We start from the raw sequence: 143836 nt of genomic DNA on the forward strand, positions 1-143836 counted from the left end.
GGGAGAAAGGTTGTTTTCTGCTGCTCCAGAGAAGCGGACACGGAGCAATGGATGCAAACTACAAGAAAGAAGATTCCACCTAAACATTAGGAAGAACTTCCTGACAGTAAGAGCTGTTCGACAGTGGAATTTGCTGCCAAGGAGTGTGGTGGAGTCTCCTTTGGAGGTCTTTAAGCAGAGACTTGACAACCATATGTCAGGAGTGCTCTGATGGTGTTTCGTGCTTGGCAGGGGGTTGGACTCGATGGCCCTTGTGGTCTCTTCCAACTCTATGATTCTAGGGCACTGGCTGGTAAAGGCTGCTCTGGAGCCACAATTTCTTGGCCTACCCAGACCTGAAAGCAACTGAGGCTGGAACCATTCACATGATACATTTAAAGCACTATGATGCCACTTATGGCATCCCCCAAATAATTCTGGGAATTGTAGTTTAAGGGTGCTGAGAATTGTTAGGAGGCTCCTATTGCCCTCACAGAGCTACCATTTCAAGAGTTCCCGGTGAAGAGGAATTGGTGATTAAACCACTATGAGAATTGTAGCTCTGAGGGGAATATGGGTCTCCCAGAACTCACAGCACCCTTAAACTATAGCTCCCAGGACTCTTTGGGGGAAAGCTAGGACGAAAGTGGTGCAGTGCTTTAAATGTGTGGTGAGAAAGAGTCCACTGTTAAACAGGATTGGGTCCGATCACTGCCTAGACACTTGGCCAAATGTATACTCAAGTTCCATAACAAATATGGAGTGTCAGTGTAGTCAATTAAATACCCTGCCTAAGGGTTATAAGAAAGTGATATAACTCAACTTGGGCCACATAGGATACAAATGTGATAAAACTGCTCTAGATGAAAAGAGAAGAGTCTCTGATTATAAGATTGCTTCTCCAATACTTCCAGAGCACCAACGGCAAAATGATTATTTGAGTGTGTTTATATAATCTCAGAAGTGCTTATTGCCAGTTTTTTTGGCCCTGTCCACCCATCTGTTCAAGACAGCACGCAGAAAAGGGCAAAACCCACATAAAACACGACTTTAGGAGCTCGTGACAAAAAATGCAGAGAGTCAAAGGGGGAAAAGAAACTTTCCACATCAGCTACACTAATTCTACTAAATGACAGCAATAAATCTTTATTTAGAAATGCTTAAGAGTTCATTTTAGGGTGAATTTGCCTTAGCCAAAGAATTTCATGCAGATTGTACTAAGTTCCACAGTGGCTCTTTTAAACAAATTAACAATGCAACTCCTATGCGTGCCGATGGGAAAGTATTCCCAACTGTGTTCAACGAGGCTACTCCCGAGTTTAGTGCAGTTAGGATTACAGACACCAACGATAGCAGAGAACCATTTTCAAATAGTGTCCCTCAGCAGACCAAAAATGATCTCTCTCAAGAGGGGTATTCCCAGAGGTAGAGAGGGGACTGGTGCTATCTAGCCTTGGGCTAGAACGGCACAGTATCTTGGCAAATGCGACTCCGAGCTTTCAGCGCTGTGGGCTAAACCACAGAGCCTAGGACTTGCCGATCAGAAGGTCAGCAGTTCGAATCCCCGCAACGGGGGGAGCTCCCGTTGCTCAGTCCCTGTTCCTGCCAACCTAGCAGTTCGAAAGCACATCAAAGGGCAAGTAGATAAATAGGTACCGCTCTGGCGGGAAGGTAAACAGCGTTTCTGTGCGCTGCTCTGGTTCTCCAGAAGTGGCTTAGTCATACTGGCCACATGACCCGGAAGCTGTACGCCAGCTCCCTCAGCCAGTAAAGCGAGATGAGCACCGCAACCCCAGAGTCGGTCACAACTGGACCGAATGGTCAGGGGTCCCTTTACGTGGCTCAGCAGTCTAGCATCTGCTCTGCATAGCAATTGCCCCAAGTTCAGCTGCTTGGTAGCTCCTGGTCAGCCTGTGAAAGACTCCTGTCTGAAAACCTGTAGGTCCACCTGAGATCCAGGCAGCACAGACAAGGAATGGGGAACCTGTGGCCTTCCCAGTGTTCAGTCGTCAGCTAGCCTGGGCCATGCTCCAGGATGAGCAACAACTGGAGAACCAACATGTTCTGCGCTCCTAACATTGACAACCCTAACCTGGATTGTATTAAGACATTGTCTAGTATTCCAAATGCAAAGGCTACTTCTTGCTGTTGTTAGCCGCCCACCTGAGTTGCTGCCACTCTGGGCGGCTCCCAAGAAAATATTAAACATTTAAAGCACAATAAAACCTCAACCATTAAAAACGTCCCTGAACAAGACTGACCAGCTGTCTCCTAAAAGTCAAAGACTTGTTTCTCTGTTTGACAACTGATGGGGAGGGCGTTCCACAGGGCAGGCACCAGTGTGGTGTAGTGGTTAAGAGCTGTGAACTCGTAATCTGGTGAACCAGGTTCGATTCCCTGCTCCTCCACATGCAGCTGCTGGCTGACCTTGGGCCAGTCACACTTCTGTGAAGTCTCTCAGCCCCACTGTTTGTTGTGGGGAAGGAAGAGAAAGGAGATCGTTAGCTGTTCTTAACCTGAAGCACCACTTTCGCTAATGGGGGCTCCTGCTGTCGCTGCGCTGCCCCTGCATGATTTCTGCTCTCATCCTGAAGCAAAGTTCTTAACCCGAGGTAATATTTCTGGGTTAGCGGAGTCTGTAACCTGAAGTGTATGTAACCTGAAGCGTATGTAACCCGAGGTACCACTGTATGTTGGAAGCCACCCCGAGTGGCTAGGACAACCCAGTCAGAGTGGCGGGGTATAAACAGCAAAATTATTATCATCATCATCATCGCTGAATAGGACGTCCCTATTTTCATCGGAGAAAAGTTGGAGGGTATGATATTGTTGACCTCTTAACATCCTGATTTGCCCCCCTTCGAAGCTGCAAATAGGCAGGACCTTTTCTTCCCTCCCAGTGCCCCCCCCCATATTCATCCTTCTGCCAAGGGCACCCAGCGAACTAACTGGCTGTGTTTCGGAGGGGTGTGGGGGCTGCTAAGGCTTATGCTTGATCCTGGGCCTGGCTTACTTGAATGAAAGCACACAGACACACTCACCATCTGTCACCTGGCAGGTTGAGACCAACTGTTCCACTTGTTCAGAGAAAAACACACACATTTAGCTGGGTGGGTGGGGAGCTCTCGGCAAAAACCCTTGCCACTAACAATCACCGTACATCTGGGAATAAGCACCCAGAATCCCAGGTTTTTATGCCCCCTACTGCAAATCCCTTTCAATGCAGGGGGAAGAATCTGAAACTAACCCCTTCTATCTCAATTACAGTGGTACCTTGGTTCTCAAACTTAATCCGTTCCGGAAGTCAGTTCCAAAACCAAAGCGTTCCAAAACCAAGGCACGCTTTCCCATAGAAAGTAATGCAAAATGGATTCATCCGTTCCAGACTTTTAAAAACAACCCCTAAAACAGCAATGTAACATGATTTTTGCTATCTAACGAGACCACTGAGCCATAAAATGAAAGCGGTAAACAATGTACTGCAGTCACACAATCAATCAGTACCTGAACTGGGTTCCACACAGTCACGAAAACAAAACAGAAAGAGCCGCAAAAACGAAAATGCAAAATAGCAAAAACAGACAGACCTCAGCGTAACACTCAAAACGGAAGGGTGGCCCTCAAAACGGAGCACGTTCAGCTTCCGAAAAAAGTTTGCAAACCAGAACAAATACTTCCGGGTTTGCAGTGTTTGGGTTCCAATTTGTTTGCGTACCAAGGCGTTTGAGAACCAGGGTACCACTGTAGTGGCTGCCAACTTTTCTTCAGGCCCTTGTTGCTCTGCCTTTAGTGACCAGCTGAACATAGGCAGAAATCAGCAGGTGAATCAATCTTCTTTTTTTATGTCAAAGACCTTAGCAGGTGCTAATTATTACTGCTTGTGCTGTGGAAAAGCATCAAAGGCTGATTTCTGCACTTCAATTTGTATTAAAGGTACAGGTTGTTTTTTCCTGATCCTCTGGGAAACCTAACTCCAGTTAGTCCCTAGCTTCAAAATGCAGCTACAGAAATACTCCTCCCCACCCCAAATAAATAAAACCAGAGCCTCAGTTTTGAGGAGGTCCCCTCTGCAAACTACCATCTGGAGGGACAACCTTAGGCAGCAACTTTCCAACCTTTCCAACCCAGGGTGGGGAATTGAAGAGCAGTCACCGCCAGTGGACTCTACACCAATGCTGTGGATCCTAAAACCCTTCTGGGATGCTGCATAAAAAGACCAGGGCTATTTCTAAATATCATTGAATTGCAAAATCCAGCTGTATGGGTATTCCCTGATTACTTGGTCATTGGTCACAGCTGAATGGAGAACGAGCTACATTGGAAAGAAACCACCTTAAAGTCAAAGAACATTTAACCATGGCATTAATATCTGGGGCACGTGATCCAGCTTTGAGTGCTACAAGTTTTTCAAATCAATCCTGACAATTTCTCCTGCTATTTCACCCTTTTCAGGGGACACATCCAATGAAATCCAGGACAGTGGCAGCCCTGCATTTGGGGGGGGGGGCTCCTGAAGCTTCAACTGCATTGGGGTCCCCTTTGCAACCAGCAACAAACAAGGCCTGGGTTACCACTGTTATCTTCTACCACGGAGTTGTTCCCCGACAGATCGCTGCAACTTTACAACATCTGTGCTACTGGCTCTCAGACTTTGGGATTGTTGAAATATATACAGTGGTACCTCAGGTTAAGAACTTAATTCGTTCCGGAGGTCCTTTCTTAACCTGAAACTGTTCTTAACCTGAAGCACCACTTTAGCTAATGGGGCCTCCCGCTGCCGCCGCGCGATTTCTGTTCTCACCCTGAAGCAAAGTTCTTAACCCGAGGTGCTATTTCTGGGTTAGCGGAGTCTGTAACCTGAAGCGTATGTAACCTGAGGTACCACTGTACAACAAAGAATTCATCAACTTGAGTCGCGTGACTCAAATTGGGTCTACTAGACCCCCTCAATTTTAAGCAATGGGAACTAAAGTTGTTTCTGGGGTCCTTTCGGGATTAGAGGCCCAGAGGCTCAAAGCCTTCAAATGTCCCTTTTTTCCAGGGACAGTCCTGGAGCTGTCCTGGTTTCTGATTTGATCCCATAATGCCCTGCTTTTCCTTAGGAAGTCCTTGTTTTCATCAGAGAAATGTCGGAAGGTATGGAATAGGACATCCCAAGGGCTTTTTTTCTACTGGAACTCAATTCTGGCACCATTGCCATTATAAGAGAACAAGGGAGGTTCATGGTGTGTTCTGGCACCTCCTCTTCTAGAAAAATAGCACTGGACATCCTTTTTTGATTGGAGAAATGTTGGAGGGTGTGGAAGCTTAAGCTTCATTATAGAATCATATAGTTGGAAGGGACCTTGAGGATCATCTCGTCCAACTCCGGAAACCAATGTTCCCCACTGTGGAAGGATGTGTGGATCCAGAATTGGCCTCCACAGTCACTTACGGACTCACAGTTAAAACCGTGTTTATGGAAGACAATCTTACTCGGCTATGAGTGATCGCCAAAGAAGAAGAATGTAGAAATATGCACCTGTCCCATAGTTTAGTTTATACTTAAAAAATGTACTAAAAAAGGTATGGTGTTGGAGGAGACTCTTGAGAGTCCCATGGACTGCAAGAAGATCAAACCTCTCCATTCTGAAGGAAATCAGCTCTGAGTGCTCACTGGAAGGACAGATCCTGAAGCTGAAGCTCCAATACTTTGGCCACCTCATGAGAAGAGAAGACTCCCTGGAAAAGACCCTGATGTTGGGAAAGATGGAGGGCACAAGGAGAAGGGGACGACAGAGGACGAGATGGTTGGACAGTGTTCTTGAAGCTACCAGCATGAGTTTGACCAAACTGCAGGAGGCAGTGGAAGACAGGAGTGCCTGGCGTGCTCTGGTCCAGGGGGTCACGAAGAGTCGGGCACAACTAAACGACTAAACAGCAACAACAATATGTTGGGATATTGGGTTCGAACCTGCAACCTTGGTATTATCAGCACCATGCTTGAACCAACTGGTTTACATAGTAGATCCACCCTGGGTCCTGAATACAGAAATGAGTCTGCAAAAAGCCCTGAGATTGTGGCTTCAGATCCCTGGACAAAGTTTCTCTCATCACAGTGCCCTGTGAGCAGGAGAAGCAACACATTTGCCCCAACGTTCCCTCCCATGCAAATGAATGGTTGCCTTCTATTTAGCATGCAAATGAATGGGTAATTTCCATTTAGCATATAAAACAAGAGGGAAGGGCTGTCGTTCATGGGTATAGTGCATGCTTTGCATGCAAAAAGGCCGAAGTTCAATTCCTGGTGTCTACAGGTAAAAAAAAGATAAAAAGATAATGGACTCCTGGACGGTTAAGTCTAGTCAAAGGCGACTTTGTTGTGGTGCTCATCTCGCTTCAGGCCGAGGGAGCCGGCGTTTGTCCACAGAAAAGCTTTCTGGGTCATGTGGCCAGCATGACTAAACCACTTCCGGCGCAACAGAGCACCGTGACAGAAGCCAGAGCGCATGGAAACGCTATTTACCTTCCCGCTGGAGTGGTACCTATTTATCTACTTGCACTGGCGTGCTTTCAAATTGCTAGGTTGGCAGGAGCTGGGACAGAGCAACGGACGCTCACCCCATCACGAAGATTCGAACCACCGACCTTCGGATCGGCAAGCCCAAGAGGCTCAGTGGTTTAGGCCACAGTGCCGCCTGCGTCCCTGGCCTCAGAAGACTTCTGCCTGAACCCCTGGAGAGCTACTGTCAATCACTGCAGACAACTACTGAGCTAGGGCCTGATGTGATATAAGACATCTTCCTGGGCACCTGGATGGCAACAAGAAACTGCCTGCCTTTAGTAGGCAGCACATGAGTCTTTTGGCCACCTGTCACAGCCACGGGTGGTGTTATTGCCTGAGGCTAGGGCTGGTTCTCGGTTGATGAGCCTACATAGCAGGTGGGTTGCTGCGAGGGTGAAGAGCAGGTCAGGATGCAGGCCTTAATTGTTGCTGGGTAATCACACAATCTGCAGCTGGCGGAGTTTGGAGAGGCAAGGGGCTGGCTCTATAAATAAGAGTCACGCCATTAGGAACAAGCAGGTGTTGCTGTTATCTCAATGCTCACCTGGCCTGGTTGTCATAGTACCTGGGCCCTGGCGGTTCAACGATATTCCTGCAGGATGACTCCTGTAACCTAAGCAAAGAGGAAATAACATGAGCAGCAAGCAGGGTGACCATGCAAGGACTGAGGCAGAAGGAGTGCCAACTTTGTCTCCTCTGGCAAAGCATCTCTTCTTCTAACAGCAGCCCAACAGGCTGGAATTCTGCAAGTGAAACCTCGGGGCCATCTCCATGCCAGCAGAGGTTTCACCGGCTAGAATTCTGCAGTTGAGGCATGTGTGTTATTTATTTACCGTATTTTTCGCTCCATAAGACGCACTTTCCCCCTCTTAAAATCTAAGGGGAAATGTGCGTCTTATGGAGCGAATGTGTGGTCCCTGGGGCTGGGGGGGGGGGCTTCCCTCGCCAGCCCCACAATCGCGGGGAACAGTGGAAAGGCTGTGTGCATCCTTCCCACTTCTCCCCAGGGCTGGCGGTGAGGGAAGCTCGGCTTTCCCCACCGCCAGCCCCACAAGCTGCGGCGAGCAGCAGAAAGCTTCAGCGAGGCACCTGTCCTGGAAGCCGGAGGAGGAAGAGAAGGGTCTACTGTTCCTTCTCCAGCTTCGCTTGAAGGGGCGCTGCGCAGTTCTCCCTCTCTGCACAGCATCTCTCCTGCAAGGGAGAGGCGCTGTGCAAAGAGGGAGAACTGCGCAGCGGCCCTTCAGCGAGGCGCCTGTACTGGCTTCTGCCTTAGCCACTTCCGGGCAGGGGGAGTCTTCATCCTGCTGTCCTGAAGAGGCTTGGCACTGTTATCCCAGAAGCCAGAACAGCCACACAGTATCCCAGAAGCCAGATCCCTCTTGCAGTATCCTCCCACCAAAACTAGGTGAGTCTTATTCTCTGGTGTGTCCTATAGAGCGAAAAATACAGTACTTATTGAATTTATATACTGCCCTATACCCGGGGGTCTCAGGGCGGTTCGCAGAATAAAATCAAAGATATAAAACCACAAAACATGTACCTACAGGACCGCCTCTCCTGGTATGCACCGCGGAGGACCTTAAGGTCCACAAATGACAACATTTTTGGAGGTCCCAGGTCGCAAGGTGGTTAGATTGGTCTCAACTAGGGCCAGGGCCTTTTCAGTACTGGCCCCGACTTGGTGGAACACTCTGTCACAAGAGACTAGGGCCCTATGGGACTTGACATCTTTCCGCAGGGCCTGCAGGACGGAGCTGTTCCACCTGGCCTTTGGTTTGGACTCAGTCTGACCCTTATGTTTTCCCTCCCCTTATGGTTTTGATCTATGGGCTACTTTTAAAATGAGGCTGCATTTTAAATTGCATTTTAACCTGTATTTTAAATTGGTTCTTTTCCTATTATGATTTTACTGTAATTTTACTGGTGTTAGCCACCCTGAGCCCGGCTCTGGCTGGGGAGGGCAGGGTATAAATAATTATTATTATTATTATTATTATTATTATTATTATTATAACAAAAACAACTCAATAGCCCTCCCAAAAACAAAACAGAACACATTTTAAAGGGGCTTTACATCTATTGATTGCACTTGAAAGCAAAATGCATTGACAAAGATATATAAATAACATTCAATACATCTTTACAATGTAGGACACATCATAAAAACTGATCCATTGCAAAATAAACATCATGTAAATAAAATATATCAATATTTTCTTAAATTGCTCCCAGTAAAGTATAACATCCTACACTTCAGAATTCAAACATAAACCTTCTGTCTGGCTAGCCTTTTGCCTTAACCTTTAATAAATATTTTTAGTTTAATCAATTATACCACACATCCCAAACAGCCAATCTGCTATTGATAGCCATTATGTAAAAATTCATTATGTAAAAATCATTACTACTTTCACATCCTGCCTTTCCTTCATCACGGGACTCAAAGTGACAATCCATGGGGTTCCCTGCACCTGTTGGACGTCTGCCTGGTGGCTGCAGCACCTACATTTAGACCACATCCTGAGACTCTGTAGTTTATTTCACCAGGAAAGTGTGCCATTTCTGCACTTCCTGCACTGCAAGTTCCTGCAAGGTTGTTCTATTCCCAGCCTGAGAACAGTTGCTACTATCCCATAAGTGAAGGGTTCTGTGCTGGAAACGGATTGGAGTGCATTGCTAAATTTTAGAATCTCACAAAAGCTCTTATTGTTTTGTTATCCTAGCTGTCCTTGGCGCAACCTGAAATCTGTTCCACACCTTGCCGAGGCTCATCTAACAGGTTCTTTTAATTGTGCGAAAGCAATTAACATGCTTATTTTTTAAAATTCAAAGAGCTGCCTCGTTGGTCTGCCGACTGGGGCCGCCACGTGTGGGGAGAGGGATCTAACCCATTCACCTTTTGCTGCGGCCCTACAGAAAATCACCATCGCAAGGAGGGCACCAGCTCTCTGCATTCCTCCTATTTCGTTTTCCAAGGCAGGTTATATTGGTAAAACCTATTGGTGTTTCGCAACTTTCTGACTAGTTGCAGGACCTTAGCCAGACCTAGCAGAGAATACGCAGAATCCACGAAAGCAGTTGGCAACTTGGCTGCAGACAGGATAGACGAAGCAGGAACCAGGAACTTGTAGTTAGGTGTTTATTATATACAGTGGACTATTTACAGGAACAGAACACAGATCTTTTGCTAGCTCTCTCTGACACGACTCACAACTCCTACACTGACACACAGAACTCTGAACCTCTGAACTCTGAACTAACACATTCCAGTTAGTAGGCCATTAATTATTACTCCCTTGAAAGAGCTTGACCAATCAGGGAGCTGTCTCCATGCCTCTGATATCACCAGGCAGACTAACTCCTTCAGATTGCCTTCTGGCTGTCTGCCAAACCTTAATTGACTCTGTGTGAGTAGCTGCACGAACACAGTTTCCCAACAGGTTATTGCATTTGCTTTACTGTTCTCGCCATGCTACAGTTGACCCCTTCAATGTTCTCTAACGGAGAGGTGGAGAAAACCTGTGGCTCTCTTGGAATACGGTAGTACCTTGGTTCTCAAACACCTTGGAACCCAGTTTGCAAACATTTTTCAGAAGCAAAATGTGCTCCGTTTGGAGTGTTACGCTGACGATTTGAGCGCCACACTTCCGTTTTGAGTGTTACGCCGGAGGTCTGTCTGTTTTTGCTAATTATTTTTTGATTTTGTGGCTCTATCTGTTTTGTGTGGAACCCAGTTCAGCTACAGATTGACTGACGTGCGACTGCAGTACATTGTTTACTGATTTCATTTTATGGATCAGTGGTCTCGTTAGATAGTAAAATTCATGTTAAATTGCTGTTTTAGGAGTTGTTTTTAAAAGACTGGAATGGATGAATCCATTTTGCATTACAGTGGTACCTCAGGTTAAGTACTTAATTCGTTCCGGAGGTCCGTTCTTAACCTGAAACTGTGCTTAACCTGAAGCACCCCTTTAGCTAATGGGGCCTCCTGCTGCTGCCATGCCGCTGGAGCACAATTTCTGTTCTCATCCTGAAGCAAAGTTCTTAACCCGAGGTACTATTTCTGGGTTAGTGGAGTCTGTAACCTAAAGCGTATGTAACCTGAAGCATATGTAACCCGAGCTACCCTGTACTTTATATGGGAAAGCGCACCTTGGTTTTGGAACGCTTTGGTTTTGGTACAGACTTCCAGAACGGATTCAGTTTGAGAACCAAGGTACCAATGTAGTTGAAATCCAGCTCCCATCAACCTTGCCCATTGGCCAGGCAGAAGGTAGGATCCAGAGAGACCCAGAGGTTCCCCCTGCCCTGCTCTAATGGTTCAAGGGCCTGTGGGGTGTGACTTTTGGAGTGTGTGCCCCTTTGCAGACGTCCTCACAAACGTTCCCACCCCAGATAACAACTGGGCTTGGTAGAGGCGTCAGGCTGACCACACAAAAAAACTCTTTTGCTTTACTTCTCATTTTTCCTCTTGCTTCGCAACAGGAATTATATAGAATTGCTGAGAGTATGAGAAAACATCATTCTTGACCTTTCGTTTTGGGAACCAAGTAGCAGACAGGGGGTCTGCTTCCCTTAACCTTTGTCTCTGTTTCCAAAAGCAGGTGCAAGAGTAGGCTGGTTTAGGCCTCTAAACTGGGAGGACCAGACCCATCAGATGTCAAGGAGATAAAGAACAATACAACTTTTAGAAGACATCTGAAGATGTTTTCAACGTTTGATGTTTTATTATGCTTTTATATGTAACTTATATGCAGAATTCATCATGCGAAAGGCTGGGCTGGATGAATCCCTAGCCAGAATTAAGATTGCCGGAAGAAATATCAACAACCTCAGATATGCAGATGACACAACCTTGATGGCAGAAAGTGAGGAGGAATTAAAGAACCTTTTATTGAGGGTGAAAGAGGAGAGTGCAAAATATGGTCTGAAGCTCAACATCAAAAAAACGAAGATCATGGCCAGTGGTCCCATCACCTCCTGGCAAATAGAAGGGGAAGAAATGGAGGCAGTGAGATATTTTACTTTCTTGGGCTCCATGATCACTGCAGATGGTGACAGCAGTCACAAAATTAAAAAACGCCTGCTTCTTGGGAGAAAAGCAATGACAACCTTGCCAACAAAGGTCTGTATAGTAAAAGCTATGGTTTTCCCAGTAGTGATGTATGGAAGTGAGAGCTGGACCATAAAGAAGGCTGATCACCAAAGAATTGATGCTTTTGAATTATGGTGCTGGAGGAGACTCTTGAGAGTCCCATGGACTGCAAGAAGATCAAACCTATCTTGAGGGCACCATTGAGATAGAGGAAGTGATATATGAAGATAAGTTAAATTTAAGAAAAGACAAATTTTTGGAAAATTTTTAAGTTATATTAAATTCTTTTAGATTTGAATAAAGGATATTAAAAATTAGAGATATAATATTGGAAAATTAGATAATAAGAATCGAAATAAGGGGATAAATTTGCTGGAAAAACCTTCTTGGCTAGGAACGCAGGAGCGGGAGATGTGAGGGAGTCCAAAGAAGTTAAGAAGATTATGTTAAAAGATATGTTATATGGTATGGTTTATTGGAATTGTAATTAAATTTAAAAATTGCTAATAAATATATTATATAAAAAAAGAAGAAGATCAAACCTCTCCATTCTGAAGGAAATCAGCCCTGAGTGCTCACTGGAAGGTCAGATCGTGAAGCTGAGGCTCCAATACTTTGGCCACCTCATGAGAAGAGAAGACTCCCTGGAAAAGACCCTGATGTTGGGAAAGATGGAGGGCACAAGGAGAAGGGGACAACGGAGGACGAGATGGTTGGACAGTGTTCTCAAAGCTACCAGCATGAGTTTGACCAAACTGCGGGAGGCAGTGGAAGACAGGAGTGCCTGGCGCGCACTGGTCCATGGGGTCACGAAGAGTCGGACACGACTAAACAACTAAACAACAACAACAATATGTGTTGGAAGCTACCCAAATGCCAGGTATAAATATTATTATTGCTGTTGTTCTTGTTATTAATAATAATAATAATATTTCAATGACTCTTTCTCCACCAGTTGGTGGAAACTGCAAGATGGTGTCAGCACAGGTAGCTCCCTGGGTAGAGCAAGAGATTATTAATCTCTGGGTCCTGGGTTTGAACCCCACATTGGGCAAAATATTTCTGCATTGCAGGGGGTTGAACTAGATGTCCCTGTGCCGGGTCACTTCTCACTTTATGAAGGGGAAGCGGGTGGCGCTGTGGTCTAAACCACTGAGCATCGTGGGGCTTGCCGATCAGAAGGTCAGCGGTTCAAATCCCTGTGATGGGGTGAGCTCCCATTGCTCTGTCCCAGCTCCTGCCAACCTAGCTGTTCAAAAGCAGGCCAGAGCAAGTAGATAAATAGGTACCACTGCGGCAGGAAGGTAAACAGTGTTTCCGTGCGTTCTGGCTTCCGTCACAGTGTACCATTGTGCCAGAAGTGGTTTAGTCCTGCTGGCCACATGACCTGGAAAGCTCTCTGTGGACAAACACCGGCTCCCTCAGCTTGAAAAGCGAGGCAAGTGCCACAACCCTATAGTCGCCTTTGACTGAAGCTGGGGCAGAGCAATGGGAGCTCACCCCGTTGCGGGAATTCAAACCGCCGACTTCCCAATCAGCAAGCCCAAGAGGCTCAGTGGTTTAGACCACAGCACCACCCGCATCCTTTGTTGTTGTTTAGTCGTTTAGTCGTGTCCAACTCTTCGTGACCCCATGGACCAGAGCATGCCACGCCCTCCTGTGTTCAATCCCCTATAATGAGAATAACATCCTTCATTGGTATCACTTCTATAAGGTGTTGTAGGTCTTCATAGAATTGGTCAATTTCATTTTCTTCAGCACCAGTAATTGGTGCATAAACTTGGATTACTGTGATGTTAAAAGGTCTGCCTTGGATTCGTATCGAGATCATTCTATCATTTTTGAGATTGCATCCCAGTACAGCTTTCGCCACTCTTTTGTTGACTATGAGGGCCACTCCATTTCTTTTACAGGATTCTTGTCCACAGTAGTAGATGTGATGGTCATCCGAACTGAATTCACCCATTCCCGTCCATTTTAGTTCACCGATGCCCAGGATGTCAATATTTATTCTTGCCATCTCATTTTTGACCACATCCAACTTACCCAGGTTCATGGTTCTTACATTCCAGGTTCCTATGCAATATTTTTCTTTACAGCATTGGACTTTCCTTTCGCTTCCAGGCATATCCGCAACTGAGCGACCTTTCGGCTTTGGCCCAGCCGCTTCATCAGCTCTGAATCCTTAGTATTGTCAAAACCGACTGGCAGAGGTGCTGCAGGATTTCAGACCTGGGTCTCCCCTTCCCCTAACTGGAAATGCTGGGGATTGAACCCCTCACCTTCTGCATGCAAAACAGATGTTCTGCCACTGAGCTGAACGCTTCCCCTTCATTTATGATGCCCAGAAAGAACAAGCCTGCTAGCATTGCTGCTGCTGCTGCTTGTTTGCAAGGAAGGTGGGGAACAGAGGGAAGAAATCTCCTTTCACTCTGTCTAAGTGCTTTGCCTAGGATCCAAGTGAACTGGAAGTGCAGAAACGTCGAGAACACGCCTACCAGCAGAGCTACTCTGTGCAGGTTTATTTGTGGCAGTTCCGGCGGGCTAAATATTAAAACCTCCGTCATTTGGCTTTTTGGGAAGCGTCGCCAAGTGTAGGTGGGCAACACCAAATGACTAATGAGAACCACGCGATATAGTTAGAAAATGTGCGAGGACAAGACGCCGCCTGACCGAGGGAATGAGGAAAAGACGCATCTGCTCCTGACAGACCTTCTGCCATTCTTCTGGCCTGCGTGTTGTCATTCCGTATTTGGGTTACAAGCCCTGCATCCAGGCAAGGCCCCTCCCGTTCCCCTCCTCTTTTCTTAAGCAGTCGGAAAAAGCTCTTCGCCAAACCAATAAACAAACATAGCAGGGGCTTGGCTTTAGCCAGCCAAGATACCTATCATAAATTGGGATGTGGAGCCGACAAAGGAAATCGGTTGAACGATAAAATCCAGAGCAAAAACGAGGGTGCGAAGAGAGCGTCTCCACAGAAGTCCTAAAGGGCAAGTGACAAAAGACCTTTGCTGTCTTTTAAAAAGCTGGGTGGGGAAAAGGGATTTTCTGTCAGGGGTAGCCTTTCCTGGCGTAGTTGCTGCAGCAACAGCACACACTGTACCTGACAGACACACACACACACACACACACAAATTCCCGCAAGAAGGTAGCTGCAACATCCTGTATTCCAAGAGTTTGGGGCCTCAGGCATGTAGGGGCCAGAGACAGCCCTCCAAGCCTGTCTATCTGGCCCTCAGGACACTTTCCAGGCTGCACTCCCTCTCCTTAGGCAACCACAATGCCAAACCTTCCAAGTGTCCTTATTTTCCAGGGACAGTCCCGGGTTTACAGAAACTGATCCCGGAATGTCCTGCTTCTCCTTAGGCCGTCCCTATATTCAAAGTGTTGGTGCTGACCTTTAATGTCCTAAATGACCTCAGCCCAGTATACCTGAAGGAGCATCTCTGAGGGCCTCCTGGTGGTTCCCTCATTGCGAAAAGCGAAGTTACAGGGAACCAGGCAGAGGGCCTTCTCGGTGGTGGCGCCCGCCCTGTGGAACGCCCTCCCATCAGATGTCAAGTAAATAAACAACTATCTGGCAGCCCTGTTGGGCCGTTTTTTGGTTTTTAATGTTTGGTATTTTATCGCTATTATTATTATTATTATTATTATTATTATTATTATTATAGCCACTCAGAGTGGCTGGGGCAACCCAGGGTTAAATAATAAAAGTGTTATTGTCATTGTTGTTAAGTAGGGCATCCCTATTTTCATCAGAGAAATGCTGGAGGGTATGTACTCCTAACCAGCCCAGCTCCATACCAAACCCACCCTGAGTGCCTTTGCCTACCTGGAATATGTCCTTGAACCCTGATTATGTGTCTTCGCTCGCCTAGAATAGGAGAGGACAGAGGGGGTACCCTCAGGTCCTGCCCACCACTGGGAGATGACACCCCCTCCTCAGGTTGCACCAAAGGGAATTCCCCCCTTTCCCTAGCCCACCAGCCTCCCCTCACAAAAAAATTACAATCTTTCAATGGTTAACCGCACCATCAATTTCCAGGAGGCAAACACCTACTCGTTTTAACAAACCGCGTCTGGGAGGAAAGAGACTTCCCTCAACGCAAGCCACAAGAGGCCGGGCTGAGGAGAAAAGCAACATATATGGACTGTCGAGGAAGTAGAGGCGGAGATGGGAAACCACGATGACGCCAAAGAAAATGGCGGTCGGCATGGAGGGGAAGTTGTCGTGACCTCGGCTGCGATCTGTAGAAGCCGTCGGAGGGGGAAGCAAACTGAGGGACATCGCCAGTATCTTTCCACTGCCTTCATTTCCCCCATACCTCGTGGCACGTTGATCATGACTGAGTCGTTTTTTCGTTGGCATAACGGAAAAGTAAAAGGGAGGAGGGCACAGGTGGCTTAAGGCCTGCCAAGGAGCTCCCCAAGTCAAAGAAACAATGCCCCACTTTCCTAACTTTGTTGTTGTTTAGTCGTTTAGTCATGTCCGACTCTTCGTGACCCCCTGGACCAGAGCACACCAGGCACTCCTGTCTTCCACTGCCTCCTGCAGTTTGGTCAAACTCATGCTGGTAGCTTCGAGAACACTGTCCAGCCATCTCGTCCTCTGTCCTCCCCTTCTCCTTGTGCCCTCCATCTTTCCCAACATCAGGGTCTTTTCCAGGGAGTCTTCTCTTCTCATGAGGTGGCCAAAGTACTGGAGCCTCAGATTCAGGATCTGTCCTTCCAGTGAGCACTCAGGGCTGATTTCCTTCAGAATGGAGAGGTTTGATTTTCTTGCAGTCCATGGGACTCTCAAGAGTCTCCTCCAGCACCATAATTCAAAAGCATCAATTTTTCGGCGATCAGCCTTCTTTATGGTCCAGCTCTCACTTCTATACATCACTACTGGGAAAACCATAGCTTTAACTATACGGACCTTTGTTGGCAAGGTGATGTCTCTGCTTTTGAAGATGCTGTCTAGGTTTGTCATTGCTTTTCTCCCAAGAAGCAGGCGTATTTTAATTTCGTGGCTGCTGTCACCATCTGCAGTGATCATGGAGCCCAAGAAAGTAAAATCTCTCACTGCCTCCATTTCTTCCCCTTCTATTTGCCAGGAGGTGATGGGCCCAGTGGCCATGATCTTTGTTTTTTTGATGTTGAGCTTCAGACCATATTTTGCACTCTCCTCTTTCACCCTCATTAAAAGGTTCTTTAATTCCTCCTCACTTTCTGCCATCAAGGTTGTGTCATCTGCAGATCTGAGGTTGTTGATATTTCCTCAGATATGCAGATATGCAGACATTGACTTATACCTGACTTACACCTGAGCAAATCCGCGAACAGTAGAGATGAACAAAGAACAACCTGAGAAGGCAAAAGAAAGAAGGCAGGGGATGCGGGCACTTCCCTTTTGGGAAAATGTAGATTTTTCATTGCATTTTCGTTAAGAAACCAACATAAGAACGATTAAGCCTCACACAGCAAAGAGCGGAGATGCAAGGATAAGAAAGAAATGCAGCAATAGAAATCAGGTGAAATGAAAACCAAGGTATAAGAAGTTTGAGGTGGAATCAGGAAATAATTTTATTGTGTTTTGACTAAAATATATAAGAATTGGTGTACAACATTTTGAATTTGATAACATGATAAACTGAAAGATACAATAAGTTATGAAACAAGATGACAAATTGCTGAAGTTTGTATTTTAAATAATGCAGGGTCTGGAGGATGTGGGGAAGTCCAGTAGTTTTGACAAAAGGTCTACGGAAATTTGAAACTTTTACATTCTTTTTTCTTCTATCTGTTTTTCTTCTGTAATTCTGTACTCTGTAAAATTAATAAAAATATTTTTTTTAAAAAAAGGATAAGAAAGAAATGCAGAAAGCACAGCATATTGTGGTCTAAGAGAAAATTATATGAAAATGTTCTATCGATGGTATCTAACACCATCAAAAACGTATAAATCTAAATCAAATAAGTGTTAGAAATGTAAAGAGGAAGGAAGTTCTTTTCACCATATGTGGGGGTCTTGTAGTAAGGTTAAACTTACTGGGAGATGATATATAATGAATTGAAAAGGATGTTTAAAATAGCTTTTGTAAAAAAAAAAACAACCCAAAAACCAAAAGCTTTTCTTTTGAGAATTATAGGGACAGAACTACAGCATAGAAACTTATTCATGTATGCTACTAGAGCCGCAAGAATGTTACTCGCCCCAAAATGGAAAGAAGCAGATGTCCCAGCAAAGGAAGAATGGATACAAAAACTTATGGAATATGCAGAAATGGCGAAACTTACCGGAAGAATAAGGAATCCAGATAACAAACATTTTATAACAGAGTGGAAATGGCTTACTAAATATTTACAGATAAACTGTAAACAGATAAGAACATTGGCAGGATTGTTGTAATAACCTGCAGTTTTATAAGAGTACACATTTAAAGCAGCTGAATAAATGAGCAAATTAAACTAATTTGGATATGCAGAAGATATTAGAAATAAATTTAAGGAACCACAGAAAGAGGGGGAAGGAAGTCAAGCTTTGAAATGTTAAAATGATTGTAGAATTAGTGAAACGTATAAACCTGAAAAGCATAATTATTTTTAAAAAATGCAGAAAGCAAAATGGCCAATCACTGCATGTTTATTGTAGCCAAATACCTTGGTACAACTGGAGGGATGGGCTGGTTGTGTTCTGTTTCATTCGTGTAAGGAATAAAGCCGACCCAAATCACAAAAAGTTAGCATGTTGCGCTTTGTTCCTTGGCTTCCTTTAGGTTATGTGATCGATTAAACACCAAGGCTGTCTGCCATTCTTTACCAGAACTCAAGATTGCTCAGGTTGGAGGTTTTCCAAAATCTGGGTAGGGGTATTTCCTTCAGATGCTCCCACCCTCTTCTTCACTCTTCCAAAGAGCCCCTCTCTTAATGCTTTGTTGACATACCTTTTAATGCAACTCCAATGATTTTAAATATAAAATGGGCATGCGGAATGCACAGCACATTCCTGCTTGTCTGGGCAAAACCCCTGTGACCTTGGCTTGTGCAGCAAGAGCGCCCCCTTCTGGCACAGCCAGGCAACATCTCGTTCAGAGACGAAGCCCAGGCAGGTTCTGAAAACAGTAGCTGACATTCGTATATAAACCATGGGTAGGCAAACTAAGGCCCGCGGGCAGGATCCGGCCCAATCGCCTTCTCAATCCAGCCTGCAGACGGTCTGGGAATCAGCGTGTTTTTACATGAGTAGAATGTGCTCTTTTCTTTAAAATGCATCTCTGGGTTATTTGTGGGGCAAAGGAATTTGTTTTGGGTTTTTTTTTCAAAATATAGTCTGGCCCCCCCCACAAGGTCTGAGGGACAGTGGACCGGCCCCCTGCTGAAAAAGTTTGCTGACCCCTGATATAAACCTTGTGCTGTAATGGCCCATGTGCTTTTATAGAAAGAGCAAGCAAGGAAGCTCACACACCCTTTTTGTTCGTATACCGCTTAATCAAAAAATATATCTCGAGGCACACACCTGCACCTGTACATTTAGAGCACGCTTATAGCACTTTAACAAAAGCCTGGGAACTGTAGTTTTTGTGTAGGGTGTTAAAGGTAAAGGGACCCCTGACCTTTAGGTCCAGTCAAGGCCGACTCTGGGGTTGTGGCGCTCATCTTGCTTTATTGGCTGAGGGAGCCGGCGTACAGCTTCCGGGTCATGTGGCCAGCATGGTGAACCAGAGCTGCGCACGGAAATGTCATTTACCTTCCCATCGGAGCGGTACCTATTTATCTACTTGCACTTTGACGTGCTTTCGAACTGCTAGGTTGGCAGGAGCAGGGACCGAGCAACGGGAGCTCACCCCATCATAGGGATTTGAACCGCCGACTTCTGATCAGCTGTGGTTTAACCCACAGCGCCACCCGCGTCCCTGTGTAGGGTGTTAGGAGGCTCCTATTCCCCCCCCCTCCCCGAGCTACAGTTCCCCAAGTGGATTAACAGTCAATCACTCTTCCCTGGGAGCTCTGGGAATTGTAGGGCAGTGAGGGAAATAAGGGCCTTCTACCAACTGTTGATGTATGGAAGTGAGAGCTGGACAATAAAGAAGGCTGATCGCCGAAGAATTGATGCTTTTGAATTATGGTGCTGGAGGAGACTCTTCAGAATCCCATGGACTGCAAGAAAATCAAACCTCTCCATTCTGAAGGAAATCAGCCCTGAGTGCTCACTGGAAGGACAGATCCTGAAGCTGAGGCTCCAATACTTTGGCCACCTCATGAGAAGAGAAGACTCCTTGGAAAAGACCCTGATGTTGGGAAAGATGGAGGGCACAAGGAGAAGGGGACGACAGAGGACGAGATGGTTGGACAGTGTTCTCGAAGCTACCAGCATGAGTTTGACCAAACTGCAGGAGGCAGTGGAAGACAGGAGTGCCTGGCGTGCTCTGGTCCATGGGGTCATAAAGAGTCGGACACGACTAAACGACTAAACAACAACAACAAACCAACTGTTGCCTCCACAGCTGCCCAAGGACACTCAAATGTTGACGCCAGCCCTTCCTGTCCACATGGACCCAGGGTGTGACTCTGTATAAGGTAGCTGCCGCTTCTTTTTAACTGAGAAGCAAAACGGCTAGTAGCCTGATCTTTATTGAAGGAAATAAACTGTTGTGACAGGGTCCCCATTCACCACATGCGCAAGCTCCTGTCAGCATCGCCCTTGAGCCACTGCCACGAACTGGACTCATCTACTTCAGCCCTGACTGGGCTAGGCGAGCTGGGTAGCACTTCCAGAGACTACCTTCTGCACAGGAACAGGTCAAAGTGCTGTGGACTCACAGCTTAGAGTTGTGAACACCGGATTCACTCCAACAAGAAGACCGTTGTTGCACAGCAGAGTACAGCAGACTATAGCAGAGCATAAACGACTCGGAGAGCAGCTCTGTAGAATATCTTCTTTTATTCTATCTACAGCTATAATACACAACTATATACAGAGCTAAATGAAGTCTAAACATAAATGAATGCTGAACTGCACTGAGTGTCTGCAGCTGCTCTTAGCAGCAACCTTATCTATACACACGATCTCTAACACTCAGTCTCTCTCTCTCCCCGACACACTGACTGACTCTTTGATGTTAGGCTGGAGCGGAATAAGTAGAGAGCAGAACACCGCCCCTCCTCTCTGGAAAATCACCAGACTCATCAGGAGATTCTTGGATATGGGAGGGGTGAAATCTCCTCAGCTCCTATATAGACTTAAAATATATATATAATCATTTTATTAAGGATTTCTTGGTTTACAAAAGTATGTGCAATGTCTCTTTTTTCAAGTTATGTTTTCTACAGATCAGCTTCATTTGTTGTGAGACATTAGTGTTACATTAGTGTGAGGTTAGGAATAAAAGAGGGGGGAATGGTGAGTGGGGTGGGGTTGGGGGCAATGCTTCTATTCTACTTAATGTATGTGTTGGGTTTTGTCTCAGTGTCATTTGTGCGGGTTCTCTTTACGATTCACTTGTGTTTCTTGGTGGCGAGAGAGGTTGGGGGTGGCCTAGGGTGTGGTTGGTTGTCTTCGATGGGCTGTAGTGAAATTTGTTTTCGTGTGTGAGTGGGGTATGTATGTGTTTATAGATCAGGTTATCCAGATGGATTTGTATACTGTTGGCGGGTTCTTGTTGTCGTCTTGTTGGGCTGTGTATGTGATAAAGGGGAACCATAACGGGGCCCATTTGTGCCCATGCCAGTTTCACTTTGTTGGTTAGTAAATAGCTTCTTCTTATACAGTGGTACCTTGGTTTTCAAACACCTTGGTACTCAAACAACTTGGAACCCAAACACTGCAAACTTGGAAATAAGTGTTCCGGTTTGCAAACTTTTTTTGGAAGCCAAACGTGCTCTGTTTTGAGTGTTATGCTGAGGTCGGTCTGTTTTTGCTATTTCTTTTGCGTTTTTGCGGCTCTTTTTTGTTTTGTTTTTGTGGCAGTGTGGAACCCAGTTCAGTTATTGATTGAAATGAGTGAGTGATTGTGTGACTGAAGTACATTGTTTATTGTTTTCAATTTATGGATCAATGGTCTCATTAGATAGTAAAATTCATGTTAAATTGCTGTTTTAGGGGTTTTTAAAAGTCTGGAACGGATTAATCCATTTTGCATTACTTTCCATGGGAAAACACACCTTGGTTTTGGAACGCTTTGGTTTTGGAACGGACTTCCGGAACGGATTAAGTTTGAGAACCAAGGTACCACTGTATTCCTATGTTTAGCAGTCATCTAAGCAGTCATCGGATGTGGGTGGCACTGTGGGTTAAACCACAGAGCCTAGGACTTGCTGATCAGAAGGTCCCTGCTCCTGCCAACCTAGCAGTTCGAAAGCACGTCAAAGTGCAAGTAGATAAATAGGTACCACTCCGGCGGGTAGGTAAACGGCGTTTCCATGCGCTGCTCTGGTTCGCCAGAAGTAGTTTAGTCATGCTGGCCACATGGCCTGGAAGCTGTATGCCGGCTCCCTCGGCCAATAAAGAGAGATGAGCGCTGCAACCCCAGAGTCCCTTTACCTTTACCTAAGCAGTCATCGATGCAAAGACAACTCCAGTGGTTATAAGTGCTTCTCCTCTGAATGCAATTCTGACTGGCAGGGCCTTTGTGCATGTTTGTGGACTGTGCAGAGATCCATGCGCATCAGCGTCTCTGGGTGTGCATTTCCCACCTGGCGATCCAACAGCCAGCCAAGGCAGAAACAACAGTTGCATTCCAGAGGCTCTGAGCTTTGCCAATGCAGGCGCAGCGGTCCTGAGACGCGAACCCATTTTGACAGGCCAGTGGGCCCCAGACAGCCAAGCACCTTCTGCTTGGTTTGCAATGGCATGCGAGGCATGGAGGCAACTGGATTTAGCACCAGGGAGCATCCCACACCCAGTACCCTGGGCATGCCTGGAGATTTAACTGGAGGGCAGCAATGAAGTGCTGAGAAAGTCTGGAGAGGAGGGGTTGGAGGAGTTGGAGGAGTGGTGCAGGAAGAACAACTTATTCCTTAACTTAAAGTAAACAAAAGAGATCATTGTGGACTTTAGGAAATGTAAATTGAATATTCAGCCACTTATTATTGAGGGGAAGTGCGTGGAACAGGTCTCAGTGTTTTGATTTCTGGGAATAGAGTTGAGAGATGACCTAATCTGGGGAGAAAACAGCAAAGACCTGATGAAGAGAGCACAGCAGAGGTTATATTTTCTGAGAATCCTCCAGAAAAACAATCTCTCAAAGGATATGTTGATGGCATTTTACCATTGCACTGTGGAGAGCGTATTAACTTATGGTCTGCGTGTGTGGTTTGGGAGCTGCACGGCCAGGGAAAAAACAATTCTGCCCAGGGTTGTAAAGACTGCAGAGGGAATTATTGGGTGCACTCTTCCCACCTTAGATCAAATCTATGCTGCCAGGTGCCATAAGAAAGCGGCAGAGATAGCACATGATAGTACGCACCCCGGAAATGATCTCTTTCAGCTTCTGCCTTCTGGAAGAAGGTATAGGGTTATAAAGGCCAGGACTAGCCGCCTGAGAAACAGTTTCTACGCAAATGCAATTCTGGTTCTAAATGCAGCATAAGGGGTCTCTATAGTATAGTGTATTTTTAAAATGGGGTTTCAGAGTTTTTAGGGGGTTTTGAATATTTTATGTAGTTTTTCAATTTCATTGTTCTGCATGCGACAATGACAATAAAGATATCGTATATGGTATATCGTTAGTTGCAAGGAAGCTTTTCCTTCAAGGCCTTCCACTCAAACTCAGGAGACCAAAATGCTGATCTAGAAATCAAGGCTCCCTAACACCTGAGATCAGCCTCCTGTGATTGACAGGTCCCTTTAACACACGGGTCAGCAACCTTTTTCAGCCGTGGGCCGGTCCACCGTCCCTCAGACCATGTGGTGGCCCGGACTATATTTTTGGGGCGGAAATGAACAAATTCTAATGCCCCACAAATAACCCAGAGATGCATTTTAATTAAAAGCACACATTCTACTTGTGTAAAAACACACCGATTGCTGGACCGTCCGTGGGCCAGATTGAGAAGGTGATTGAACCACATCCGGCCCATGGGCCTTAGGATACCTACCCCTGCTTTAACAGCTGCATAAGTAGAAATGCAACGTCCAGCTTTTTCCAGCATAAAAACACGACAATGAGGCATGCTGAATTTTTGCATGCCCTGGAAACACAGGAGGAAACAGGAAGCTGCCCTGCTTGTCAACGTTATAGGAAAAATTGGGGTTGGCTTTTACAGCTCAAAGGAACAGCAGGTGGTGCTGTGGGTTAAAGCCACAGAGCCTAGGACTTGCCGATCAGAAGGTCGACGGTTCGAATCCCCACGACGGGGTGAGCTCCCATTGCTCAGTCCCTGCTCCTGCCAACATAGCAGTTCAAAAGCACACCAGTGCAAGTAGATAAATATGTACCGCTTCAGCAGGAAGGTAAACGGCATTTCCATGCGCTGCTCTGGTTCGCCAGAAGTGGCTTAGTCATGCTGGCCAGCAGCTGCATGTGGAGGAGCGGGAAAGCGAACCCGGTTCACCAGATTACAAATCCACTGCTCCTAACCACTACACCACACTGGCTCTTTGTTTGTTACTATGTTTTGTGTTTTTATATTGTAAACTGCCCTGTGATCCTTGGTTGAAGGGCTGTGTAGAAATTTAATAAACTAATAAGACAAAGCAGGCTTGATAACACAGCACAGAAGCTTCAGCTCCATGCTGAACAGCAATGAGCAATTATTATTGAACTGCACCAATGTGTTCCCACAAGCTCTTCCTCTAACGATTCCTGCCTAGAAACTTGATTTTTAAAAAATAAAATAAAAATGGGGGGTGGGGTGGGGAAACCCAGCAGATTAGGCATTGTCAATTTCCAAAGTGCAGCTGCAGTCAAGTGAGCTACGTTAACTCAGTTTTGGCCATGGACTCTGAATAACCTCCTAGACTGCTGTCCCTTCCATGCTAGCGTGAGGCTTGGAGATTCTATTTTCCGGGCAGCGCCTTGAAATATCCGAGCCCGACTTAAGTTTTCTGCTTGTGACTCACACTTGTGCCTCATCCCCAGCTAGTCACGGAGTGCCTTTGGCATGAAATTCAGCAATGAAACAAATGCAACAGGCAGACTTGGGGGCGCGGGGGGGGGGGGGGAGAGAGAGAGAGAGAGAACACAAAGCCTCATCTTGAGCCTATTATTCCGAATGCTGCAAAGGGACACATGTCCGGGACTTTTTTTTTGGTGCACTCTAGGTTCATCCAGCTTCTTTTCCTGCCTGTTTTCCTGTGGGATCTTGTGGAATTCCTGCTTGGAAACTCCCTCCCCAGCTTTTCCGGTGGCAGAATGAGGGACCATTCTAGGCTGTGTTTAAAGAACATCTTGGGCTGAATGTGAACCATTTCTCTTCCCTTCTCTGCCTCTGTGTCTGGGGAACACATGCTCTCGTTTTTCCATCGCAAAAAAAAAAGTGCTTCCAGTCTGCTATGTACTGAGTTGAATAGGATCCAAAAGGCAGCAGTCTGATTGGTCCTAGAACAATAGAATTCAGAATACAGCAGTCTGATTGGTCCTAGAACAATAGGATTCAGAATACAGCAGTCTGATTGGTCCTAGAACAATAGGATTCAGAATGCAGCAGTCTGATTGGTCCGCAGTAGCCACCCAATCCAGCTCCAGGTGGAAGTGAATCTGCAACCTGATTGGCCTACAGGTGAATCCCAGAATTAGCCAATTACTTGGGGCCCATTGTGTAAATAATGTATATAAAGCAGACATTCTGGGGGAACTCCCATTCCTCTTCACCACTATGAGCTGAATAAAGAGCCGGAAATCCACTCTCGACTCCAAGTTATTTCACAGTCTGTCACAGTTTTCAGGTGGGATCTAATCCCACACCAGCACATTTGTGACGTGACGTTATTATAGAATATTTGGGAGGTTTTGCGCAACAAAGCTCGCTTCGCACGAAAGATCAGACTTTTTCCGATAAAGGAAAGTGACGTAGAAACATACTGGGAAATGTGGGGTTGTGCTGGCTTGGAAGCAAAGCCACATCTCTCCCCGAACACATTATACCAAATGTTCATTGTGGGTGGGAAAGTATTAGAAATTAAGAAAAAGTATTTTACTGTAAGCAGCAAAGGAGGGAGGGGATAGAAGCACCTTGAAAGTGGGGAGGAGGACGAAAAGGCAGTTTTTAAATCTGTGTTAAATTTGTTGTTCATTTGTTAAAAATTTGGAAAACTAATAAAAATTAATTGGCAAAAACAAAACAAAAAACAACCACGAACCAGAACAAATGTTCATTAAATAACAAACATCGTTCAATCACCCTGCAGACATATGAGGTTGGGTGATTGAGCAACAGGTCATCTGGAAGAATCCAGGTCACTTGGAAGCTTTAAAACAGGATTAGACAATTTCATGGAGGAAGAGGCTACCATTGGCTACTAGCCAGGATGGGTAGGTTCTGCCTGATCCGATGTCTTCCTTGACGATAAAGGTAAAGGGACCCCTGACCATTAGGTCCAGTCACGGACGACTCTGGGGTTGCAGCGCTCATCTCACTTTATTGGCCGAGCGAGCCGGCGTACAGCTTCCGGGTCATGTGGCCAGCATGACTAAGCCGCTTCTGGCGAACCAGAGCAGCGCACGGAAACACTATTTACCTTCCTGCCAGAGCGGTACCTATTTATCTACTTGCACTTTGACGTGCTTTCGAACTGCTAGGTTGGCAGGAGCTGGGACCAGAAGTGGAAGGAAGGAAGAAAACAAGCAAAAGGATTGGGCCATCAGGACTAGTGAATGAGAAATCAACCAGGAACTGTAAAGATTGAACACAGAAACCCCAGACATGATACATCCTGTTACCCCTCTCTGTATCCCTTCACACTACCTTCTTATTTCTCTGCAACCATGAGAGATAGCCACTTGTTTTGTTTTTGTCTCATGAAAGTTCTGGTTCTCAGGATACCTAATGCTATGGCTGAGTGTGGATGGTGCACTGCCTAGATAGCTCAATTGGTGAGGGGGGGGAAGGTAAAGGTAAAGGACCTCCGGGCAGTTAAGTCCAGTCAAAGGCGACTATGGGATTATGCCACTCATCTCGCTTTCAGGCCGAGGGAGCCAGCGTTTGTCCTCAGCTTTCCCAGATCATGTGGCCAGCATGACTAAACCGCTTCTGGCACAGTGGAACACCGTGACAGAAACCAGAGCGCATGGAAATGCCATTTACCTTCCTGTCGCAGTGGTAGCTATTTATCTACTTGCACTGGTGTGCTTTCGAACTGCTAGATAGGCAGGAGCTGAGACAGAGTAACGGAAGCTCACTCCGTTGGGAGGATTCAAACCACCGACCTTCGGATCGGGAAGCCCAAGAGACTCGGTGGTTTCGACTGAAATCTCTTCCAAATCTACCATTCTATGATTCCATGTGCAAGATGAATAGTGCAGGGCTGTTGCCAATGCTGATCCTATTCAGAGTAGACAAATAGTTGCCCCATTCACAACATCAATATTTGTGCGTTTTTGTGCTGGCTTCATCGTTCAAATGTTACTCGTGGCCAAAGACAAGACACTCTTCTTTCGCTGGCAACATTGGCATGAAGTGGTACAAAACACACACACAAAACGTGCCAAATATCCAAACTACTGCAATCTTTGGAACCATACTCAAGTCAACAGTTATCCAATACACACAAAGCAGTAAAAGGTGCCTTAGACCAGGGGTAGGCTCAGGGGCCGGATCTGGCCCAATTGCCTTCTAAATCCAGCCCACGGACAGTCTGGGAATCAGCGTGTTTTTACATGAGTAGAATGTGTCCTTTTATTTAAAATGCATCTCTGAGATATTTGAGGGGCATAGGAATTCGTTCATTTCCCCCAAAAAAATATAGTCCGCCCCCCCCCAAGGTCTGAGGGACGGTGGACAGGCCCCCTGCTGAAAAAGGACCCATGCCTTAGACAATATAACAAACAGTTCTTCTCTGGCACCATCTGCTGGTCAAAGTGAGAAATGCAGCAGTGATGCTAGAAAGATAATTACAGTCGGACCTTGGATGCAGAACGCCTTGCGAGTCCAACATTTTGGCTCCCAAACTCTGCAAACCTAGAAGTGAGTGTTCTGGTTTGCAAACGTTCTTTGGAACCCGAATGTCTGACGTGGCTTTCCAACGTTTTGGAAGTCAAAGGAACTTCCAGAACAGATTCTGTTCGACTTCCGATGTACCATTGTACTGATTTTTTGCATAGACAAAAAACAACAACAATAATAACAACAACAACAACAGAGAGAAGATGGATAAGAGTAATCCTGTTTGTAAGCAAAACCCCACAACTTTTTTATTGACGCAAGATTACAGAAAATATTCAACAACAGAAAGAACAAAACCACGTTTTTCCACAACTGGACATAATTGCCCAACGACCTGCCAGAGCCAAGAAGGGCCACAGCCAAGAAGATTATGCCATTCAAAGGGACTTGGTCTCAGGTTGAACAAAATTATTTTAAATGGTGCAAGGTAAACTCCCACTTAGAAGGATCAAAAGTTTGCTAGTCCATCCGCAACATGGATTCTCACCAGTTTGCCAAGTAATCATCTGGGGCCAGCTGGGCTTCCAAGGTCTCTGATGAGTCAGATTCTCCAATGCGGCAATAAACAAGGCTTCTGAGTGCCATCTGCCTGGTGTCAGAGCTGCCGCCTCCTCCAAGCCTTGGACAAGCTGAGCGGCAAAGATTGTGTAGTTGACCAAGGTCTTCCAGGTAAGGTCTTCTAGTTATCTCCCGCTTGGACTACTGCCATGCGCTCTACGTGGGGCTACTTTTGAAGGTGACCCGGAAACTGCAATTAATCCAGAATGCGGCAGCTAGACTGGTGATTGGGGGCGGCCGCTGGGACCACATAACACCGGTCCTGAGAGATTTGCATTGGCTCCCAGTACGTTTCCGAGCACAATTCAAAGTATTGGTGCTGACCTTTAAAGCCCTAAACGGCCTCGGCCCAGTATACCTGAAGGAGCATCTCCACCCCCATCGTTCTGCCCGGACACTGAGGTCCAGCTCCAAGGGCCTTCTGGCAGTTCCCTCATTGCGAGAAGTGAGGTTACAGGGAACCAGGCAGAGGGCCTTCTCGGTAGTGGCGCCCGCCCTGTGGAACGCCCTCCCTTCAGATGTGAAGGAAATAAGCAGCTATCTTATTTTTAAGAGACATCTGAAGGCAGCCCTGTTTAGGGAATTTTTTAATATTTAATGCTGTATTGTTTTTAACACTAGATTGGGAGCCGCCCAGAGTGGCTGGGGAAACTCAGCCAGATGGGCGGGGTATAAATAAATTATTATTATTATTATTATTACTACTACTACTACTACTACTACTACTACTACTACTACTACTACTATTATTATTATTCTGTCTTTGCCCCGCACCCATCAAAGAGATTGCAGATGCAGTGATAACTCTTTCCCTGGTACCAAAACTAATCTCCACTTGCTTCCACTGAGCAAGGCCACCAGAAGTGCCTGTAAGTGCCTATCTCTCCATCTCAGTTCTGCTGACAATGCGTAAGTACATTTCCTGGATTCATGCTGATCTGCTGGCATGTACAATATAATTATAATAATTGATTATTTCTACCCCACCCATCTGGCTGGGTTTCCCCAGCCACTCGGGGCGGCTCTCGACAGAATATTAAAACCACAATAAAACATCAAATATTAAAAACTTCCCTAAACAGGGCTGCCTTCAGATGTCTTCTAAAAGTTAGATAGTTGTTTATTTTGTTGACATTCTCACAGCGCCACCCGGATAAAGTGTTATATCTAACTCTAAACTGCCCTGAGTTTGGGAAGATCAGTTTATATATTAGTTATAGGTAAAGGGTAAAGGGACCCCTGACCATTAGGTCCAGTCGTGGCTGACTCTGGGGTTGCGGCCTCAGTGGTTTAGACCACAGCGCCACCTGCGTCCCAGTTCCAGCTTATCAATATCCTTTTTAAATTGTGCTGCCCAGAACTGGACACAGTACTCCAGGGGTGATCTGACCAAAGCAGAATAGAGCAGGACTTTGACTTCCCTTGATCTGAACACTATACTTCTGTTGCTGCATCCTAGAATAGCATTAGCTATATTTTATGCTGAATCCACCTAGATCCTTTTTGCATGTACTACTGACGCAGGTGGCACTGTGGGTTAAACCACAGAGCATAGGATTTGCCGATCAGAAGGTAGGCGGTTTGAATCCCCGCGACGGGGTGAGCTCCTGTTGCTCGGTCCCTGCCCCTGCCAACCTAGCAGTTCGAAAGCATGTCAAAGTGCAAGTAGATAAATAGGTACCACTCCAGCGGGAAGGTAAATGGCGTTTCCGTGCACTGCTCTGGTTCTCCAGAAGCGGCTTAGTCATGCTGGCCACGTGACCCGGAAGCTGTACGCCGGCTTCCTCGGCCAATAAAGCGAGATGAGCGCCGCAACCCCAGAGTCGGCCACGACTGGACCTAATGGTCAGGGGTCCCTTTCCCTTTCCCGGTGAGCTGGGTGTCCCCCATCTTATATTTGTATATCTGGTTCTCCACAGAAATTGGGGTGGGAAGTCAATGAAAACAAGAGAAAAATACATAATTGTGTTTTGATTATATATGCTAAAAATGTTGAAACAATAAAATATAATTGGCGGGGGGGATAATTGTGATACAGTACTGTGGTCCTAACAGAGTTCCTCATTCTGCAGTAGCTGTCGGATAATACAGAACTGCGTCTAGAAATCCTACTCAGGTTTAATTAAAGCTCTCACCACACGAGGGCAGTGCAGCACAGCCTTGCTGAAGCTAGAGAAGATAACCCTGGTTCAATATTGCATATGCAATACCTATCCCTGAAACAAACAGTGATCATTTATTTTCTTTGTGTTCCAGTTCTTATTTCCTACTTCTTCACCTTTACAACTCCACAGCATTTCAACTAAAGCCTGGGCCCCCAACCCTGCAAAGAAATGACTTTAGGCCAGGGTGGATTTTTGATTTAAATCAAATCGATTTAAATCACTAGTCAGTAAGACTTTATTTAGATCATTTTTATTTATTTTTTAAACAAAAAGACTCATTCTTGCTGGTATAATCTTAATATTTACAACCAGATGAAGGTTTCGTTTTTGGAATAATAAATTTCCAGAGTAGCGGAAAAACTGTTTGCGGAGTGGACAAACGTCGGCTCCCTCAGCCTCTAAAGCAAGATGAGCGCTGCAACCCCAGAGACGTTCGTGACTGGACGTTCGCGCTGCCAGGGGTCCTTTACCTTTACCTTTTTTAATAGGTATCTAAAGCCATTTGCACATGCAGAATGTAGGAACCCTATATATAGAAATTAGCAAATCAGTGATATTTTAGGGAGCAGGCTAGCAGGCGGGGGCCATTACTTACATCATAGAAGCCTACATAACACAAAACACTGTTGCTGTATGTAGGTTTTATTTTGTTTGGGGGTTTTTATCTTATATTTTGGAAATGTACATCCAGTTATTATTTTTCTTTTCAATTATTGGGAGGGTCCCAAGAGAGTGGGGCCCTAAGCCATAGCTTGTTTAGCTGGACCTAATGGTCAGGGGTACCTTTACCTTTTACTGTAAGGTAAAGGTAAAGGGACCCCTGACCATTAGGTCCAGTCGTGGCCGACTCTGGGGTTGCGGCACTGATCTCACTTTATTGGCCAAGGGAGCTGGCATACAGCTTCCGGGTCATGTGGCCAGCATGACTAAGCCGCTTCCGGCGAACCAGAGCAGTGCACACAAATGCCATTTACCTTCCCGCCAGAGCGGTACCTATTTATCTACTTGCACTTTGATGTGCTTTCGAACTGCTAGGTTGGCAGGAGCAGGGACCAAGCAACAGGAGCTCACCCCGTTGTGGGGATTCAAACCGCCAACCTTCTGATCGGCAAGTCCTATGCTCTGTGGTTTAACCCACAGCACCACATGTATCCCTACCTTTTACTGTACCTTCCAACATTTCCCCGGTGAAAATAGGGATGCCCTAAGGAAAAGTGGCACATTCCGAAATCAAATCAGAAAAGGAGATGGCTTCTACAAACCCGGGACTGTTCCTGGAAAATAGGGACACTTGGAGAGTCTGGGGTTAGCACACTGGAGCGGAGAACCACCCCAAATGGGCATTACCACCTGAACATTTTGATAAGCTGATTCTTGAATCACACTGGGATTTCTTCTAGATGGTGGAGGCAATGTTTGCTGCAGCTCTTCCGCTCCCGGCATACTTACAGTGGCTATTTTCTGCCTTCAGTGCTAAAGATGGAAGACATGCCTCTGAAGACCAGTTGCTAGGATTCACAGGAGTGCGGCTGTGCTCATGTCCTCCGTACGGGTTTCCCATGGGCTTCTGGTCGGCCTCTGTCAGAACAAAACGCAGGACAAGGCAGCTTCCTTTTCAGCCCAATCCACAACAGTGAGAGCCAGTGTGGTGTAGTGGTTAAGAGCGGTGTACTCGTAATCTGGGGAACCGGGTTCGAGTCTCCGCTCCTCCACATGCAGCTGCTGGGTGACCTTGGGCTAGTCACACTTCTCTAAAGTCTCTCAGCCCCCTCACCTCACAGAGTGTTTGTTGTGGGGGAGGAAGGGAAAGGGGAATGTTAGCCGCTTGGAGACTCCTTAAAGGGAGTGAAAGGCGGGATATCAAATCCAAACTCCTCCTCTTCTTCTTCTTCTTCTTCTTCTTCTTCTTCTTCATTACCTGCTAATCTGCTATCAGGTTTTACTGGGATGCAGGAATCATATACAGTGGTACCTCAGGTTACATACGCTTCCGGTTACAGACTCCGCTAACCCAGAAATAGTACCTCGGGTTAAGAACTTTGCTTCAGGATGAGAAAAGAAATCGCGCGTCAGCAGCAGGAGGCCCCATTAGCTAAAGTAGTGCTTCAGGTTCAGAACAGTTTCAGGTTAAGAACGGACTTCCGGAATGAATTAAGTACGTAAACAGAGGGACCCCTGTCCCGCCTGATACCCGCAGGTCTCATTCCTCTGCCCTTCCAACCCCCAATCTGCTCTGGAGGGTACCCCAATCCCCTGGAGCAGATTTTGAGGATGAACTGAGGGGGTGCTGCTGCAGGAAAAGGAGAAATCTGTGAGACAAGAGGAACAGCAAGTCTGGACACAGGCCCTAAACGGCCTCGGCCCAGTATACCTGGAGGAGTGTCTCCACCCCCATCATTCAGCCCAGATACTGAGGTCCAGCTCCGAGGGCCTTCTGGCAGTTCCCTCACTGCAAGGTTACAGGGAACCAGGCAGAGGGCCTTCTCGGTGGTGGTGCCCGCCCTGTGGAACGCCCTCCCATCAGATGTCAAGGAAATAAACAACTATCTGACTTTTAAAAGACATCTGAAGGCAGTCCTGTTTAGGGAAGTTTTTAATGTCTGGTGTTTTATTGTATTGTTAATATTTTGTTGGAAGCTGCCCAGAGTGCCTGGGGAAACCCAGCTAGATGGGTGGGGTATAAATAATAAATTGTTATTATTACATAATTATATATATTTAGGTGCCGGGCAAAAACATTCCTCTTCTCCCTGGCCTTTGGCTAAACGTTCCATCTACGACCTTTTAAACTGGACTGCGGGGGGAGGAGGAAGAGTATCGTTTTTGTTTGTTTCTATGCGCAAAAATGGATAGCTCAGTTGGGAAAGCATGAGACTCTTAAATCTCAGGATCACTGTGGGCAAATGATTCCTGCTTTGCCGGGGGGGGGGGGGTGGCACTCGATGGCCCTTGGGGTCCCTTCCAATTCTATGATTTTTGTCTTTTTCTATTGAAAACCGCCCTGTGATCCTCGGATGAAGGGTGGCATAGAAATTTAACAAACAAATAAATGCAACCCATCTCCTGCCATGCTACCCCTAACCCAAGGTGAAAGGTTGTGTGTGTGTGTGTGTGTGTGTGTGTGCGCGCGCGTGTATTTGGGACTTTCCTGTGTATTGGTGGTCTGATGAGCTTGCATCAGAATGAATTGATTTTAGAATGTATTTCAATTAACTGATTGTGATTTTTTGTAAACGGTGTTATTTTTACTGTTGTTAGCCGCTGGGGAGGGCGTGGCATAAAAATTATTATTGTTGTTGTTGTTGTTGTTGTTGTTGTTGTAATTATTGTTATTATTGTTATTATTATTATCTCCTCATGGCATCCTGAACATCACAGCTTTCTCTCTCCCGCCCCCCATTAAGGCTGCAAAGAGAACTGCAAAGGTCATCGTTTCCTTCCATTGTTCTTGGTTCCTTCTCCCTAACAGAAATCAAACAAATTCTGTGCAATCAGCACACAAAAGGATATGCAAAACCCAGTGCTATTTTTTTCTAGAAAATAAGAGGTGATGGAACTGAGTTCCAGTGAGTTCCGGCGGGAGGGAGGGGGGAGAAGAGCCCTGCAAATATCCTCAATGGGCAGGATATATGTCAGGCTCAGAAGTAATGTGCAGCATGAAATACACTTAGGTACAATGATTTACCAGCTCTGTCGATAGAGCACGAGACTCTTAAATCTCAGGGTTGTGGATTCGAGTCCTGCTTTGCAGGGGGTTGGACTGAATGACCCTCGTTGTCCCTTTCAACCCTACAAGTCTATAATTCTATGACTTCAATAGGCTCAAGTACATGGGTGTAGCGCGGGGGGGGGGGGGAGCTGCTCCCTCCTAGATCAAGTGAAACAATAGAAATACTTAACTGACCAATCACATCGGTCCTGTCCCGTCCCCAACAAAAATCCTGGCTACGCCCATGCTAAAGTACAGTCGTACCTTAGAGCTGGCTGACCTGAATGGAAGAATCCACGACCAGAAAGAAGAGGAGACACAAGAGGATTGGAAGAAATTCAAAGAATATTTAGCTAAATATTGTAATATAAGATAAATAGAAAATTCTTGGAAGTAACCAATAGGCTTAGGGGTAGAATAAGGATATGTGGTAGTAAATATTAAGGATTAGAATATTAATAAAGGAGAAGAGCTTAGTAAATGAAAGGAGTTAATATTATTAGAAATATGAACTTGGAGAACTGTTATAAAGGCAATATAATGAAATTCAGTTAGTAAGGAAAGTTGGATATTTGAAGAGATAATCTTTTTTCTTTGCTTTTTTGTATGTTTAATTTATTAATGTGCAGTGTGTTTCTTTTTTCTTTGTTGCGTATTGTGTTACTTTTGTGATAAATGTTGAAAAGCAATAAAAAAAATTGGGGGGGGGGAGTACACTTGTACCTCAGAAGTCAAACGGAATCCGTTCCAGAAGTCCGTTCAACTTCCAAAACGTTCGGAAACCAAGGCACGGCTTCCGATTGGCTACAGGAAGCTCCCGCAGCCAATCAGAAGCCGCGCCGGACGTTCAGGTTCCAAAGAACGTCTGCAAACCGGAACAATCGCTTCCGGGTTTGCGGCGTTCGGGAGCCAAAAGCGTTTGAGTTGCAAGGCCTTTGACTTCTGAGATACGAGTGACTTTATACCTAACTCGTTCAAAGGACCAAGCTGGAAACCTCTGCAGCCGGAAACTTTCTGGACTGCGCTGTGTGGATGTGACAGATCGATGTCTTGCCTCAGAAAGCTGAGAAACTGAAACCGAATCTAGACTAGACGGAAGGGCTGTTGGTGGGCGGTCCTCAGACCGGATGGTTGCGATGTCTCGCCTGCTCTGGGTGGGGTTACACTCCCTCAGAAGGAGCAGGTATGTCTCTCGGGGATATTTGTGAATTCATTTGTGTCACTCGAGACTCAAGTGGACTCAAGATTTTTAAAAAAGAAAATTGGAAATTATTTATGTATGCAACAACAGCGTCAAGAATTACAGTGGTACCTCTGGTTGCGAACGGGATCCGTGCTGCACTCCATAGTCACCTTTGACTGGACTTAACCGTCCAGGGGTCCTTTACCTTTTTTTACCTATTACCTGAAGGAGCGTCTCCACACCCATCGTTCTGCCCAGACGCTGAGGTCCAACTCCAAGGGCCTTCTGGCGGTTCCCTCGCTGCGAGAAGCCAAGTTACAGGGAACCAGGCAGAGGGCCTTCTCGGTAGTGGCGCCCGCCCTGTGGAACGCCCTTCCACCAGATGTCAAGGAGAAAAACAACTACCAGACTTTTAGAAGACATCTGAAGGCAGCCCTGTTTAGAGAAGCTTTTAAGGTTTAATAAACTACTGTATTTTAATATTCTGTTCAAAGTCGCCCAGAGTGGCTGGGGAAACCCAGCCAGATGGGCGGGGTATAAATAATAATAAAAATTGTTGTTATTATTATTATTATTATTATTGAATAGGACATTCCTATTTTCTTCGGAGAAATGTTGGGAGGGTATGCAATAACTGGACGTGGGTGGCGCTGTGGTTTAAACCACAGAGCTTAGGACTTGCCGATCAGAAGGTTGGTGGTTTGAATCCCTGCAATGGGGTGAACTCCGGTTGCTTGGTGCCTGCTCCTGGAAACCTAGCAGTTCGAAAGCACTTCAAAGTGCAAGTAGATGAATAGGTACGGCTCCAGCGGGAAGGTTAATGGCGTTTCCGTGCGCTGCTCTGGTTCACCAGAAGCGGCTTAGTCATGCTGGCCACATGACCCGGAAGCTGTGCTCCCTCGGCCAATAAAGCAAGATGAGCGCTGCAACCCCAGAGTTGGTCACGACTGGACCTAATGGTCAGGGGTCCCTTTACCTTTTTATGCAATAACTAGTGGTGACTCTCCAAGCTTTGGGGCAGCGGTCTCTCCTAGCCCCACCTGGAAATGCCAAATCTGGAACCTTGTGTACGGGAAAGCAGTTGCGCTGCCCCTTCCCCTGTGACTCAGCCATGGCCCTTCCCTTATTTTTATTTTTTTAAAATATTTATTAAGGTTTTTTAATACAAATGCATAAATAATAAACAACATTATTTATATCATAACATAATTTCATCACTTCTTTGGACTCCCTCACGTCTCCCGCTCTCACTTACATCATTAAAAAAAGGTTTTTCCAAGCAAATTACCATCTTGTTTACAATCTTATATTCACTCATTTAAATAGGATCTAGCAGTTCTCCAAAAGATTTATATTTTCCTTAATCTCACTTATCGTCGAATTCGGATCTAATTCAGTGGTGGGCAATTATTTGTGATCTAGCATCCTTCTTAACATTCAACCAAATTACAATATTTTTGTAAATAAATCTTAAATTTCTTCCAGTCTTCTTCAACCCTCTCTTCTCCCAGGTCTCGGATTCTGCCAGTCATCTCGGCCAGTTGCATATAGTCCATCAGCTCCATCTGCCACTCTTCCAGTGTGGGTAGATCTTGAGTTTTCCAACTCTTAGCGATGAGTATCCTTGCTGCCGTTGTTGCATACATAAAGAATGTTCGGTCCTTCTTTAACACCTTCTGGCCGACAATGCCCAGAAGGAAGGCCTCTGGTTTCTTAGTAAAGGTATACTTGAACACCTTTTTCAACTCATTATATATCATTTCCCATCCATGGCCCTTCCCTTAGGGGAGAGGGGTTTCTTAACCCTTCCCCCTGGAGCTGTTCTTTCCTGCCTAATACCACAGGCCTCCGAGCTGCTTTGAGCCCCGCTGTGGTAGGAAACATACATAGGTACTCAAGTCTTTTCCACAGTGAGGAGAAGACGTCTGTGGGCATGTGCGATTTTTAGTGGTGGTGGGAACGCAGGCTGGGAGGTAAGGGTTTAGAAGCTCCTCTCCCTCTTCCTGTGCCAATCTTCCATTTCAGATTGCAACCTCGGGGGCTGCAGAAAAATGGAACCACGCAACTATAGGTAACATATTGCGTCATGCTTAGCAAGTATGTGGTTTAAGGTGTTGTCTCCCTCCCACCAGTCATTTCTCCCCAGCAAGCACACGGAACAACTGAAAAGCGCTGCATTTTGTGGAGAAGTGTTATTACAAAGCTCTCCGCAAACACGTGCCTTTCATTGTTTTAAATCTGAAGCGCCGGTTTTGTTAAAGCTGACCCAGAAAAACTTAATTGTCCTGCAACAACAATTCAAAAGGAAAACCACCGGGGATTCCCAGGGGTGCCACAGGGTGCCTTTTCTATAACTACAGTGGTACCTCAGGTTACATGCGCTTCAGGTTACAGTCTCCGCCAACCCAGAAATATTACCTCAGGTTAAGAACTTTGCTTCAGGATGAGAACAGAAATCGTGCTCCGGTGGCGCAGCAGCAGCAGGAGGCCCCATTAGCTAAAGTGGTGCTTCAGGTTAAGAACAGTTTCATGTTAAGAACGGACCTCCGGAACGAATTAAGTACTTACCCCGAGGTACCACTGTATTTAACAAATGGTTATAGATCTATAGATCCATCCATAGATCTTCAACCACAGAGCCTAGGACTTGCCAATCAGAAGGTTGGCAGTTTGAATGCCCACGACGGGGTGAGCTCCCGTTGCTCGGTCCTTGCTCCTGCCAACCTAGCAGTTCGAAAGCACGTCAAGTAGATAAATAGGTACCGCTCTGGCAGGAAAGTAAAAGGCGTTTCTGTGCACTGCTCTGGTTTGCCAGAAGCGGCTTAGTCATGCTGGCCACATGACCCGGAAGCTGTACGCCGGCTCCCTCAGCCAATAAAGTGAGATGAGCGCCGCAACCCCAGAGTCGTCTGCAACTAGACCTAATGGTCAGGGGTCCCTTTACCTTTACCTTTTTACCTTCCTGGGTGATGGGCCATTAAGAGAACAAAGGAGAGGGGGCTCTGTGCTAGACCTCAGAGTTAGAAGGATAAAGCCTAGGCGGGAAGTTGGCAGTGATGTGGGCCAGATGTAAAGCCGCAAGCCGGAAGAAGACAGGCAGAGCCATGCTTGATTTCTGTTTGAATCCAAGGCTGCGGCTATAGGAGAAACAAGACCCTTTCAGGGTGTTGATGCTGTGAACCCTTCCATCGTAAACTCAGGTTGTATATATGTGTAAATAAACCATATATCCTAAAGACACGAGAGTCTCTGCTGTGCCACATTCCAAAAGTAAACATGGACCCTAGGCAAAGTGCCCAGAATCTCACAATAGAGAAGCTTGCTTACTCAAAAATAAAACCAGTTTTGCTTCTAGTTTGTTTGGCACTGTGACCTAAATGCCACATGTGAAACTAGCCTTTGCACATCCCTTTCCATACTCAAGAGGCACAGAGAACGGCTTAAAATTGTCTGGTTTGTGAAAACAAACCAGACAAGCACCAGGCAGGCATGTCCCAAGAGGCAATCTGGCCCCCCTCCTGGGTGCAAATTTGTACAGGTGCGAATTTTGTACAGTGCCATCCCAAGAAGCGAGTTTCAATAAGCTCTGATGTGGCTGCAATCCTGCACACTTACCTGGAGTTAAGACTGCTTCTACGCTGGCGTCCTTCAGCACTGCTAAGCCGCTTCTCTTTGGCAGTTAGCTGAAAGTGGGATGAAAAACGGCGCTTCCTATCAGCTAAGACCCTTTTCTAATGTTTACTCAAAGGTCTGCCCTATTCAGCAAAGGCCTCTTCCAGTGTTAAGAAAAACCTTCCTCCTTGCAATCTCAGCCTGTTTTATTGCTTCCTGCTGACTGAGGCAAACTGCTTAATATCCTTTGAACAGCTTGTCTTAATTCTCCCTTATTGTCCATTTCTGGGGGAGTTCATTATATCTGTGTGGATATACAGTGGATGCATGGGTTTGTGAACGTGATCCGTGCAGGAGGCATGTTCGCACCCCGCAGCATTCGCAACCCGCAATGACGCATCTGCATCTGCGCAAAGCGCAATTTAGCGCTTCTGCACAAGCGTGGCTGCTGAAACCCAGAAGTAACCCCTTCTGGTACTTCCGGGTTTCGGCGGTCCATAACCCCAAAATCGCAGCCTGAAGCGTCTGAAACCCAAGGTATGACTGTATGGTGTTCTAGCCTATGTGCTGCCAGAGCACAAATATTATACACATACATATTATATACAATTGGACCTTGGCTCCCAAACAAATCGGCTCCCAAACGATCGAAACCCAGAAGTGAGTGTTCCAGTTTCCAAATGATTTTTGGAAGCTGAAGATCCCGCAGCACCTCTCAAGTGGGCGCCATCGCCATTCTTAGAGAACAAGGGAGAAGTTCATGGTGAGTTCCAGCACCTCTTTTTTTAGAAAAATGACACTACAGTCATACCTCGGGTTGAATGTGTTTCGGGTTGAGCGCATTCGAGTTGTGCTCTGCAGCAAGCCGGAAGTAACGGAGTGCATTACTTCTGGTTTTTGCCGCTCGTGCATGCGCAGACGCTCAAAATGGCGTCACACGCATGCACGGAAGCGGCAAAACGCGGCGGGGCTCTGGAACAGATCCCGTTCGCATCCCGAGGTACCACTGTAGCTAGCTACACATGCGCCTGTTCAATGAGACATTTGGGCTTTCCCCCCCTTCTCTTAATTGAATGGGTGGATTTTAATGAGGGACTGAAAAGGGAAGAGACACATCATTGAAATGAGCGCCCTGGATAGTCGCCTTTCGAAGGGCAGCACGTGAACCGCGTTTAGCCCCATGCGCGACAATGGCATCTTTACAAAACCGGAACCGGTCAGACATTTGGAGGCGAGCCAGGATTCGGGAAATCGTTGCAAAGGCGGAAACTCACGACATTGGAAAGGCGGGGCTACAAGGTGGCTGCTGACCTTTCTCTTCTGTTTGGCAGCTGCCCAAAAGGAGTGGGAGGGAGGGGGATAAAAAAAAATAAGGGAGGGGAATAACTTTCATTTCAGGAACAAAATAAAAAAATTCCTTCCAGTAGCACCTTAGAGACCAGCTAAGTTTGTTACTGGTATGAGCTTTCGTGTGCATGCACACTTCTTCAGATAGTTTCAGGGAACCCGTAAGCAAAGACCACATCCCACTCTCACCTTAATTGTCCCACCCAACAAGCCGCTCCTCTTCTGTATATTTTACTCGACAGTAAAGCTTCTGCCCCCAGTTTGATAAACTCTACTCCGAAGGAAAAGCCGACCGCCTTGAACAAGCTCCTACTACATTTACTATGAAACCGTCGGGTCCAGTAAAGTTCTACAGGGCTAAATCCAACCTTAGGCGTACTTACTCACGAGGAAACCCCGTTGCACTCAATGGGGGGGGGGACACCTGACTTCCAGGTACACAGAGTCAGGACCGGGCTGCAGCCAGCGCAACCTCCCTGCTGGTTTCCATTGCGCATTCGCTCCGAAGCAAATCCCACCCGGCTCTCCGCTGCTCCGCTCCCCCAAGCGCGCGTTGCTTCCGGCGGAGGAGGGCTGCGGCCGCGCAGTGCGATCCGCGTCCGCCTCCTACACACGTTCATTGGCAAGCCAGCGTCGAGTGGGGCTGCCTCCGCTTTCTATTAAAAACCGACCTGAGAAATTCAGGAAGGGATTTTTGTCCAGTGCCAAATTGCCAAGAGCTCGTTTCGCCCCCATGCATTTGATGACGGCTCCTGGTTTTTTAAAAGTGCAACAAGGAGGAGGCGTGACGGTAGCTGAATGGAGGGGGGGCTTTCTTTTTGGGGTTCAGGTTTTTCACCCCTCCCATAAACTGGAGTGCTTGCTTTGCCCCCGCGCGTAGCGTTGCCACCTGTGATTGTCTCCTATTTCAATGCAAAATGCTGTCTCCTGTATTGATAGTATTGTTTTACACATTCCAGGTCTTCTCTCTATCTGTCTGTCTGTCTGCCAAGTTAGAGATCCTCTCCGAATGCGTGTCTGAAAGGTCATGTATTTAAGCTCTGGGTAGCCAAGGACAGACAGCTTTATAAATTCATGTGTATGTTTGTGTGACAAATTCCAGAGGGGCCATTTTGTTAGGCTGCAATTATGGGCATGTTGTTGTTGTTTAGTCGTGTCCGACTCTTCGTGACCCCCTGGACCAGAGCACGCCAGGCACTCCTGTCTTCCACTGCCTCCCGCAGTTTGGTCAAACTCATGCTGGTAGTTCGAGAACACTGTCCAACCATCTCGTCCTCTGTTGTCCCCTTCTCCTTGTGCCCTCCATCTTTCCCAGCATCAGGGTCTTTTCCAGGGAGTCTTCTCTTATGAGGTGGCCAAAGTATTGGAGCCTCAGCTTCAGGATCTGTCCTTCCAGTGAGCACTCAGGGCTGATTTCCTTCAGAATGGAGAGGTTTGATCTTCTTGCAGTCCATGGGACTCTCAAGCGTCTCCTCCAGCACCATAATTCAAAAGCATCCATTCTTTGGCGATCAGCCTTCTTTATGGTCCAGCTTTCACTTCCATACATCACTACCGGGAAAACCATAGCTTTAACTATACGGACCTTTGTTGGCAAGGTGATTTCTCTGCTTTTTAAGATGCTGTCTAGGTTTGTCATTGCTTTCCAGGCTTTATGTTAGGAGGAGGCAGAACCGAGTTATCTGCGACGCAGCTGGTCAGTTAGTTTAGTATTTTTATTTCTTTATTTACTTGATGGAGGGGCAGCTGCCCCCTCTGCACCCCCCACCCCCAGCTCACCTATGGCTGCAATGGATTGCTCTGAAGTCACTTTGGCATCAGATTTATTAATTTTTAAATCATCCCTGTCCTGTATTTTGCATGAACAAAGGTGGCAACCCTACCGGGGCCTCACGGCATACTTGCACCAGTGCACTGACATTGCAGGTGTTGTAAACAAAAACTGCCCTTTCCCCTTATGGGGTATCCAAGAGCCCATATAGAGTCCTTACATAGGTTCCCTATTGGTAGGAGAGAATAACAGAGGCCAACCAGAGAATATTGAGAAGCAAAGCAGCTAGTAAGCCTGATCTTTATTGATCTGTTGCAACAGGATCCCCACTCACCACACGAAGGAGGGAGGAGGAACCCAGAATAATGGTGCGCAAGGCCTTAGGTGGACTTTTGAAATTGCCACCCTGTAGATCAAGACCACCCCCAGAAACATCACAGAAGGAGTGTAACCTAAGATCACCCCTCAGATACATCATACCTACATCACAAAAAAGGCGGTCTAAAACAGAAATGTTAAATGTTGTTTTTCTCCTGTCTGGCAGGTTACTTGATTGGATTGCCTGGGTAGCCTGGCCATTCTTTTGTAAAAACAAAAAAAAAATTCCTTCCAGTAGCACCTTAAAGACCAACTAAGTTAGTTCTTGGTATGAGCTTTCGTGTGCATGCACACTTCTTTTGTAGTGATAAATGCGTAGTTCCTGGGCCAGGTCACAGGCTCACACCCTATTCAAACAGACATACCCTTAAGACAGGATTTGTGAGGAAAGAGACAATGGAGAGGTTTCCCACTTTGACCTTGCAGAGAAAACATTTGCTCAGTTTAGGAATCAAAATGGTTCCAGGTCGGTCTTCCTGTGCCGATCTATGTACGTGCTTGGTTGGTACACTTATGAACATTGCCATATACAGCTGTACCTCGGGTTAAGTACTTAATTCGTTCTGGAGGTCTGTTCTTAACCTGAAACTGTGCTTAACCTGAAGCACCATTTTAACTAATGGGGCCTCCCACCGCCGCCGGAGCACGATTTCTTTTCTCATCCTGAAGCAAAGTTCTTAACCTGAAGCACTATTTCTGGGTTAGTGGAGTCTGTAACCTGAAGCGTATGTAACCCGAGGTACCACTGTATCTAAGGCCATAAAATTCCTATCACACAGGCGGGCCGGCGGCGTCGCAAGGCTGCGCTCCCTGCCCCTCTTTTCCCACTGGGGACAAAGGCCGCGGCGCTGCTCCCCTCCCCTGGCCGCCCCAGCCAGCCCCACCCTCCCCGTAGCAACGCCGCGCAGTGCGGGGGAGCCTCGCGCGTCCTTGGGCGTGTAGTATTTTGGGTTCGGAGGCGTCTATTTTTAGCCCCATTGATGGCTGGGATTCCGACGACGTCAACGGAGCCCGGCCTTGACGTCACGGAGGCTCCTTCCAAGCCGGGGCGGGGAGGCGGGGTTTGCAGAAAGTCAAGCGGCGCACGGATGGAGAGCGAGCAGCCGGGGCGAGCGCGCAGGGGGCGGGAGGCGGCGGCGGCGGAGAAGAAGGGGGTCAGGGACCCATCGCGTGGGTGGGGGGCGGGCTGGGGGCTCGGCATGGCTCCGGAGGCCGCGGCCCAGATCCCAACACCGGACTGCCCGCCTGGGGAAGAGCGCGGAGAGCGGGGGAAGCAGGGGTGCCAATGGAGGACCGCCAGCGACAGCCAGGTGAGATGTGGGGAAGAGGCGCGTCGGTGGCGGGGAAGATCGGTTTTCCTTTCTCTCTCGGAAGCATAGGAACCAACTCCTAGGGGAGGAGATCCCTTCGGCCCTCCCCGCAATAAAATATTTGAGGGGGCCACCTCCCCAAAAAGTTGATGGGCATTGACATTAAAATAGTCCCTTGTGATCGATTATGTGGGGCTCAACTGCCCCCCCACTCAATATTTTGTTCAAGTTGGTACCATGGGCGTATCTAGGGAGGCGGGGGAAGACAGCTGCCCCTCCCCTAAATCAAGTAGATACATAAAATACTTAACTAACAGCAATTGCCTTGCAGGTAGCTTGGTTCGGCTCCCCCAACATAAATCCTGCCCCCCCCCAACATAAATCCTGGCTACACCTATGGGTGGCAGCCCTGCTGGGAAGGCAAAGCGATGCCTGGCTACATAGAAGTAAATCCCACTGTTTTCTGTGGGTTTTACTCCTAGGCAGTGGCGTAGCGTGGGGGGTGCAGGGGGGCCCGGCCGCACCGGGCGCAACATCTGGGGGTTAGGGTTAGGGGGCACAAATCCACGGGTTAGGGGGCGCAAATTACTTGCCTTGCCCCGGGTGCTGGCAACCCACGCTACGCCACTGCTCCTAGGTACCTGGAATGGCGTTTTAGAAAACCTACATAAGGACTGGTTTAGTTGATCATAGTTTTTAATATCTCTGGGTTCTACTGAGAGATCTCCTGCATAAAGCTGCCATTCTTTCCTACAGTCAGCAGGTATTATTGTAGGGCAACCCAACCATAGCTGTCAACGTTTCCCTTTTTTTAAGGGAAATTGCCTTATTCCGAATAGAATTCCTCGCAAAAAAAGGGAAAAGTTGGCAGCTAAAGGCCCAACCATTCTCACTTGAATAACAATATATGGGATATTAGAAGGGTTCTGACCACCTGACTACTTCTGTATCATTTTTCTTTCTCTTTGGAGTTGTCAAAGGCCAGACTAGTTCTAGTCTTGCCTTTCTACAAGATTGTTCCAATTAAGGGGGGGAATGTTTCCCCTCCCATTCCAGTAAGTGAGCTGAATTGCAAATTGAGATGCTTTCAGTCAGTGTAGATCTCCTTCATGCACTTTGGCACTCTGTATCCCACCTTGGCATAACAAAACACAACCCCTCTTCTGGAGCTGGGCACATATGTCGGAGTGGCCTGCATACTCTGCATTCCACTGGATAGTAGTGTGGGTGTCTAGACTTGTGTTTGGAGTGAAATGAAGATGCTAATTTTGTTTGCATAATGGAAATTTCCTGGGCTACTACAGATTTTGTATTGGTGAACGTGCTGCTTCACAGAGGAGTGGTCACTCTCAAATACATATGCATAGGAGCGAACCTAACACTATAATCTTCAGTATGTTTACTTGAAGGTAGGTCCCACTGAGTTCAGTAGCATATATGCCAAAGCATTCATGTTTAGGATTGAAGCCTTTGAACATCACTGTATATGTTGCAGTGGGGGGGGGGGGAGAAATATTTGCTTGGCTGGCAAATGAAGTATTTTTTTCTGTTGCTTCTTCCTCTTGCTAGAGCCTCAGTGCTGGTTGCTACATGAACAGCCTCACAAAGCCTTGACAATGCTTAAAATTTTTTTATTTTTTTTTAAATGTGGTTGTCCCCAGCAGGATAAACCATTTCGTGCTATTTTTTTTTTCCTCCGTCATATAGATTTCCTTGAGAATTAAGATGGACTGTATGTGTTAGCGTATCTGTAATCACGCTGGCTAAGCACGAAATGTGGTTTTTCTCATAGAATAAATTTAGTTATTAAAAAACAAACCAAGCCCCTAGTACTTGCTGATGCGAAATTAAGCCAGAAATTGCATGAGCACGGTCGTGTGTGTGTGTGTGTTGGGCAATGGGCATTTAGTGTTTAGTGTAGCTCCTTCCTGTGGAAATGCTGTCTGAACTCACTTTGTTAACTGGTCAACTTCTAGCTGCCTTGGATATTTTTATCCAAGGTGGGGCGTAAGTTTAAGAAATAAATACCGGTAACCCAAATACTGCCTCTTGCCACTTGGTGCAAGTACACACTTGCCACTTGGTGCAAGTACACACTGCCCTTGATATGGGCTTCAGAAAGTTATGAGATTCCTCTGTGTGTGTCTCTGTGTGTTTCTCCCTTTCTCTTTCTTTGCCTCTCTCGCACGCCTCTCACCTTTTGAAACTCGCTGAAGCACTGACAAAGGCCTAGAGAGCACGCCTTTTGTCTGGATAGGATAGTGACTTGGCTCAGAGCAAGTGTTGTTAGTGATGTGCTTCTCCTTTGCGACTGCACTGCAGACTTTCCTGGATGTCAGGTGGGCACACACCCCTTTGGGTGACTTGTGATCTCAGTCATATTTGCCCATCAGTTGGGCATCGTGATGTACCCAGTTTTTAAGGGGTAATCCATTCAAGAGCTCAATCAGGCGTTTGTTTGGTAGCCTAGTGTTGTCCATCTGTTGAATTCTAAACCAATAGCAGAGGATTGTTTGATCTGTTTGGCTCTCTATGCTCAACATGCAAGTTTCCAACCTGACCATGGCAGATTTCATGTCTTTGGGTAAACCTACAAGGACTCTTAAAAAATAATTCTGTGGGGGTTCTGAACCAGAGACCTTTGAGGTACCCCAAACCTCTGCACCATATAAAATCTGGGCCATTGTTTTTGCTTTATACACAGATAGAGCTGGGTTAACCAGATTCCCACCTTTACAAGCAGCGAATTTCAAAATAGCTTTTGCTGATTTAAAGGCTTACAATTTAATATTGGACTTGTGTAAAATACCTTGATCTGGCTGCCCCAGTGAACACTTTGTGGCTGGCTGTTCCTGTTGCATGCTTCCTTTTGGTAGGCCAGGGATAGCAGGTCTGTGGGCTTATCGATGTTGCTAAACTCCAGTTCCCATCAGCTCCAGCCAGGATGGCCCATGGTTGGGGATGATGGGGGTTGTAGTCCAATTGGTGTTTGATCCTTGCCCGCAGGTCATGAAAATGGAACTTCAGTTACCGTATTTTTCGCTCTATAAGACGCACCAGACCATAAGTTGCACCTAGTTTTTGGAGGAGGAAAACAAGAAAAAAAAATATTCTGAATCTGAGAAGCCAGAACAAGAAGAGGGATCACTGCGCAATGAAAGCAGCGATCCCTCTTGCTGTTCTGGCTTCTGGGCTAGCTGCGCAGCCTGCATTCACTCCATAAGACGCACACACATTTCCCCTTACTTTTTAGAAGGGGAAAAGTGAGTCTTATAGAGCAAAAAATACGGTACTGCCCTGCATCTTGAATGTCTGGTAGTACCTGACCTCCTCCTGGGTTGCAATGGAGCATTGTCTTTTCATTTGGTTAGGGTTGCCATATTTCAAAAAGTGAAAATCCGGGTGCAAAAGTTGTTGAGATCTTTTTTGGGCAAAGTTGTTGAGCTTTTCCCATATATGTCCAGGAAATTCCAGAGGTATGGCAGCCCTACATTTGGTGTTTCGGTGCAGATAGCAATGAAAAGTGTTGGCATACGGCAGAGCGGCCTCCCTGCTCTGTTCAGGAAAGGGAGACGTTGTGCGCATGGCAATTCAGCTTGCACAACTCCAAGTAGGAATTTGGGCCTCATGATTGATTTGGCACCTCTGGGTAACTGACCCAAGTAGCATTGTTTCAGATCACCTCCCATTGTTGATGATGTTCAACATTTCTCCCATGAAAATAGGGATGACCTGTTCCACAATAATAATAAGGATGATGATAATAGTGATTTTATTATTTATACCCCACCCATCTGACTGGGTTGCCCCAGCCACTCTGGGCGTCTTCCAACATACATAAAAGCATAATAAAACTTTAAACAAACTTCCCTGTGGAGGGCTGCCTTCAGATTTCTTCTAAAGGTTGTACAGTTCCTTATCTCCTTGTCTTGGGGGTTGCATAATTCCATGCCCTCTGGTGAAAATAGGGACGTCCTAAGGAAAAGTGGGATATTCTGGGATCAAATCAGGGTCTGGGAGTGTGCCTTAATTGTGCATGTATGTACTTGGAATTCAGGCTTTTAATGTGATTTGAGTTTGGTCAGTTTGAGACCAGCAGCACTTTTGATGGACGCTGAAAACACTGCAACGTTTGGCCTTCAGTCCTGGCGAAACAAGCTCTTTCATAACTGTGCTAAAACAGTCACCAGCCTGCTCAATTGCATCAGGGTTGTTGTGTGTGTTTTTTTATTCCGGCACCAGCCAGCCATTCTGGGACTCCCAAATGCTTTCCCCCAGCTTTGGCTAGAAAGTGACGTTTTTAGGAGGTCAACTAGGGAGGGGAAGGGAAAGATTCCTGGTTTAGAAGGGATTCCCCACATGGCCTATATATGGCTCTTGGCATGTTCTTCCAAGACCTGCTGACGCGGGCCGCTGCCTGTCCAGCTGCTGACGTCCAGCGGTGGGTGGGACACCCCTTACGCTATCTCTGACGCCGCTGTGGGCTTGGCTTCCTCTGAAACACAAACATGCGTGCATTCAGCGCTCTGACTGCCAAACCCTGCTAAGCAGTTCCCGGCCCGGCCCCTGATGATTGAAACCAGCTGCGGGCTGCTGCCCTCCACCGCCACCGCTGGCCGCCTGCCAGATGGCTCCTCTTGGCCAAGGTGTTCGCTACACCTGCAGCTTTGCTTCAGATGAAAGAGGGAGAGAGCGTAGGACGACAGCAAGGAACACCAGTCCGGCTCCCGTGCGATCAAAGGCAACACTCCTTTCAGACAGCAAATAACCTAACCTATGGAACTTTCTGTTACGGGTGAGTCACACTTCGAAGCAAGGATTCCTTTTGCCGGGGGGAACCCAGGAACTAATTGTGGCTACAAGCCTTCTGAGTGTAATAAGACCGATGCTCTTTAGATAGAAGGACTGAGTTTTTGCCTGGAAAGGAGCTGATGGTTCCATCCACGATTTTATCAAGCTCCATTTTTACTTTTTTGTTTGGTTGTGAGTCACGGGTGTTTTTTGCAAATAGAAACTGCCTTAAACAGTTCAGCCAATTAAAATGAGCTGTGGGGAGTGTGCAGGAGAACTATTTACCCTGGAATAAATAATTATGCTAACTGGTTTTTTTATCCAGCGCAGCGGTATTAAAGGACCCATTCTCCACTCTGCCAAGGGATGCCCAAGGAGAAAGGATGTTAGTTTGGGTCATTGGTGGTGGTTGCCCTGATCTGAGATAAAGGGATCCCTGACCATTAGGTCCAGTCGTGACCGACTCTGGGGTTGCGGCGCTCATCTTGCTTTACTGGCCGAGGGAGCCAGCGTACAGCTTCCGGGTCATGTGGCCAGCATGACTAAGCCGCTTCTGGCGAACCAGAGCAGCGCATGGAAACGCTGTTTACCTTCCCGCCAGAGTGGTACCTATTTATCTACTTGCACTTTGATGTGCTTTTGAACTGCTAGGTGGGCAGGAGCAGGGACCGAGCAACGGAAGCTCACCCCGTCGTGGGGATTCGAACCGCTGACCTTCTGATCGGCAAGTCCTAGGCTCTGTGGTTTAACCCACGGCGCCACCCGCTTAAAGGAGGGGTGAAGAACTTGCAGCTCTCCAAATGTTGTTGGACTACAGTTCCCATTATCCCTGACCATCTGGCCAGGGCTGATTGGAGTTGGAGTCCACCAGCAATCCAGATATCAACATTAGACTATGAGACTATTCCCCCCACCCACCCTTCAACCAGACTTGAGCAAATAGGAAAGATCAACAGTTTAGCCGCCCTGATTATGTGAGAGGGGATGGGTACAATTACGGCGAAGGATGTATGGTTTCCTAAACACAAGACAGCCTTTATTGCAAATCCGGACTCTTCCTCTTAACGGTGTTGCTTTTCTTGGAAGTTCTCTCAAAAACCCAGTTTGACATGTTCGTACACTTTGTCCTCTACCTGTGTTCCTGTGCCAGGAAAGATACATTTACTTTCTGCCAATCAAAATGCTTATGGCAGGACTCCCTGGATACATGTGCCGCAGGTGTACATTGCCTAAGGGAAGGGAACTTCCTGAACAATAAAGAAGTCATTTGGGGTCAGGACGCTTTGGAGAAGGCCTCTCTTCTTTAGGTTTTCCTTCTGTAGAAGTGGAGAGAGCGATCTCCTGCTTCTCCACAGACAGGTTTAAGAGACGCCTCTCCTTCAGTGATGGGCTTTACATACTGACTTCAGTTCTGACTCCGCCACAAAGTTTCCCCGTGAGCACAGAACCGCCAACGTCAAAATAATTTTGCTTCCTGGAGAGACTTTACCAGAGTTTAGTCATGAATCAGTGGAAGCGGTGGGCTGGGCAATTCAAGATTCACTGGCCTGGAGTGAATCTAACATACACAGGCCCAGCGACTGATCAGAGAGAGAACGTTAGATAAAGCACAATTGCTGAAACTAAGCACATCACAAACGTGTACTAACCTAGAAAGGAGAAGCACTGGGTGCCACCTGTAAAAAAGCAGGATACAGGTAAATTCCTCCTCAGATAACATGAGCCTAAAATCTAGGATCCAGCTATTTTGCTTAACTTGCCAGCATTCATTTATTTATCGCATTTGTATCCCAACTTTCTTCCAAGGGCCTTGGAGTGGCAAATGAAGGATGTACAGTGGTACCTCAGGTTAAGTACTTAATTCGTTCCGGAGGTCCGTACTTAACCTGAAACTGTTCTTAACCTGAAGCACCACTTTAGCTAATGGGGCCTCCCGCTGCTGCCGCGCCACCAGAGCACAATTTATGTTCTCATCCTGAAGCAAAGTTTTTAACCTAAAGCACTATTTCTGGGTTAGCAGAGTCTGTAACCTGAAGCGTATGTAACCTGAAGCATATGTAACCTGAAGCATATGTAACCTGAGGTATCACTGTACTTGTTGCATCCTAAAAACCAGCTTTGCAAAGTAGACCAAGCTGAAAGACCATGATTGGCCCAAGATTGTGAAATCCACTTTGTTGCTGAATGGGGTTCCCACCCAGGCTGTCCCGAGTCCTTGCGGTGTTCCTGTGACACACCTTGCCCACAGGACTTTTGTATCTTCAAATCTGCCTGCTACGCCTGTCTTGAGGAGGTAAAAGGCCTACGTCAGCCTTTCTCAACCTGTGGGTCCCCAGATGTTGTTGAACTACAACTCCCATCACCCCTAGCTAGCAAGGCCAGAGCTCAGGGATGATGGGAGTTGTAGTCCAACAACATCTGGGGACCCACAGGTTGAGAACTGCTGGCCTAGGGCCTCAGCTTGTTTAGTTACCCAGCTTTGAGGTCTTCATCAGAGAGAGCCACCACTTACAATCCTGGGAATGTTTCCCTTCTTAGAAGTTTCTGTACCCTCTCAAATATCCTGCAACACCAGCCAGGAACTCGGAGCCTCTTGCAACATTCTTGTCTAGAACACTCAGTTAGCAGGCTAGGAGGACTTTGTACCTTTCGTTAATCCGGTTTGCACCTGGGCTGCGGGGAGGGGGCACAATCTCCCACTTTCCAGCTGTTCTCTTCAGTCCCGAAGCACAATGCGCAATATCGGATCGCGCCTAGTCAGGGTTTCTGTAAAATGAGATGCCACTGGGCAGAACAGAATGCCAGGGACCTTGTTCTGCCTGGGGACAGAGTAGCTTTTGTGTGTTGGAATCCAGGAACTGCACAGCACATCTCCATCTCAGAGTGTGGGCAGCTGGCAGATTTTGAATGCTGCCTGGCTGTGTTGCACAAAGGGTGGCAATGCCCAGAGTCCTTTGTGGCAGCACCAAAGGTTCTTGGATCTGACTTCCTTCTGACTGTTTCTTCATCTGCTGTTTCTCGGCCGGGGGGGGGGGGGATAGAACGAGTAGCACATCCCATCAATGGCAGAGAGGGAAAAAATTCAGATGAGGACATAAGCAACCAGTAACAAAGTCCATATTGTAAAAGATCCATTTGGCAGACTTATGAATCGACTCAAATCCTGCCTCACAAGGGGAAACATTTATGAAGTTTTCTATAATGTTGTCGCACGGTTTGATGCCTCTCTGTATTCTTCGTATGGAAGTTCATACAAGGATTTGGGGGCCACTGTGAAAAGGCCCTGCGACTGCCACATCGTTTTCCCCTCCCCACCTCCTTTTGGACAATGGTACTCCAAAGTCTCTAAAGGGGGTGTGTAAGTGAGAGAGTGGTGGAAGAACACTGAGACGCCTCCGAGAAAAGACATCTGGTACGGAAACACTTTTAATAACTCATCAAGCGGCTTGCTACCCTTCCTGGCATCCAGTTCCAAGCTCTGAAGTCTGACGCGTAAGTTGGGAACACTCTGAAACGCAAGGGTTGCCTTGGGAACATACCCCGAGTACCAAGCTCGCAAGCCATCTTTTCTTTAGAACCAGACTGTGCCGGAACAGTTTGTGTAGTTAATCTATCTTTTCTATGGGATGACTTAGATGCAGCTGGCGGTACATGGTGTTGCTGGGTGTTAAAGCAGGGTCCAACTTGGCAGCGGATGTAGGGCTGGCTGCTTGTCTGATGGGTAATAAATAAATAAAAAGTCTTGTTTTGTTGCACTAGAACCATAACAACAAGAGTTTGGGTTGGTTTTTCCCCCTCCCCTGTTATTAGCATCAGTGTGGAACTGAACTATTTTTCAAATCAATTGGTACGAGAGATTATGGGCGTTGTAATCCAGCAAGGCGCGGGTGGCGCTGTGGGTTAAACCACAGAGCCTAGGACTTGCTGATCAGAAGGTCGGCGGTTCGAATCTCTGCGACGGGGTGAGCTCCCGTTGCTTGGTCCCTGCTCCTGCCCACCTAGCAGTTCGAAAGCACGTCAAAGTGCAAGTAGATAAATAGGTACCGCTCTGGCGGGAAGGTAAATGGCGTTTCTGTGTGTTGGTCTGGTTCGCCAGAAGTGGCTTAGTCATGCTGGCCACATGACCCGGAAGCTCCCTCGGCCAATAAAGCAAGATGAGCGCCACAACCCCAGAGGCAACCCCAGAGTTGGTCACAACTGGACCTAATGGTCAGGGGTCTCTTTACCTTTGCCTTTAATCTAGCAAGATCTGTAGGGCTAAGAGTTCCTGATCTTTGACTTAGTATCCAGCAGTGATCAAGTTGTGCACTGATCTTGTAGTGGGGGGTGGGGGTTGTGAATACAAAGACTTCTTCCTCTTTCTCTCCGGTGTCTTTTTAAATTATTGAGCCAGGGATGGTGTTTCTCCCTTTATATATATATTAATAATGATATAAACAGAATTTTGTCCTCTTCAGTAGTGATATCCATTCTCAGAGTGCTGATCCTTATGTAACCGACACCTGCGTAAGGTACCAGCAAGCTTTGGGGAAACCCAATAGATTTGCAAAAGTACAAGAAATATTTGGGAGGGTGGGGGAATCTTTAAAAAGCTCAGAGCAACCAAAGAGAGCCAGTTACATGGAATACTGATTGACTGCTGGGGAAAGCTGAAAACTGGATGGGTAGTGGCAGAGAACGGGAATGGGGTGCCTGGAATCATGAAAATCAGTTTGTTCCGCCCTGCAACATTGCTTTATATATGCCAAACACACTTGATTAATTCAGGCTTTCTACCTAGATGATTCTGACTTCTAGACCAGATCGGATGATAAAAACCAATCTGCCTTCTGAATTTCGAATTACATAATTACTGTTTTAACGCGTTTGTTCAAGAGTGGAAACCCAGTGTGCGGCGTTTTCCATGTGTACATAGCAGGTTCCTTGCTTGATGGTTTTAGAGATTATTTTGAGTGTAGGAGAGGCACAAAGGCTTTGCTAGAAGCACAGAGAGATCTGAGTAGGTTTTCCCCTGGTCTCCACCCCCACTGGCAAGCCACATTTCCATGCTTTCAAGAGAAGGGCTTGCCTCGCTCTGAGACTTCAGTACGGCTACAGACCTCAAACCACTTCGAAGTGCCCCTAAATTGTTTCAGAGTGGAACTTTCCATTGAATTAATGTGAGGACTGGTTGTCGTCTACATATACATGCCTTTCAAATAACTTTTCAAACTCTGAGGTCTCCTGCCTAGCAGTCTGGTTTTTGCCTTTTTGGGGGTGCTCCTCTCATTTTCTGCTCTTCTTCTAGAGTAGCCGTCAACTACCGTACACTTTTACTGGCCAGCTGAAAGCAACAGAATGATTTCGGACTATTTAAAGAAATGTTACAGTTTGATGAATTTGCGGGAAGGATTTGAATAACGAGTAAAGAAAGAATTAGGACTTATTGTAATATTGTTAGGACATAAGAGATAGAAAACGGGGAGGGGGGGATTCATGGAAAACAAGATGGGAAGTCGAAAAAATAAAAATATGATTTATTGGAGTGTATATGTAGAATTCTTTACAGAAAGTTAATGTTTTATTTTATTTTTATTTTTTAAAATTCCTTCTCAATCATTTCCAAATTCATTGGTCAAATTGGGATTCTCTCATTCTCCCAAAGAGCTCGAGATGCCATAGAGGAGGTTATTCTATTTTTTATCCTTGTGAAAAACCTGTGAGGGGAGCTAGGCCAAGGAAATCAGTGGCTGATCTAAGAAGAGGGTTTGGGGGGGAGGGCTAAGCTCTTTTTATGCTCAGAGTCCAGTCCTGGATTCATGATTCTTCCCCCCAAAAAATATTGAAAACACAGTGTTCTGTGGGGAACCTGATACAGAGAAATTGAGCCCCTACTGTGTCCAGTTCTGGGCACTACAGTTCAAGAAGGACACTGACAAACTGGAACGTGTCCAGAGGAGGGCAACCAAAATGGTCAAAGGCCTGGAAACGATGCCTTATGAGGAACGGCTAAGGGAGCTGGGCATGTTTAGCCTGGAGAAGAGGAGGTTAAGGGGTGATATGATAGCCATGTTCAAATATATAAAATATATAAAAGGATGTCACATAGAGGAGGGAGAAAGGTTGTTTTCTGCTGCTCCAGAGAAGCGGACACGGAGCAATGGATCCAAACTACAAGAAAGAAGATTCCACCTAAACATTAGGAAGAACTTCCTGACAGTAAGAGCTGTTTGACAGTGGAATTTGCTGCCAAGGAGTGTGGTGGAGTCTCCTTCTTTGGAGGTCTTTAAGCAGAGACTTGACAACCATATGTCAGGAGTGCTCTGATGGTGTTTCCTGCTTGGCAGGGGGTTGGACTTGATGGCCCTTGTGGTCTCTTCCAACTCTATGATTCTATGACAGAGGATTGTCTAGATCAGAGATGGAGAAGGCATGGTACTCCAGATGTTGCTGGACTCGGTCGTCCCTGGCCGAGGTTGATGAGAGTTGGTACCAACAACAGCTGGGGGGTGTCAGGTTCGCATCCCTGAGCTAGGTCATCTTCAGATTTCCAGTAGTCCCAGGATTCTGTGACTTGGATTTTAGTAGTATCCCTCTATCATCTATTTACCAACCCAACATTTTAAAAACAAACCAACAAGGCACCGTTGGTTTTAATTCCTGAAATTTTAGGGTTTGTCCCCCCCACCCCGCAAAAAAACCCAGCATTCGAGAGTGCTGGGGTAACCAACCAATTGACAATGACATTCCTCTCCTCAGCAGCTGCTCTGGGATTCTGGCCAACTCTTCAGCTCAAACATGCAAGAAAAACGCATCTTGTTACGCAGTCGGTCTTAACAGGCGCGAGGCCTTTAAGCAAACCCAGAGGCTGCCGAGGCTAAAAATATTTTTAACAATAGGAAAATACATCAATCTTTCCGGCTGCCGAGTTATCGGCGTCTTTTATGCTTGGCCTACAAAATTCCACTTGGAGGTTGCAGCCCCTGATGTATCGCCAAGTTGGAAAATGGGGAACGGGGGGGGGGGGGAGTAGACCAGGCAAAGGAAAAACTCCTTCCGCCCTGGGCTGACTTTGTTTTTGTGACACTAAACTCCCAGCAAACTGGCTGCGGCCTTTGGGGTTTGACCGCTGGGGCAAGGATCTTTAAGGTAAAGCTTTATAAACACATACACACAGCCTGATCTTAGATGCATGTTTACTCAACAGTACGCCACGCTGAGTTCAGCAGGGATCCTGAGGGTAGCAACACAAGAACGGGGCCTTATCTGCAGTGGCTCCCCGTTTGTGGAATGCTCTCCCTAGGGAGGTTTGGCTGGCACCTTCATTATACACCTTTAGGTGCCAGGCAAAAACGTTCCTCTTTAACCAGGCCTTGGGCTGATGGACATCTCTTGCCCTTTGAAAATGTGTTGGGGAGGGGATTATTGGGTTGTTTTTACTTTTGCTATTTATGTTTTTATATTGTGATTTTATCTTGTGAGCTGCCCTGAGACCTGCAGGTATTGGGTGATGTACAAATTTTAATAATAATGATGATGATGATGTTAGCACTACAGCCTTTGCATTGGCTATATGATAGGGACCTGTAAAGGTAAAGGGACCCCTGACCGTTAAGTCCAGTCGTGGATGACTCTGGGGTTGCACGCTCATCGCGCTCTATAGGCCGAGGGAGCCAGCATTTGTCCGCAGACAGCTTCCGGGTCATGTGGCCAGCATGACTAAGCCTCTTCTGGCGAACCAGAGCAGCGCACGGAAATGCCGTTTACCTTCCCACCAGAGTGGTACCTATTTATCTACTTGCACTTTGAGGTGCTTTCGAACTGTTAGGTGGGCAGGAGCAGGGACCAAGCAACGGGAGCTCACCCCGTCATGGGGATTCGAACCGCCGACCTTCTGATCAGCAAGTCTTAGGCTCTGTGGTTTAACCCACAGCACCACCCGCATCCCATGTGCAGTGGCCGGTAGTTGCATGCCTTTTGGGAAGTTCACCGAACGAGGCCTGTAGGCAATAGGCCTTTTCCGCTTCTGCTCCCCAGCAGCTGTTGTTCAGCAGCCTAACTTGCTCTAAACATGGAGGTTCTGTATAGCAACTGCAGCTTTACCAAGTAATGCCTGGCACACTGTGAAGTGATCTTTCTCCCCACCCGTCTTCATTTCCTTGTGAATAAGCAACTCAGAATATCATTTTAGCTTTGCAAGAGCCCTGCAGCAGAGATACTGACATGCCCTGGGCTACTGACTTAACCTTTTCTGAACTTGTACTATTCTCAAGTAAATTTGGAAGTAAATATGGAAGTGAGAGCTGGACCATCAAGAAGGCTGATCGCCGAAGAATTGATGCTTTTGAATTATGGGGCTGGAGGAGACTCTTGAGAGTCCCATGGACTGCAAGAAGATCAAACCTCTCCATTCTGAAGGAAATCAGCCCTGGGTGCTCACTGGAAGGACAGATCCTGAAGCTGAGGCTCCAATACTTTGGCCACCTCATGAGAAGAGAAGACTCCCTGGAAAAGACCCTGATGTTGGGAAAGATGGAGGGCACAAGGAGAAGGGGATGACAGAGATGGTTGGACAGTGTTCTCGAAGCTACCAGCATGAGTTTGACCAAACTGCGGGAGGCAGTGGAAGACAGGAGTGCCTGGCGTGCTCTGGTCCATGGGGTCACGAAGAGTCGGACACGACTAAACAACAACAACAAGTAAATTTAAGCCCAGGAATCTAGTCCATAGCAGCTTCTGCATTCTGACAAAGCAGAGAGGTTGTATTCAGTGAAGGCCTACTCAGAGCAGACCCATTGAAGTTAATGAACGCAAGTTGGTCATGATTATTAGCCAAAGTGGCAGACCTTCCAAGTGTCCCTATTTTCAAGGGACAGTCCCGGATTTACAGAAGCTGCCCCGGTTCCTGATTTCATCCTGGAATGTCCCGCTTTTCCTTAGGGTGCCCCTATTTTCACCGGATAAATGTTGGAAGTTATGGAGTTATCCAAACCCCAAGCCAAGGAGATAAGTAACTCTACCATCTTTAAAAGACATCTGGAGGCAGCCCTGTTTAGGGAAGTTTTTTAATAATAATAATAATAATAATAATACAGTGGTATCTCAGGTTAAGTACTTAATTCGTTCTGGAGGTCCGTACTTAACCTGAAATTGTTCTTAACCTGAAGCACCACTTTAGCTAATGGGGCCTCCTGCTGCCGCCAAAGCACGATTTCTGTTCTCATCCTGAAGCAAAGTTCTTAACCTGAAGCACTATTTTTGGGTTAGCGGAGTCTGTAACCTGAAGCATATGTAACCTAAAGCGTATGTAACCTGAGGCACCACTGTAATAATGTTTTATGTTTTTATAGATGTTGGAAGCTGCCCAGAGTGGCTGGGGCAACCCAATCAGATGGGTGGGGTATAAATAATAAAATTATTGTCGTCGTCATCATCATAATCATTATGGAGCATTAGCACAGCTGTAGTAGGTCAAAGAAAGTGGGTACAGATTGAGAACCCTCATTTGGGACTTAAGTAGTGGGGAGCCATAGAGACAAATCAGCCCAAATATTTTTCTCTTACTGGCAAAGGACCGCAAGATCCCGCACTGATGATAATATGCTTTTCAGCTAGTCAGAGTTAATTGTAGTACCTTCTGATTTCTTGTGCTGCCTGTTCATTCCAAAATCCAGGACTCAGTGAATGAACCTGAAGGAAATCTCTTAATCCCACTAGAACCAAACCCTGAAAAGTCTTCACACATGTTTGTTGGCTTCCTCTTATGACTCTTGGTTATCACACCCCAATAGAACAGGCTCTGCAAACTACGAAAAGTAAAGAAAAGAGAAAGTGTAGATTAAAGGCATGCTTGCTCCAATGACTTGTCTCCCAGGTTATCTTACCTGAACTATAGCCTGGAAATTTTTGTGGACAGTTTAGGACTGGCAGTAGCACCTAATGGGTACTTTGACTCTTTTGATTTAAGGAGGATGTGATGGTGGAGGCTAAGGTTTTTGAATATTTATTTGTTTTGCGCTTTTCAGGCAGACCTCCCAAAGCAGTTTCCGTAAGGTTCTTGCAAAAAATAAACATTGATTTTTTTACCCAATTTTTTTTTAGACTGGAACAGACAACATCTTTATTTAACAAAAGCTTATCGCCTCTTCTCACTCCCGCTCAGAGCAAATTTTTTCATTGTTGCGTTTTATCTGATATTACTGATGTTCATATAGAATATATTTAGGTTTTATTGTGTTAAGTTTAGCTTGTGGAGATGTGAAGGTGGGGGAGGGGAATTAGGAGGGGCTGTGTGCCCCCCACAAGTTTTTCTTATTTCCACGCCCCCTGTTTGTTTCTAAAAAAATACAGGAGGGAGTGGTTCCAGAGTTCCATTTTCCAGAGTTTTACCAGAACTTGCCTTAAAAACAGTGGCGTAGCGTGGGGGGTGCAGGGGGGGCCAGCCGCACCGGGTGCAACATCTGGGGGTTAGGGTTAGGGGATGCAAATCCACGGGTTAGGGGGCACAAATTACTTGCCTTGCCCCGGGTGCTGACAACCCACGCTACGCCACTGCCTTAAAAGCTTGGGGGGGGGCGACTGGCGGGCTGTTAAGGTCTTGTAAACAAAATTGCAGAGAGCAAAATCAGAATTTGGAAGTGGGCTTAGAAAGCTGGCTGGGAAGGAAAAGAGAAAGAGGCTTCTCTGAGGTTGTGGAGGCAGGGATGACTGCCAGGACCTTGTTTGTGGCAGAGTTCCAGGCTTTGAGAAATACAGTGGTACCTCGGGTTAAGTACTTAATTCGTTCCGGAGGTCCGTTCTTAACCTGAAACTGTTCTTAACCTGAAGCACCACTTTAGCTAATGGGGCCTCCTGCTGCTGCCGCGCGATTTCTGTTCTCATCCTGAAGTTCTTAACCCGAGGTACTATTTCTGGGTCACCGGAGTCTGTAACCTGAAGCGTATGTAACCCGAGGTACCACTGTACTTCTTTAAAAAATTATTTATGGTTGGGGCATGCAAGGAAAGCCACCCAGCCAGCAACAGGTGCACTGGGGCACGTGCAGAAAGCTTGACCTAGTTTTCTGGGCTCCTGAGTCATCCTTGTCTCTTAGTTTCCCTTGTTTGATTGAGCAAAACATGCGCAGGGCGGGTGGGGGGGGGGAGAGGGGTTTCCACCAGGCTCTTTCCCAAAACAGAGCCAGCCAACTAGAGATGGTGATAAAGGGCAAATGTTTGATGCAAGCTGGCAGGGTTCTGCCCTCATCTTTACACTCATTTCCCTAGCCTAATTTATTATCCACTTTGGAGATCTAGTGAGCTTCAAGCTTCAGATTCGCTGCAGCTTTTTTTCCCCAGCACCAGTGTTACAAATGTGCAGAGTATGGTTTTCTTGGTGTGTTTTGTATTGTTTCTAACTTCTTAGTGTTGCCGGTAGTAGTGAACATTTGTGAATAATTAACAAATATCCTGCCCCTAGTTGGGTTGTATGGGAGAGAAGTAAGGACACGTAGTACAAAGGATGTGTGCATCATCTAAAAACACAGTATATAGTTGATATGGGTGCATAATATTTTTTAGAAAAGTTGTTTTATTGACAGATATGAATATTATTCTTGGTTAAATAAATTGAAACTCTTGATTTTTAACATTTCTTCAATCGGGTTGTAGGCTTAGTGGTAGTGCATTTTCAAAGCATGGGGGGGGGAAAATATTTTAAAAATTCTACTTATGTAATTGTTTAATTTTATAACCAAGCTAATCCCCACCCCGCCCAAAGATAGGGACTTAAGGCCTTAGGTTCCCAGGCCATCTCTCATCAATACAGTAGCCAGACCTGCTTAGCTTCAGCTCAGTCATGTGCCTTTTAAAACCATGCCGCAGGGGCCAATTAATTGCATTGCAAGAAGGCAAAAACCTGGAAAACATCCCAGCCTTGGTTAAATGGGGTTAGAAAAGCGAAAGTCATGCCCTCACTGAAATTGACTCTCATCATAGGATTGCAACTTTTGTTTATTTCTCTGTAGTGGCTTTTGCCCCTGTGCCTTTCACAGCAGCGGGGGATGCAGAAATCCTGTTTTCCCATCTCCAGGCCAAGAAAGTGTGTGGGGGGGGGTCTCATCTGAATTCACCGTGCGCTGTTATTGAAGAAGGGAGTGGACGACGCTTGCAAACAAAACAACGCTCAAAATGTTGCAACCCAAATCCCGCATGTTTGTAAAGCTCGCATTATCCCCAAATACTCCTGAGAGGGGGGGCAGCAGCTCTTTATTCATGGTGGTGGCGTCGTGGCTTTTGCAACGATCTGAGCAGAGAGCATTGCCCGCCCCCCGCGTGCCGCTTGGCACCGTTCCGCTCCCTCTCCGGTGGGCATCTTCTAAATCAAGTCTCGGGGCGTTCCGCCGGCCCCTGCTCCCAGGAAAGGGGAGGAGCCCTGCTTCGGGCGACTATAGGAGGGGAGGGCCCTGGAAGCACAGACGCGAGCGGAGTTTGGGGTTGTCCTGAGAACCTCGTGGCGGGCAGGGAGGGACGGAAGGAGGGAGGGCTGCAACCACCGCCCGGCTGGGGGGTTGCCGGCGTGTCTGCAGCGCTGCGAGAGCTGCCTAAGCCGCGGTTCCGAGCGCTGCTAGGAGCTCGCCTTGCAAGACCGCGCTCGCCTCTTGCATCGCCCGGTCTTCTTTTATTATTATTATTTTGCCGTCGCCCCTTCATTTCCGTTCCCTGGATCCTCCCGTTCCCCCTTTTGGTTTTTCCTATGACACTTTCTCTCGTCTCCCCGGCTTAGGGAAAGGGCTCTATTTTTAGCCGGGGGCAGCTCGTTCTATTTTTAGATCAAACAATTCCAAGGCGTGCGTCAATGGAACCCCGCGTGCGTCACCCGCGCAGACATTCCAACCCCTCCCCTCGCTCCGCGGGCGCCGGAACATTCCGCCCCTTTTTGCCTTGTATGGTGAAGCCTGCAGCCCGGCGCGTGCGTCAGAGGATCCCCCCTCCTTCCCTGCCCACCCCTCCGCCTGTGCGTCACAGAGAGCTTAAGAGAATCTCCTGGCCACGGGCTGGTGAGCCCCAGTGGCTTACTCGGCGTCTAGACGGCGTGCAGATCTCTCTCTCGCGCGCATCTCTGGGCTGCCGCGGACCAGGAGGAAGGCAATCGCTGCAAGCTTGACTTTTTTTATTATTTTTTTGGAGGGGGGGAAGGCTCCCCCACCACCAAAAAGAACCCATTTCGAAAAGAGAACCCAAAAAGTGGAAGGAACTGCAGCGAAACGATCTCTGAGCTGACTTGGGTACGTGGATTTTCTTAAAACTCTTGCTTCCCCCCCCTTCTTTTTTCTCCCAGAAAGTGCTTAAGATGCGCGCCCGAGGGTCGACTTTTTGGCAGATGTAGGTGGGGGGGGGGTTGCATGGGGAGAGATGCGGGATGCGTTTTGTTTTGGAAGGCGGAAAAAGAACTTTGTAGTGCACGGATTACAGCGCGTCGCTTTGTGCCCGGGGTGCTCTTGCACGCTGAAAAGTTGGCTGTGCAAGAGATCGGGGCGGGGGCGGTTATATCTTTGGGCTGGGGAAGCTTCTACTCCGGAAAGTTTTTTTTCTGCAAAATGGGAAGGAAGGGGAGGCTAGATACTGCTTAATGCATGCATTCTAAATCCAGGATTTGAGGTGCAGCGGACCCTTGCAGATCTAATTCGTTTTATCTTGGTGCATTTTAGGGGGTGAACAGAACTCGGTCCTTAGATTTAAACCCCACGGAGTTTCTCATGATTGGCTCCTAAGTAGGTGTGTCTAGGCTTGCAGCCTTCGAAAAGTTGCTCTAAGGTGGAGTCAGTGCGTTACCAGGATCTGCAGGGCTGCTCATTTTCATAGAGCAAACATTAAACCTGACGTTACGTTGGCAGCTTCTGAAAGCTGTCCCGCATTTGGCTCCTAGGCATAATTGACTCAGAGGTCGTTGTTAACTGAGTGGGATAAAAGTGATGCAAGCAAATATTAAAGTAAAATAAACGCAGGAGAATTATTTCTGAATTTCAATAAAACTGCAAAAAGATATGATCCAATGAGAAAGGTGTGAAATGATGTATTGGGGCATGCCCCCCCCCCCCCTCGTGGTATGTATTGAAGGAGATGTTGGCTTTTTTGTACTGGAAAAGTGCAAGGGGGTTGAATTTGCAGGGTTGGGGGTGGACTGGGTTTGGGCTAAGGAAACTATAATGATGCACTTGTTTCAAGCGTTCAGGGAGCCCACATTTGCATTTTAAAGGATGAAGTTGCAGTAACCTGAGCTTGTGGGAGTTTGGGCAGGTGTGTCCTGGTGAGTTTTAAGTGGTGGGTTTTGCTTTATATATGTATATTTAAACCTTGATTGTGACAGGCGTGTAATCTGATGGGGTGGGGGGGAGGAGGATCTTCTGGGGCAAAAGTTTAATGGCGTCTGATTTGGAAGGAAAACGGGTTTCCATTACCGGAAGGCAACCTGGTGGACGTTTGATAGCCAAAAATACAATGTGCAGCCAGCCTCAGTGGGCTCTGAATAATGAAGACTGTTCCCTTGCAAGGCTGGTAACATGGTTTGGTTTTTGTAATACTCCGTATTTTGGAGAGGGGGAAATAAATAAGGAGTTCCATCTTTATTGAGGTTGCCACTGATTTGTTAGACACCTGCAGCTCTCCAGTGAGGCAGAAGTTTCCTTTATCAGGCTGAATGTGCCCCCCCCCCCCGTACAGGTTTCTCCATGACTTCAAGTTTATTTCCTTATTCTGAGGCCACCAAGGAAGAGCTGTTTGTGCCAGATTCTTGTCTGCGTGAGGTAAAGCCTTTGCAGAGTGTCCCTGGGGACATTTGATCCTAATCGGGTTGGAGAATTTTTTTGTAAAGCCAATTGCTGGTCCTGCCCTTGTTTCCTGAACGCAGAAATCCCTCTTCAAGATGGAAAAGGGTGGGGTGGGGGGAACTGTTTGCATGCAAAGTGTGCAGAGGGAAGATTTTTGAAGCACCCTCTTATCCGTCTAATTTCTTCCCCCTCCTTCTCAAAAAGAGATGCTCTTCTTTCAATAATAATAATAATAATAATAGTAAGTTTGATTTGCACATCAGCTTGCTGTGAGCACAGGTGGTATGGAGCGTAAATCAGGGAGGGCTCCTCCGCCATGGCCTCTTTCATGTGGCTTCTCAGGGGCTTGCAGTTCCTGGCATGTTTTGAGCAACAGGTGCAGCATCAAATTCAAGCACCTGGCAGCCTGTTTTTTTCACAGCTACCAGGGTCTCCTCCTGTTTCTAAGTTGGTGCGCTAGACTTCAAAGGCTAAGGAGCCAGATCACTGCGGGTTTCATTTTTTGTCACGGTTCCAAATTCATCACTGGCACCTTCTTTTCCGGGCCACATCAACTTTCTGCACGTAAGGTGAAAAACCTAGGTGCGTGAATCAGTTGAGTCTATCAGTTGCGATTATAAAATGGGGGGATTTCATCATAGTTTAATATGAGCTGTTCCTGTGGAAGTGGTGTTCAATAGCGAGGATGCCATCCCGAAGATGTCTACTTGGTCTGTTTTGTTTTACTGGAATTAAAATAACAAAGAATGTGGTTTACTAAAAAAAGAAAAAAGAAGTCCCTTTGGATTCGGTGGTAAAGATGTATGTAGCCCCAGCTATAAAAGGGACCTGCTACTTTCATTACATCACATCCAGATACCCTCCATCAGGAGAAATTGCTGTTGGCAGGCTAAAGCAAGGGACAATCAGAACTAGGAAAAATCCCAGGTGGCTGATCTGGGCTTCTTGAAATCTGATGTTGACAGCTCAATAACTTTGTGTCTGGTTTCTAATTATCGGATGCTTGTGTATGTGTGTGTCTTGTTGACAGCATGGAGTACAGAGTTGATTGCCATGTCAAGTTCTTCAGAAGTCTTTTCAGGCGTAGCTTTCCTCATCATGCCATCCATGTAACTGTATGAAGCTTCACCTGTTTGATTTCTGCCTTCTGCATAGCTGTTAAAGGCATGGGGAGGGGAGTGTGTGGCCACCATCTATAATACCACTCGATAGTTGTACATCTGGGTTGGAATCAATCTAGACGCACCTCCTTCAGGTGGGCTTGAGCACAAGCAATGATTTCCAGCAGTTATCCCTGGAACGTCTTGGCCAATAAACAGTGGGGGTTTCTTCCCTAGAGTGGGACGATAACCTCACCCATATGTTCCAAACCGACAGTAAAAATTGCACTCGTTGTTCCAAGCCCCCTTGATATCTGTAAGCCATCTTAGCTTTAAAACATGCATGAGCATCAGCAGCTACCGTTTTCGGTTCTGAAGTTGGGAACCCTTCCATGGTTAATTTGCAGCAACATAATCATGTGCAGTGGAAAAGGAACTGGCAACCCACTCCAGTATTTTGCCACAAAAACTCCATGGACATATAAAAGGAGAAGCTTTTAGAAGAAAGTGAGAGTTTCCAAGGCATGCTCTCTCTGATCACGGAGAGTCGAACACGACTAAGACGACTAAACAACAACAATCGTGTGCAGAGACAGCGATCTATCCTTACTGTTTTGGCTTTCCGGCAGGGGGTGCTCTTGAGCAGTCTGGTCTGTAAACGCAGGGAGTATTTTAAGCAAGGAGCTAGTAGGTCATATTGTTAGTGCCCAGTTGATTTCTCTAAACTAGGGGTATGAAATCTTTCGCCCCCTCCATACACTAGCCAGCATAGCCAATGCTGTGAGCATTCAGATTTTCTGACCACTGTTGGGGAAAGTTTGCTGGGCTTGAGCGATGATCTGTCTAACCCAGAACAACTACACCAATGCAGTTTGTGGGTTTTTTTAGGCATTAATCCTCAGGCTAACTCTGCAATAACTCCAATGAGACTAATGGGATTTATCCAGATGTTCTTCAAGGTAGTTTATGCTTCCTGGTGTCTGTCTTTCTCTGAAGCAAGGAATGTGGAGGCATGGCACCTGAATGCCTCAGCTGTGAAATGCAAGAGAGGCCAACTTGTACCAAGATATGTCCGTCTGCAAAACTAAAAAAAAACCAAACAAGCCCACGAATGTACAAGAGGTAGCCGTGCCTCCGTTGCTTGTTTGTGATGTGCCACGGAAGCCCTTTGTGTTTGGGAAGACAACAAGGCTGTGGAAAGGGCTGGCTGAGCTGGAGAGGTGAATGCGTTGTTATGGAAAGACTGCACCCATTAACTGTTCTTGGATGGCTGGGAGGGCTGTGTGCGAGAAGCAGTACACAGGGTGCCTTTGCACACAGGCAAAGCGAGCTCCTGGCATTTGGAGCCTCTGTTGGAGGCAAATGTGCAACTTACAGAGCCCCCATTGGATGCTGAGAGCCCCTTAGTGCAACACACAAATGGCCGGTTTTCCCATACAGTGGTACCTCGGGTTACATACGCTTCAGGTTACAGACTCCACTAACCCAGAAATAGTACCTTGGGTTAAGAACTTTGCTTCAGGATGAGAACAGAAATCGTGTGGCAGCATAGCTAAAGTGGTGCTTCAGGTTAAGAACAGTTTCAGGTTAAGAACGGACCTCCGGAACGAATTAAGTGTGTAACCAGAGGTACCACTGTAGTTCAGTTGGCTGGTCCCTGAGGCTTTGGGGGAAGAGTTTTAGTCCAGAGTTTGCATGAACACAAAAGGTGTTTTTCTGCAGCATTCCAAAGAGCAAGGTGAAATCGTACTCTGGGAAAGAGTTGCAGAACCTCTGCTGGAGTATCCAAACCGCTCCGTAGAAACATAAAAGTAGAACCCTTGAAATTATTGAGCCTAATGCAGCCATGCACATTCATTTAAATAGGTCTGCTCTGAGTGTAACTTAGCTGAATACAGCCCTACGTCTTGGCAGCAGGAGAGCAATCTGCCCTGACATAAACAAGGTTGTGAGAATAGTTGTCGCTGTTAAAACCCGTGTCTTGCTGGTAACAGTCATAAACGGGATGAACTGTGGGTGTGGTATTGCTGGAATGTTTTTCATGCCACCTCGCCAGGAAAGCCCTTGCTGCCCTGCTTTTCTGCCTTGAGCAAAAACTGTACACTAGCATCGAGCATGTCACCTGCTCCGTATTTATACACCAACACTGCTGGAAGGTACGGTTATGATGGCTGGTTGGAAGGGCTGCTACAGCGAATAAAGGGGACAAAACCCATTGCACAAGCTAGCAGCCCTGTTTGCATCCAGAAAATCTCCTGTGCTACCTTTCAAAAGCTCTTCATACAGAGAAGATAGTAAGCAAATGTATGGAAGCTCTACAGAAGGCAAGTGTAGAGCTGTGAGATTCCTTTAGAGTCTATGGGGCAGGGCAGGAGTTGCAGGGAGTATTTCCTGACCCCTGAATTGTCCAAATTTAGTGTGTTTTCAGAACATTGTCAATGATGCGTTCCCTTTTCTTGGACCTGTGACGGCTGCTTGTCTCACCTGAGTAGATCAACCTCTGGACCTGGGGTAGCCAAGGTTTACTAACTTCTTGGTGATGTTAGACACCAGCAACATCAGCCCCAGCCAGCAGCCAGCATAGGCAAGGGCCAGGCCTGATGGGAATTGGAGTCCAGCAACATTAGGAGGGGACCACATTGCCTATCCCTCCTCCATGGGACTCCTTCAGTCTATAGACAGAAATATCAATAGAAAGTTAGCATTATCTGTCACACCATTTGACCGATGCTCTCACCTTGCAGCCTTCTTTCCCTGTTCCTCCTTTTGCTAAGAGGCCCCCTTGTTTGAGAAGCCCCAATGGTATTGGCTGTCATCTTGTGCTCTGCCATCCCAGCCGCAATCCCTGAGATTTGATCTCCAGCGAATGTAATGGAACTATCTCGATTTGTACTACCAAGGGAGATGGCCCTCTTGCATTTGCAGACGTCAGGCCTTCCTCTGGGGGGGAAGAGAGCTAATAAATACTATGTCACAAGGAAGAGCCCAGGGTAGCATCTGTTGCTGTGTTAGAGCACTGTAAATCCTAACAAGCTTTAACAATTAAGTACCAGGGTTCTATTTTTAGGGCAGCAGAATAACGAGCCTATGTGGCAGCAAGGAAGCTGGGAGTGTGGCAGCACACTGGTATCAAGCAGAGAAGGTTCTTCTTTAGAAAGCAATCGATTGGGGCTAGCCCACCCACTCGTTGGGCAAATGGAACCTTTGGCCCTGATCAGTGTTCGAAATTAGCCAGGCGCATTTTGCACCTGGCTAACAGCCACTTGCAACCAATTGAAGATGCCTGGGTGCCAGGAAGGCGCCTGACATTTCCATCATCTGGAGGTTCGTGCCTGGGGATCACTGGATCTTGACTGTTTTTACACACTAATACCACATCCTGTAGATTTCTATCAGTTATATTTTATCTGCACAATCGGAATGAATTTCAGGAGCCGAAATGCTTTTTCTATGCAGCCTGAGCTGGAGTAGTGAACAAAGTTGTAGTTAAACGCTGTGGCTTGTCTTCAGTTACCCCACCCCACTGCCTTGCTCACAGTTACGGAGAATATTCTTATATTATGAATGGTCTGTGTCACCATTCAGAAAAAGAGGTCGGAATAGGCCAATATATATATGGGCTGTCCCTGGATCAAGTGACTTTCCTTCTTTACATTCTCAAAAGTTCTTCAGCTATCTCAAGGTTGTCTTCTGATCTAGCCAGATGTTTAGCTGACAATCCATCATGGTCAGTCCATCGTTGGAAAAATAAGACTTTAGAGCTGTCTTGCCCCAAAATGGCAACTAGACATTCTGCTTTGGTGGCTGTAATCTTGGATTAAGAGAGCCTAGTTTATAGATCTGAATTTCTAACACTGGTGATGGCAACTCCCTTGCAGATGCCACTGGAGTGGCAAACTGTTAGAAAATCCTGGGGGCTGCTTCTGCCACTTCCTGCCCTGGAAGAAAGTGTGTTGTGAAGGTCAACATTTGGGTGCCCATTCAGGTAACTGAAACGGACCCTTATTTGTGACCTGTTCTCACTACAGCCGAAGCACCTGCCATTCCATCGGCTTCCTCTGCCCACATGGTTCTCTGCTCTGCCACAGGGATGTGGCGCGTGCTACCTGGCACTCTTTCTAAACTGGGCAAGGAGGGAGGGCATCCTGGTTCAGTTCGGTGGGAGAACCTTCTTTTCCAGAGGCCAGCTGAAGGAACAGCAGCTTAACAGAGGGATTGTGGTTCTGACCGGTCCGTAGCCGCAGTTGTCCCAGTACCACTGCAACCAAGGAGGAGTTTGTTTCCCACCAAGGAGAGCTCCTTAACCTTGTCCTTGGAACTCTGCATATCTCTGCATTCCGTGATCCTTTACTGCCCATTAAAGCAGAAGCTCCTTCACCAAACAGAATCTAACCTTTAAAGGTCTGCGATATGAATGACATTATCAACTTGCCGCAACTTGCTTACTGTCTTGGTTTTTCCCTGTGCCAAAAACTCCTGTTACGTCTCCTCTTCCACAGGGCGGGGGGACATTTGCTGTCAAACCCCCACAGAGCGTACTTTCAGCATGAGGGTGCCTCTTGGGGGTAAAGGCACCCTGATTTATTGTATCTTGTCTGTGCCAGCGCATAAATTGCTGCCCAGCTTGAGCCTCAAGAGATAAGAACAGCCCTTCAGAAGAAGCACTTTTTTAAGGTCAATGTGAGCAGTGATCAGGCAAAGGTGTGACTCAACAAATAATCCTTTTTTTCTTTCTTTTTTTACAATCTACCTCTTCATTACGTGCATGAGAGATGCATGGAGCAATAATGTCTTTCAAGCTTTCCCCCCTCCTAGAATCAGCCAGACGTAAATCTTACGAAATAAGTAAGTTTTGCAAAACAACAGCATTTCCCTCCCAGTTTTGTAGGTGTGCTGTCCATCTTTAAGGGGGCAGGAAGTGAAAAGAAAACTGCATGTGAACTACTTACTGTTAGTGATGTCTGACTATGGATTATAGTTTCCAAGCCCAGCTCTTTTCTTGATAGGGAAGAAACGGCCTAATATCCGAGGGCACTTAAGTCCACACTGTTGTTACGTTCCACACTTTGGATTGTGGGAATATTGAGAGATCCAACTTCGGGGAAGATTAGGACGAAAGGAAAAGCTGAAGGTCTGGAGGTGGACTTGGGAAGTCCCAAGCATTGCGGAATCTCTAAACAGCATCAGTCAAGGACTTGAGTCCAGCCTCAGTACCTTGGTGGTCTTGCCTGTTTAAAACCAAAGCTGTGGGCTCTGTGTCCCTCCCAGTGTTGTTAGACTCTCCCACCAGCCCTGGCCCAGTAATTCCTGGATTATGGGAGTTGTGCTCCAGCAAGATCTGTAGGGCCACAGTTTCCCCAGCCCTGGTTCAAACCCATTTGGATAACTACCTTTTGTGTTTGGAATAAAAAGTTCTTAAAAGTTCTCCCCGTGCTCCTTTGCTGTCCCTTCACTTCCAGAATATGGCTCCTTGCACAAATGCCTTTTGGCATCTCCATTTTGTCCTCAACCAGCAGGAATGACGCCCAAATGGGAAGACATCTATTTCTCCATTCCTCCTCCTATTTATTTATATTTCATCCCCTCTCTCCCCTCACTCATCCATCTGTGGAACGTTCTCCCTCAGGAGGTTGTGGGGTCTCCTTCCTTGGAGGCTTTTAAGCAGAGGTTGGATGGCCATCTGTCATGGATACTTAAACTGAGGTTCCTGCATTGCAGCGGGTTGGACTAGATGACCCCAGGGTCCCTTCCGACTCTACAATTCTATCATCCCAATCCAAATGCCTGCACTGGTGAGCCAGCTTCAAGCAGTCCACATGGCCCTCCTCAAGGAACTAAATAGTGTGAACAAGCATACCCATTCCCTGAAGGAGCATGTGTTTGCTCCTACATGCTGCTAGGCATGCCTCGTGGGTCCCATATAAGCTGGCTGTTTGGGGGTGGCTTTGCTGGAGGTGGGGCGATGTGATTTTTGCTTTCCTCCTTGCCTTTGAAGCACATCCTCTGTTGGCACAAGCCAGGATCATCGTCTCAGCTTCAAAGTTAAAAGGATCTTGTGTTGGTTGGTTGGTTGCCCAGTTGTGCTGTCGGTTGCATTCTCCGCATTACCAAGGAAACTGTTGCCTAAGGCTTGTGCCCACAGCAGGTTCCCAGCAAATTTGTGCGAGGTGGAAGAATAAGAGTGGAAATGAGCTCACCCAGCTGCATGCCTCCTATTAGGCAAGGAACAATAAACATCGCCCACGCACAACAGTCATGATGCAGACAACAGGAGGGTCTTTCCTATTGTGTCTTTCCACCCAGTGATCATGCACCTGTTGGATATCGGCTCAGACGGCTAGGAAATAAATCCTTTAAAAATAATGGTGCCTTTTCAACAAAAATGACCATCGCCATGCACAATGCCCCATAACCAGCTAGATCTACAGACCTTGTTCTTGCTGTTGCAAAAAGAGTGATCCCTGGCAATTCTCTTTTAAGTTTGATAGTTTGCTGCATGTTGCATCTGCCTCTAGTCGACAGTGGCATCCAGTAAAATGCTGGCGCCGTGCATTTTACAAAGGCAAATGGAGGTGTTTTCATTTAATCCAAAGTGCTGTTAGTGCCCCAAGGAGATGGGTATCTCTAGGAATGCCCAGAGTTTGTGCTTGGCTCTGTTTCCTGCTGATTTGTTTATTAAATTTATATACCGCCTTCATCCGAAGATCCCAGAATGGTTCACAAGATGAAAATACAGGATAAAATTTCCTACGAATTTCCTTCCTCCCATGAACAAAAGGTGCCCCACAAATCTGTAAAGGCCTCCTTTGAGCAGAGGACTCCTTTGCATGAATGAAATAGGCTGGCATGCCTACATGTATGGGAAACTGAAGAAACTATTTGCATGAATGGGGGCCAAGATTTTGATGAGATGAGCACACCACTCATGTGAGCAGGGCAGGCCCTACCATTGGGCATAACAAGTCAGCAATCGCTGGGGGCAGCAGCAAGGTGTTGGAGAACGAGGCTCTTGTGTGTCGTGTGACACCCCCAGCAACCCTCCTGCTACCCTCAGATGCTTCACCTATATTGTCAGGATGCAGGATCCAGCTGCTGGTCCTGTTAGCATCCCCCTGGTGTTGGGGACAGGGGGTGGCATATTGTCCCTTGCTTCAGGTAGCAAAAACGTCCTGGGTCAGCCCTGTTTGTAAGGGTGCTCCCCAGCAGCAATCTCTGTTAGGCGGGGCTCCCTTTTCCCCTTCCGCTTTCATAGCAGCCATTTAGCCGCTGACGTCTCCTGCTAACCAGCTACCGGACGTGTCTCTAGACTAGGAACACCCACCCTGCCAGCTGTTGGCTGGTGCCCTTTGAGACTGGTTGGGTGGGAGGTAGGTAGGGAGGCCAACAGCATGTGGAGCTAGAGAGTCGAACAGCAGGTGCAGGCAGGGCTAATGAGAGGCAGAGCTAACCAATTTTGCTCCCATCCTACAAGGGGGCAACACTGAAATTAAAGAGGAAGACGACAACAGGCAATACCACTCGCCTGGGCTGTGCATAAGGCAAGGGGCTGGCTGAGGTTACACTGAGATTGGTGGGGCAGTGCCCCAGTTTCCCTAACAGGCCAGCTGCTCCCTCTCGGGATATTGTACGACCGACTATCCCATAACTGACAGCCGACTCTCTTCTCTTTTCCCTCTCCCCTTCCCTTTCCTTCTAGAGATGCCCTGTATCCAAACCCAATATGGGACCTTGCTTCAGAGCGGAGGCCCCTGTGAGCGCTACCCAGCGGACCTCTTGACCCCCGAGCTTGGCAAACCCACCATGGACCTGGTTAACACAGAGATCACTGCCACCGCCACCTCTCTGCCCAGCTTCAGCACCTTCATGGACAATTACACCGGCGAATTCGACGCTTTCCTCTACCAGATCCCAGCCGCCAACCCCACGGCCGCCTCCTTCAAGCTGGAGGATTTCCAAGTGTACGGCTGCTACCCCGGCTCCTTCAGCAGCCAGCTGGACGAGACGATGTCCTCCAGCGGCTCGGACTATTACGGCAGCCCCTGCTCTGTCCCTTCCCCTTCCACGCCAAGCTACCAGACTTCCCAGGGGCCATCTTGGGAGAACTCCTTTGGGGCCTATTCCCCCACGCACGCCTACGAGGGCATGAGGCCTTGGGCGTCGGCGGCAACGGAGCCTCCCAAAAGTAGTTCTGCCCAGCCCTCTTACTTCTCCTTCGGCCCCTCGGCTCACAGCCCCGGGGTCCCTCCGCAGAGCCCCCTGAAGATGCAGCCGCCCACCCACCAGCACTTGGTGGACGGAGACGTCTTCTCTCTTCCACAACCTTCCTCGTCGGTCAGCTTTTCCCCTTTGCCACTCAGCCAGGCCTCGCCGGTCCTGGACGGCTCCGGCTTAATGGACAGTTCGCTCTCGCCAAGCAAGGCTCGCAGCCCGGGGTCCAACGAGGGGCGCTGTGCCGTGTGCGGAGACAACGCCTCGTGCCAACACTATGGTGTCCGGACCTGCGAAGGCTGCAAGGGGTTTTTCAAGGTAAGAAGAACAGCTTTCTGGCTCGCCCTCAAAACTGAGAACATTCTCATGTGCTGGTGGTGGTGTTTTTCAAGCTATATCTATGCTTAATGCACTGTACTATCCCTCCCCAAAGGATTCTGGGAATTGTAGCTTGCTATGGGTGCCGGGAATAGCTCTGTGAAAGAGTAAACTATAGTTCCCATGATGCTTTTTCTTTTAAAAAAGGGAGAGTCATGTGCTTTAAATGTATGGGGCGTGCTTCTGTGTGCTGGATGTCGCTAGGAAAGGCATTCCAGTCCTCCATGTGTCTCTAGAGGCAGTGCAAAGCATGCTGGGACTTTTTGGAGGAGGAGGAGAGAGAGGGAGGAAGCCTCTGCTGTTGACTGCTACAGGGATGAGTCATCGGACCTTTCCCTGGCCTCTCCAAATAAAGAAGGTCTTTGTGAGAGCTCTCTGTCCCCTCACAGGGGTAGGTGGCAAGAGCATTTTTGGAAGGTTGGAGATGAGCCTTCTGCAGGCTAAGGGACCTTTAGGAAGCCCTCCGTCTCTCAGAGGCTGAAAAGTTCGCATTTGTTCCATCTAGTAACTTTCCACAATTAAACCCACAACAGCTAGGAATGGGGTTGTTTCCTGGAGTGCAGAATTCCTTTCTGCTGCAAGCAACAGCCTGCACACATCTCCACAAGTAAATAGACCAGAGCAGGCATGGGTGGGAGGGGTCCTGTGGCCCTCCAGAGGTTGTGGGACTCCAACTTTGATCGGCCCCAGCCAGCCTGGCTCAATGGTCAAAGGAATGATGGGAGTTGTAGTCCAACAATATTTTGAGGGCCATATGCTACTTGTCCCTGGACTAGCCCCTGGCTTTTAGCTGAAAGTTCATGGAGATGCTTAAGTAGCCAAGCAGCCTCTATGTATGAAGCCCTCAGTATTGATCTCCTGGCCAAGATAGACCCACCCTGATTCCAGTTCTGAGAATTCAGCAGGGGAATTGTGAGAACTTCCTCCTCCCTGCAAATCTTCTCTCTGGAGTCGAGTTAAATTGATTTAATATATGTATTCTGCTTATAATAGATAATAGAACCATAGAGTTGGAAGGGACCCTGAGGAACATCAAGCCTGACCCCCTGCTACGTAGCTGTCCTATACAGGGTTCGAACCTGCAGCCTTGGCGTTATCAGCACCATGCTCTAACAACAAACACTGCCATCGCTAAACAACAAGAACAAATGAATCAAACACAGTAGCGTAGACCAAGCAACAACAAATTAACGAAAACAATTTAATTGGATTAACTGTATTAACTCTGGAGTAAGTGCCTGTGGCCAGGAGAAGGCTGGTCTACTAACAGCATAACCCTTCTCCCCATTTCCTAAAGTTCCCACTTCTGCTGTAGTTTTGGAAAATTATAAACTTAAACATTTATAAGTTTGGAGGTGATAAACCTCAGGACACAAAACTTAAATGACAGAGGAGTAGGGAGGGAGTTAGTGAACACAAGCAGATCTTGCAAACCAAACCCAAAGGGCCTTCTGGGGGTTCCCTCACTGCGAGAAGCCAAGTTACAGGGAACCAGGCAGAGGGCCTTCTCGGTAGTGGCACCCGCCCTGTGGAACACCCTTCCACCAGATGTCAAACAACAACTACCAGACTTTTAGAAGACATCTGAAGGCAGCCCTGTTTAGGGAAGCATTTTTAACAGACCACTGTATTTTAATATTTTGTTGGAGGCCGCCCAGAGTGGCTGGGGAAACCCGGCCAGATGGGTGGGGTATAAATAATATTTATGATGATGATGATGATTTATTATTGTTATTGATCCTGACATTTTCTACAAGAGAAGCAGTGTCTGAACACCCTCCTGTAAGTCTAGGTACTTAAAAGCAGCAGATATGTCTAAGGATATATCTGTACTACAAATCTGTTTTGCTTAGCACCACGGGACCCAAAAATGCTGCAAAGTCATTTTGTTTGTTTGTTTAACCCTTATATGCCAAAATGGCATCCGTTACAAAATCTATGCATAATTAAATTACACAGAGCATTGCAGCATCTGTCATTAAAATGTACAATAAATCAAGGCAGTTAAAAAGCATGATAATCAAAACACAGCTGAAACAATAAGGTCAAGTTCAGGGAAATGCGTCCCTGAGCAAATGGGTCTGCAGGATCCGTCGGAATGCCCATACTGATGGGGTCTCTCATATCTCGGCAAGGAGGGTATTCCGCAACACTGGTGCCACAAGGATAAAGCCCGTCTCCATGTTACCACAAGCTGGTCATCATCTGGCCGTGGCAAAACTTAACCAAGTTCCATTTGCTGGTCACAATGTCCTTACTGGGCAGTGGGGAGGAAGAAATTCCCTATTCGATTCTTAGCTTGCCTCCCCATTGCACCCAAAGCGACGGAATAGCTGTGATACCAACTTGTTTGTGGGTAGACATGGCCTCATGCCAATTGTCAAACGGCCAGATCTCCGAATCTGCAAAGCTGTGGGTGGCTGGCTGGGGACATTTTGAATCCTGAAACTTTCTGAGCTAATTCTCTTGGCCAAACCTGAATGGCAGGGCTCCATGTTGTCTCTGTCGCTTTGAAGCAGCCATGTGACCCGTTGCTTGTAATTCAGGTACTTTACTCCTGTAAAATAGCCAGGAGGAGGAGGTGGCGGCATAGTAAATGCTTGTTTACTTACAAGATTTATATAATTTTTCGCTGGGCGTGCAGCAGACCCAACATTCAGCTGCTTCAAAATGCTCAGATTTCTACCCAGAGTTGTTTGATTTGCATTTTGAATGGCCCCATTTGGGATGTGTGACTTTCTAACTTGTCCCACGACTGAGAGCTTCAAATATTATTATTATTATTGTTATTATTATTATTAATAATAATAATAATAATAATAATAATTTTTATTTATACCCTCCCCTCCCCAGCCAAGGGCGGCCTCAGGGCAGCTAACAAGCAATAATAAAAACAAGTTGAATGATTACAACTTAAAAACAAGATTAAAAGACAACATTAAAATAGTGAAACATTAAAATGCAGCCTCATCGCAGGAGGAGAAGGAAAAGAAAAAAGAAAGAGAGGGAGGGAGGGAATCAAATTGGCTCCAAGCCAAAGGCCAGGCGGAACAACTCTGTCTTACAGGCCCTGCAGAAAGAAATCAGATCCTGCAGGGCCCTGGTCTCATGAGACAGAGCGTTCCACCAGGCTGGAGCCAGTGTTGAAAAGGCTCTGGCTCTGGTTGAAGCTAATCTAACTTCCTTAGGGCCCGGGACCACTAGGGTGTTGCTATTAATGGACCTTGGGGCTCTCCATGGGGCATACCGGGAGAGGCGGTCCCGTAGGTATGAGTGTCCTAGGCCGTGAAGGGCTTTACAGGTCAAAACCAGCACCTTAAATCTGACCCTGTACTCTACCGGGAACCAGTGCAGTTTGAAAAGCACTGGGTGAATATGCTCCCATGGCAGAGACCCCGTGAGGAGCCTCGCTGCAGCATTCTGCACCCGCTGGAGTTTCTGGGACAGCTTCAAGGGCAGCCCCGCGTAGAGAGAATTACAGTAGTCAAGCCTGGAGGTGACCGTCGCATGGATTACTGTGGCCAAGTCAGGGCGGGAAAGGTAAGGGATGCGGCTGCTCAGACCTGCCCCCCTTTTAATGCATATTGCATTAAACTGTTCTCCAGTTGCATGAATGCATAAAGACCCAGATCTTCTGCATACCACACAAAGACCTTTCAGACTTTTAGTGGTTGAGGTGAGCCAATTGCAGATCTTGGAGAGAGGGATGCTTCGGTTTCACTGACGTCAGACCTTCTCAGTGCCATTTCCATCTTTCATCACCCCATTTCTGCGGCATTATGGTAACAGTAATAATAATAATAATTTTATTATTTATTATTTGTACCCTGCCCATCTGGCTGGGTTTTCCCAGCCACTCTGGGCGGCTTCCACAGAAACCAAAAATACACTAAAATGTCACACATTAAAAACTTCCCTGAACAGGGCTGCCTTAAGATGACTTCTGAATGTCAGGTAGTTTTTTATGGCTTTGACATCTGGTGGGAGGGCGTTCCACAGGGCGGGCGCCACTACCGAGAAGGCCCTCTGCCTGGTTCCCTGTAGCTTCTCGCAATGAGGGAACCGCCAGAAGGCCCTCGGTGCTGGACCTCAGTGTCCGGGTAGAATGATGGGGGGTGGAGACGCTCCTTCAGATATACTGGGCCGAGGCCGTTTAGGGCTTTAAAGGTCAACACCAGCACTTTGAATTGTGCTCGGAAATGTACTGGGAGCCAATGTAGGTCTTTCAAGATGCGGAAATGTGAAGGCACAGCTGTGTCTGGAAGGTGCGGCCGCCCTCAGGTGGCATACAATTTCTGTCGCATTTTTGTGAAACTGGAAACGGCAGGGTTGTAGGAACACTGCAATAAATAAACGGGCCTTTTGTCTTTCTCGACACTGAGCTTGGAGATGCCCCGTGTGTTTTTGCGCATGCGTGTGATGAGTCCTAAATGTCCCCGCTACTCTTCTGTCTCCCGTAGCGCACTGTACAGAAGAACGCCAAATACATTTGCTTAGCCAATAAAGACTGCCCTGTGGACAAGCGGAGGAGAAACCGGTGCCAGTTTTGTCGTTTCCAGAAGTGCCTTGCTGTGGGAATGGTCAAAGAAGGTAAGAGACGTCCCTGTTTGTTGAGTTTGATGATGTGCAGGTTAAAGTGTTAATAAGATCAAGGGTTTAATCGGCTTGTGGCCTGTGTTATTTGCCCAAGGCAAGCACCTTAATGCGTTTGGTCTTCGCAATCACTCGCAGATTTAAATCTCATTTTACAGTCATCAACGTCCATTGAAGCAGTCAGGAAAATCTGCTCTTTAGCAGTGAATTGTCAGAAGGATTAAGGGGTGATTAGGTTCTGTGCTGATGTGATCTGTGCCATATTTTGGCTGGGTGTACTAGATAACAACAGTCTGCTGGTGTCATTGCCTCGCTCTGCCCAGCGAGATCTACATAAAGGGGTTTGGGGCTTTTTAAGTGTGGGGTCAGGAGCAGAATTATTCAGAGCAAAGAGCCAATGAGAGAGGATGTGTAAATGACTTAGCATGAGGGGAGGAGAAGCAACTCTTGTCGCAAGCTTCCTTTGACTGGCCAAGACCAGCACTTGAGATGTCAAACAGGCATGTGGAACCTGCAGCCCTCCAGATGCTGTGGAACTCCAACTCCCATCAGCTCCCAGCCAGCTTGGCCAGTGGTCAGAGGTGATGGGAGCTGTAGTTCAGTAGCAACGAGAGAGATCACCCACTTATTACAAGTACAGTGGTACCTCGGGTTACAGACACTTCAGGTTACAGACTCCGCTAACGCAGAAATAGTACGTCGGGTTAAGAACTTTGCTTCAGGATGAGAACAGAAATTGGGCCGCGGCGGGAGGCCCCATTAGCTAAAGTGGTCTCCAGATTAAGAACAGTTTCAGGTTAAGAACGGACCTCCGGAATGAATTAAGTTCTTAGCCAGAGGTACCACTGTATCGCATTTCACACTTCTGTTGTGCAGTTGTGAAATACAGTGGTACCTCGGGTTACAAACACTTCGGGTTACAGGCTCCGCTAACCCAGAAGTAGTACCTCGGGTTAAGAACTTTACCTCAGGATGAGAACAGAAATCATGCAGCAGTGGGAGGCCCCATTAGCTAAAGTGGTCCCTCAGGTTAAGAACGGTTTCAGGTTATGAACAGACCTCCGGAACGAATTAAGTTCATAACCAGAGGTACCACTGTACAGAATACCGGTGTGGCTAAACCCCAACCAGCCATCTTGTGAAACGTACCTAGCATACGGCAATTAGACCAATGCCTGCTCCAGTTTGGCCGGGATCCAAATTCCATCCTGCGATTAAAACCTTCCTAAGCCCCACGGTTAGTCCTGTTGATAGTTCCCACACGTCTCTGCTCCCAACCTCTCTGAATGTGTGTCTTTTTTCACTTCCTCCTTCCTTCAGTGGTGCGGACGGACAGCTTGAAAGGCCGGCGTGGTCGTTTGCCCTCCAAACCCAAGCAAACCCAAGATACTTCTCCGGTCAGCCTCATCTCCTCTCTTGTGAGAGCGCACATAGATTCCATACCCAGCGCAACAAAGCTTGATTATTCCAAGGTACTTACTAATCTGCGTTCCTACAGACTGTGGCACTCGTGGCAGACTTGCGGCGGGTGGGGGGGGGGAGAGAATGTGCCAGGCAGATAAACAAAACACATTTGTACTTTGTTCGCTGTGGGATGCCCCCAATGGTCCCGTGGCAGGCTGAAATGCCCTGAAATAACGGTGCCATTTTAAGTGCCTAGGTAGTCTAACATGCCATGGAATGACTTGGAGCAAAGGGATAGGCAATTCAGCAGGGCAAAGCCCTACCCAACAGATGCTGCAGGTCCTGTTACCGGAACTTGCCTGAACTGAAGGGGTGGGGTTTTTTTGGTTTTGGATATACCTTCCAGCCCCAAATCAGCTGCCTAGACACTTGAATGTCTCTTGAGCAGAGAATACACTATAGTGGGCTAGGACAGCTGGGGGGAGGGGGGAAATCACACCTAGCAAACAATCCACCCCTTTGGTTTCAGATAGAATAAGGGTAAAGGGACCCCGACCATTAGGTCCAGTTGTGGCCAACTGGGGTTGCGGTGCTCATCTCGCTTTATTGGCCGAGGGAGCCGGCGTACAGCTTCCGGGTCATGTGGCCAGCATGACCAAGCCGCTTCTGGCGAACCAGAGCAGCGCACGGAAACGCCGTTTACCTTCCCGCCAGAGCGGTACCTATTTATCTACTTGCACTTTGACGTGCTTTCGAACTGCTAGGTTGGCAGGAGCTGGGACCGAGCAACGGGAGCTCACCCTGTCGCGGGGATTCGAACCGCTGACCTTCTGATCGACAAGTCCTAGGCTCTGTGGTTTAACCCACAGCTCCACCCGCATCCCTAGAATGTGAGTCGAGGAGTCTAAAAAGCCCAGGACACAAGCTTTCACAACCCTCTAGCTGTTATGGGGGGTGGGGGTGGCGCTGTGGTCTAAACCACTGAGCCTCTTGGGTTTAAATCCCTGCAATGGAGTGAGCTCCCGTTGCTGTGTCCCAGCTCCTGCCAACCTAGAAGTTCAAAAGCACAGTGCAAGTAGATAAATAGGTACCGCTGTGGCAGGGAGGTAAATGGTGTTTCCGTGCACTCTGGCTTCTGTCACAGTGTTCTGTTGCGCCAGAAACAGTTTAGTCATGCTGGCACATGACCCGGAAAGCTGTCTGTGGACAAACGCCGGCTCCCTTGGCCTGAAAGTGAGATGAGTGCCGCAACCCCATAGTCACCTTTGACTGGACTTAACCGTCCAGGTGTCCTTTGCCTTTTACCTTTACCTTACCAGAAGTAATGTATTTCATGTTAACTCTGGAAGTGTATACAGTGGTACCTCGGGTTACATACGCTTCAGGTTACAGACTCCGCTAACCCAGAAATAGTACCTCGGGTTAAGAACTTTTCTTCAGGAAGAGAACAAAAATCGTGCTCCGGTGGTGCAGCAGCAGCGGGAGGCCCCATTAGCTAAAGTGGTGCTTCAGGTTAAGAACAGTTTCAGGTTAAGAACGGACCTCCGGAACAAATTAAGTACGTAACCAGAGGTACCACTGTACTCAGTTCTGACCAAACTAAGCCTACTGGTGTATATTTTGCTCTAGGACGGCCTAGTCTGGTCAGAAACGAGTATACACTTTCAGAGTTAACACTAAATGCATTGCTTCCAGTAAATGAGCCACCATAGCTGTGGGAGGTCCATGAAAATCTGTGTCCCGGGTTTTTTCGACTCGCCTACCCATGTGGTATCTGAAACCCGAGGGCCGCAGTGGTTGCCAGACGTGAAATACATTTGCATTATTTTCAGCCCTCCTATGCCATTATTAGTAATCTCTGGCTTGAGATGCATTATTTGGCCATGAGTCTTGAGTACATCAGTTTTGATTCCTCTCTATCAGCGCTAGCAAGGAGAATGTCATTGTGCTGGTGGTAGTGTCTACACTACTGCCTGTCTCTCCGCCCCCTCCCAAAATAAAATGAGTGTGTTATCAGAGGCGGGGGCCATGAGCTGGTTTGTGTCTGCTCTTCAACCTTTTTGCTTGTTTCCTCCCCTCCCCAGTTCCAGGAATCTGTCTCCTACCAGTTTGAGAAGGAGGACTGTGTTGACGTGCAGCAGTTCTACGACCTGTTGACAGGCTCGATGGACGTCATCCGGAAATGGGCGGAGAAGATCCAGGGCTTCCTAGAGCTTCCGAAAGAGGATCAAGACCTGCTTCTGGAATCTGCTTTTTTGGAGCTCTTCATTCTCCGGCTAGCATACAGGTAAACATGCAGCAGCAGGGCTGCCGTACGAAACCCACAGTGATCCACTTAGCCTCTAAATTTGGGGCAAGCTCAGTAGGTCACCTCGTATCGGGTTGCAGGGACGGTGGCAGTATGGCAAAATAAAACAAACAGATGCAAGAGAAGAAGGGAATCCTCCATATATAGACCCAGGGCCCTTGAATTGAACATTATTGCATTATGGGCCCTTTAAACATCTGATAGGAACGCGGGTGGCGCTGTAGGTTAAACCACAGAGCCTAGGACTTGCCGATCAGAAGGTCGCGGTTCGAATCCCCGCGACAGGGTGAGCTCCCGTTGCTCGGTCCCTGCTCCTGCCAACCTAGCAGTTTGAAAGCACATTAAAGTACAAGGAGATAAATAGGCGGGAAGGTAAATGGCATTTCCATGCGCTGCTCTGGTTTGCCAGAAGCGGCTTAGTCATGCTGGCCACATAACCCGGAAGCTGTACACTGGCTCCCTCTGCCAATAAAGCGAGATGATCGCTGCAACCCCAGAGTCGGCCATGACTGGACCTAATGGTCAGGGGTCCCTTTACCTTTTTAGACATCTGATAGGGGACGCTGTGAGCAAAGGTAGCCTTTGTTTACAGTCTCTCTTTCCTTACTCTGGAAGGGAAGGGCTTCTGTGTGTTATGCTGGGACAAGGGAATGATGGGAGAGAGAAGACCACAGGTGCTGTTTTTGCCCTTGGGTGGGTGGGAGAGCCCAGTGGGAGCAGACATGGCTTTCACAGCCAGTTTAGGAGGCTCCTCGGCTCAATACCTCTGTCTGGAACAAATTCTGTGACCCTGGGATTCCAAGTTCCAGTGAAGCAGCAGCGTTTGGGATGAGCTCCAACTGCCCAGTCCAAGCCAACATTGCCCAGCAAACTCCCAATGGCTTGCCCCACTGGCTCTGTGCCCTTCTCTCCAGGGGCCGAAACACACTGTCCAAGTTTCAACTCAAACCGTGCTCTCTCTCTTGCAGGTCCAAGCCAGAAGAAGGCAAGCTGATATTCTGCAACGGGGTGGTGCTCCATCGGATGCAGTGTGTCCGAGGCTTTGGAGAGTGGATCGACTCCATCATCGAGTTCTCCCAGAGCCTCCACCGCATGAACATTGATGTGCCCTCCTTCTCCTGCCTCGCGGCGCTTGTCATCATCACAGGTAGGCCTGACGCCCACATCACGGGGGTGGTTCTCCGGGGGGCACGGGTGAGGCTGCGGAAAGCGCAGGTTGATAGGCAGGAACAAGGAAGGGAGGTGCTTAAGGCTGCCAATCAGTTTGTGACATCTCTGGGTGCCTTCAGAGAAAGGGATAGATCATATTTACTTGCTCTGGGAGGGACGCGGGTGGCATTATGGCATCATCAGAAGGTCGGCAGCTCGAATCCCTGCGACGGGGTGAGCTTCCGTTGCTCGGTCCCTGCTCCTGCCAACCTAGCAGTCAAGTAGATAAATAGGTATCACTCCAGCAGGAAGGTAAACGGCATTTCTGTGTGCTGCTCTGGTTCACTAGAAGTGGCTTAGTCATGCTGGCCACATGACCCGGAAGCTGTACGCCGGCTCCCTCAGCCAATAAAGTGAAATGAGCACCACAACCCCAGAGTCGGCCACGACTGGACCTAATGGTCAGGGGTCCCTTTACCTTTACCTTTATTTGCTCTGGGAGGGGGGGTCCAGCAATATCTGGAAGGCACCGCCGCTCCAGTCCTGATGACCCAGCATAACACACAGAAGCCCTTCCCTTCCAGAGTAAGGAAAGAGAGACTGTAAACAAAGGCTACCTTTGCTCACAGCCCAGGCGTGGCTTGGTTAGTGAGGAAGCCTGTCGTGGGGGCGCCCGGTTGTGCCCCCTTGCGCCCTTCCAACAATCTGGGCCCGGGGACACACTCCCCCTGGTCCTCCCCACGCTACGTCCCTGGCACCTGGGTAGCATGGAAAACCGTGAGATACGCATTGGACCTTGGGGAGCCCAACATGTCCGACTGCATCAGGGAGAATAATAAATAATAATAATTTTTTATTTACACCCCACCCTTCCTGGTTCAGAAAACCGGGCTCAGGGCAGCTAACAACAAATTTAAAACACTTAATTGGTGCGACAAAAAAAGCATAAAATACAGTATAAAACGTGAATAGCAATAAATTCAGAATTCAAAAATCAATTTAGGGGGGAAATCCATCCAATAAACGTTAGGTGATCACCAGGGCTAGCTGCCTAAATTAGTCCTATTTGGGCCAGCAAGGAGACCAGGGGAGAATTAGCTGTGGGATCCCAGAGCGGGTAATCTTCATAAAAAGGGGAGAGGGAGGGAAGGAAGGGGAATAAAAGATCAGGCTAAGTTCAAATTGAAAGCCAGGCGGAATAGCTCTGTCTTACAGGCCCTGCGGAAGGAAGTTGAATCTTGCAGGGCCCTGGTCTCATGGGACAGAGCATTCCACCAGGTCGGAGCCATCACAGAGAAGGCCCTGGCCGTGGTGGAGGATAATCTGACTTCCTTAGGGCCTGGGACCTCCCAAACTATGGTTCTTTAAGGTCCTCTGCGGGGCATACCAGGAGAAGTGCTTGGTTCGCTCTCGTGTTTAACAACTCCTTCCCTGTTCTTTTCTTGCTGCTGCCATCTCCTCCTCCTCTCCGCCGTCTCCAAACCAGACCGCCATGGGTTAAAAGAGCCAAAGAAGGTTGAAGACCTCCAGAACCGCATTGTCAGCTGCCTTAAAGACCACGTGACTTCCACCACCAACGAGCAGCTTCACCCGAACTGCCTCTCCAAGCTGCTGGGCAAGCTCCCCGAACTCCGCACCCTTTGCACTCAAGGGCTCCAGCGCATCTTCTACCTGAAGCTTGAGGATCTGGTCCCCCCGCCGCCCATTGTGGACAAAATATTCATGGACACGCTGCCTTTCTGAAGACTCCGAAAGAAGGAAGAAAGGAAGTTGGCGTGAATCAGTGGTTCTTCCTGTTTGGGGGGGGAGGGTGGCTTTATATATATATATATTTTTGGGGGGTGGCAGATGGACAGAAACTGGCAGAGGGGATTTCCTTGCCACCCCCTCACCTGTAGGGGAGTTTCCAGGGACATTTTTCTCCCCCAGAGACATTACCGAGGATGTTTAAAATTTTTAAGCCTAGTGGTCGGAAGATGAAGGCCACTAGCGTTATCATGTCCCCACACCCCCCTTTCTCCTTTCGTCCACCCTTTTTGATCTTGGAGTTTAGTGGGACATTGCTCTCCTTCTCTCTTCCTCCTCTTCCTCTCTCTGAACTTCGGACAACTTTTTTGGGAGTTTGTGTTCTTCTTTTTTTAACCTTGTGGGGAGTGGGGGGGGGGGAATATCCCGGTGTGCCTTCTAGGGTTACATGCACAATATCCTTAAATAATGCTGCCTTTCCCATGTAACCTGCCAACGGCTCCACACGTGCAATGCGACGCCTAAATTCCATACAGTTGCACAGATCAGCTTTGTGTAATACATGTGGAATATGTTGGTGTTTTGTGTTTTTTGTTTGTTTTTCAATAGTCAAAGGCTGGTTAGGGATTTTCAAACAAAAGAATTGCCTTCTCTTACTTTATCCACATTCTTGGCCCTGGCGAAGAATTCCCTCTCAAGTATGGGAACTGGATGAGGTTTTTTTCTTTTTAGTTTTTCCAACTCCCTTCCGTAAAAGCTGCTTGCAATCTTGAACTCGGTGCAACTTGGGGGAAGTGGCGGCGCAGTTTTGCCGTAAGTAAGCACATATCCCTCAGATAGCTTGTTCTTCCCACCTGCCGCTTCGTCAGGGGCGGCCAAGTTTTGTCGGATGGTGTTTTTGTGTTCTTTTTTGTGTGTGTAAAAGTTGTATATAAGAGGATGGGCACGTTGGCTTTGTAAATACAGATGAATGGATGATTGAATGAATGGCAGAGGAGGGAAAGCGGGGGGGGGAGGGCTCTTCTGTATGAGCCGCTGAGAAATGTGCTTCACCCTAAACTTGCAGGACACCTTCTGCCTTTCTGTGTATATAACTTTGTATTGTAAAGTCTGCCAAACTTTTTTTTTTTTTGACATTTATATTTGTCTATCCCTCCTTTCCAATTTCCAGTATGTGACTTTTTTCCAATTATTAATATATATTTAATATATTGAATTAAAAAAAACAACCCTGAGTAGATGTACTTCTAATCCGGCTTTGTTTCTTTGCTTGATCACGAGATACATGTGTGCCGGTGTAAACCGAGCTGTCTGAAACGGGAGTTTCCTTTTAAAATGAGACAGTCTCTTTCTGGGTTTCCTGTCCTAGCTTACCTTAACTTGAAAGGTTAAAGCGGGAGCCTATGACATGTGGGCACTTTTGTGTCGCCGTCTTTCCTGGTCTAACAGGTTTTGTGAAACTTAAGCTGCTGCTTTTCACAAAGCGTTTAGACCATTGTCCACTTAGCCCAACAGCTCTGCAGCTTCTCTCCCAGCTCTCTCTTGGAGAAGATGACTGGGATCGAACCTGGAGATTTAATGTACCGTATTTTTCGCTCTATAGGACGCACTTTTTCCCCTCCAAAAATTAAGGGGAAATGTGTGTTCGTCCTATGGAGCGAATGCAGGCTCCTTGGCTTCAGCGATAGCAATGTGAAGCCTCCGAAGCGCAGGGGGAGCACTCACGGCCATACAATCTCGACTGCAGGCTGTTTCTAAGGCAGAATGATTTCTGTGGAGGGATGCCATTGCATTCTCAGAGTAGTTCTGAGGAACCATCCTTCAAAGTGTCTCCTCCAAGCCTGCCCCTCCTATTTCACGGGTGGGGTTCAAGGCCTGGCACTGATGTGGCTTGCCCAGTGTTCCCTGCCAAGCCCCACTCGGCACCACCTGTGGTGCGGATTAAGAAGGGGCTATTTGGGTGGCAGAGATAAGCCTGGCATTTGTCAGCTCAGTGGGGGCTCCCACACCCCACCTCCCATCAGCCCGTTGATAGCAACAGATCATACACCGTAGGGTCCCCTTCCCTTTAGGCAAGGCCTGTGTTCCACCAACTGGAATGTTTAGCCTGCAAGATGCATCTAAACAGCTGTTCTGCACCACACCAATGGTGAACCCATGCCCAGGACCCAGCCAGCAAAGAGGGATCTGGCTTCGGAAAGCATTAGCATAACACAGAGAATTTCTTTATAATTAATATTTTAATGGAAAAAATAATTATTATCAAGAAATAACGTGATACAGAGAAAAAATGTGGGAGGTGAACAAATATGTATATAAGGAAGAGAGAGAGAAACAATATGCAAAAAATGCAATGTAATATACTCCCATAAATTCTTAAATACAGTGGTACCTCGGGTTACAGAAACCCAGAAATAGTACCTCGGGTTAAGAACATTGCTTCAGGATGAGAACAGAAATCGTGGCGCGGCAGCAGCGGGAGGCCCCATTAGCTAAAGTGGTGCTTCGGGTTAAGAACAGTTTCAGGTTAAGAACGGACCGCCAGAAAGAATTAAGTTCTTAACCCGAGGTACCACTGTAAATTGATATAGTGTTTGCTAATGCGTATGTAGATGTTAATATTCTACTACATTCGGCACAGACTCATTCCAAACATTGTCATCTTTATCCAAACAAAGTCTACACCTGTAAGCACTCGGTTCATAAGTTGTCCTATTGTCGGCCCATTGATTAAAGGGGATCATATGTTTAATTCTTCCAGTTTATCAGTCTCTCTTGGCCACCATTAGGGCATGTGGAATCAATTCTGGTTGCCCCATTGTTAATTTCCATACAGTAGGTATATAGTTCAAAAGAATACATTCCTCTGAAAGATTTGACTTTTTTTGCAGTCATAGTTGCACAGCCCTGCATTATCTCCCAGCATTTGGTTAAGTGTAGAACACTATACAAACATATGTGTCAGGGAAGCCACATGTCCCTGCCACATCTCCAACACAGAGTTATCTTAGCTAGTCCTTTTTTATACAACCGTAAAGGAGCCCAATAGATTCCAAGTACAGTGGTACCTCGGTTTACAAACTTAATCCGTTCCGGAAGCCTGTTCTTAAACTGAAACCGTTCTTAAACTGAGGTGCGCTTTCCCTAATGAGGCCTCTCACCACCGGTGCCCTTCCACCGTTCGGATTCCGTTATTAGACCAAAGTAAAGTTTGCAAACCGGGACACGACTTCCAGTTTTGCAGAGTTCGTAAACCGAATAGTTCGCAAACAGGGCTGTTCGTAAACCGAGGTACCACTGTATCTAAGGTATTGACTGAATCTTAAATTAAGACTTATACAACAGAAAACAATATTAGCACAGCACAGAGTAGCAATAATCAGAACTTGCTGCTTCCTGCTACCCACGCCCATCTGGCAGCTTCAGATATTAAGGACAACTTAAGAACAAAAGCAGATGCTCAGAGAATTCTAGGATCTCTTTATATTTTTTAACGTGCCAGCTTATTTTTCTTATCAAATTTCCACCTGCCCAGAAATTTATGCAAGAAAGCGTTTTCGATTAACAGTCTGCTGCAGACCCAGGAGAGGAGAATGGCCTAATTGGGGCAAGATCTAGGAGGAGGTGCTGTGCTCAATGAGCCGTTTTGTTTCTTTGAATAAAGAGTTAACCTTACCTAACACCCTGTGAGTTACTGCTGACCTGTTCCAGCCACTTGCCCTGACAGGAAGATTTGAACTAGGCAAAAACTCTTGAGGGAAAAGTGGAGCATATATATAAACAATTAAAAATCAGCATGTATACCTAGTTCAGTTTGACCATAAGGTAGAAATTCATTTGCTTAAACAAGAAGGAAGGAAGGAAGGAAGGAAGGAAGGAAGGAAGGAAGGAAGGAAGGAAGGGTTGTTTTGACTTGTTTCAAAATTATTCCTTACAAAGTGTCAAAGGGATTGCATCAAATGATCCTGAAATTAGTGTGTTTTATGTCTTAGAATCATAGAATTGTAGAGTTGGAAGCTCCCTGTGAATCATCTGGTCCAACCCCCCTGCAATGCAGCTGTCCCATACAGGGATTGAACCTGCAACCTTGAGGTCCAGTGCTGAGGGCCTTCCGGCAGTTTCCTCGCTACGAGAAGCCATTATATGACAAAGTCCTTTGTTACAAGCAAATTAACTTGCAGTGAATTAACAGAAGCTACCACTACTATTCTCCGACTTCTCAAATTTATCTTCTTGTAAGGGCTTCCCAATATCTCCGTTGTTCCTCTCATGCCTCAACACCATCCTTTCATCTTGGCATTATGCAGTTATTGCTGCTGTTGTTGCCAGTTTATAATTCTTGGCCCATGCAGCTTTTTGAATTGGAGAACAGGTGAGAATGGTTTTAGCCAAACGCAGGTGGAAAGCTTGATAATATTTCGTTTCATTTGCGAATCACTTCCCATGAAACATCCCAAAGCAATTAACAATAAAACATATATATAAACCATTTCAAATCCAATACAAATAGCAGGCATTTCTGGATGACCTGTTTGTTGAGTATCATTTGTTTGCAGGGAGACTAGACAATGTTGGCTGTTTAATGAGCATTTATTCTGATTCGCTTGTGGGAAGCTTAGGTGACATTGCATCAAAGAAAATATTATCTCACACTTTCCAGTGTGTTTGTTCATCTGTTTGTTTGTTTGCTTGCTTGCTTGGCTGGTTGTAAGTCACTTGAGCTTGCCTTGGGCAAGATAAGATGACTAACAAAATTATTATTATTATTATTATTATTATTATTATTATTATTATTATTATTATTATTTTCCCATGCATTTTCCTTTTACTTTCCTTGCTGCAAAAAGTCCGATCTATTCAGAAAGCGGGTTTGCTTTGCAAGATTCCCAAATCAGTTTATAATTGCACAACCAAAATTTGCTGGTACAGTGGTACCTCGGGTTAAGAACTTAATTCATTCTGGAGGACTGTTCTTAATCTGAAACTGTTCTTAACCTGAGGTAACACCTTAGCTCCCGCTGCTGCCGTGCCGCCACCACGCAATTTCTGTTCTCATCCTGAAGCAAAGTTATTATCCTGAGGTACTATTTCTGGGTTAGTCTGTAACCCAAAGCGTCTGTAACCTGAAGTGTCTGTAACCCGATGTACCACTGTACATGACTGAATCCCACCCAAAAAGAGTTTGGAAGTGTCCACAAACTGGAATAAAAATATCCACTTAAAAGATGTTGAAAAGGTAAGGTCTTCAACAGATGTCTTAAAACAGGCTTCCTCAACCTCGGCCCTCCAGATGTTTTGAGACTACAATTCCCACCATCCCTGACCACTGGTCCTGCTAGCTAGGGATCATGGGAGTTGTAGGCCAAAAACAACTGGAGGGCCAAAGCACTAGAAATGGCAAGATGCCTCCTTCCACCTTTCAGCTTTTTTAGCCAATGAGTGACGTCAGAACTGAAATTGACACGTGTGTTGTTGGGACTCTAGGCCAGGAGTGGGAGCCTCTAGCCCCTAGGAGACCCTTTCCCCCAAACCATGCCCTCCTGCCCATCAGCTGATGTCACTGGGGCACATAGGCCTTTCTTGCACAGCCCCAGGGAAGTTGCAGGAGAAGCTGCCTTAGCAATTTCCTCAGGAGTTGACGGTTTTGTCAGGAGCCGATGAGAACTGCTCTCCTTGACCTGAACACCCTCCTGCCTTGTACAGTGGTACCTCGGGTTACATATGCTTCAGGTTACATACACTTCAGGTTACAGACTCCGCTAACCCAGAAATAATACCTCAGGTTAAGAACTTTGCTTCAGGATGAGAACAGAAATTGGGCTCCGGCGGCGTGGCGGCAACAGGAGGCCCCATTAGCTAAAGTGGTGCTTCAGGTGAAGAACAGTTTCGGGTTAAGAACGGACCTCCGGAACGAATTACTTAACCCGAGGTACCACTGTATCTTCTCAAAAGCAGCTGCAGTAGCTGTGGTCAGAAGGCAAAGAATGAGCCACACAACAGGGCTGCATTTTGCAGCCAGTGAAGTAATACACACTACCATCCAAAAAGGCTATTAAATTACCTCCTTGCCCCTCTGCTCCTCCAATAGAGCCAGTTCCTGATCAAGACTCTAAGCAAATAATTAGACCGCAGGGAGTTGTGCCAATGCAAGGAATCCCCTCTCAGATGCTAGAACCCCACCTGGACACTGGTGGAAAGGCATCTGGTTGCCACGGTAACATTCCCTGCTCCTCTTAGAGGAGCCTCATGGGCATGTCTCAGGTAGGAGCAAGCAGCTGAGCTTGGATCTGAACAGGCAGCCGGGAGATTAGAGGGGACTGAGGGCAGTTCTGCTCACCTCCTGACCCTCTTGCCCACAGTCCCTGGATTTTCTCTAATTTCAGGAACCAGTTTGTACCCATCCTCTTCAATCTCTCCCAGGTTGTGCTGCACTGTCAATATTGTTTGCAAGGGGTTGGACTAGATGATTCTCGGGGTCCCTTCTGACTCTATGTGAAATATACTCAGAGTCCTATAGTGATTTCATGCTCTTTATTAAAGCTTGTAAAACAGTAATTGAATCCCCCCTCCAAAAAAAAACCTCAGGCTTTAATATACATTATTTACACAATGAGTCCCGTCTGATTGTCTGATTCCGCTTCCCTCCTGGAGCCTGATTGGTCTTTTCCTGCAGGCCAATCAGTTGTTGCATTCTACGTTCCTACCAGCCTAATAGGCTGATTAACTTCCTCCTGGAGCCTGATTGGTCTTCTCCTGCAAGCCAATCAGTTGTTGCATTCTAGGATCCTCCTTGCCTATTGGTCTAGGATCCAAGCTTAGTACATAACACTATGATTCTATAAAAGTGGCTTGGTCACCCTAAGCACCGCACAACAAATTCACCTTTGTCCTTTAAACTGGCTTCTTGCCATTTATAAAGCGATGAGGTGAACAAACAGTGAGACAGAAGACAAGGAGACACCCTGCAAGCAAACTGGAATGGGGGCTTATTGTCATATATTCACCCCATAAGCAAATCAGAAGGAATGCTCAACAAAGACTTTGGGTCTTTTCAGGCACATTGATTATGGAGCACTGCCCCTATTTGAAGAGAGATTTGATGACCATTGGGACGCGGGTGGTGCTGTGGGTTAAACCACAGATCCTAGGGCCTGCAGATCAGAAGGTTGGCGGTTCAAATCCCCGCAATGGGGTGAGCTCCCGTTGCTCGGTCCCTGCTCCTGCCAACCTAGCAGTTCGAAAGCACGCCAGTGCAAGTAGATAAATAGGTACCGCTCTGGCGGGAAGGTAGACGGCATTTCCGTGCGCTGCTCTGTTGTGCCAGAACCGGCTTAGTCATGTGGCCACATGACCCGGAAGCTGTACGCCGGCTCCCTTGGCCAATAAAGCGAGATGAGTGCCGCAACCCCAGAGTCAGCCACAACTGGACTTAACGGTCAGGGGTCCCTTTACCATTTACCTTGATGACCATTGGCTATTTAATGAGCATTCATTCTGCTTTGTTTGAGGGGATGTCAGATGCTGCTGCATCAAAACAAATGTGACCTCCCACTTCCCATCACTGTCCTTAGTGGGGGGGGGGGAATCCCCAATGTTTTGCAATGTTTTGTTGTGCAAGACCTCCTTACCAGCTAGAATTGCACACCCCGAATTTGCCAGAATGTGATTATAACCCACCCGAAAACAGGAGGCGCCCTGGATATAATCCAAATGATGTATTAATCATGGTGTGAGCAAATAAGAATGAATGCTTGATAAACTGGTTATCTGGAGGTTGCCAACACACACATAAAGGTAAAGGTAAAGGGACCCCTGACCTTTAGGCCCAGTGGTGATCGACTCTGGGGTGCGGTGCTCATCTCGCTTTATTGGCCGAGGGAGCCGGCATACAGCGTCCGGGTCATGTGGCCAGCATGACCAAGTCGCTTCTGGCGAACCAGTGCAGCGCACAGAAACACCGTTTACCTTCCCGCCGGAGTGGTACCTATTTATCTACTTGAACTTTGACATCCTTTCGAACTGCTAGGTTGGCAAGAGCAGGGACTGAGCAATGGGAGCTTACTCCATCGCGGGATTCGAACCGCCGACCTTCTGATCGGCAAGTCCTAGGCTCTGTGGTTTAACCCACAGCGCCACCCTCGTCCCAGTAACACACATACTTTTCTCCAAATAGAAGGATCCTTGCTGCGGCATTAATAACATTTCAGCACAGAGTACCTCCTTCAAGATGGACATGAAAGAGAGAAGCATCTCTTGCAGAGCTTGACCAGCTACCTAGCCGAATATTTTTTCCATGCATGCTCTTCCATGGGAATTGAGGCTCGCAGAGAGCTGGGTGCGGGGAGTGGCTTTACGATGGGACAGTAGCTCAGTGCCAAGAGGTGGGTGGGATCACAGGACGGTGAGCCCATGTGGAAACTCTGATGCCCTTGAACAGTAAGTAATATCCCCCAGGCAGCAGCTGTAAGGCTCACCACCTGTTCTGCTGTTGATTTGTTCTCCCCAAAATAGGCCGGGAATCATGATCTCCCTGCTCTCCCCCACTGGCTGGAATAATTCTCTACCTGGCAGCAAATCAAAGGCTGCCCAGTGTCCCTGCCTGTAGTAGCACTCTCCTTTGGGTAAGGGTTTCATCAGGTCGCTGAAAGAATGGTGTTTAAATACAGAGAGGAAGCAAAGAGAGTCCCGTCTCCTCCTGAGGAATATGTGACTCACCAGCTATATCCTATGCAATCCACGAGGGAGAGATTGAATCAGCTATGAGAAGGGTTGCTTTGCACCAGAGCACTGGGGGCTGGAAGAATAGCAATGTGAATATTTCAGTCCAGAGATCAGAGGGGCAGAACCTGTAACCCCAATGGCTCAGCATGCAGGGGGCCACAGGGGCAGTTGCCCCGGGTGCCAAGTTGTTAAAGGACCCCTGACCATTAGGTCCAGTCGTGGCCGACTCTGGGGTTGCGGCGCTCATCTCGCTTTATTGGCCGAGGGAGCCAGTGTACAGCTACCGAGTCATGTGGCCAGCATGACTAAGCCGCTTCCGGCGAACCAGAGCAGCGCACGGAAACACCGTTTAAATACCTTCCCGCCGGAGCAGTACCTATTTATCTACTTGCACTGGTGTGCTTTCGAACTGCTAGGTTGGCAGGAGCAGGGACCGAGCAACAGGAGCTCACCCCGTCAGGGCGCAAAATTTCAACACCCAGTGCTCTCTCAATATAACTGTGCGCTTCCATCGTTGGGCTCCGTTGAAAATGGTTCCTCCATGCAAACCAGGAAGTGACCTCTCCAGACAACGAAATGACACTTCTTTTCTTATCATTGTCGCTGTGATCTTCTGGGTAACGCGGACACTGTTAGGCAGTTAAATGCACATGTGAACTCTGTCCGTTTCCCTCCCTCCACGCAGCCCTGGGCGCTGGCAACCCCCGCTACACCACTGCACCAAACTACAAATTGTAGAATCATAGAGTTGGAAGGGACCCTGAGGGTGATCTAGTCCAACCCTTGCAATGCAAGAATTTCAACTAAAGCATCTATGGCAACTGGCTTCAAAACCTCCAATGAATAAATAGCAGGTTTCTTTGCTGTCAGAACAATTCACTCCCTCACTGCGAGAAGCCAAGTTACAGGGAACCAGGCAGAGGGCCTTCTCGGTAGTGGCACCCGCCCTGTGGAATGCCCTCCCACCAGATGTCAAAGAGAACAACAGCTACCAGACTTTTAGAAGACATCTGAAGGCAGCCCTGTTTAGGGAAGCTTTTCATGTCTGATGCATTACTATATTTTAATATTTTTTTGGAAGCCACGCAGAGTGGCTGGGGGAGCCCAGCCAGATGGGAGGTATAAATTATTATTATTATTATTATTAGAAATATGAAACCAATATAATTTTGTGTTGTAGATAAGAACATAAGAAGAACCTGCTGACATACGCTCCAACATTTCTCCAATGAAAATAGGATGTCCTAAGGAAAAGTGGGACATAGTATGTGGATTTCAACCCAGGTCTCTGAGCCACACTGGCCAGCAATTATAGCTATCGGTCTGAGCTGGGGAGGGCCCAACTCACGGCCATGTTCTTTCAATTCTGTTGGCACTGCCCTTGGAGAAAAACATGGGCCTCCAAATCTTTGAGGCTACTTTCGAATCCCAAGTTGCCCTTTAAAGTTATGATGAGCCAGGAGAACATGAAGTTCAATCCGTCACCCAAGAGCCAACACAAAACTTTCCTCCAAGGATCAATGCCAGGCAAGGCGGCAGCTCCTCTGGCCAGAGCCAGTTAATAGGCGGGCTGCCTATGCGAAACATCTCGGTTATCTTGAAAATCAGGAGTGATGGGCCGGCGGTCGGATGTAGCCAATGAGAGGAACCCGCAGCAAAACACCCTGCTGCAGTGATATACCTTAAGCTTCTCAGCGGGTCCCCTGCCTTGAAGCCATGGCATGGAACTACTTGTACAGTGTGGTGACCCGTTGGCATGATGCCCATGCTGAAAGAATGTGTGTGTGCCTGTCTCACACCTACACATAACCAGCACAGATATTATTCTTAGTAATACAGTGGTCACTGTGCCTCATTAGATCATCTGTTTAAAAAAGCAAGAGTTTTTATATATTTATTAAACTTATTAGTTGTTTTCTTTCTTTTTTTTACAAAAGTACCTCAAGGAGACTCGGGTGACAGGCAGATGCTCAACAGATGTAGCACTGCCAATCATGGTGCCTCCGTGATGAAACACTACACCATTGTGGAGTGCAGCTAAGGATACCCTACCCAAAAAGTAAAAATCCAGCGGCAATCTTTAATAGTAATACTAATGTTATTATTTGTAGCCCGCCCATCTGCTTGGGTTGCCACAGCCACTCTGGGAGGCTTCTAGCATATACAAAAACATAATAGAACATTAAACACAAAAACTTCCCGATACAGGGCTGCCTTCAGATGTCTTCTAAACGTTGTAGTTATTTATCTCCTTGACATCTGATGGGAGGGTGTTCCACAGGGCGGGCGCCACTACTGAGAAAGCCCTCTGCCTTGTTCCCTATAACCTCACTTCTTGCAGTGAGGGAACCGCCAGAAGGCCTTTGGAAGAGCAGTGTCTGGGCTGAATGATGGGAGTGGAGATGCTCCTTCAGGTATACAGGGCCAAGGATGTTTTGGGCTTTAAAGGTCAGCACCAACGCTTTGAATTGTGGAGACTAGAGGTTTACAGCTCCGGAGGTTGGTTCGTGTTTCCATGAAAGCAACCCCTCTGACAGAGGTAGTATTGCATTCTTACATAGAGTCCAACAATCCACACAAAAGGTTGTTGCAGTTCCACAGAATCCTTTCACAGAGACTAAGACAAGGATTTCCGGAATATTACCCTTGTTTCACCGTCCTGAGCTTCATCAGTAGTGCAAACTCATATATGATATCACAGGACAGTGGATCTTATAGCATAGCAGTAGCTATGGATTCTGTGGATCTGCAACAACCTTTTGTGTGGATTGTTGGACTCTATGAACAGACAGGTGGAATAGACACTTTCACATATATGGACCTTATGCATAAACTGATTAGAGAATGAACTGATCCACTGGGTCTTCTACTTTTTTTGTTGAACTTTATGAGCTCCTTCTGTTGAAATCTACAATTCAATACAACGAATAGTATATATTATTTTTTCAAACGTACAGCCGGTTACGTCTTGTGTTTTTATTGAAGGGAGCTGCATGCTGGCAATGGGAGCTGCATGCTCTTCGGATTAATTCATCTAAAATAAAGATCTTTACAAAGAAACTATCAATCACCAAGAAGAGTTATTTACCAGTAGCTTCCTAGTTGTAAGCTACTCTGCTATTTTGGATATTGCCAAAATTTATTTTTATATACATAACAACCGCTGTTCCCCTCACAGAACTACCATTCCCACAGTTCCTTGGGAAGAGGGAGTGATTGTTCAACCACTCAGGGGGGCAGATAGGGGTCTCCTATCGGCTCTCAGCACCCCTAACTAGCTTGCTTCCCTAAACCAATGTTACAGAAGGACCTAATCAGAATCTAACAAAGAAGATCAGCAAGCAAGATCAGGGAGGAATGCCAAGGTCTTTATGATCCGTAGGTGGCAGGAGAACTCTGTGGCAGATGCCAGCCCTGGTTTTCTGGTCATTAAGGATCTGTCGTCTCTGCTGAAGAAGAATTTAAATGAATTTAAATACTAGCTGCAGCACACCTTATGAGCCAACAACAGCGAGTGCACCAGATATGCCCCACTGTCTTTGAGTTTATATACCACCATCAGTGTGCATGGTACAAGAGAACAGGGCCCTTTTTCTACTGATGTGGGGTTTATGGTCCATAACTGATCTGGGAGACAAGAGTGGGAATAGAGGCAGCACCAGACATGGGAAGACGTACAGAGGTACCTCGGGTTAAGTACTTAATTCGTTCTGGAGGTCCGTTCTTAACCTGAAACTGTTCTTAACTTGAGGTATCACTTTAGCTAATGGGGCCTCCCATTGCCACCGCACCGCTGCCACGCGATTTCTGTTCTCATCCTGAAACAAAGTTCTTAACCCAAGGTATTATTTCTGGCTTAGCGGAGTCCGTAACCTGAAGCGTATGTAACCCGAGGTACCACTGTACACAGATCTGGGGAACCTGACTTGATCAGCATTCCTGCCTGCATATACAAAGATCCTTAAAAGACCAGTGCACATAGTTGTTTGCGAGCGCAATGTCTTGCACATGTGATTGAGGGGGTTGGTGCCACACATCACCTGCACTCCCGTGCCCCTTGCTGACGTCACTCACGGAGCGTGCAAGTGCGGCAAACCCATCGTTCGGCATGCACGCATGGCTGCCATGGAATGTATAGGGGCAGCTCCCCCTCCTTGAAAATTTCTGGGGGCCCTCGGACCCCACAGCCCTCCCTAGATGGCTCCCCTGGTTGTACAACAGCAGCACCAGAACTGCCCTAAAGGCCCTACTGTAAATCAAGGGGGTGCGGTCAGAGGTGACCACATCGCAATGGTATATGGACCAGCTCCACCTGGTACACAGGCTGAGACCCGCGGACTGTCTCGCCAGAGTGGTGCATGCTATGGTTATCTCCCGCTTGGACTACTGCAATGTGCTCTGTGTGGTCACCTTTGAAGGTGACCCAGAAACTACAACTAATCCAGAATGCAGCAGCTAGACTGGTGACTGGGGGCGGCTGCCGAGACCACATAACACCGGTCTTGAAAGACCTACATTGGCTCCCAGTACGTTTCCAAGCACAATTCAAAGTGTTGGTGTTGACCTTTAAAGCCCTAAACAGCCACGGCCCAATATACCTGAAGGAGCGTCTCCACCCCCAGCGTTCTGCCTGGACGCTGAGGTCCAGCGCCGAGGGCCTTCTGGCGGTTCCCTCATTGCGAGAAGCAAAGCTACAGGGAACTAGGCAGAGGGCCTTCTTGGTAGTGGCAACCGCCCTGTGGAACGCCCTCCCATCAGTTGATAAACAACTACCTGACATTCAGAAGACATCTTAAGGCAGCCGTGTTCAGGGAAGTTTTTAATGTATGACATATTAGTGTATTTTTGGTATTTGTGGAAGCCGCCCAGAGTGGCTGGGGAAACCCAGCCAGATGGGCGGGGTACAAATAATAAATTATTATTATTATTGTTGTTGTTGTTGTTTCCAAGGATCTCAACTGCATCAAGAGCATGAGAAGCATTACGATGGAGGCAGATTAGGACCAGGAAAAGACAGGAGTGGCTGCGTCCCTCTGCTGGCAAGGAATCGAACCAGTTCCTTTCAGGACGTGTGTGTGTGTGTGTTCTGAGACGGGACCCTGAATAATATAGGGTGTTCAGCTTTGTGGGTGTGGAATGTTCCGTTCCATCTCTATTCACAGCGGGCGAGGCAGGAAGGGGACTTGGGGGGGGAGCATTTTGCATGCTGGCCGGTCGTGGGTATCTGCTCCCTGCACAGTGGCAGCATTGAGGGCTCAGTGGAACAATGCGTGGGTGGGAAGGGCCATAAATTGAGATGCACGCACAGAGCTCATGCAGCCAGAAAGGCTGGGTCTACATGGGTAAGGCAAGTTCTTGCCAAAAACCAGACACAATAGCATCTCTCCTCTGTTTTGACGGCAGACTTGGGAGGCAGAAAGCTGCTCCTGGCTCAGGGATGGGGGAGGAAATTGATTTTGTTCACCTTTGAATCAGAAAGTACCCTTTGACCCTTCGAAATTTGCACTGCGAATGTCGTTCTCCAACCAAAACAAGGCACTCAAAGGATGCATATGTGCTTAGGGACACATATATTTAGTGCAAATAACATCCAGAAATGCATTGTGTAGAGGGAAGCAGTTTCCAAAAATGTGTACGTTAGTCGAAACCAAAAGTGTACTTATTAGGAGACAATTTTGCACTAATCTGCTGCTGAATTTTCATGAGGATTAAAAACCATATAGTGAGGAAATGTAGACAGCTGAATTTAAGATTGGAAAAATGAGAAACTGAGAGAACCAGCACTGACAGATCTGTCAATCCCCGGCCTGGCTACAGAGGGAAGCCCCTAGAAAGCAAAGTTCTGTGTCCTTTGCAAATGGTGAGGCTGTGTACACACCATATGTTTGAAGTACAGTGGTACCTCTGGTTACGTACTTAATTCGTTCCGGAGGTCCGTTCTTAATCTGAAACTGTTCCTAACCTGAAGCACCACTTTAGCTAATGGTGCATCCCGTTGCTGCTGTCGCACGATTTCTGTTCTCATCCTGAAGCAAAGTTCTTAACCTGAAGCACTATTTCTGGGTTAGCGGAGTCTGTAACCTGAAGCGTATGTAACCCGAGGTACCACTGTACATTTAAAGCACATTCCCCACTCAAAAGAATCCTGGGAACTGTACAGCGGTACCTCGGGTTAAGTACTTAATTCGTTCCGGAGGTCCGTTCTTAACCTGAAACTGTTCTTAACCTGAAGCACCACTTTAGCTAATGGCGACTCCTGCTGCCGCCAGAGCCCAATTTCTGTTCTCATCCTGAAGCAAAGTTCTTAACCTGAAGCACTATTTCTGGGTTAGCGGAGTCTGTAACCTGAAGCGTATGTATCCTGAAGCGTATGTAACCCGAGGTACCACTGTAAATCTTTTAAAGGTGCTACGAACTGTAGCTCTGTATGGGGTAAACTGCAGTTCTCATGATTATTTTTTGGAGAGTGAGATGTAACTTAAAAGTACCATATTTATTGCTCTATAAGACTCACTTTTTCCCTCCTAAAAAGTAAGGGGAAATGTGTGTGTGTGTTATGGAGTGAATGCAGGCTGCACAGCTATCCCAGAAGCCAGAACAGCAAGAGGGATTGCCGCTTTCACTGCGAAGCGACCCCTCTTGCTCTTCTGGCTTCTGAGATTCAGAATATTGTTTTTCTTGTTTTCCTCCTCCAAAAATTAGGTGCGGCTTGTTTCCACCCCAATACAGGGGTATCGACTGCATGCCACTCGGTAGCCAAAGTATGAGGAATCCTGAGCCAAGCGGAACTGCTGCTGCATCTCATGACTGGGGCACAATGCTCCTGTTAAGTTAACACATCCCAAAATAGGATTTTCTCCCCCCCAACCCACCCGCCTCTTTCTCTACTCTCACCAGCGGATTCAAATTCTATAGGCTTTTGGCAATCTTATTGTCTTCCTTCCAGTTAAAGCAGAGTGGGGAGTCCAGATTCTCGGAGAGGGCATGCCTGCATTTTTCTGCGAATTTGAGGCCCTGGCAGTGAGATGGGCTGCCCCTCTCCCGACTGTGCGCCCTCTCCAAGCACGGCGGGGGGGGGGGGAGATAATGAAAGATGAGCCCTGGTCGTGCCAAAACGCTTTTCCGTGAAGGGTGTGACTGGCAAAGACTGTACATACTGTACTTGGAGGAAACCTGATCTTAATGAGAACATCTGTGGCAGAATAAATCCCATTCCCACTCAGAGCATGCTCAGGCAAATGCTTCCCTTCCCTCCCCCTGACCCTCTGAGAGGGGGCTCCCCTCCAGCAGGAGGAGGTCAGGTTAGCTCCATGGCAGCTCCATTCACCCTCAGAATTTCATAAAGGTAAAGGGACCCCTGACCATTAGGTCCAGTCGTGGCCGACTCTGGGGTTGCGGCGCTCACCTCGCTTTATTGGCTTAGGGAGCCGGCGTACAGCTTCCGGGTCATGTGGCCAGCATGACTAAGCTGCTTCTGGCGAACCAGAGCAGCGCATGGAAACACCATTTACCTTCCCGCCGGAGCGGTACCTATTTATCTACTTGCACTTTGATGTGCTTTCGAACTGCTAGGTTGGCAGGAGCAGGGACCGAGTAACGGGAGCTCACCCCGTCGCGGGGATTCGAACCGCCAACCTTCTGATCGGCAAGTCCTAGGCTCTGTGGTTTAACCCACAGCACCACCCGCGTCCCAGAACTTCATAGAATCATGGAAATGTAGAGTTGGAAGGGACCCCAGCCCCCACCCCGAGGGACAACTAGTTCAAATCCCTGCAATGCAGGAATCTCAATTAGACCATCCAACCTCTGCTTAAAAACCTCTATGGAAGGAGAGTCTACCACCTCTCATGGGAGTCTGTTCTACTGTTGAACAGCTCTTGCTGTCAGAAAGATCTTCCTGTTTAGGTGGAATCTCCTTTCTCGTAACTTGAAGCCATTGGTTTGTGTCCTTGACTACGGGGAGGAGGAGTTTGGATTTGATATCCCACTTTATCACTACCCGAAGGAGTCTCAAAGCAGCTAACATTCTCCTTTCCCTTCCTCCCCCACAACAAACACTCTGTGAGGTGAGTGGGGCTGAGAGACTTCAGAGAAGTGTGACTGGCCCAAGGTCACCCGGCAGCTGCATGTGGAGGAGCGGAGACACGAACACAGTTCACCAGATTACGAGTCTACCGCTCTTAACCACTACACCACACTGGCTCTCAGAAGTTAGAGAGGCGGGGAAACTTGTTTGCTCAGTGTAGATTTGTTTGCTCATAGAGATGTAATGGTTTGCAAACCAACCACAGCTCATGGTTTCACATCCTAGTTTTATGGTCAGGGGTTCCCAAACTTGGGTCTCCAGCTGTTTTTGGACTACAATTCCAATCATCTCTAGCTACGAGGAGTAGTGGTCAGGGATGATGGGAGCTGTAGTCCCAAAACAACTGGAGACCCAGGTTTCTGAACCCCTGGTCTAAATCATGGTTTAGGTATTCAAAGTTCAATGGAGGCTTAACCATGGTCGAGGAAAACAAATCATGGTTATGTATTACGTTAAGCATTATGAATTATGCTAAGTACTGTGTCTGCATGATGCCTGGAGCCAGATTCCTCGTCGTCAGGGGATGAGGATGAGGACCCTGAAGCAGAAATGGAAGAACACATGCAGGATCAACCGAAGAAGAAGAAAAAGAAGAAGAAGAAGAAGAAGAAGAAGAAGAAGAAAAGAGGAGGAGTAGTTTGGATTTGATATCCCGCTTTATCACTACCCGAAGGAGTCTCAAAGCACCTTTCCCTTCCTCCCCCACAACAAACACTCTGTGAGGTGAGTGGGGCTGAGAGACTTCAGAGAAGTGTGACTAGCCCAAGGTCACAAGGTCACCCAGCAGCTGCATGTGGAGGAGCGGAGACACGAACCTGGTTCACCAGATTATGAATCTACTGCTCTTAACCACTACACCACACTGGTGGAGCTTGTGATACAAGTGTCCCCTCTGGCCTGAGGATCCTGTGTTGCTATCCTCAGACTCCATCACAGAGGCTGAAACCAGAGTCTTCCCTGCTTTGCCAGAATAGAAGACTAATGGACTGGGCTAGGATGCTGGAACTGAAAGGTGATGTTCAGCAGAGAGTGAAGATGTACTTTCTTCTGCTCTATTAGGTGCGGTCTCAATGTGATGCTTGCTGAAACAGCCTCAGAGTTCTACTCTCCTATAGCATAGCCTGAGCCCTGTCTGGACCTACACCAGACATTGCTTTGCCTGAGATCAGTACCTGCCCCAAAACAATAGCCTGGTAATGGATTGAATGACTTTAACATCAAAGTGTGTAACATGTAGCCCAGCCACACTACCGTAAGATTGGGTCATCCAGCCCGAACCTCTGGTGGTGGTGGCCTGTCCTCTATGGGTGATGGATCTTCTTGGGTTCCAATTGGTCCTTGTTTTCCCCCACTCTGAACAATAATGATTGTTCCATCTCCTGCTGTGACACCATATCTTGCTGATAAGTTTTCTCTCACATCCATTCAGATTTGGGTGCCTCCTGTGGCATCCTCACCCTCTGACTATTGCAACCACTAGGGTGATCCTTAATGAAGGATGCAGACCGGGCCCTTTTCTCTGTGCATCAGGTAATCTGGATCCCAACTCAATACAGTGGTACCTCGGTTTACGAACTTAATTCATTCCAGAAGTCCGTTCTTAAACAAAATCCATTCTTAAACCGAGGAGCGCTTTCCCTAATGAGGCCTCCTGCCGCCAGTGCCCTTCCACGGTTCGGATTCCGTTTGTAGACCAAGGTAAAGTTCACAAACTGGAACACTGTTTCCGGTTTTGTGGAGTTCATAAACTGAATAGTTCATTAACAGGACTGTTTGTTAATAATAATAATAATAATAATAATAATAATAATAATAATAATAATAATATATTCGTACCTCGCCCATCTGGCTGGATTTCCCCAGCCACTCTGGGCAGCTTCTACCAAGATTAAAAATACATCAAAATGTCACACATTAAAAACTTCCCTGAACACGGCTGCCTTCAGATGTCTTCTGAATGTCAGGTAGTTGTTTATCTCTTTGACATCTGATGGGAGGGCATTCCACTGGGTGGGTGCCAGTACCGAGAAGGCCCTCTGCCTGGTTCCCTGTAACTTGGCTTCTTGCAGTGAGGGAACCGCCAGAAGGCCCTCAGCACTGGACCTCAGCATCCAGGCAAAATGATGGGGGTGGAGACGCTCCTTCAGGTATACTGGGCTGAGGCCGTTTAGGGCTTTAGGTAAACCGAGGTACCACTGTATGCTTGCTCTTCCTCCTTACCCACTGCTGGGGAAGGGTCAGACCGCATCTCTTGGCCCACCCAGCGCTCCATTTCCTGAGCCCCTCTTATCCGTCTGTTGTTCTAGCTGCAGCTACGCTTGCCACCAGTCGACCCGGCTTCAGCCAGATTTGCCGGTTCTAGTTCCATAATCTCTAGAGGAAATATTCCCTGCCACCAGCAGAAACATGGCCGTCCTTGTCTTCTGCCTTGCATGTGGTTCTTGAGAGTAAGGGCGGGGGCCCTGGGGGGAGACTGGCAACAGCTATGCTAACAAGAGGGGCATTGACATGGCCCGAGATAAACAGCTGGCTCCCCGCCCTCTCTGGAACAACGGCCTTTCTGTTCCGTATTGATCGCTAATTTCCAGAGCCGTACAATAGTAAAAGGGAATCTGACGTAAAGGCAGGGATGGAATCCCAGGCTGTTCTTTTTTTCCAGGCCTAGATGCCACACGTTTTTGGCCGTGTGGGTTTAGGAAATCCTTGGTCACTCCGAAGACAAGGGCCTCCTTGCAAGGGCGCTGTCAGAGTTCCCGGCGCATCAGTCTCCTTTTGTGCTTTTGCCTTGTTATACAATCCACCCCCGGCTGGCTGGGCCAGAACATGGGCCCCTTTGTTGGGTGGCAGTGTGCGTCTGTGCGCGCGTGCGTGCGCACTGCGGCGAAAAAGGCTGTTAAGTAAGATTCCATGCCCTCCACATCATATCTGTACTCGGGGAAAATGCATGTGAAAATTCAAGGCACAGGCTCCCCCACGACAAATGACTTAGCACAAAGCTCTGCCGTATCCCTGTATGAAATAACTTCAGCTCGACGTCCAACCCGCCTTGTCCAAAAAGTATTCCTTAGCAACTTTTCGGTATCCTGAATGAAAGCACCATTAAAACAACAATAACACCACAGGTGATTCATACATCTAAAACAGGCAACTGCAAAATATAAAAGCAACATCCAAATGCAATTGTGTGCAGTTTTGTCATAGACTGCAAACAATGGAAACTAATCTACCAGACATCTTAAAGGTAAAGGTAAAGGGACCCCTGACCATTAGGTCCAGTCGTGACCAACTCTGAGGTTGCGGCGCTCATCTCGCTTTACTGGCAGCTTCCGGGTCATGTGGCCAGCATGACTAAGCCGCTTCTGGCGAACCAGAGCAGCGCATGGAACAGCTGTTTACCTTCCCGCCGGAGTGGTACCTATTTATCTACTTGCACTTTGACGTGCTTTCGAACTGCTAGGTTGGCAGGAGCTGGGACTGAGCAACGGGAGCTCACCTCATCGTGGGGATTCGAACCACTGACCTTCTGATTGGCAAGTCCTAGGCTCTGTGGTTTAACCCATTAAAAACAGTTAAAAGTCATATACAGACTCTGGCTATTGCAGAGAAAATTGCTCAAAAAGGGAAGGCCTGGAAAATTTCTGTGTTGTTTGGTGTAATTTTCTTTCTTATGTGTCAAATTCAGATATGCAAAACTCTCTTCCCATGCCAAATCGCAAAATTTGGCTCTCATGATGTGTTTTGCTGTTTCAATTTTCTTTGAAACAGATTATCTGCTCTGTATTATCTTGAATTTACAACTTTCGCACAGCTCCCACATTTTGCGATTGTGTTTGTACTTTTGACTCTACATTGTTGTTTAGCTGTTTAGTTGTGTTCAACTCTTCGTGACCCCCTGGACCAGAGCACGCCAGGCACTCCTGTCTTCCACTGCCTCCCACAGTTTGGTCAGACTCATGCTGGTAGCTTCAAGGACACTGTCCAACCAACTCTACATTAGCAATAAAAAAAACCTTGCAAAAAAAACACACACAAGAGCTTGAGAAGTCTTGCGGCTCCTTAAAGACTAACAGATTTATTGTGGCACCTGCTTTTGAGAGCTAGAGGGCACTCCATCAGCTACATTAAGTGTTTTGCTTATTTATATTTCATTTAACTTAAAAGATTCCTGGGAAGTTTACAACATTAACCTGGCTGTTCTCAGCTGGCAGGCATATTGATATATAGGTAAAAGGTAAAGGGACCCCTGACCACTAGGTCCAGTCGTCACCAACTCTGGGGTTGTGGCGCTCATCTCACTTTACAGGCCAAGGGAGCCGGTGTACAGCTTCCGGGTCATGTGGCCAGCATGACTAAGCCGCTTCTGGCGAACCAGAGCAGTGCACGGAAATGCCGTTTACCTTCCCGCTGGAGCGGTACCTATTTATCTACTTGCACTTTGACGTGCTTTTGAACTGCTAGGTTGGCAGGAGCTAGGACCGAGCAACGGCAGCTCACCCCGTCGCAGGGATTCGAACCGCCAACCTTCTGATCAGCAAGTCCTAGGCTCTGTGGTTTAACCCACAGCGCCACCCGCATCCTGATATATAGGTACATACACAGAAAGAAAATAGGGCAAAATGACCATGAAATGCAATGAAACATTGTCTGTGACAAATGCACAATTCATAATAAAGCAAGGGTGGAGAACCTGCTTCCTTCCTGGTGTTGTTGGACTACAACTCCCATCATCCCTGACCGTTGGTGATGCCGACTGGAGCTGATGGGAGTTGGAGTCCAACTATACTGGTGGGTTACTTTTCGATGGTGCAAGGTAAGTCTCTTTGATTTCTTTCTTTCCTTTTTGCTACAACAGCCTAAAAGTTATTCCTCTTTCCCTTTATTTAGGATCTTCTATTACATTCTCTATTGGGAGTCATAAGCATTCTGCTTCTGGGCACTTCATATTCACTCCGTGACATCTGCAGTTGATTAAAAACTGGTCCCGGGTGCAAGCAATACAGCGCCTGCAACCCCCCCCCCCCACATCAGCAAATCTGCCAGGTCAAGATGTTCCATGGAAAATCTCATTATATTTATAGAGTGGTACATGGCTTCCAAGATCCTTCCAGGATAGGTACGTGGGAGCCAGATGTTTGGAGAACAGGGATACTTCGTGCAAATCCAGAAGAAAAAGATCTCAGGAAGAAAGAAAGAAAACCTGCTGCCAGCAATCATCAGGATTGTGGGAATAGGACATGGGTAGGCAAACTAAGGCCCGGGAGCCGGAGCCGGCCCAATCGCCTTTCGCGGACTGTCTGGGAATCAGTGTGTTTTTCTATGAACAGAATGTGTGCTTTTATTTCAAATGCATCTCTGGGTTTTTGGTGGGGCCTGCCTGGTGTTTTTACGTGAGTAGAATGTGTACTTTTATTTAAAATGCATCTCTGGGTTATTTGTGGGGCATAGAGAGAGCCAGTGTGGTGTAGTGGTTAGGAGCGGTAGTCTCGTAATCTGGGGAACCGGGTTCGCGTCTCCGCTCCTCCACATGCAGCTGCTGGGTGACCTTGGGCCAGTCACACTTTGAAGTCTCTCAGCCCCACTCACCTCACAGAGTGTTTGTTGTGGGGGAGGAAGGGAAAGGAGAATGTTAGCCGCTTTGAGACTCCTGAACGGGAGTGAAAGGCGGGATATCAAATCCAAACTCTTCTTCATAGGAATTTGTTCTCTCTTTTTTTTCAAAATATAGTCCAGCCCCTCACAAGGTCTGAAGGACAGTGGACCGGCCCCCTGCTGAAATTTTTTGCTGACCCCTGGAGTAGGAGATTACTTGCAAGCACAGCGCAGGGATAAAACACTCCAGTCCGGACAGGCTTGAACCATAAAAGTGACATGGATTCTTTGATGTCTTAAGACTCTGACTTGGCTATTAAGTTGCTGGCACTGGGTAGAAAAGCAGAGAGACAAGCTAGGAGGAAAAGCAGTCTCAACAGTATGTTGGGAAATTGTAATTTATATCATTATAAAGATCTTTTCCTCAATCATAACGTCATTCCTTATATAGATGTTGCCACAAAGACTGGTGGGGACATTTATCCTGTTTTAACAATACTTTCAAATTAGGGTTTCTTTTGTATCTGCAGAGGAGGGAACTTAACATCTTACCCAAGAGCTGAATTTGAAAAACTTGACTATCAACTCTGAGAGTATGTCCATCATATCTTATTAAACATTGACTGGAAAGGAACTAAATTTTATATCAAAAACGGGAGAAAGATCTGCGACATTAACTCTTCCAGGAATATGGTATATTTGGGAGGGGAAGCCTCTAGTTTTCATTCATTTGAACATTAGTTTTTTTAAAAGCCCACTTTTAAAAAGCTTTAAAATGGCAATAAAATCGTATATTTTCACAGGGGAAATTGCAAAGATGTATAAAATAGATATGGGACACGGGTGGTGCTGTGGATTAAACCACAGAGCCTAGGACTTGCTGATCGGAAGGTCGGTGGTTCGAATCCCCACGACAGGGTGAGCTACCGTTGCTCGGTCTCTGCTCCTGCCAACCTAGCAGTTCGAAAGCACGTCAAAGTGCAAGTAGATAAATAGGTACCGCTCCGGCGGGAAGGTAAACACCATTTCCGTGCACTGCTCTGGTTTTGGTGTTCCATTGCGCCAGAAGCGGCTTAGTCATGCTGGCCACATGACCCAGAAGCTGCCTGCGGACAAACGCCGGCACCCTCGGCCTATAGAGTGAGATGGGCACCGCAACCCCAGAGTCGTCCGCGACTAGATCTAATGGTCAAGGGTCCCTTTACCTTTACAAAATAGATATGAGATGCTGTTAGTTTTGCTACAAAGGCAGGGCTGACTTTTGCATATGTGGTCGCTCTGAAACAAAGCTTTTGTAAAATGAGAGCAGAGACCACATTAGATATATAAAATATTCAACTGCCCCCAAATGCAGCAACACACTTTATTATATAATAGCAGCCTCGTGCCCAGCACTGCTGTGGAATTCCATGAAACCAAAACAAAATCGGTAGTTTTGAAAGGTTCAGTCTGCCATCTTGATTCAAAATTGCATCTAATTGTATCCAAACATAGATAGAAGCCTGCTCCTTTATCTCCAAAACGGTTGTGCAAAATTTGGCAACAAGGTATCCAAATACTAGATATTAAGTTTTCAGTTATAACGAGAAGTAACAAAAGACGCCTGCTTCTTGAGAGGAAAGCAATGACAAACCTAGACAGCATCTTTAAAAGCAGAGACATCACCTTGCCAACAAAGGTCCATATAGTAAAAGCTATGGTTTTCCCAGTAGTGATGTATGGAAGTGAGAGCTGGACCATCAAGAAGGCTGATCGGCGAAGAATTGATGCTTCTGAATTGTGGTGCTGGAGGAGACTCTTGAGAGTCCCATGGACAGCAAGAAGATCAAACCTCTCCATTCTGAAGGAAATCAGCCCTGAGTGCTCACTGGAAGGACAGATCCTGAAGCTGAGGCTCCAATACTTTGGCCACCTCATGAGAAGAGAAGACTCCCTGGAAAAGACCCTGATGTTGGGAAAGATGGAGGGCGCAAGGAGAAGGGGACGACAGAGGACGAGATGGCTGGACAGTGTTCTCGAAGCTACCAGCATGAGTTTGACTAAACTGCGGGAGGCACTGGAAGACAGGAGTGCCTGGCGTGCTCTGGTCCAGGAGGTCATGATGAGTCGGACATGACTAAACGACTAAACAACAACAAAACCATTTGCAAAGAGGATTGAGCAAAGGCAACTAAACCCAATGTGCATTCTTTCCTATTCAACTGTGCTGATGGATGGCCACGCAAAGCCTCTCCTGGGCAGGGGGATGAAGGCTCCCCCAAGAGCCGCACTCCCTTTAAACAGCATGCGGAGCATGTTTGTGGCTCTTGGGGGCTTTTCCCTGAGGAGGAAGAAGGGCTGCCCTTCTCCCTCCTCAGGGAAATGCCCCCAAGAGCTGCACACATGCTCCATGTGGCTCTTTAAAGGGAGCACTGAACAGAGCCTCCCGCCTGCATTCACTCCATAAGACGCACACACATTTCCCTTTACTTTTTAGGAGGGGAAAAGTGCGTCTTACAGAGCGAAAAATACGGTATCTGTCTAAATTTTTATCTATCTATTGAGAGGGAATGGGGCTGCACGGCATAAAGACTCTCTGTAGAAGACTCTGCTGAAAGTCCCCCGCACTCCTGAATGTGCCACAACACAACTGGCAGGCACATTTATGCACGTGAACTAGTGACAACATGTACCCAGTCATGGGGAATGCCAGCGAGTCAGGAAAAATCCTTTCAGCAAGGCAGTCTGAAAAGGCAGAAATGCAGCAACTAGAGACATACCTCAAGGGACAAAGGCCAGGAAACAGGCACTGTTCCTGGTAAACAGAGACAGTTGGTACCTACGCAACTAGTCCACCTGAATGAAGCCACGGCACATAAAAACCTCTTTCTGCAAGATGCTCTTTGAGGCAGGTGATTGGATCAACCTCGTTTGTACGATGTTGATCAAATCTCCTTGTAATCCCAGCCTTTTGGCGATGGTCTAGAAGCAGCTGGGAGTAGCAGTTTTCACTAGGACAGCATGTGCAGGGGAAGGGCACGTCTTCCTCTTCTTACACTCTGGAGAAACAAGCCTCCGAGACTGTCTCTGCCCCTCCTACAGCTGCAGCTTATATTAATTTATAAGCAAGTCAAGGCTAAATTTATCGGCAGGAGTGATGATGACATTGATGAGTAACCTTGGAGAGGAGCCTCAGTTGGCTTCTTTGCTTCCAGGGTAGCTGCAACTGAAATTCACGCAGGCTCCTGGTTCTGACCTTAGCCTTTGACAGCAGATGGAGCGAGGACCAAAAACTGTATAATAATAATACAGTGGTACCTCGGGTTAAGAACTTGATTCGTTCTGGAGGTCCGTTCTTAACCTGAAACTGTTCTTAACCTGAAGCACCACTTTAGCTAATGGGGCCTCCTGCTGCTGCCGTGCCGCCGGAGCACGATTTCTGTTCTCATCCTGAAGCAAAGTTCTTAACCTGAGGTACTATTTCTGGGTTAGCAGAGTCTGTAACCTGAAGCATCTGTAACCTGAAGCGTATGTAACCCGAGGTACCACTGTAATTTATTATTTATACCCCGCCCATCTGGCTGGGTTTCCCCAGCCACTCTGGGCAGCTTCCAACAAAGACCAAAAATACACCAAGATGCCACACATTAAAAACATCCCTGAACAGGGCTGCCTTCAGATGTCTTCTGCTTTTTAAAAAAAAAAAATTATTAAAGTTTCAAGAATTATTTAAAAACAAAACAATAATACAAACAGACAAAAATAAAAACAAGTATAATTTCAATCCCTTATTTTCTTATAACTTACTTCCCCGACTTCCTCATACCTCCCCTTTCTGTATTCCAGTTTCTAATTTATTAATTCAGCAAATCCTTTCCCTTAATTTTCATTTAATTTTTGGCTTTTCTTTTTACTTATCCATTACAGCTAGAAACCACGTAATTTCTAAACCAACGTCATTCTAACATTCATTAATTTTGCAATGTTTCTTAAGATAATCCTTAAATTTCTTCCAATCTTCTTCCGCTGTCTCTCTCCCCTGGTCTCGGATTCTGCCAGTCATTTCTGCCAGTCCCATATAGTCTATCACCTTCATCTGCCATTCTTCCAAGGTGGGTAGGTCTTGTGTCTTCCAATACTTTGCGATGAGTATTCTTGCTGCTGTTGTAGCATACATAAAGAATGTTCTATCCTTCTTTGGCACCAATTGGCCGACAATACCCAAGAGAAAGGCCTCTGGTTTCTTCAGAAAGGTATATTTAAATACCTTTTTCAGTTCATTATATATCATTTCCCAGAACGCCTTAATCTTTGGGCTTGTCCACCAAAGGTGAAAGAATGTACCTTCAGCCTTCAGATGTCTTCTGAATGTCAGGTAGTTGTTTATCTCTTTGACATCTGATGGGAGGGCGTTCCACAGGGTGGGCACCACTACTGAGAAGGCCCTCTGCCTGGTTCCCTGTAGCTTTGCTTCTTGCGATGAGGGAACCGCCAGAAGGCCCTCGGCGCTGGACCTCAGCGTCTGGGCAGAACGATGGGGGTCGAGACGCTCCTTCAGGTATACTGGGCTTCCAAACATGACTTTTGATGGACTAGATCTCACCTAGATGCAGAGCTTAACTCTGCAGAAGCTGGTGAAAAGCTAGGAAACAGCAGATCCAGCTTCAATACCCAAACTAAGCAGATTCTGACACAAGAATCCCCTGGATGAGAGACTATTAGGAAGCACGTTGTATGCATATTTTTCTGTCTTTTTTCTGGTTTCTCTAAATGGCAGAAAAACTAGTGTTATAAGAATTTAAGGTCTCAAATATATAAATTAAAAGTACAAAGCAAACACGTACATAAATATATAGACCACATGTCTGAAACAGTACAGGAAGACAGTCCTGAAACCGTTTTGACTCTGCCAAACTGACCAAATGTTTCTCTGCAAGGAGGGAGTTAATGAAAAAACCTCCCCATTGTCTCTGTGCTCACAAATCCTACCTTAAGGGCACATTTAAGATATGAATAGGGTGAGCCTGTGACTGGGTTCAGGAATTAAGTAGTTATTTTAACAAAAGAGTGGCCAAAACCCAGATAATGCAATCAGGTAACCTGGCAGACAGGAGATAAACAACACACTCAGGATTCTGTTTTAGACCGCCCCCCTGTGATGTATTTCTGCTGGAGACCACCTCTTTCTGTGATGTATTTATGATGTATTGGAGGGGGGTCCTGGGCTATACCCCTTCTGTGATGTATGTATGATGTTTCTGGGGGTGGTCTTGAATTTGAGGGTGGGCAATTTCAAAAGTCTGTATAAGGGCTGGCACACCTTTGTTCTGGGTCTTCCTTCTGTCTCCTGCGTGTGGGGGAGCACCCTGCTGCAACAGTTTTAATAAAGATCAGGCTTACTAGCTGCTTTGCTTCTCAATATACTGTGGTTGGCCTCTGTTGTTTTCTCCTACCAATAGGGAACTCACTGAAGGACTCTATACAGCTTTTGGATACCCCCATAAGAGAAAATAGGGCAGATATTGTTTACAACACTAGGAAGCTCATCTAGACTGTTGAAAAATCTTGGTTTGCAGATATTGTCATTTTGCAGTACTTCTGATGATGATGTCCTGAAAAGAAGGTTAAAGAAGACGTAATGTGGGAGATCTATAACTACGATACTTCGTTTTCATTTCACTTCAGGGTAGCCATATGGGGCTGCTAATTTGGTCAGGGGCTGTGTTGCAATGTTGTTGTTTAGTCGTGTCCGACTCATCATGACTCCATGGACCAGAGCACGCCAGGCACTCCTGTCTTCCACTGCCTCCCGCAGTTTAGTCAAACTTATGCTGGTAGCTTCGAGAACACTGTCCAACCATCTTGTCCTCTGTCGTCCCCTTCTCCTTGCACCCTCCATCTTTCCCAACATCAGGGTCTTTTCCAGGGACTCTTCTCTTCTCATGAGGTGGCCAAAATATTGGAGCCTCAGCTCCAGGATCTGTCCTTCCAGTGAGCACTCAGGGCTGATTTCCTTCAGAATGGAGTGTTGCAATAGGAAGAGTATTTCATGGTCTTCTCCTTTCCCCTTGTTCAATGTGAATCTCCAAATTCTCAAATCTACAATTAGCCATTCAAGAGAGCAGAGGGCAGAACACACCCATTCTTTTTCCTTGGTGGACTGAACAGCAGCTGGGGAAGGGATGCAACTGAGATTGAATAAATGAGAAAGGAGGGAAATATTAAAAAGCTTCTTCCTCCCATACTACTATGCTAGTCAAACCCGCAAACTCACACACCTCGTTGGGAGTTTAAGGAACCACAACCGCAAGAGATTCTGATTCGTGGGTCTGTCGTTCCACTTTTAGTTGAGCTCTTAGGTTCTTGTGGATTAAATCTCAGAAGGACGCACTGTTAATCAGAACAGAATCATCAGTGAAATATGGACGCACCTCAGCCTGTCAAGCAATTTCAAGGGATGCAGGCATCAGTGGAGGAGATTGAAAGCACATGCTTAACTATCACATTGAAAGGGATGGGATTTACTGGCACAAACCTGCTTAGGAAATAAGCTCCACTGAACTCAGCATGACTGAGTTCTCCATAAATATCCATAGGCTCAAGTTGCGTTAAGGGCTTAACGTTTGTGGGACCACAACAAAGAGGGGGAGGCTCAAAATGTCTGAGTTATTCACTTAGGGATGGCTAATGGACTGAGGTTGAATCCTGACAAGTACTGTTTTGGGGGGACAGGGGGCGGCCAGGTGTGAAGGACTCCCTGGTCCTGAATGGGGTAACTGTGCCCCTGAAGGACCAGGTGCGCAGCCTGGGAGTCATTTTGGACTCACAGCTGTACATGGAGGCACAGGGCAGTTCTGTTTCCAGGGCAGCTGTCTACCAGCTCCATCTGGTACGCAGGCTGAGACCCTATCTGCCCGCAGACTGTCTCGCCAGAGTAGTGCATGCTCTGGTTATCTCCCGCTTGGACTACTGCAATGCACTCTATGTGGAGCTACCTTTGAAGGTGACGTGGAAACTACAACTAATCCAGAATGTGGCAGCTAGACTGGTGACTGGGGGCGGCCGCCGAGACCACATAACACTGGTCTTGAAAGACCTACATTGGCTCCCAGTACGTTTCCAACCACAATTAAAAGTGTTGGTGTTGACCTTTAAACCCCTAAACGGCCTCGGCCTGAAGGAGCGTCTCCACCCCCATCGTTCTGCCCAGACACTGAGGTCCAGCACTGAAGGCCTTCTGTCAGTTCCCTCATTGCGAGAAGCCAAGTTACAGGGAACCAGGCAGAGGGCCTTCTCAGTAGCGGCACCCGCCCTGTGGAACGCCCTCCCATCAGGTGTCAAAGAGAACAACTACCTGACATTCAGAAGACATCTGAAGGCAGCTCTGTTCAGGGAAGTTTTTAATGTGTGACATCTTAAATTCAAAATCCTTTATTAGGCATAACACACCACACATAAATAACATAATACAATATAATATAAAATAATAATACAACACAACATCATCACCTACCATTAACAACCACTAAGTCCCCTTATCATGGCCCATTCTTTCTTCATGGACAGCTCTTAAAAATTCGGCCACTATTAAAGTAATTTGATCATCGCTGTCCGCCAGCATGTCCTGAACAGTTGGTTGAGTAAAAGTCTGTTTATTGAATTTTAGGGCCTCATACAATTGTATTCTGGCATAGCTGCCAAAATCACAGGAGAAGAATATATGTTCTAAAGTATCTAGTTCCTTTTTACTGCATTTGCAGAGACGCTCTGATTCTGGGATAGCTAAATATCTTCCTCTCACTACCGCCGAGGGAAACATGTTAAATCTGGCCAACATAAACAGCCTACATGATTCATGTTTCTTCAGATTTGTCATGTATCCCTTTTGGAAATCTCTACACAAAGGGAGATTTAAGTGGATAGGAGAGCAGGTGCTATGCTTTGCAACCTCAAGCATGGCGAGAACACTTTTTTCTGTGAAGGTCTTCCTAATAATTTCCCATGTATCTTTGGGATCAGCGATTTCAAAATCAGTTAGATTGAGCCCTATAGAATCCAGTTTTCTCTTAGAGTGTGACATCTTAGTGTATTTTTGGTTTTTGTGGAAGCCACCCAGAGTGGCTGGGGAAACCCAGCCAGATGGGCAGGGTACAAATAATAAATTGTTGTTGTTGTTTGATATGGCTTAACACAGCAAAGTCCTCTACCCAGAGAACCCTGGGAACTGTAGTTCAGTGACTAGAATTGTCAACTTATCAAGAAAAGGGAGAGGGGGAACCTGGCCTAGCCTGCTCATGCTTGCCAGCAGGAACCTGAGGACAGAGGCTCTATGGTGGAAACTAACCCTCCCAGCAATCTTTCCGTGCTCGCCAAAGGGTGACAAAAATGAGCCCAGCCCCTGCTCCTCCTCCTGCATAAATCACTTGCAGGAGTTTACTGCGGCAGTCACCGCTACTGCAGTACTCAAATGACCCGGGGACCTGTCTGACATCGCACTCAGGTTTAAAAATATGCCTTAATTGCAACAGCCCCAGACGCTTGGCTCAGTTGGGCCATATATCAGGGCCAGACATCTCCAAAGTCAGAGGTAACCTTGATTTCAGGATGGACACCCTTGCCGATGAGAGGCAAGAAGGATGGGGGTGGGTGGCTATTTCCTATGGCAGTCACCCAGTTGGGGACACCTTAGTCAATTCATTGTATGAGCTTTAGCTGATAAGAATCTATTGATTATAATTGCACAATATTTGCATGTGGGCAAAAACCATAGTTCTGAAGCAAAACATAAGGTAAAGGTAAAGGGACCCCTGACCATTAGGTCCAGTCGTGGCCGACTCTGGGGTTGCGGCACTCATCTCGCTTTATTGGCTGAGGGAGCCGGCATCCAGCTTCTGGGTCATGTGGCCAGCATGACTAAGCCGCTTCTGGCGAACCAGAGCAGCGCACGGAAACGCCGTTTACCTTCCCGCCGTAGCGGTACCTATTTATCTACTTGCACTTTTGATGTGCTTTCGAACTGCTAGGTTGGCAGAAGCAGGGACCGAGCAACGGGAGCTCACCCCTTCGCAGGGATTTGAACCGCCAACCTTCTGATCAACAAGCCCTAGGCTCTGTGGTTTAACCCACAGCGCCATCCATAAAACATACACATCCTTTTTTATTGGCGGGGGCATGCATATCATAGCAGGCATCGTTTTTAAATGAGGCATTGCATCGTCTAAGAGAGGGGAGATGTCTTTTTAAAGATGTCGCCTGCAATTCTGTGTTTGTCTTAAGTGAAATACATTTTCAGAGGGGAATCTGCTGCCTAGTTAATTGGGCACGTATATTGGTGAGGAGGAAACCTGAGTTTGCTATTTGTCACAAGCGAAAAGCGCAACGCATATCTTTCTTAAGAAGAGTTGGACTGAGCACACCCTCTAGCCATTGAATATTAAATGTCAGCTGAAAACTAGAAATTGAAGGGGGCTGGAAATGGAGTATTTGAGAATAGGGCACAGCTGGCTGATGGGCTCCCTGAGCAGGAACATTCCATTGAAGAGGGATGTGGAACACACTTCAACATCGTCTTACTTGTCACTCCCATTAGCTGTAAATGACGAACAGTCAGGTGATGACTTTCAAAAGGTATGGAACCAAAATAGGGTCACTAAGAGGAATGTATCAGCATGCTTGGGGAGTAAACTCAAGGTTATATAAAAAAAATTAAAGTGAGTGGAACAGCCCCTCCAGAAACTGCCCAATGATGCCTGAGCATGCTAAGTTGCCATAGAATTGTAGAGTTGGAAGAGATCCCAAGGATCATCTAATCCACCCCTCTGTAATGCAGGAATCACAGCTAAAGCATCCCAGACAAATGCCCACCTTGTGTTTAAAAACCTCCAAGGAAGGAAAGTCCGCCACCTTCTGAGGTAGCCTATTGCACTGCCGAACAGCTCTTACCATCAGAAAGTTCTTAATGTTTAGTTGGAATCTCTTCTCTTGACATTTGAATCCATTGGTTCAGGTCCTACCCTCTGGAGCAGCCGAAAACCAGCTTGCTCCATCTTCCATGTGACAGCCCTTCAGATATTTGAAGATGGCTATCAAATTACCTTTCTGTCTTCTCCTCTTCAGGATAAATATACCTAACTCCCTCAACTGTTCCTCATAAGGCTCAGTTTCCAGACCTTTGCACATGTTCTAGCTCATCAATACCCTTTCTTAAACTGCGGTGCCCAGGACCAGGCACAGTACTCCAGCTGGAAGAATAGAGATGACTAGAAGGAAGAACAGAGTGGTACTGCAGTTCTGTTGATGCTGCCTAGAATTGCATTAGCTTTTTTGCTGCTGCGTCACACTGTTAAGATTATAGTCTAAGGAGACCCCTGGATCCTTTTCACATGTACTACTGGCAAGCTCAAGAGATGCGGGTGGCGCTGTGGGTTAAACCACAGAGCCTAGGACTTGCCAATCAGAAGGTCGGCAGTTCGAATCCCCGCGACGGGCTGAGTTTCCGTTGCTCAGTCCCTGCTCCTGCCAACCTAGCAGTTCGAAAGCACATCAAAGTGCAAGTAGATAAATAGGTACAGCTCCGGCAGGAAGGTAAACAGCGTTTGCGTGTGCTGCTCTGGTTTGCCAGAAGTGGCTTAGTCATGCTGGCCACATGACCCAGAAGCTGTACGCCGGCTCCCTCAGCCAATAAAGCGAGATGACCGCTGCAACCCCAGAGTCGGCCACGACTAGACCTAATGGTCAGGGGTCCCTTTACCTTTACCTTACTGGCAAGGTCAGTGTCCCCCATCCTATATTTGCACATCTGGTTATTCCTGCCAAAGTGCAGAACCTTACATTCGTCCCTACTGAAATGTATTTTGTTAGTTTTGGCCCAGTTCTCCAATCTGTTAAGCGATTCTTGAAGCCTGATGCTATCTTCTGAGGTATTAGCTACCCCTTCCAGTTTGGTGCCATCTGCCAATTTGATTAGCAGCCCCTCTATTCCTTCATCCACATTTTTTATGGAGATGTTGAACAACACACTGGGCTCAGGACAGAACCTTGTGGCACCCAACTTGTCACTTTTTCCCAGGAGGACAAGGAAACATTGGTGAGCATTCTTTGCTACTAATCCACCTAACAGCAACATTGCCTAGCCCATATTTTACCCACTTCTCTGCGAGAATATCACAGGGGACTTTGTTGAAAGCCTTACTGAAATCAAGATACATTACATCCAGAACATTCCCCTGATCCACCAAACTTGTAACTCTATATTAAAAAATATATATGGCACGTTTCTAAGAAACCCATGCTGGCTCTTCATAATCACAGCATCTTTCTCTAAGTGCTCACAGACCAACTGTGATGGCCTGGGATTCGGACTCGGAGGCTGAACCTGAGGAATTCCAGCCTGCACAGGAGTCCCCGCCTCCAGAACCAGCTGAGCCAGGGCTGGAGCTTGAGCCTGAAGGGTCCTCACCTGTGCTGGATCCTCAGGTGCAGGCACCAGCTGAGTCTGCTCTGGCTCCTGAGGTGATAGAGGACCCACTGCCTGCAGGTGCTCCACTCTCAGCCCCGTCAGGGGAAGCTGAGGTTGCCTCTGGGTCCGGTAACCCTCCAGCCTCTCCTGAGCTGCAGAGGCTCAGGGCAGAGAGGCGGAGGGAACTAAGTTCTCGCAGGAGAGGCCAGGAGAGGCGAGTCACCTGCGGACTGGGGCTGCCCTATGCCTCGGGGCAGATAAAAGCCAGCCAGTCCCAGTCCCAGGTTGCAGGAGCAACATTGTTGGTAGCCTGTTCCTGCCTGCACCCTGTCCTGCTCTTCTGCCAGAGTTCCTGACCTCACCTGACTCCCTGCCTTGGACCCAGTTTCAGCTTTGATGGACAGCCTCCAAACCACACCCTCGATCTCGTACTAGGCTTGGACCTCGCTGCACGGTTAACCCTCGGGACCAGCCCACCAACTGTTTAATACCTTTCTTGGTATTGATGTCAAGTGGACCACTTGGCAATTGCCTGGGACCTCATTCCCCCCCCCCTTTAAGGTAAAGGGACCCCTGACCATTAGGTCCAGTCGCAGACGACTCTGGGGTTTCGGCGTTCATTTCGCTTCATTGGCCGAGGGAGCTGGCGTACAGCTTCCGGGTCATGTGGCCAGCATAACTAAGCCGCTTCTGGCGAACCAGAGCAGCACACGGAAACGCCATTTACCTTCCCGCCGGAGCGGTACCTATTTATCTACTTGCACTTTGATGTGCTTTCGAACTGCTAGGTTGGCAGGAGCAGGGACCGAGTAACGGGAGCTCACCCCATCGCGGGGATTCGAACCGCCAACCTTCTGATCGGCAAGTCCTAGGCTCTGTGGTTTAACCCACAGCACCACCCGCGTCCCAGAACTTCATAGAATCATGGAAATGTAGAGTTGGAAGGGACCCCAGCCCCCACCCCGAGGGAAACGCCATTTACCTTCCCGCCGGAGTAGTACCTATTTATCTACTTGCACTTTGACGTGCTTTCGAACTGCTAGGTTGGCAGGAGCAGGGACTGAGCTCACCCCATTGTGGGGATTCAAACCACCAACCTTCTGATCGGCAAGCCCTAGGCTCTGTGGTTTAACCCAATTGCTCGCCTCCATTCTGCAGGATGTTGGGTGCTAGTTGGAAAACAAAAATCAAAAGGAAAGGATGGGAAGGAATGATACCCTGAAGAAGACCAATCCTGTCAGAAGGTGAGGGTTCCCACTTGTTCTCACAAGAACTGGAATAGATATGAAAAGAAAAACTCCTGCAGTTCAAAACATGATACAGTGGTACCTTGGTTTGCATACATCTTGGTTTGCATATGTTTTGGATTACAAACACGACAAACCAGGAAGTGCGTGTTCTGGTTTGCAACCTTTTTTTGGATTATAAGCCCCCTATTTTTTATTACAAACATTTTTTTTTTGGAAGGCCCCATTGGCGAAAGCGCGCCTTGGGTTACAACCTGTTTTGGTTTACAAATGGACCTCCGGAATGGATGGTTGTAAACCAAGGTACCACTTTACAGTGGTACCTCGGGTTAAGAACTTAATTCGTTCCGGAGGTCCGTTCTTAACCTAAAACTGTTCTTAACCTGAGGTACCACTTTAGCTAATGGGGCCTCCCGCTGCCGCCACATGATTTCTGTTCTCATCCTGAAGCAAAGTACTTAACCCGAGGTACTATTTCTGGGTTAGCGGAGTTTGTAACCTGAAGTGTCTGTAACCCGAGGTACCACTGTACTGGGAAATGATTGATGCAACATCCCTATTTGACACGTAGAAAAACCACCACCTTTCCAACTGCTTTGTTTCGATCCTCATCGAATTATTGCCTTTCAACCATTCTTCCCGAAGAGATTAAAGAACCACCATTTCCATCCATGTTTTTAAAACAATAGATATTGGTCCTTCAGAAAAAGGAGGAGGGCTATTGCTGCCTCCAATTCCTGCTTCTGAGATATGGGGTGAAATCTCTCTATAGATCCCAAGACACACTTGCTCCCCGCCCGGGATTGAAGGTGACCTACTAAAGGTGGCATGACAAACACCTCATGTTCAGAAGTGATGCAATCAGCAGGTTATTATTTTGGGCCCGACACGCTAATCAATCATGGTGTAGGTTTCCCTGCCAGGCAGGGTGCCGAGCTATGCGCAGAGGTGGTAACAGCTGTAATCCCATGCAAACTATACTGTCAGATGCAAAGCCAATCCCACCTGAGTCAGCAGAAGCCTGGGGGGAAGCATCCCTGGTAAGATGCCGTAACAAGATTCCGTCGATGGCGCCCTGTGAAGAGAGCACTTTTGTGCCCCGTGGCGAAAATGGCTAAATGTCTAGCATGCACACCTGAACTGCACACGGCGATTCCTATGCAAGTGCCATAGAACTCTGGAAGTGGCAATGTTCCCTCTTTCCTCCGCCTCCGCTTCTCCACTGCCCACTGACTGTACTGTACATGCAGCAAGGGGCACTGCCCATATCATGCCAAAGGGAGAGAAAGTCTGCCCTCAGCTGGTTGGAATGGTGTGCTTTCCCTGTGGCTCTAGGACATGCCCCCCCCCCAATGATGCTTATTGGAAGCACTGGATTATTACAAGAGTCCAAGTTTGATGCAAATTTTGAAATGCGTTTCCTAGAACGGCTTTTAAAATTATTAAAAACTATTAAAATTATCAAAAACTATTAAAATTATTAAAAATTATTTGAAAATATTTAAATTATTGGAGAGAAGCATGAAGACATGGATGTGTTGTGAAGCGGAAGACCTGCCTACGCTGAGCCACCAGGCTTGGCCTCAGACCGTATCTCCTGTATCGCTAAAACCAGCAGCCACCTCTTTCTTGTCAGCCACCATGTGACCAGAGCTGTCACCTTGTTCTCAGGGAACTAGGGCAGTATTAGGAAAGCCTCTGGGTTGAATGGAGAGTAGAATGAATGAAGCTAAAATGTTATTAGTGATTCCTCCATTTAAGAGGTTGAAAATGCTGGCCCCATCCCTCTGATGAGACCAGGCGCCAGCCCTGGCCACATTTTTCTCACTCATTGATTCTCTGGCAGAGAGCGAGTGAAACCCATCCTTTGGCACATGTCTGAAATCTAGATTCCCAATCTCGCCATGGCTATTTATAATCTGGAATGCCCACAGGGTGTATCAAACTAGATGCTTCCACATTCAAGCTGGCTGTCTTTCTGAACTTTCTGCCCACATATCAAATAAGGCATATATAATTTTGAGACAAACAACAGCTTCAGCTTAGGGCGTGTATTTGGAATGGGCAGTGATACTGGGCAAGTGAGGTTCCTTCTTAAGGTGTACGTGAATCTGAAATACATTGGCCCTAGAGCAGTGCTGCCCTGCCACCCGCCCACTGACCCCTTGAAAATTGCTGAAGATCCTTGTGGACCACAGGATTATTTTTCTGCCTGTAGTAGCAACAGTAATATGCCATGCTAGATTTTTTTAATTGCTTCTTTTATTTCTTATATTGCATTTTAGTGTGATAGTTTAGATTCCATAGACTACAGTGCAAAAGACAACAAAAATAACATACAATATAAGAAATAAAAGAAGCAATACAATTAAACATCAATACAAATATTTAATGCACTATGCTGCTGCATAGACACACCACGGACCACTTGAATGAAGACTGTGGACCACTAAGGGTCTGTGGAGCAGTTTGGGAGCCCCTGTCGTTAAGCACAGGTGAGAAACGTCTATCCTATATGTAAATAGTAATTATATCACAACCATGGGACTATTTAATACATGCAATTATTAAAATGCATACACTGGGGGAGGTCCATTTCGACACCAGGGTGGAATTCAGTGTTGCGCTGAAATCATTGTATTTTCTACCTGAGAACATATGCCAGAACTGCAAAAAACAAGCAGGCATTTTTCCAGGTTTCCAGGGGGAGACAGTGTGAATCTAACATTGTAATGAAAGTGCCTCCACTGTTGACAAAAGAGGAATAATTCTCTGGTCATAAAAACACAAAGGAGCATCCGGTGGTGAAGACTGGATTTGTCTACAGTGATACCTCTGGTTATGAACTTAATTCATTCCGGAGGTCCATTCTTAACCTGAAACCGTTCTTAACCTGAAGCACCACTTTAGCTAATGGGGCCTCCTGCTGCTGCCGTGCCGCTGGTGCGCGATTTCTGTTCTCATCCTGGAGCAAAGTTCTTAACCCGAGGTACTACTTCTGGGTTAGCAGAGTCTGTAACCCAAAGTGTTTGTAACCCAAGGTACCACTGTATTATTATACAAATGCTTACTGTTTGATTAGGGACGTGGGTGGCGCTGTGGTCTAAACCACAGAGCCTCTTGGGCTTGCTGGTCAGAAGGTTGGAGGTTCAAATCCCCACAACGGGGTGAGCTCCCGTTTCTCAGTCCCTCCTCCTGCCAACCTAGCAGTTTGAAAACACATCAAAGTGCAAGTAGATAAATAGGTACCACGCTGGTGGGAAGGTAAACAGCGTTTCCGTGCACTGCTCTGGTTAGCCAGAAGCAGCTTAGTCTGCGGACAAAAGCCGGCTCCCTTGGCCAGTAAAGCGAGATGAATGCCGCAACCCCAGAGTCCTTTACCTTTACCTTACTGTTTGATTATGTTTTTACATATATTGGCAGCCGCCTAGAGTGGCTGGGCAACCCAGTCAGATGGGCGGGTTACAAATAATAAATTATTATTATTATCTGCACAAGCATTTCTGCTTGCCAGGCGGAACAATGGGGGGGCATGGTAGGTGAGAAGATGAAAAGCCCAAGTTTAGCAGGATTTGTGGTGCTGGTTCCTGCAAGTGCAACCATGTGGTTGAATCCAGCCCCGAAGTCTTTTTCAAGTTCGTATAAAAATAAACTTCTGATTTCTCAGGAGAAAAAGTATCGCTGTCAGATTCCAGCTGGAGTTGTGGTTACCGAACGCAGGCTCGTAACAAATGATCTGAATCTGACTGGGCAAAGACCATGTGGGTGGGAGGCCTGGCAGGCAAAGCAGAACACCCCCTTCTGGCATGACAAAACAGGAGAGCCTAGAGAAAGCTAATCAGATGCCATTGGCCAACTCAGATGTGTTTTTCTCCCCTTGCTTGCCAACTGCGGAGAAGAGGCTGCCTTTCAAAAGTGCTGGCTCCCCCTGCTGGACGAATGCTGGCCACAAACATTCCCTCCCTCTTCTTTGTCAGGAAGGACAAGGCAGAGGAGCATGGGGTGGCAGGAAGTCGGTCTGGATTTGCCGCTAGGTCTCTTGGATGATTTGCAAGGGTGCTGACTCCCACATTGTTCAACAGCAGTCAAGATAACAAAGGAACTTCTCCTCTGAATTGGGCTGGCATGCTCATTAGAGGACACAAATGCTCCCCTTTGTAACACTCTCATTGGTTTCAACTTACGCTGCATAAAATGTGATTCTGTGCGAGCCCTTAGATTGCATTTCAGCTGTAAAGGTAAAGGGACCCCTGACCATTAGGTCCAGTCGTGGCTCACTCTGGGGTTGCGGCGCTCATCTCGCTTTATTGGCCAAGGGAGCCGACGCACAGCTTCCGAGTCATGTGGCCAGCATGACTAAGCCGCTTCTGGCAAACCAGAGCAGCGCACAGAAACGCCGTTTACCTTCCCGCCGGAGCGGTACCTATTTATCTACTTGCACTTTGATGTGCTTTCAAACTGCTAGGTGGGCAGGAGCTGGGACCAAACAACGGGAGCTCACCCCGTCACGGGGATCCAAACTACCAACCTTCTGATCGGCAAGTCCTAGGCTCCGTGGTTTAACCCACAGCGCCATCCACATCCCTGTACATTTCACCTGTACATGGTGCTTAATGCTTAGCTGCGTATTGTAGTGGTCTGCAGCTGAATAGTGAATTTCATGGATCTACATAGGGATCATAGAATTGTAGAGTACCCAAATTTAACTGCTGCGCCCATTGTCTGATGCTGGGAGAGCACAGAGTGCTCTTTAAAGAGTGATGGACTTTCATCCTGAAAGTTTGGCTAATTATTTATCAGAACAAGAAAAGGAAAATACTCTCCGTATCTTCTTGCCACTCAGCATCTAGATCAGGCATAGGCAAACTCAGCCCTCCAGCTGTTTTGGGACTACAGCTCCCATCATGATGGGAGTTGTAGTGCTAAAACAGCTGGGGGGACAAGTATGCCTATGCCTGATCTAGATGTCAAAATTTGCTTGGCTTTCAGTACACTTAAATATAATAACAAAGCTTTAGCTATTCAGTAAGCAGACTTGGTTTTGGAGGCACCTGCCTCCCAGGAATTAAAACCCACTTCTATAGTAGGTTTAAACAAATAGTTTTCCCCTGCACATTACACAGTCATGGAATCCAGCTCCCTTAAGTAAAAAGGGGGGGGGAGAAAGCCCTCTAGGGCACAACAGAATGCATCCCAAAGCAGCCCAGGAGGTATCTAAGCAACACAGCCGTCTCCTAGGTGAGAAAAGAAACGAGGCTGTGATTGAGCTAATTTATGTCACAACAGTGGCAGAGCCCTTCTTGTAGGGATGAGCAGTAACCAATGAGGATTTCGCAGCTGTCACTAGAGTGCCTGCAGTCTTGCAGGAACATGGCTGTGGGTTCCTGGCCTCGAAGGATGCTTCAGTGTCTCTAGCACTTGGGTGCTGGGGCGCTTAGCTGATGTGGCTTTTCCGACTGCACAGCTCTGGGGTGACAGAAAGCCCCACCTCTACTTCCATCGTTCTGCCCAGACACTGAGGTCCAGCGCCGAGGGCCTTCTGGCGGTTCCCTCGCTGCGAAAGCCAAGTTACAGGGAACCAGGCAGAGGACCTTCTCGGTGGTGGCACCTGTCCTGTGGAACGCCCTCCCACCAGATGTCAAAGAGAAAAATAACTACCAGACTTTAAGAAGACATCTGAAGGCAGCCCTCTTTAGGGAAGCTTTTAATGTTTAACAGGTTATTGTATTTTAGTGTTTTGTTGGAAGCCGCCCAGAGTGACTAGGGAAACCCAGCCAGATGGGCGGGGTATAAATAATAAATTATGAGGATGAGGATGATGAAAGTGGACAGACATTTTCCTACCTTTCCATATTATTAGAAACAGAGGTCATCCAAGAAGCTGAATGTTGGAAGATTCAGGCAGGAGGTGGAACTTTCGTTCTAGAAATTCGCTCCCACAAGATACAGTGATGGCTGTCAACTTGGGGTGCTTCAAAAGGAAATTAGGCAAATTCAAGGAGGTGCAAGCTGTCAAGGACTTCTAGACAGCTGGGGTGGCTCAGTCGGTAGAGCATGAGGATCTTAATCACAGGGTTCTGGGTTCGAGCCCCAAATTGGGCAGATGATTCCTGAATTGCAGGGGGTTGCACTAGATGACACTGGTGGTCCCTTCAACCGTACAATTCTATAATACAGTGGTACCTCGGGTTAAGTACTTAATTCGTTCTGGAGGTCCATTCTCCGGGGACCCTGTGAGATCGCCACAACCTGCAACCCCCTACTTGCACCACTGAGTAAGCAAACACCCATTATTTATGATCTGCCAGGGTCAGATCCTGCTGAGTTCTTGTAATCATGCTCAGCAGCCATCTGCTTCAGCTAGTTCATTTATTCTTTTCCGTTCTGGGCTTCTTTCTGCCATGCGCCAACAATGCTCCTCCATCCCTGTAATCGGGAATCGGGAGCCGCTCCAAAATCCACCGCATGTGGATCCATCCATGCCCAACCAGCCTTTCCCTCTTGAACTCAGCCTGACCTTAGGGGAAAGGGATTGTTTTGCAATTTGCTCACAAAACAGGCCGATCTCAGGAGCTCAAGCAGGAGCCCATCCTGGCTGCCACATGTAGGCCTGGCATTCACATCCTGCTAAAGAGACATTCGCACACCCTATTCCTTGGCAACGCACCGATATTTATCCATAATTACATGTTACCTGAGCTGGGGAGCCCGAGGCAACTTTGGTGCACGTGAGACAGGGGGACGTTCCTTCGGCACTGTTCTGGCACACAGCCCGGATGCATGGAAACATCAGAACAGACACGTCTCTGCTGTCACAGCTCACTGGCACGGCATCCTGGTATCAGGACGGGGCAGCAGTTTGAACCAAAGGGGATTTGAAAAGGGAGTTGCCACCTTTTTTTAACTGCCCTTCGCTACTGCTCCTTCAAGATAAGTCTGACAAACTAAAGATGTTCAGCTTTTCCTGTTGCATGTCTCCAGACCAGAAAAAGAACTTGCCTGCTAAATGTATGTGCACATGTGCAGGCTGCTGTCGCAGGGACAGAGGTGAGGCATGCAAGAATGCTGGCTCCTCTAAGGAAAGACCACGGGTTCCTGCTAGAACCTTTGGAATACAAAAGCAAACAGCTTGGTTGCTGCAGACTGCAAGAGAGGCCATAGTTCAGTACTGGGGTTTATTTTGTTTCGGTTCTCTTAATTTGTCCTGAACATGTGGTGTTTCTCCCCCACTACGGAATAAACCCAAAGTTACAATGCTGTCAGGTGTATGTTTCTTCAGGACTCTGTCCTGCTGTCTTCATTAGGACTTACGCCCCAAGTAAGCAGGTGTAAGATTGAGGTCATGGTCACACAGATCTGGGGTTATATAGTACAGTGGTACCTCGGGTTACAGATGCTTCAGGTTACAGATGCTTCAGGTTACAGACACCGCTAACCCAGAAATATTATCTCAGGTTAAGAACTTTGCTTCAGGATGAGAACAGAAATCATGTTCCAGCGGCACAGCGGCAAGCCCTATTAGCTAAAGTGGTACCTCAGGTTAAGAACAGTTTCAGGTTAAGAACAAACCTCCCGAACGAATGAAGTTCTTAACCCAAGGTACCACTGTATAAGGAAACCCTCAGCACCTCTCGCTTTTATTTTTCTAAAGTTTGCACCTTCCTAAGCTGCCTGCCCGCCAACTGTTTAAAGCACGTGACTTCCACCAAAGAATCTGGAAACTGTACTTTACCCCTTCACAGAGCTACAATTCCCAGCACCCTCAACAACTTATGGTTCCCAGATTCTTTGCAGGAAGTAATGTGCTTTAAATGTAAGTTGAGTGTGCAGCCAAATGCACTATACATTGAAGGCAGTATTGTGCTACTTTAAATAGCCATGGCTTCCCTCAAATAATTTTGGAAACGGTGGTTTGTTAGGAGTGCTGAGAATTCCCTCACAGAGCTACAATTCCCAGGAAGGACTGATTGTTAAACCACTCTGGGAATTGTAGTTCTGTGAAGCGCTCATCTGGATCCCTGCCTTTCCCGTGCAAAAACTGCATCGGTTTTCTATTTTAAATCCCCAACCTTAGAAGCCTCCCATGTGCTAAGTCACCTGCTTAGGAGAGGAAAAACAGCTCCATGGAAAAGCCCCATCTAGAAAGAGCCAGGCGTAATGGGAAAGGCATTCAGGGTGAGAAGACACTTCTCCACGCTGTGGGTTTCTTGGGGAAGGACTTGGCAGGCAGGCCAGGCCAATGAAATAGTAACAAGATCCGCATTTAGCAGTGCCCTTGACTGTAAAAAGAACAGGCGAGTAACCCATACCATAAATGTCCAGACACAAAGTCATTTTGGACCACAGACGAGACACATGAGATGCAGTGAGCTCGCTCACACTTAAACGCACCCCTCTCTGAACCCTGGTCAGGTTCAGGCTGTGATCAACAGGGCGCTTGCCTAAACACCTGTGTCTAGGAGGTGGAGGGCACTTGTTAACTTGTGACCCATCATTCCACATTTGACATCAGCTGAAAAGCAGCTACTCTTCTTCCAAAGGTGACATAATGGATCCTGAGTTAATTAATCCCCCCTCCACCTCTCCACTTCCTAGTTTCTCAGCTGATGTCACTGGGACACCATGAATTATCTCTGAAAATGCGTTGTCTGTGTGTAGGGGAGATCTCCATGGCCGATGGATTGTGTTCTTGCCTAGCTTATGTAATGGGACAAAAGCAGAGAGCCTCATAGGTTATTTTTAAGAGAGGGGCAGCTGGGAGGGGAACCTCTTTGTTCCCAAACAAGCCAGCCAAGAACGTAAAAAAACCTTTACAAAGGGTGGAAGGGCAGAAAAGATGCTTGATGGGCTGGAAGAATAAAACCGCAGGGACAGAAAAAAAGGTTGCACTACAGACCTTTAACGGTGACTCCCTCGGCCTTAGGAACCTTGGAAATTGCAGTTCCTGGACTGGGGATGGGAATATCTGAACGTAGGATTTTCTGCACCCTCACCACATGTCCTAGGATTCTTTGGGCAAAGTTGTTTTTTATAAAGAGCGAAACACTTGAGACAGACACTTGTGCCAGATTTGGGTCAGAAGATGTTTACTGCCTCCACTGTCCCTGATTGCTGGGGGTACTAAAGAGACAGTTTGCAGAGACGTGTTTGTTCGGTTTTGTGCACGTAAAGGTAAAGGTAAAGGTAAAGGGACCCCTGATCATTAGATCCAGCCATGGCCGACTCTGGGGTTGCGGTGCTCATCTCACTTTACTGGCCAAGGGAGCTGGCGTACAGCTTCTGGGTCATGTGGCCAGCATGACTAAGCTGCTACTGGCAAACCAGAGCAGCACACGGAAACGCCGTTTACCTTCCCGCAGGAGTGGTACCTATTTATCTACTTGCACTTTGATGTGCTTTCAAACTGCTAGGTTGGCAGGAGCAGGGACCGAGCAACGGGAGCTCACCCCGTCGCGGGGATTCAAACCACCAACCTTCTGATCGGCAAGTTCTAGGCTCTGTGGTTTAACCCACAGAGCCACACATAAATAGAGGCAAATATTAAACCAGACAGAAAGCATGCCTTATGATCTCTTAATATGCGGGAACATATTTCCCAGGAGGAGGATCATGTTAAGTGAAGTCATTAGTAACACAGACTTTGCTCTGTTTTCTAAAAGAAGTAAGTCGTCTATCCATGAGGACCTCTTGCAAGATGTCTAAATGGCCAGACAATTAAAATCTTTGTATATTTGCTCAGAAGCAAGTCCCGAGTTCAATGAGCTTTGTTCTTATGCAAGCTTACACAACTCTCATGCAAAAACAAGGCAACTCTACTTAAGGGCTGGGGTTTCCTTTCTAAATAATAAAAATGGTCCCTTGGGTTCTTGGGAATGCTAAATTCAAAGACCAGCACCAGCTCTGCTGCTTGTAATAATGCAGCTGAAGAATGCACAAAGGCCTGAGCATCCGAACCTCTGTGTTAAGTTGCGGGTGAACATATCAGACGACACAGCAATTCTTCAAACAGCTCTTGTTTATTCACAGGCCAGAACAGAACTGAACTGAACTGAAGGGTTCAGCCAGCCTGCTTATATGGAGCTCCACTACAACGCAACAGTAACCACTTTGTGTAACTATCCAATCACTGAACGTCACTTTCAATCCCTTATTTCCATATGTGGACCTGAGTGAAAACTATCTAGAGTATCCCCCTGCTGGCCCAGGGTGAGAACTTCAGTACATAACACTCTGGGTGTTTCATGTTTAGGCCACTCACAGCAGAAAACACTTTTCTGGCTTCAGTTGCTGGGTGCCCCTGTCTACACAAGTGCCTTTATCCGAGTGTGCTTTTTCCCTTACCATCACCACCTCTAATTTATGGTCATAACTAGTTCTAAATTGGAAATCCCAGGTTATTTTGCTCTGCTTATCACAGCAGCAGATCACAGTGGTTTAATAAAGAGGCACATTGTGCACCTAATGTTTTTCTCTAGCCATTGCTGATTTTTCTGTTCACTCTCGGACCAGAGGCAGATTAACCAGAGAATGCAGCACTCCATTACGCAAGGGACTATTCTCTAAGCCTGGCATGGAGCCTAGTCACTGGGCCTGGCTTTTGGGCAGGTGCAATGGGCAAGTTCTGTTTTAAAGGATTCCTGTCACAAGCACACTTTCAAAAAGCTTGCACGGTCCATTTCAGGAACATGATCCAGTAAGGTAATCAGACAGCTGCTGAAAGCAATTGGGAGACAGTAAGGCCCATCCGTCAGGCCAGATTCATTAAATTGGTTCTTCACTTTATGCACATGCATGCCTATGAATAAAAGCATTGAGTTGTAAATGGCCTTATTATCACAGAGGCCATCACAAATCAAGTTGGGTCAGGCTGAGGTGAAGGGAAACGCAACTTGTGCGGCACTGTTGAATTAATGTATGTAATAGTAATTTAAAACCCTCCAAGATTACTAATAATTTCCCCATTTTCCTAGGATGCTTTGCTAGACCCAAACAACAATAATACATAGTATTTGGTTCACCCTGCGCTCCGGGATGTCAACAAGTACAAATCCAGACTACAAATGAGTTAAAATCCTCAGAATTTATTTCAAATGTTGGGACAATACCCCCATTTTTTTTAATGGAAGAAGCAGTAAGAGTAACACCATGTGGCCTAGAAAAGCTTCTCCTGAAGCACAGGGGGACACAAGGCTGGCTGAAGCTGATCCATAATGAGCGAAAGGCTGTCACTCTGCACAAGCTCGGAGTCATTCTTGTTCTATACGCTCCAGAGCGGAGACCCCAGAGTTAAAATCAAATTGCTTGATTAGTATCAAAGGTAAAGGTAAAGGGACCCCTGACCATTAGGTTCAGTCGTGACTGACTCTGGGGTTTTGATGACAAGTATTTGAGGGCTCTTCCCGTTACTCCTCTGGAGGTTGGGAGGCACACTGCCCATGCAGATTTACGGCCCCACATTGCCACATGGGGCAGACCCTCCAAGTGTCCCTATTTTCCAGGAACAGCATTTACAGATGCCATCCCAGTTTCTGACTTGATCCCAGAAAGTTCCACTTTTCCTTAAAGATAAAGGGACCCCTGACCATTAGGTCCAGTCGTGACCGACTCTGGGGTTGCAGTGCTCATCTTGCTTTACTGGCCGAGGGAGCCGGCGTACAGCTTCCAGGTCATGTGACCAGCATGACTAAGCCACTTCTGGCAAACCAGAGCAGCGCACGGAAACGCTGTTTACCTCCCCGCCGGAGCGGTACCTACCGTATTTTTCGCACCATAGGACACACTTTTTCCCCTCCAAAAATGAAGGGGAAATGTGTGTGCGTCCTATGGTGCGAATGCAGGCTTTCGCTGAAGCCTGGAGAGCGAGAGGGGTCGGTGCGCACCGACCCCTCTTGCTCTCCAGGCTTCAGGAGAGTCCCACCGCCAGCCCCACAAGCTCGGGGACAGCGGGGAGGCGGAACGCCGCCATCCCGCTGTCCCCCAACTTGGTTAGAAGGCTGGCGGGGGGAGAAGCATGCTCCTCCCCGTCGCCAGCCCAGCAAACTCGGGAGACAGCGGGAGAGGTGCAGTGCGCCCTTCCCGCTGTCCCCCGACTTGGCTAGAAGGCTGGCGGGGGGGAGAAGCCTGCTCCTCCCCGTCACCAGCCCCGCAAACTCGGGGGACAGCGCTGGGCTCCCGCTGCTTGCAGAGACTTGCCTGCATGCTGAAGCCTGCGCGCGCTGAGCTCAATGCATCCAGGCTTCGCGGACCTCTCCGCAAGCAGCGGGAGCGCTCCCACGGCTTGCGGAGACTTGCCTGTTTGGGGGCTGGGGTCGGGGGAAGCTCGAGCTTCCCCCGTCCCAGCCCCGCGCCTGGGGAGGGGAAATAATTTTTTCCCCTTTATTTCCCCCCAAAAAAACTGGGTGCGCCCTATGGTCCGGTGCGCCCTATGGTGCGAAAAATACGGTATTTATCTACTTGCACTTTGACGTGCTTTCGAACTGCTAGGTTGGCAGGAGCAGGGACCGAGCAACGGGAGCTCACCCCGTCGCGGGTATTCGAACCACCGACGTTCTGATCGGCACGTCCTAGGCTCTGTGGTTTAACCCACTGCGCCACCCGTGTCCCAGGATTTGGGGCTAATTGACATTGCTTTTTTATGGACCGAGGTGATGGTGGGCTTACAAATTCAAGGTGAGTAGGCTAACTAGCCCTCGCCATTAATTTTTGTTCTTCTGTCTATAGCCCTGTTTTGAGGAGTTTGCAAAAGAGGTCACCTCTCTTGTAATGCCTCCGCACTGAGCACAGCATAGAAGTAGCTGCACTCAAAATGCAAGCCATGATATTTTTTCCCCTACTGCATAAGTAAAATGTCTCTACTACTTTACAGCAGGCATGTCCAAAGTCCATTTTGGGGGCCTAATCTGGCCTGCCGGTTGGTTTAATCCGGCCCCTGTGGCAGTTTATTTCCTGGGGTAAAATCCTAAAAAAACCTCCACAACTTCAATCCTAAAAGGTCAACAACTTTGGTTGGCTCTTTGGTCGGCCCTCACGGCCCCTCTGGAAGGACAGATCGTGAAGCTGAGGCTCCAATACGTTGGCCACCTCATGAGAAGAGAGGACTCCCTGGAAAAGACCCTGATATTGGGAAAGATGGAGGGCACAAGGAGAAGGGGACAACAGAGGACGAGATAGTTGGACAGTGATCTCAAAGCTACCAGCATGAGTTTGACCAAACTGCGGGAGGCAGTGGAAGACAGGAGTGCCTGGCGTGCTCTGATCCATGGGGCCACGAAGAGTCGGACACGACTAAACGACAACAACACCACGGCCCCTCACTTCATCAAATCTGGCCCTCTTTGAAAAAAGTTTGGACACCACTGCTTTACAGTCATGGTTAACAGTTCACAAGTTTGGCTGCCAGTGACTAGAGATATAGGAGAATTCAAAACGAAACAGGAGAGGAAATTGCCAGTTCAACCCATGTCTGGAACAGAAATTAATCCAGCAAACAGAATCTGTATTCATTGTTGTTTATAGTCTGCAAATGATATGTAACTGATTTCTCTTCCCCCACCCGCCACTTGCATTGGAGTTTCCCTTTGCTTTTAAATGAATGCTGTGTGGCATTATACAATTAATTGCATAAAGTGGACAGCTAAACAAATAACATTGGGGTTTTTCGGTTGGAAACTGAACTGCAGCAGAATGTAAACAGCCTCTGCATGCAACTAACACAGGTCAGAACAGATGCCTTTTTACATCCTTACCAGTGAACTTCTTTTCACACTAAAAATCATTCCTTCTCTGATCTTCATGCTGCACTTCTAAAGCCCTCAGACCCTCCAAATCGGAGAATGAAGTTAGAGATAATACTCTACTACTCCCCAGAAGCTAGAGGTCAATGATGCATGGGCGTAGCCAGGATTTATGTTTGTGGGGGGGGGGGAGAACACCCTCTTGTCATCAACCTCCGTCTGGCTCTGTCTAGCAGATTCAGAATGAAATGTCTCAACAACAGTTGTTCTAAATTACTTGCTTTTGACCCCAAGTGCTCAGAAAAATCTGTCAAAATTTTCAGTCGTTTGAAAACCAGGAAGTTAAATAAAAAATTAACATCAGGGAGAACCTTTCGTGTGGTTAATGAGCATATTTTGCAAAATTACAAAGAGCACGCCTTTTTTAATCTTATTTAAAACAAGTGTAAACTGAAAGAATTTTTATCAGATTTCCTGAAAACCTTTTCTCTCAAATTCCTTTTTTCCAATTCAGTTTTTTTGTGTACACTCAGAAAGCATAACCCATTAAGATGCTCCCCTGTCATCATTGACCTTAGCCAGGTCTTTACTCTCTGCAAGGTACTGAACGACAGCTCTACGGTACAGGCCGTGCATGGCTGAGCAAGAGAGATGAGCAGCGCCTTTTTTTGTTAAAAGATTTCCGCCTCTTTTCCTAGGTCTGCTATGTTCAGCTCTTTTAATTGCTCTTTGCTGAGTTTCTTCTCCTGTCACACGGAATACCACAGTTCAGCTTTGGAGTCAAAGTCTTGCAACTTACAAAAACTTGAGAACTGCTTGGCTTTCATCTTGAACGCTCATCTCCAAAATAAGGCAGTGTAGAGCCAAAATTGAAAAGGCAGGTGAATGCTCTTCTGAGAAACGTTGCTCTAACAAAGACACTAAAGAGTTCAAGTAAGGAATTACTAGAAATCTCTTCCAGTACTCTAAAGGGCTGGATGCTGGAGCCATGTTGCTGTCTTCCAACAAATCTTGACACCACCAATTCCACTCCAACTTCCTCAGCAATCTTGTAGACATCCTCTATGAGCTCTGTAGCAACTTGCTCTGCATCACTGCGGCGAGTTGTTATTGGTCTAAGGATCAGTTTGATGTGCTCTGAACAATGGAGCAGGTCCAGGATATTAGAACTGCAGAGCATTTGCCACAGGTTCCACGGCAGAATAATGGACTATCAGAGCAATGATGAATTGAGCTTTGGTGGCAGCAGAATGTAGCTGGAAGGCCTGTTTCCTTATGTTGCCATTTCCTTTGAGTGATCTCTCCAACCCATCAATGATGCTCACAAAATGCTCTTGGAAAACTACAATATTTTTGTACTTTTGGGACCATTGTGTCTCACAGAGGAGTGGAATGTTTAGAGCATAGTGTCCAGGATGAACGATGGGGGTGGGGACGCTCCTTCAGGTATAATGGGCTGAGGCCATTTGGGGATTTAAGGGTCAGCACCAACACTTTGAATTGTTGGGGACCCTTCCAGGGCTTATTTTTCCTGGCGGAAATCACCAGAACTCAGTTTTCATGTGGGCACCATTGCCATTATGAGAAAACTGTCGGAAATCTCAAGCCTTGTCAGAGGAATTCGCCACTCTCCAGGCACCCGGCTTGAGTTCCTTGTTGAACCTCCCCGTCTGCGACTCCCGGCAGGATACAGGCGAGGTCTCTATCGGCGATCCTCCTCAAACGTGAGAAGAACACACCACTCTTCCCTCCTCCCTGCCTTCCCCAGGGAGGGGAAAGAGACAGACAGAAATGTATTTACATGCCTTTATTTCTGTCTTTCTAGCAGTACAGAGAAACACGTCTGCACTCTCCAAACACCAACAGCAGAGAGAGAGACTCCACCCCTGTACTTCCAGTACAGGTCAGATGACACTCTGAGCTAACATCCGGTGCTCAGTACAGTGAATAGACTGTCCCTTTGTTCCCACGGTACAGTCCCAAACATCAACATCCTGTTTGGCTTTCCAGCCAGCTGCAGCTCGCTGCTGCATTGCTCCTTTTTCGTAGGGAGGTGTGTTCAGAGTGAATTCTGGCACCTCGTTCACTAGAAAAAATAGAACTGGTCTCTTCCAACCATGGGTGGACTGCTTCCCATCAAGTAAATTTAACAAAAATCAAAATACTTAACTGAAAGTAGAAATTATCAGAATATTTGAAATTGAAATGCTCCCTGAGGTCACTTGGATGATGTTGTGGCGCGTTCTAGCGACTGCATGCAACTAACAACGCTCAGAACAGAAAATGGTGCTTTTTTATATCCTTACCAGTGACCGTCTCTCCACCCTAAAGTAGGGCTACTAGACGTGCCCGTTACCTGGGGACAGTCCTCAGATCTGCAAATTTGTCCCCAGACAAATTCCATCTCCGGAATGTCCCCAGATTTCATCTAATGTCCCCGGGAAGCGTGGCAGCAGCAGCAGCAGTCTCAGCAGCCCGGAGCCCGCCTGGTAGCGCAGTTGGCTCTGGCTAGCTTCAGGAGCTGCCCACTACCGTGGTGCCCGCCATTTTGCCTTGCTGGAAGTCCCTATATGATGTGTTTCGCACAAGACACATCATTTGGGGACTCGGAGTAGCAGCTGAAGACATGGTGCTGGACGCTGCTGCTGGGCGAAAGCTGCGCAGGGTCGTTGAGTTTGGTGCACCACTGCAAATTGGCGCTCAGCTCACTGTCAGCACCGCTTCCCAAGGCCATCGGCTTGGGCTCCGGCTCAGCCTCCAGTAGTGCTTGGGCAGCTGCGGCTCTGTCATTGTGCTCCTCAACTTGCAACTCAGCTTGTTGGCCAGCTCGTCGTTGGCCATCACAGACGAGAGGCGAGCAGGAGACGAGCTGATCCGGCCCAAGCGTGCCTCCTCCCGCTCAATCGCTGCCCTCTCTGCCCTGGACCCACTGACTGGATGTGCCATGGCATGGATGGGCAGCCGCTGGACGATGCCTGCACAGGAGACGCCCAGACAGACGGGCAGGGCAGCAGCAGGAGGAAGGGGTTCTGCTAATGCTTACTCCCGAGTAAGACTCTAAGGGATCGCAGTGAAAAGAGGGAGGGAGGGGGGAAGCACGGCTAGTGCTCCAAGAAAGGCCGGGACCCAGAAATAATAATAGGTGCAAATATATGATGCAAATCTTCTCTTCTGTGGTCTCCTCAGAGGAGACTACAGAAGATTTGCATCATATATTTACACCTATTATTATTTCATGTTATAGCAGGTTTCTAAGAGACTAGATTATGTGTCTTTGTAAATTGCGTTTCTAAAGGAACTTTAGTTACAGATAGGTAGCCGTGTTGGTCTGCCATAGTCAAAACAAAAAAATTCCTTCCAGTAGCACCTTAAAGACCAACTAAGTTAGTTCTTGGTATGAGCCTTCGTGTGCATGCACGTATCTGAAGAAGTGTACATGCACACGAAAGCTCATACCAAGAACTGACTTAGTTGGTCTTTAAGGTGCTACTGGAAGGAATTTTTTTGTTTTGACTAAAGGAACTTTAGTTACTGCCAAATGCAAAAAGTGTTTGCATTATTAAGTTTGTTATGAATAAAAATCATTTTAAGTTAGAGCTTAATAAATATTTCACTATTAATATACTTCTTAATTGTATTTTTTTAATAACTTTTTGCTTTAAAAATAAATAAATTGATTGATTGATTGTGTCCCGGGATTCATTGAAATAAATCTGGCAACCTTACCCTAAAGACCATTCCTTCCCCGATCCAGACTTCATGCTGCACTTCGAAAGCCCTCAGACCCTCCCAAGTCAGAAATAATACTCCACTCCCGCCCAGAACCTAAAGCTCGGAGGAAGCAGTTCAGAATTCCCGCTCAAACGCCTCTCTCTCCCTCTCTTCCTTCTTTTCCTCTCTCTGCCCCGCCTCTTCCGGTGACGCTGCGCGTCCTTTCCTGAGCCTGCGCATTCTTCGGAGGGCGAAGCGCGCGCGCACGCTTTCAGCTTCCGCCTCCGTTCCAGTGACCGGAAGTGTCCGGCTGAGCAGGCGAGCGACAGGTGGCAACGTTCCGCCGCCGCAAAGACCCCGTTAAGTTTGAATATGTAAGGCGGACTTGTACCGTTCTTGTGGCGCTAGGCCTGCCTTTTTCACGCCCCCTCCCCACAGGTTCTTCGCAGGGTGGTGGGCTTCCCTCCGCCCTGCCCGATTCCCAGCTGTTTATTGGGGACCCTGCAGAAAACTTGGGAGAGAGAGGTCTAGTAGCCACTAACTGGCGGCTGGGGTGGAGAAAGGAAAGGGTTTATATTGCCAGAAACAACGCGGGTTGTGTGTGTTGTGGCAGGGTGTTGTTGTAAACAAAAATCTGCCCTTTTCCCTTATGGGGTATCCCAAGAGCCCATATAGAGTCCTTAATATTGTGATAGGAATTATGAGGTCTTAGGTAAAGGGACCCCGGACCATTAGGTCCAGTCGTGACTGACTCTGGGGTTGCGGCGCTCATCTCGTTTTATTGGCCGAGGGAGCCGGCGTACAGCTTCCGGGTCATGTGGCCAGCATGACTAAGCCGCTCCTGGCAAACCAGAGCAGCGCACGGAAACACTGTTTACTTTTCCGCCAGAGCGGTACCTATTTACCTACTTGCACTTTGACATGCTTTCGAACTGCTAGGTTGGCAGGAGCAGGGACCGAGCAACGGGAGCTCACCCCGTCGTGGGGATTCAAACCGCTAACTTGATCGCCAGGTCCTAGGCTCTGTGGTTTAACCCACGTCTCTTATGAGGTCTTAGATATATGGTAATGTTCATAATTGTACCAACCAAGCACGTACATAGATCATCACAGAAAGACCGACCTGAAACCATTTTGATTCCCAAACTGACCAAATGTTTTCTCTGCAAGGTCAAACTGGAAAAGCCTCCCCATTGTCTTTTCCTTCACAAATCCTTTCTTAAGGGCATGTCTGTGTTTGAATAGGGTGTGAGCCTGTGACATGCACCAGGAACTACCGGTAAGTATTTATCATTACAAAAGACTGGCCAAGCTCCCCAGGCAATGCAATATAGTAAGCAGGGTATCCAATCAAGTAACCTGCCAGACAAGAGAAAAACAACATTCAAATTTCTGTTTTAGACCGCCATTTTGTGATGTAGGTATGGGGGGTGGTCTTAGGTTACACCCCTTCTGTGATGTATGTATGATGTTTCTGGGGGTGGTCTTGATCTACAGGGTGGCAATTTCAGAAGTCCATATAAGGCCTTGTGTGCCATAGTTCTGGGTTCCTCCTCCCTCCTGCGTGTGGTGAGTTGGGACCCTGTTGCAACAGTTTAATAAAGATCAGGCTTACTAGCTGCTTTGCTTCTCAATATTCTCTGGTTGGCCTCTGTTATTTTCTCCCACCAATAGGGAACCTACGTAAGGACTCTATATGGGCTCTTGGATATCCCATAAGGGAAAAGGGCAGATTTTTGTTTACAACAGTGTCACCCCCTCCAGCAAGGATGCTAGAATATGTGTAAGAGTCTCCTCCCACCCCATAGTCATTTCTTTGGATTCAGCCTCTTCCCCACCCTCAACTGTGCATGTTAGTGGAGAGAGAATTCTCTCTGTTAACTTGCATGACTTGTCTGTGGACGTGGGCATGCAAGTGTTTTTTTTAAGTGACCTTTCAAGCAAGATTCACTTCTCACACGGCGTCATAAAGACAGTGCAGCGAACTAAGACTTTCCCATTTTTTATTCCGCTTTACAATTGCACGTGGAACAGAACGGCGTTATAAACAAGGGAGATATGGCGTATCATACATCGTGCCCCACGCGTGACAAGGCGTTTGAGAAAAGTACCAGCACAGTGATGCCTCATAAGCAAAAGCGGTTTCCAGTGTGGGCTGCACCCCAAGGTGTGGTTCATCACTGGAAACCTCCCACCCCCAATGTCCTGATCCTCAAGAGCATAAATCTACTGGAATGTAAGCCTGTGGGCAACGATGGTAGTCTTTGTACTGAACTTTGTACAGAAGCCCGCCCTCCTTTGGATTGTTACCATCTAGCTTGATGGATTCTGGAAAACTTGAAAGCTTGCACGCTCTTTTGTTTGCATTTTTATTTAATACTTGGCCTAATAAACGCATTGCCCTTATACAGATTTTTTTTGGGGGGGGAACTTTAGGCATTTTTAATGTATACATAAGTGGGTATTTTTTTAAGCCCCAAAGCTTTCAAATGACAGCACGATCCCATCGCTGGAACTACAGGTGGCAACACAGAGCTCGGTCCTTATACGGATTTTGAAAAGGAAAAAAAACTTTAGGTATTTTTAATGTATGGATAAGTGGATATTTTTTTAAACCCCAAAGCTTTCAAATGACAGCACGATCCCATCACCGGAACTATAGGTGGCAACACAGAGCTCGATTTATATTGCAGGACCAGGCAACACAGAGCTCAGTCCTTATACGGATTTTGAAAAGGAAAAAAAACTTTAGGTATTTTTAATGTATGGATAAGTGGATATTTTTTTAAACCCCAAAGCTTTCAAATGACAGCACGATCCCATCACCGGAACTATAGGTGGCAACACAGAGCTCGATTTATATTGCAGGACCAGGAAGTGGCGCCCTTGTGACGTTCCATTCTCGCTGCGCGTCGTTTTGTTTTGTTGGAACGTACCACGAGCGACTGCGGGGGGGGGGAGGGAAGCTTGCATTCCCAAACCCCTAGAAGAGAGAAAGGAGTGAAGCCACGCCTAAAACGAGTTGCATCGGTTACGTAACAACCCTTCTATCGTTACATACATCTCAGAAGATACGGCAGGAAGAATAGCATCGGCTTGCGTTACGAGGCTATAGCTCTCCCCCCCTTCCCATTCACCTTTAGTTGGGCTGGTCCGAGGGTTAGGTTGTTCGGCCTGGGAAGCATCAGCGGTTGACAGGTGAGTCTCCAGTTCATGTTCTCGAAGGGGGGTTTGGGGACAGCTCGCCTCCCTCTTTCCGTGCCTTGAGCGGCGCGCGGCCCCTCGGCCTGCTGGTTGCCTTGGTAACCAACCGTCGCCACCCGCTCGCGCCAGTGGCTTCGTGGCCTTTGATGGCGCCTTGATAAGCCACAAAACTGGTAAGGGGCGAGCAGTGCCATATTTACGTATAAGCTGATCAAGCTATAGATTAGAGCCTCACTCACTCTCTTGCCCGAAAAAAAATTAAAGAGGGGGGAAAAACTGGATGTACGTTTCCAAAATATCACTGGTTTGATAATTACAGTGGTACCTCTGGTTAAGTACTTAATTCGCTCCGGTCCGTTCTTAACCTGAAACTGTTCTTAACCTGAAGCACCAGTTTAGCTAATGGGACCTCCTGCTGCCGCCGGAGCACGATTTCTGTTTTTATCCTGAAGCAAAGTTCTTAACCTGAAGCACGATTTCTGGGTTAGCGGAGTCTGTAACCTGAAGCGTATGTAACCCGAGGTGTTGTTGTTTAGTCGTGTCCGACTTTTCATGACCCCATGGACCATATCAGGCCAGGCACTCCTGTCTTCCACTGCCTCCCGCACTTTGGTCAAACTCATGCTGGTAGCTTCGAGAACACTGTCTTACCATCTCGTCCTCTGTCCTTGCACCCTCCATCTTTCCCAACATCAGGGTCTTTTCCAGGGAGTCTACTCTTCTCTTGAGGTGGCCAAAGTATTGGAGCCTCAGCTTCAGGATCTGTCCTTCCAGTGAGCACTCAGGGCTGATTTCCTTGAGAATGGAGAGGTTTGATCTTCTTGCAGTCCATGGGACTCTCGAGAGTCTCCTCCAGCACCATAATTCAAAAGCATCAATTCTTCAGCGATCAGCCTCCTTTATGGTCCAGCTCTCACTTCCATACATCACTACTGGGAAAACCAGAGCTTTGGACGCCTTCTGACCTGAGGGGCTCATCTTCCAGCGTAGTAACTTTTATATGCCTGTTGTCTTTGTCCATGGAGTTTTCTTGGCAGGGATACTGGAGTGGCTTGCCGGTTCCTGCTCCAGTTGGATCACGTTTGGTCAAAACTCTCCACTATGACCTGTCCATCTTGGGTGCCCTGCACAGCATAGTTCATAGCTTCTCTGAGTTATTCAAGCCCCTTCACCATGGCAAGGCAGTGATCCATGAAGGGGATAGGGTGCCTACATTCTGCTATTTATAATTATTAGCAGTTTGCATCATATATTTACACCTCTTATTATTTCATGTTATAGCAAGCGTCTAAGAGACTGGATTATGTGTCTTTGTAAATTGCTTTTCTAAAGGAACTTTTGTTATTGCCAAATGCCAATGTGTTTGCATTATTAAGTTTGTTATGAATAAAAAATTCATTTTAAGTTAGAGCTTAATAATTATTTCACTATTAATATACTTCTTCTTAATTGTATTTCACTATTAATATACATGGTGAGTCCTTTAAAAGAGGCCCCGTGGATACAGAGTACACATGTTTTAAAAGAATCACTCTGTACTGTTGTTGTTTAGTTGTGTCCGACTCTTCGTGACGGCATGGACCAGTGCGCGCCAGGCACTCCTGTCTTCCACTGCCTCTCGCAGTTTGGTCAAATTCATGCTGGTAGCTTCGAGAACACTGTCCAGCCATCTCGTCCTCTGTCAACCCCTTCTCCTTGTGCCCTCCATCTTTCCCAACATCAGGGTCTTTTCCAGGGAGTCTTCTCTTCTCATGAGGTGGCCAAAGTATTGGAGCCTCAGCTTCACAATCTGTCCTTCAGCGATCAGCCTTCTTCATGATCCAGCTCTCACTTCCATAGCTTTAAATATACGGACCTTTGTTGGCAAGGTGATGTCTCTGCTTTTTAAGATGATGTCTAGGTTTGTCATTGCTTTTCTTCCAAGAAGCAGGTGTCTTTTAATTTCGTGACTGCTGTCACCATCTGCAGTGATCATGGAGCCCAAGAAAGTAAAATCTCTCACTGCCTCCATTTCTTCCCCTTCTATTTGCCAGGAGGTGATGGGCCCAGTGACCATCACCTACATTCTGCCTACATTCAGCTATTTATAATTATTACTATAATTATTTACACCTATTATTCTTTCATGTTATAGCAAGTTTCTAAGAGACTAGATTACGTGTCTTTGTAAATTGCTGCAACGTGCATGTGTATATGGCATGTGCAACACATAAAAGGATCTAATTTCCTCGTATTTATTTAAATATATGTTTAGGACGCCCCCTGGTTTAGATAAGTAAAAAAAGGGAACAGAAAAATAGGGGGAAAGTAAGGAAGTCTAACAAAACTCTGATTTCCCCCATAATGGCAGTTTTAAGGGTTAAAAAAAATCATATTCTTTCAAAAATGCCTATGTGGGGTTTTTTTTGGGTGGAGGGCTGTGTTGCTTGTGCCCTAAGCACATGCCTATTGAGTAATCTGGCACTGTACTTAAATGGCATCTGTTAAGAACTCACAATTACTATTAATTACATTTATATCCCACCTTTCCTCTGAGTTTCTCAGGGTGTATGTGGTTCTCCTCTGTGCTTCTTTTAATTCTACTTAGGTTTTTGTATGAATTTAGAAATGTTGAGCAAAAGTCCAGGGTATTTCTCCCACGCCTTCTGGGACTCAAGCAATGGTTTCTTATTTAGCAACACTCAATTTTAATATTAAACCAGGAACAGATAGCAAGCCTACAGCCTGGCTATATCTGTGTCTTTTCTGATATATTTAAAATCAGATTAAAATATATGAAGCATGGATTAAAGGGATGAAGTTAAATAAGCTATTTTGCAATGCTGTTTCTCATTATAATAAAACCTCTGAATTGTTAACAAAAATAATCTAAGCTTACTAGCAGAAGTATTGCTAAATGATCACCAAGGAATCTCCGCAATGAATTTCAGCTTATTCAGGGGCATTTCCAAACTGAAGCCACACATGAAACCACTAGAGGGCAATCTGGACACTTGCTTGAAGTCAGCTGCTATTTGACATTAAGGTCTACCTTTAAGTCACACTTGAAGCACGTTTCCCCCCTCAAAAGAATTCTGGGCATTGTAATTTGGTCAAGGATTTCTGGGGACTGTAACATTGTGAGGGGTAAACTACAGTGTCCATAATTCTCTGAGGGAAAGAGAGTTTGGAGTTGGAATTCCATTGTTGATGTGGAAGAAAGAAGACAAAACAAATCTGTGTTGCCATTTTGTTCTTTGTGTTACACTGATAATTTGATTTCCTTGCAGAGGAAGAAAATGAATCAAGTGTTTTTATTCTCCTTCACCACAAAAAATCCCCCTCTTCTCCCATTTGCACAATTGTTTTATCCCAGGCTTGTTATTTTCATTTAAAACCAGCTCAGTTCACTTTCATAGCTTGACACTTTGCTGTTGGGTATTCCGACCCTCCATAAATATTGCCATTCTCTGTTTTGGTTGCACTGCTTTGTTAATGGGAGGGCAGCTTATCTATTTTCCTTTGCAAAAGCCAGGATGAACTGCCGTTCAGAGGTACTGGAGATATCAGTGGAGGGACGCCAGATTGAAGAAGCGATGCTCGCTGTTTTGCACACCATATTGCTCCATCGCAGCACAGGAAAGTTCCACTACAAGAAGGAAGGGACCTACTCCATTGGGACAGTCGGCACACAAGATGTTGACTGTGACTTCATTGATTTTACCTATGTTAGAGTTACTTCCGATGAGCTTGACCGGGCACTGAGAAAAGCTGTTGGGGAATTCAAGGTAAAGCTTGCTATTACTCACTGTTTATTTTTAGGTACATGAGACTGCCCATGAAGACGGTTCAAAAACTTCAATTTTTCCAAAATGCAATTGAGCCACCAAGGTTTGGGCAGTGACCAAGAGAATGGAACATGTGACACTA

The 143836-nt window shown here is 47.1% G+C and overlaps 2 protein-coding genes and 1 long non-coding RNA gene across 6 annotated transcripts in view; 2 read left to right on the forward strand and 1 right to left on the reverse strand.

Annotated features, from left to right (window-relative positions):
- Window positions 1–6658: 6658 nt before the first annotated feature.
- LOC310840010 lies at window positions 6659–40916 on the reverse strand. 2 transcript variants are annotated; one of them, XR_014561754.1, is made up of 3 exons: window positions 40662–40916; window positions 38935–39002; window positions 6659–7136 (listed from the first exon to the last, which is right to left on the reverse strand). It is a non-coding gene; the product is annotated as an uncharacterized lncRNA (long non-coding RNA). The 2 variants fall into 2 exon arrangements; XR_014561755.1 differs by lacking the exon at window positions 6659–7136 and adding an exon at window positions 31388–32005.
- Window positions 40917–43585: 2669 nt separating this feature from the next.
- NR4A1 (nuclear receptor subfamily 4 group A member 1) lies at window positions 43586–85450 on the forward strand. Of its 3 annotated transcripts, none has more exons than XM_083728898.1 (7): window positions 43586–43737; window positions 72110–72939; window positions 77460–77589; window positions 78913–79064; window positions 81081–81283; window positions 82273–82451; window positions 83940–85450. In XM_083728898.1, exons 1-7 carry the CDS (start codon window positions 43713–43715, stop codon window positions 84194–84196), a joined length of 1776 nt encoding a protein of 591 aa, XP_083585024.1. In that variant the 5' UTR covers window positions 43586–43712; the 3' UTR covers window positions 84197–85450. The 3 variants fall into 3 exon arrangements, with proteins under 3 accessions (XP_083585024.1, XP_083585025.1, XP_083585026.1); XM_083728899.1 differs by lacking the exon at window positions 43586–43737 and adding an exon at window positions 48339–48532; XM_083728900.1 differs by lacking the exon at window positions 43586–43737 and adding an exon at window positions 61543–61771.
- A 54551-nt stretch (window positions 85451–140001) lies between these two features.
- ATG101 (autophagy related 101) overlaps window positions 140002–143836 on the forward strand; it is a 6058-nt gene continuing 2223 nt past the window's right edge. The window contains exons 1-2 of the mRNA XM_083729095.1: window positions 140002–140100; window positions 143438–143694. Of these exons, the coding sequence (XP_083585221.1) occupies window positions 143443–143694 (252 nt within the window). The 5' untranslated portion in view covers window positions 140002–140100; window positions 143438–143442. The remainder of the gene's footprint in view (window positions 140101–143437; window positions 143695–143836) is intronic.

This window comes from Podarcis gaigeae, assembly GCF_964106915.1.
Source record: "Podarcis gaigeae genome assembly, chromosome: 2".
NCBI lineage: Eukaryota > Metazoa > Chordata > Lepidosauria > Squamata > Lacertidae > Podarcis > Podarcis gaigeae.

Excerpts from the sequence above, each read along its gene's own strand:
- NR4A1 (XM_083728898.1), top strand. The coding sequence starts at position 43,713 with ATGGAGGACCGCCAGCGACAGCCAG. Across the intron at positions 43,738-72,109 it reads GGACCGCCAGCGACAGCCAG|AGATGCCCTGTATCCAAACC; the intron begins GTGAGATGTGGG and ends CTTTCCTTCTAG. Across the intron at positions 82,452-83,939 it reads GGCGCTTGTCATCATCACAG|ACCGCCATGGGTTAAAAGAG; the intron begins GTAGGCCTGACG and ends TCTCCAAACCAG.